The following is a 121,896-nucleotide window of genomic DNA, read 5'->3' as shown; positions in this document are numbered from 1 at the left end:
AAACCCTTCTCAGGTCTGAGGAGTCCGGAGAGGGCCAGGCTGCATCACGAATTCCCTCCAATTATAAATGGGTAAACTGAGGCCTGGAGCAGAGGTATTCCTCTCCCCCATTGCCCCCGCCTCCCTCAGGTCACAGGTCACACAAGGAAGTAGCAATAACAGAATAGAATCTAGGTTTCTTCACGTATGAATGTGATTCAGAGTGACTGGTGTTCTTTTAAGTTGACACTTGTTTGTTTTTCTTAATATTTATTCCTGAGAGAGGGAGAGATTGTGAGCGGGGAAGGGCAGAGAGAGAGAGGGGTACATTGGATCTGAAGTGGACTCACCGCTGACAGCACAGAGCCTGATGTGGGGCTGGAACCCACCCAACCGTGAGATCCTGTCTGAGCCAAAATCAGACACTTAACAGACTAAGCCAACCAGGCGCCCCTAAACCAATACCTGTTTTAAGTTCAGAGGAGCGAACCATTTAAAGAATCTCTGAGGGGCGACTAATTGGATCTCAAGGTATTGGGGGAACACCTGGCCTCCGGGGCCCTTTAAGAGGACAAGGCTACAACGACCCACGTGTCCTCCGCTTCCGGGATACTTGCTACAGGTGGTGAATCCCGGCTCACCCTCAAGGTATATTGGGAAGAGTAGTTCCACTTTCCGGCCGACGCATGGCGGCGGCCGTCTTGAAACTGCATTTCCCAGAAGGCTCTGCTTACCGTCTCAGGAACCGGGCTATGGGCCGGTGGACAGAACTCCTCATCCTGGGTTTTTAAATTTCTCAGGGGATGAGTGACGGTGGACAGAGGCCTTTGGCGGCGGTGTTCGTGGGCTGCCTGGCATGTAGGCGCTGCGCGCTGACACTGTGGAACCATCCACACAGCTCTGCTTCCGGCCGGGGGCAAAAAGCAGAGGCGCTGCGTCTCCTTTAATCGTCGTGGGCGGGGCGTGGCAACGCGACCCGCGTTGCTATTGGCGGCGGTTGGGGGCGCGGAAACTGAACCTGCCGCAACGGCCGACGCTGCCTCGTCCGGCGCCTTGGGCGCCCCGGGCCCGCCATGGCTGCGCCCTGCCCTGTAAGTTTTTGCCCGCGGGTCTGCCCGGCCTTACTTTCCCCGCCCGGACTGTGGGCGCCTGGCCGGGGCGACGGCTTCGAGGGGGAAGCCGGGTTCCGAGCCAGTTCTCTCGGGTCCTAGTTTACTGTCTGTGCAGGGGGCGCTGGGTGGGGACACGTAGTGAGCACCTTCTGCGTGCCAGACCTTTGCGGGCTCCCGGAGCCGACCAACCAGTCCCTGCTCCCAGGATTTGCATCCTAGCGGAGGAGACACTGGTACTGGTATGTTCCAACTGGAGGTCAAACCTGGGGTTAGCGCAGGGCCTCCCTTGGGCTCAGCCTCGCCATCCTGAGCAGTGGATAGCTGGGTAGGGGCCAGTTTAGCGTACCCCTTTATCGGAAGGGGCAGCCTAGGTCTGCAGCATGATCTGGGCCCGGCGCCCTGAGTCTAAGGTTCCTCCAGAGGGAAGCACTCCAAAACTCCTCTTTCTGGCCTTTGGGCTGGGTTGAGAGGAAGACTGGGTGGTGCCTGTTGGCACCCTTAGGCGTGTGGGGACTTGAGCAGAGGGCCCAGGCATAGGATCCAGGCGTTTTGACCCCTAACCTAGTGCCCTTCCCTTAAGTCCCTCCCCACTTCCTTCCATATATAAGCCACCTTTGGGGGAGATGAGGAACCACAGAGCCTGGTGGGATGAGGTGGGAAGGGTGTTGGGAGGTTTCAGGGGCCCTCTGGTCAGAGGTGGATCTGAACTTGCTTCTTCCCACTGAGCCTAGAGGTGAGCATTATCTTACCCTTGTTCTCCCAAGAGGTTCAGGTGAGGCAGTTGCTGTTCTGTTGGGGGCCCTCCCCCAGCTGCCACTCCCTTTCATGTTGAAAAGGGGACTCTGGCAGGTGTGCTGGGGGTGGAGCTGGGCACAGGGCCTTTATTCTGGTTACAGCTCTGTGGAGGTGGCAATGGCCTTGCTCTTTCCCAAGGACATTTTTCCCCCCAAGGGGAGGTTTTGTGGGCCTCCCTGGTGTGCCTGAAATGCTTTTTTGAGGTTTCTGATATTTGGGGTAGGAGGAGATGTTTGCACAGCAGGGCTGTGATTCTTCAAATGCTAAGAAGCTGCTGTTGAGTGGACAGTCTCTGGAATATTATCTCCATGTCTTCCTAAGCAGTGACCTAAACTACTGCTTTCTTGACATTGGGCTGAGTGGAGATGATGGAAGCAGCCCTTGGGGCCTGTCCAGGCTGACCTTTGGGTTCACAGTGGGACTGAGGGTACGGAATCTGAATCCTGAGATGCAGGTTGCTGAAAGACTCCCCATTTTCTCTCTTTGGTTCTTTTAGAAAAATAGCCTTATTGGAATATTATTCACATGCCATAAAATGTACCCTTTTAAGATGTAAAATTCATTAGTATTTAGTACATTCACATTGTTGTCCAATACTCATCACTATCTAATTTCAGAACATTTTTGTCACTCCAAAGGGAAGCCTGTACTCATTAAACAGTCACTCCCCTTCTCCTCACAAATCTAATTTCATTCTCTATATATTTGCCTATTCTGGACATTTCATATAAATGAATCAGACAAAATATGGCCTTTTGTATCTGGCTTTTTTCACGTAACATTTTCCAGGTCCATCCATGTTGTAGCATGTCTGTTTCTTTATTCCTTTTTACTGCTGAGTAATATTCTATTGAATGTAGAGATTACATTTTGTTTACCCACTCATCTCTCTTTTTTTTTTTTTTAAGTGTTTATTTCTTTTTGAGAGAGAGAGACAGAGTGTAAGCGGAGGAGGGGCAGAGACAGAGGGAGACATAGAATCCAAAGCAGGCTCCAGACTCTGAGCTGTTAGTACAGAGGCCGACATGGGGCTTGAACTCACGAACTGTGAGATCATGACCTGAGCCGAAGTCGGAGGCTTAACCGACTGAGCCACCCAGGTGCCCCAACATTTATTTATTTTTGAGAGGGAGAGCATGAGTGGGGCAGGGCAGAGAAAGGGAGACAGAATCCCAATCACGCTCTGCACTGTCAGCACAGAGCCCAACTCAAGGGGCTCAAACTCATAAACTGTAAGATCATGACCTGAGCCAAAGTCAGACGCCCAACCAACTGAGCCACCAAGGTGCCCCTTTTTACCCATTCATCTCTTGATGGACATTTAGGTTTGTCCACGTTTTGGCTATTATAGATAATATTGCTATGAACACTTGTGTACAAGTTTTTGTGTGAACATGCTTTCAATTCTTTGGGGTCTTTACCTAGAATTTGATAACTTTTTGAGGAACAGTGAGATTTTTTTGTTTTAAAAAAAATTTTTTTTAATGTTTATTTTATTTTTGAGAGAGACAGAGACAGTGCAAGCAGGGGACGGGCAGAGAGAGAGGGAGAATCTGAAGCAGGTTGCCGGCTCCGAGCTGTCAGCACAGAGCCTGACGCAAGGCTCGAGCTCACGAACTGCAAGATCTGAGCCGAATTCAGACGCTTAATTGATTGAGCCACTCAGGCACCCCGCAAAGTTTTTTTCCATAGTGACTTTTTCCATTTTTTGGTTAAGATTATTTTGTCTGTTCTGGCTGTCTCACATTTTCGTATGAATTTTAAGATCAGCTTGTCAATTTCTGCAAAAAGTGGCCCCCGAGATTTTGATAGGGACTGTGTTGTATCTGTAGATCAGTTTGGGAAGTATTGCATTTTAACAAAATTGTTTTTTAAACTGTGACCATGGATATTTTTGCATTCATCTAGGTCTTTTAAAATTTCTTTCAATGAAGTTTTACAGGTTTTACTGTGTAAGCCTTTATTTCTCTTGTTAAATTCTTTCTTTCTTTCTTTCTTTCTTTCTTTCTTTCTTTCTTTCTCTTTCCTCCCTCTTTCCTTTCCCCCCTTTATTTCTAGATTTTTTTTTAAATTAATCTCTCCATCCAACATGGATCTCAAACTTACAGCCCTGAGATCAAGAGTCATATACTGTACTGACTGAGCCAGCCAGGCACTCCTCTTTTTAAATTATTTCGAAGTATTCTTTCTCACGTGTCATAAATAGAATTGCCATCATTTTTCAGATTGTTCATTGCTGGTGTATAGGATCGATATTTGTATGTTACTCGTGTTTGTATCCTGCAACCTTACTTAACTGGCTTAGTTTTTTTTAATGGATTCCCTAGGATTTTCTATATCCAAGACCATGCCTTGAGCACTTTTTAAACTCTTCCTATTATAGGAAGAGTCTTGGCCCTGGGGTCAAGCCCCATCCTCCTCCACATTTTCACTCATTTGACCCTGGCTGTCCCACAGGAGGACCCCTCACTGGAGAGGCATTTTAAGGGCCACCGAGATGCAGTTACTTGTGTGGACTTCAGTCTCAACACGAAGCAGCTGGGTAAGAGGAGGCGTCTTTTCCTAGGCCCTAGCTTATGAGCTGAGAAGGCTGATTTTCTACCTGGGAGGTGTGGTGTGGGGGAGGTAGGGCACAGTGAGAACCCGGGTGCTTTGTCTAGACCTGCATCTTGCTTCAGCTGGTCAGCTGTCTGGGTGCTGGGGGCTTTGTGAGCTTCATTCTACATGGCAGAGGTTGGGGGCCTTGCCAAGGTCACATAGGCTTTGAGGGTGGGACCAGCTTCTGGGCTTTTCACTGCATATATCCCAGCCACCTTTTGGGTCTGGCTTACGGAATGGCCCTAAACAGTGCTTTCTTTACCTTGGGTCCTCCATTCTGTTGTCCATAGTATTATGGGAGCATCCAGGAGAAGGGCGTGGAGTAGAGCCGGGTACGCCTCTTCTACCACTGCCCTTGCACACCAGCTGAGTACCCCTGCTCTTTGGCCGCTTGGGGATTCATACACAGCTGTCATGGCCGCAGCTTTCTTGTTTCTGTGGACAAGGCTCTCCCTTCATCCTATGGTCAAGGTCCCCTCTCAGAGGCTGTTGGCCTTGTGATCAGTGTAGATTAAGAGCAAACTGAAGTTATTTGACCTGTCTTGGGGATCGCCAGGCTTCTGATTGATGTGGGCACTCTCAATGGTAAAAGGCCCAGTTGGATTGGACTGGCTGCCCTGTGTTGGGAGGACTTGCTCTCTAGAGCCTTTAGGGTGTGACTGTGTGGGGGCCCTGTGGAGGATAAGTTTTCTCAGAGGCCATGGGTTGCAGCCCAGGGCTGGCATGTGAAGAGCATCTCTTGGTCTGGCTCCCATGTGGGCCTGCTGCTCGGGGAGCTGACGACCGGTAGATTCTCCAAACACCAGCTCAGTGGTCACTGGAAGTGTGGCCTGTCCCCTGCCCCCTTACCCCTTTGTCTTGCTGGAGGCTCAAGGCCCACTGGACCTGAGGGTCACAGCGTCCCTACTTTCTCAGCCAGCGGCTCCATGGACTCATGCCTCATGATCTGGCACATGAAGCCCCAGTCACGCGCCTACCGCTTTGCGGGCCACAAGGATGCTGTCACCTGTGTGAACTTCTCCCCTTCGGGACACCTTCTTGCCTCAGGCTCCCGAGACAAAACTGTCCGGATCTGGATACCCAATGTGTGAGTTATAGACGTTGAAGGGCTCATCTGAGCTTGGGGCCCTGGTGCCAGAGCTATCCACACTCAGGTCCCCATCCTGGCTCTGGACTTATTGTAGTGGGACATCTGCTCTGCTTCTGAAGAGGTGCCATCAGAAGCTGGAGCTCCATCTGGGCCCCTCCCCTTGGTGTTGGGAGAGGGATTCTGGGCTTACCGCAGCCATTCTGGAAGGGGTCCCATCTTGGTGCTGTTCACACATGGGCAACATGTGGGGCACGGGTGCGCAGGCCTGTGTCAACTTGGAGGGGCTCCCGAGGAGTGGGGAGAGCTTTGATGTGCTCATGGGCCCTTGTGTCACTGTTACGGGTTTCCTGAGTTGGAGTAACCACTCCTGCAGCAAAGGCGAGTCCACTGTGTTCCGGGCACACACGGCCACAGTGAGGAGTGTCCACTTCTGCAGTGATGGCCAGTCTTTCGTGACAGCCTCCGATGACAAGACAGTTAAGGTGTGGTCGACTCATCGCCAGAAATTCCTGTTCTCCCTAAGCCAGCACATCAACTGGGTCCGCTGTGCCAGGTGAGCATTGTCCTGTTGAGACCTGGAGCTTGAGAGGTACAGAGACGCTGCCAGGTGCCAGTATCATGACCTTGGGCAAACACTTTCACTACTCTTTTCTATTCCTGCATCTCCGCTTCCTCATCTGTGAAGTGGGAACAAAGACGTTGTTACATTGTAAATTATTGAGAAGCTTTAAGCTCAGAGGTGACAAGTGCATTGGTCCTTTGCCAGCCGTGATTGGCCGCCCCGACAACTGTGCTGATGAGGCCCAAAGCAAGTCAGAAGGGGCTGTTTATGAGCACTAGCAACAACAGGATGATGTCACTGCTGCCTCTATACGTTTTCTCTTCACTCTTCATGGCAGCCCTGCAGGCTAAATGGTGTCGTTCCCATTATGCCGATGAGGATGCTGAGGCCCGGAAGAGTACGGTTTCTGGTGGGGTTAATGGCAGAGCTAGGGTTTGAACCTGAGTCTGCTTCTCAGAAGTTGATTTTGCTTGAGCTGCCAGTTGGGGATCCAGGCTTCTGAGGGGCCTGGTCTGGAGGCCAGCTCTCCCTTTTGTGTGGCGGGGGGCAGTATGTAGATTCGGGGGGCCTGGGAACAGGATAACGGGGCTGATGGTGGGCTTTGGACCACCTTCATGCTGCTAGCATCAGGGGTCACCCCAGGTGGTGTCGTATGCCACGTGCAGTGCTGGGGGCTTGCGCGCGCAACGCTGCTCCCTGCTTCCCGTGAGGTGGGCGCCATTCTTACCCATCTCACAGAAGGAAAGCCACTTGGCTGGGATCACTCAGGGTCAGAGCAGGGTGTGTGGCTTTGGCTGGTTCTGGGATCGGGGGGTGGGCAGTGCAGAGAGGTGGCTGTGGAGGATAGTTGTGCAGCACCCATGACAGTGGTGTGACTTGTGCCCTGCCTGGTTCAGGTTCTCTCCCGACGGGCGGCTCATTGTGTCTGCCAGTGATGACAAGACTGTCAAGCTGTGGGACAAGACCAGCCGGGAGTGTGTCCACTCTTACTGTGAGCATGGCGGGTAAGTCACCAGACCCTGTCCACCACCTGCAGGACCTAGTCGTGAGGGGCCCCAGTGGCCTCATGTGGAACCACGTCTCTGCTGCTCTCTGTCTCTGAAGTTTTTCCTATGTGAATGGGAGGTTCAGCCTCACTCCCATCCCCACAGATAACAGGAGTGTTTAACTTCAACGCCTATAATTCTTGGGGCCTCTTTTTTCCCTTCATTCTCCAGTTCTCCAATTGTGCCCCGTCTGTCTGAAAGCAGGTGAGCCTGGACCCTCCTAAATCATGTTAGTATGTCACCTATGGTGATGGTTTTATAAAGGAAAAAGCTTGTCAGGTTCTTGTAAGTTCTTGGAGGCTATTCGTTTTGTGCCACATCACCAGGAGAGGGACTCACCTGCTCTGGGCTCCTCAGTGAACCCCAGTTTCTGCCTCCTCAGTTAGGCTGGGAGCCCCAAGGACAGGCTTCTCCTGAGAGCTGGCCACGATACCACTCTGGGTGTTACGTGTCGGTATATTGAGGGCCCTTGGCCTGTCTCTTGGAGATAGGTGAACCAGCGGCCCTGGGGCCCTGTTGGCCCTTTGGGACTGGGCCTCAGCTGGCAGGGCCTGTGCCCTGCCTCCTGCTTTGATGAGGGCACCAGCTCTAACTCTGAAAACCCCTGAGCCATCATCTGACCTTTGGGCTGAAGACACTTTCTCTACTTGTATTTAGAAGTGGATGCTGGGATTTGCTCCCTGGTGAGGCTACTTCTGGTTATTGCTAGCCACTGTTCTCACCCTCTCCTTGCTATTCCTTGGCCACCTGGTAAAGAAACAGGGCAGAAGGGAGGTGTTCTGGGTTGAGGGGACAGCCTGAGCAGGTATGCACGGGAGGGAAAGTGCTGGACGTTTTCAGGTCTGTTCTGAGCCAGGACAGCCCTCCTATAGCCTGCGGTGGCCCCTGTCTTTCCAGCTTTGTCACCTACGTGGACTTCCACCCCAGCGGCACGTGCATTGCTGCTGCCGGCATGGACAACACAGTGAAGGTGTGGGACGTGCGGACGCACCGGCTCTTGCAGCACTATCAGCGTGAGTGTCCACGAGCGGGACTGTGTGGGGCCAGGTGTCGGGCTCATTGCCGTGGTGCTTAAATGGGCCTGAGGATGGCCCCGGTCAGTGGGGAGAAGTCCCAGGCCTGCTGGGATCTCCAGGGGTGAGTAGTCCGTGTTGTGGCTATGCCGGTTTTTTTAACGTTGGCCAGGAGGTGAATCATGGCACTACCTGGCATCCACCAAGCCCTTTGGTGCCTGCTTACGAGCTGCCAGGGTCTCATATGTACTGCAGGGCCAGATGAGGAGCTCTCAGTGGGTCTCCGGCCAGGGCTCTGCTCAAGCGCCACTTCTCAGCGGCTGCCCGTGCTACTGGCCTCCAGGGCTAACTCAGGTGAGGGGGCCAGGTCTGTCAAAAGAGGTCAGTGTGTGAGACCTTGGCCACTTTGGGCCTCATGATGTCCTCCACTGATACGGAGCCATGAGCCATATGGAGGGTCAACTTAGGCTAGAGGCCAGGACGCAAGCCCTGGAGTTGTGTCCCCTGATCTAATTGCAGCCCTTGGGAGGCAGAGCCGCAGGCATTCCACGTGGGCCGGCGTCAGGCTCCCGCTGGGGGGCGGGGCAGGAGCAGACTTGGGTGTGATTAGGAGGCGCGAGCTGAGGGTACTGGAGTATGGAGCTGTCTTGAGAGCAGGTGTGACTGGGCATGGCCATGCGTCACCTCAGTGGTGGGGCTGGAGCCAGGGAAGGAAGCTGGTGAGGGGCCACGGGAGGAACTGGAGGCTGTGCAAGGAGCAGATGGAGGGGACCTTGGGGGCCTGGGGCCCAGACCAGGGAGGGGCAGAGCTGGAGTTGTTTGAAAAACTGTGGTTGTTGACTTGGGACTGAGTTTAAAGTCCATGGGCCACTTTGAGAATTCACACCTGAAGATGGGAAGGATGCATCTGGACAAAGGTGTCGGGCTTGGGGTTCAGAGCTCTGCTTTAAGCCCTTCCTAGCTGATTCTCAGACTGTGAGGACAGCACTTTCTTGAGGTAACCAAGGGAAACAGACCTCCTAAGAAGGGAGAGAGGCTCCTGGTCTTAAGAAGCACATGGTGGAGGGTGGGCTCTGCAGCCAGCCTCAGCATTCCTAGTTGTGTGACATTGGACAGGTCACTTGACTCCTCTGATCACCCTGGGACAGTGATAGGGCTTCTCTCACAGGTGGCGTTGGGAGGGTAATGAGTTGGTCCACATGAAGAACTCAGAGAGTGCCTGGCACAAAACAGAAAACAAGCACTATGTTGATGATGATGCTGTTGTTGCCAAGTCTTGGTTCTGGGGTCTGGTCTGTGGGCAAGGTGAGCCATCAGTCACGGCTTGCGCTACCCTACACCACCACCAGGTGGCAGGGGCCAGCTGCATAACTGGTTCCTTTCTCTACAGTGAGCCCTGGGGTTTGTCACAGATGCCATTTCAGACAGAGCTTCTAGAACAGAGCAGATATGGGGTCTACCCCGTCCTTGGAGACCACGCCTCTCCTTCCCCTCCTTCAGGTTTAGAGGCCTCTCTCTTTTCTCGGCCAGGCCTAGATTGGAGATTGGGCACATGTGCAAAGTTGACTAGGTGAAGTTTGGCAGGTGCAAAGGAGTGCTGGGCAGAAAGGCGCCTCTGAGTGTGGGGTCAGGAGAGATGGGAAGGTTAGGAGCATAGGCTGTTTCCGATCTGTAAAGGGGGTAGTGATAGTACCTTATGGGGTTTGTGAAGATCTGTTGGGGGAGTCCACATGAGAATTATAATAGAGTGCTGGAAATATGGTTTGTACCACATAAGACTTTTATTATTACTTATTATTTTGTACTACATAAGTCTTGACACTGCAGGGAGAGGATCTCTAGGTGACCCTGGGAGGGTCCAGCCTCACCTCTGATGGATCAGGAGCCTGGGCCTGGTTGGTGTTTGTGGCATGCACCAGCAAGTACCCATTGGGGAGGACCTTGAATGCCGTACTCTGGATCATGGTCCCAAAGATGCAGCGGCAGTGGTGGGACTGTCCCATGGTTTGCAGAGTGAAGGTATGTCTGAGAGGACAGCAGTGCTGAGAGCCTATGGGAGTGGGAAGCCGGTGTGTCTGGGTGAGGGCTGGGCATCCAAGTAGGGCAGGAGTCAGGCCCAGGGGATGGGTTTTGGAGATTGAGTAGAGTCAGAAGTTGATGCTGTGGGTAGGGGGCCATTCCTGCGGCTTGTGAAGGGCTCAGGCCATATCCTGGGTCCCTGCGATTGAGGAGCCATGAAAGGAAAGGTCCACAAAGCAGTCAGTGTGAGGGGTGGGAGCCCCCTCTCCCATCATGGGAGGGCTGAGGGGGCAGAACCAGGGGTACGGAGGAGGGCAGAGTCTCCCAAAGAGGGTGGTCAGGAGGTGGAGTGATGCAGAGCAGTTGAGGGGGGTGGCAGGTGCTGGAGGGAGGTCCCTGGGGTTTTTGAGGGAGCAGGCTTGGCAGTGGGTGGGGGTGGGAGTCCATGACTGGCAGGGCTGAGGAGGTAGTGGGAGGGCTCAGGTAGCATCAGGAGCCAAGTCCTGAGGGGACCTGGGGCACATGAGGTTGACAGGCTCTGCAGAGAGATTTCAGTGAGTTTTTGTTCTTATTCTTTCCTCTGTGACAGAGCTACTCAGTGTCTCATTCCTAAGCCACCCCGATATAGATCAGAGACCTCGGGTGGCTTGGAGTACCCCATCAACAACTGGGTTTCCTCAGCTTCCTGCCCAGTGCATGGTGCATGGTACATGGTGGGTATTCACGGTGCCGCAAACTCTTCCCACTACCTCTAGACTCACCCTCTGGGGCTCAAGAAGAGCCAGGTGGATCCGAGCACATTGCTTGGGGGACATGCCCCTCACCCTCTGTGCTGCCATAGTGACTTGGCTAGGTCTGCTCCTGGCTGGTGGCTCCCCTTAAGAGCTCCATGGCTGAACGTCTACCTGAGAGACTCTCCCTAGCCCCTTAGTAGCAGCTGCTCCCCCACCCTTGGAGGTGCAGGGGCATGTGTTTGGAGGCTGATTCCCCAAGAAGGACTTCTGACCCTTTGACAGCAGACACCTGAGCTACTTTCTGTCTCCGATCCCTGGGAAACCCAGAGGAGAGTTCTTAGGGACACTGTGACACTTGGGGACTCTGGGTGAGAACCAGGCACTCCTGAGTGGGCTTTGGGCACATGAGGCTGTCGGGCTTTTCTGAGACACTTCGATTCATGCTACTGCAGTGTGTGGTCAGCAATCCTAGCCTGCCCGTGTCCAGCTGCCGCATGGTTGTGCTTTATGGAGGACACTTCCTGTCCCGTGTTAGGTTGTTGGGGGTTGCTTTAGGCAACAGCAGGTAGCTGGCACCATTTTTCTCGGGAAGGAATTTCTTGGCTCTGGCCTGTCACTGTGGGGAGCAGTTATGGTTTCCCAATTCAGCAAGGAGACAGTGGGGCTGTTAGAGCCCTGGGAGCACCAGTCCCCACGGAGGTGGGTTAGGCTCCATATGCTCTGAGCCCACATCAAGGCTGTTTAAACAGCTGAGCAGCAGCCCCCATCCGGAACCCGTAATGTGGTTTGCGGTTTACAGGCACGTGCAGGTCCTGGGTGGATGTCAGGGGCTGCTCCCCATTTCACAGATGGGGAGTTTGAGGCTTGCCCACGGTCACACAGCTGGGAAGCTGGGAATCTGAGCCTCCCAGTTCAAGGCCTCCAAGTGTGACGTTCTGTCCACCACCCCTTGCTGGATTCTTACACTGTGTTGATTCTAGTCATTTACTTCCTGAGGCCTCTGGGAAGCCTTGGCTTGGCCCTCTCCAGAAATTCCAATTAGAGCTCAGAGTCCCAGGTTCTCTGTCCATCAGTTCTTTTTTTTTTTTTTTTAATTAATTAATTTTTTTTGAGAGAAGGAGAGCAGGAGTGGGAGAGGGCAGAGAGAGAGGGAGACACAGAATCTGAAGCAGGCTTCAGGCTCTGAGCTGTCAGCACAGAGCCCGACGCAGGGCTTGAACTCACGAACAGTGAGATCATGACCTGAGCCGAAGTCGGTTGCTTAACCGACTGAGCCACCCAGGCAGCCCCTCCATTGGTTCTTAACACACCCCTCTGTCCCACCCCAGCTACAGTCACGGAGGATTTTAAGGCAGCTATGCAGCTGGTGGGGCAGGCCTGTACCCTTTGCTTGGTTTTTGAGACTGAAACAGTTGGTCAGGAGGCAGTGCACTGTCCCACCTGATCTGGCCAACTCATTGGCTCTTTCCCACCATCCCTAAGTGAGCATTTATGTGACAGTCACAAAGAGGAGGGTTTTGAACATCCTTCCCTGCTAGTATCAGAGCAACTTCATTGTATGAATCCATAGCCCCTCATAAACCCAAAGTCATGGGTAGTTCCAGTTGCATATTATGAGAAGTCACCCCGGGTGAAGTTAAGCTGAGCCCTTTGTGATGAGAGTGGGGTGGGACTCGGTCTGGTGTGGCCTGCTTTAGGAAGGTACCTCCTACTTGGGTACCTGGGGGTTACTCTGGGCTCCTTGGTCAGTTTGAAGCCCACTGGGCAGTAGGCCAGATTTGCCGAAGGCTTGTACAACAGAGCTGTGTGGGCAGAGTGGCTTGTGGGTACCTGGGACTCTCCTCAGGCCATGTGCTGCCCGCAGGCTGTGGCCAGTTCCCAGGGCAGGGTCTGCAGTGGCCTCGATCCCACCCTCTCTGGGTTCCTGGTGGCCTGTAGAACCTTGATGTTGGTGTACCTCTGACCTTGAGTTGGAGTCTCTCTTTTGCCAGGAGCCCACAGCTGTGCCCAAATGGCAATCCGCCATCAGTTAACACTGATAACTGCCATGGAAGCAAGAAGAGGGCCTGTAAGTTTTGGGCTTGATGAAAAGTGGATTATTCCTGCACAGTCACTGCTCAGGACTTTATGGTGGGAGCCTACCTGGGGGACTGTCACGCAGGGATGATTCTTAGGACAGGGCCTCCCTAGAATGGCTGTCCCACCTCTGTAGAGCCAGAGAGGCTGCCCCAGGCTGGTGGGGCTGGTGGGCAAGGCAGGAGAACAAGGAGGGAAAGGCAGTAGGTCCTGGCGTCTGGTATATCCTCACCCCCAGTCTGAGCCCTTTTCTGGAGTAAATGGTTCCAGATGTTTCCACCCCAGCTAGGAGGTCTTTGATATTCCTGCCATTTATACTGGAGCAGAGCTTTTGGTGTCCTTTCTCTGGAGGAGATTCCCTTCCCTGGGGTGGACTTGCCCAGGTGGGAGGCCCTGGCATGGCATCCACATCCTGACCCCGCCAGCCTGGTGGTGCTGGGAAGCCCTGGGCTCCCTGAGCTCACCCTCCCCCGATCCACCCTCCTGACCCTGGCTGTTCCTCTGCCAGCTTTGTCTCAGGTGGGGTGGGGTGGGGTGGGGTGGCGTTCTTTCCAGTACAGGCTGCCAAGGGCTGCAGAAACGAGAATAGAGTGCCCTTCTCCAGGCTCAGGGAGGCAGACATGCCAGGAGAAGCATTTGAAGCCCGAGGGAAGATGGGGCATAGGTAGCTGTTCTGCTGTGGGACTGAGGGCTTAGGGTGGTGGGGCTCCCCTGGGAGCATCTCCCAGTGTTTTGGCCCTCCTCGTCCCTCACTTCTCCGCCAATGTGAGCCAGCAATCGGTGAGCATAGCTGGCCCCTCAGGAGTGCAGGGCACTAGCTCTTAGCCTGTAGACTTACAGCCTGAAGTGCTGCCAGGGTGATGCCAGGCTAGGCCTGGGCTCTGCCTCCCTGGACAGGACTCTCTATTGAGGGGAGAGAAGGATTTGTTTTGTTTTTTGATGTTTATTTATCTATTTTTGAGAGAGAGAGGGAGAACACATGTGGGGGAGGGACAGGGAGAGGGTGAGAGTGAGGGAGAGGGAGAGGGAGAGGGAGAGGGAGACACAGAATCTGAAGCAGGTTCCAGGCTCTGAGCTGTCAGCCCAGAGCCTGATGTAGGGGTCAAAACCACGAACCGTGAGATCATGACCTAGGCTGAAGTCAGATGCTTAACTGACTGAGCCACTCAGGTGCCCCCCCTACACACAGGTGTTTTTTTTTTTTTTTAAGTTTATTTAATTTGAGAGAGACAGCACATGTGAGTGGGGAGGGGCAGAGAGAGAGGGAGAGAATCCCAAGCAGGCTCTGCACTGTCAGCGAGGGACCTGACGTGGGACTCGAACCCATGAACCGTGAGATCACAACCTGAGCTGAAATCAAGAGTCGGATGCTTAATGACTGAGCCACCCAGTTACCTCGGGAAGGATTTGCTTTTTATCATTCACCCAGTTGTGTAATCACAGTGACTATATACTGATGGTTAAAAAATTATTCTGGAAGTATGCAGAGTAAAAATTCCCTTATTTCTGTCCTACCCATAAGACTGTATAGGAGGGCCCTACCAGGAGCTCCTGTCCACATCCCTCTGCACATGTGTGTGCCCCTCTACATGTGGGTGGTGAAAGTCACACTCTGCACCTGTTCAGTTCCTGCTGGGGTCATCTATGGCTGTATTCTTTTGTTCTCCATGCCCCAAATCTAAGTAAGCACTGAGGACACTGACCTCCCCGTCCCCAGACATGATCACCCCCTCTGCAGGCTGGCTCCTGGAGTTCTGGTGCTTAAAGAGTGTTCAGACATAAATTGCCATGTTATGTAAAGCCCTGGCTGTCTCCCCCAAGTGTGCTCGGGAACATGTACCCACATTCCCCAGGCATATGAGCTTATCAGCTGGGCTGGTGTCTGAGGGGCTCCATGTTCCTCTGTGGGTTCTGCTGAAGGCCATTTTGCGGTGGATGTGTTTATTGCTCTTGCAGCCTCACGGTGCCAGGATGAGGGGTTGGTTTTAGAATTTGCCTTTCTGTTTGTGGCTGTTCTGATTTGGCAGGCCACGGTTATCTTATCCCCGCTGATGTCCCCTCCCAGGCCTGAATAGTGGGTATGAAGGCACCGGGGTCATCTTCAGCAGCTGCTTTAGAAGCTGCGATGTAGCTGGTGCTCACATTGTCGTCCCCATGTGGCCTGCCTGGGTCCAACTCACCCACTCACCCACTGCTTTCTGAGGCCCGCTCAGTGCCTGACACTGAGTCAAGCCCCTACCTGACAGAGCACACAGTCTAATGGGGGACCCAGCCCGGAATGAAATAGTTACACATAAATGTAAAACACTGTTGTGAGGAGTACACCCACTGGAGACTCGTGGTGCTTCAGGAGGACAGTTCAAGGGGGTGGCCCCCAGGAGGCCAGGAGGCTTCTCGGAGGAGGTAACTGAGTAATGAGCTTCAAGGTCAGGGGAAGAGGTGGGCAAGGGTCTCCTGGGTCCATGGGGAATACTTGGAGAGCTGTCAGGCTGGAGAGCTGTCAAGGGCTGGGCTGGCTGGATCCTGCAGAGTGAGGGACACCGGGACGGATAGTGGGGTTTGGGTCAGGCCAATGGGGAAAAGAAAGTCATGGATGGGATTGAGCTTTTGAGTGTTGGGTAAAGTGGCAGGACCTAGAAACTGCGTGTGACACCAGGGGCAGCCGAGAGGCACATCTGAGGGCTCACTCTGTACAGAGGCCCCATAGGCAGGCTTATCCCCACGGCACCCCTGACATGTGAGTGCTATGATCCAGCAGGAGAAACAAACTGGCTTAGATGTGTCAGGGTGCTTGCTCAAGGTCATAAAGTGGGCCAGCAGGGAGGCCAGGATTGGAACCCAGGCCTGACTAGTTCCTGAGCGTGTCTTACCGTCTGCCTGCCTGCCCCACACTCTTGTAGGGCAGGGGCATGGTATTGGGACTTCAGGGGATTTCTTTTCCACCTCATTCCCCCTGAGTAGCAGTATGAAAGACAGACGGAGCATTACGTTTGAGCACTCCATTCTGCCCCAGCTCGACACTCTGTGTGCTGTGAGAGGTGGGGGAATCACCTGATCCCACTGGCCTTGTCGCTTGTGCGCCCGCTTGCCCTGCATCTCCCGCTGTTGGTTCTCAGCTCTGGAGGAGTCTGCTCTTGTTCCTGTGCTGCACTTCTGGGAAAGCCTTGTGGGGCTCCCCATAGCTCCTTGGAGCCGAGCCTCGGTTGGTCCCGATTGCCCATCTCTGGGCTTCAGCTGTATCCCCCGGCCTCCCAGCCAGTGCCTGACAGATGTCCCTTCCCTAGTGCACAGCGCAGCGGTGAATGCACTCTCCTTCCACCCATCCGGAAACTACCTGCTCACGGCCTCCAGCGACTCGACCCTGAAGATCCTGGACCTCATGGAGGGCCGGCTGCTCTATACTCTCCACGGGCATCAGGTGAGGCCATCGGCCTGGCACTGAGTGGTGTAGAGGGAGGCGAAGGTGCCGCCTTGAGGCACATGCAGGGCTGTGGTTCATCTGAGGTGGGCCTTCCCTTGGAGCCCATTGGGGATGGCTTCTGTGGTCCCCTCACAGTCTGGGCAGTGGAGCGAAGGGCGGAAACAGGTTTGCCCCTCATGGGGCCCATGAGCTCCGGCAGAAGTGTTGGGCCTGGTACCACAGCTGCGAAGGGGGTGCAGGAGCTAACTTGGAAGTGGGACGGAGCCATTCAGACATGGTTGGCACATTTATCCCAGGGAGCTACATGGAATCTGCCCCCCTGAGTGACCTCAGGCATCCCTTGGTTGAGTAGAGCCCTGGACCCCATGCCCTGAATTGCCATTGGCGTCTCTTGAGAGTTCTGCAGATGTTGATGCCTTTGGAGATAGAAACTAACAGGTATCTCTCAGAGACGAGTGCTTAGGATGGACATCTTCCTGTGTGTTTGTTTGGGAATTCCTGGAATTGAATCAAGGGACCTCTCTGAGCAACCTTCGCCAATGCAGCTGGTGCCCTGGACTCTCTCAGTGGGCAGTGGCCAGGCGCGGGGCCATGGTGAGGTGGGCTGCCTGCCGCTCTCCTAGAAGCCGGTCTGGGAGTCACTCTCTCACCCTCACCCCCACACCAGCCCCCAATTATGGCTGAGCTGTCTCCTGCTGGGCAGAACAGAATGTCTCCTGTTGGGACATAGTTGCCACACCCAAGTTGGACATGGGGTGCAGAGACCAGAGCTGTCAGTTTGTCGCCTTCTCCACCTGTGAGCAGGGGGGCAGGCTCTTGAGGACTGAGGGAGGCCCTGGGGTGCCCGTGTATCTTGGGCAGGGAGCAAGGTGTGGTGTCTAGCTAGGGCTCTGGATTCACCGCCATCGGAGTCAGGCACACGGGGGCCATTGGCCATTGGCTGTGGCTTGGCATGGGAGCATGGGCCTTGTCTTCTGCTTCCTTGGGACCTGGAAGGCTCCTTGCTGTCCTCAGCCCATGGTGACCCCTTGTCCTCCATGTCACATGTCTGCAGTGCAGGACATGTCTCATTCTCCCAGCAACTGGCACATCTACGTGTAATATGTGGCCCCGGGGCTGGGTGACCTCTGCTCTTGTTACAGAGCCACCTTTGTTATTTCTTTGGCAAGTCAGTTATTCAGATTCATGTGTAACCAGTTTGAGATCTTATAACCAAAGAGGGTATTTGAAAACCACCCGAATGGTGCTGTCTCTCCTGCTCCCCACAGAAAGAAAGCAATATCCAGAAACATGCAAACAGATGTGTGCCAAGTGATCATCCAGGGCTTTCAGTGTGTGTGTGTGTGTGTGTGTGTGTGTGTGTGTGTGTAAAGGTTCTTTAAACAGCTGACTCACCTCTTAGCCTGATAACCCTAGAAATGTGGTGTCTAAGTGCCTGTCCTGTGTTTGGGCACAGCATCAAGCACATAACGGAAACCCATTGACCTTCTTCTGGAGAAGTGAAACAGGGACCAAGTGAGACGGCGCAGTTGCCTGTCTGCCGTTGAACCTGGAAATGTGGGAACTAGGCCAAGGGACATCTGGGTTCACATAGCCCCATGCAGATGTATAGTCCTCTTGGGCTCCCTGATCATGAAGTCCATTCCCTGGTCTACCTTTCCAGAAAGATTTGCATCTGGGCTGTTTGGTGACTTGAGCATTCACATTCTGTTCCAGGAGGTGGCTAAGTGCCCCCATAAGGCCCAGCTGCCACAAGCCACTTCTTGAAGTGTGTGACTGTGTGTCCCCAGGGGTCCCCACTGGGTCCTCAGTGCCCAGGGATTCCATCCCACAGATGAGGATGGCCGATTTGAAAGTACTTTTGATCCAGATGGGGCAACTGAGGCCCAGAGAGTGGTTTGAATTGTCGGGGTCCCATGCAGCTTAGGGTGGCAGAGCTGGGATAAGTATCCATGTCTCTACGGTTCGACCCTGAGTACTCACTTGCCTCACACACCCACTTTTATTTTACTTATCTATTTAAAGTTTATTTATTTTTGAGAGAGAGAAAGAGAGAGCACAAGTGAAGGAGAGGCAGAGAGAGAGACAGGGAGACACAGAATCCGAAGCAGGTTCTAGGCTCCGAGCAGTCAGCACAGAGCCTGACATGGGGCTCAAACTCACAAACCATGAGCTCGTGACCTAAGCCGAAGTTGGACAGTTAACCCACTGAGCTACCCAGGCACCCCCCACACACAGCTTTTAGATGTCAAGTTGTGATTTCACTCTTGTCTTTAGATCACTGATCTGTGGAGGAGGCCAGCAGGCCTTGTGGCTGCTGTGTCCCAGCCTTGCTGCTATATGACCTCATTCTGATTCAGCAGGAGGGAACCAAGTGAAACTTTGGTTTGGACTTGGAGGACCTCCTTGTGACCATCCCTGGGCGTGGCCCGGAGAGAGCTGTGGGAGGGAAGGCTATTGAGTTTTTTCGGCCAACTGGAGCACACCCCCCTCCTGCTTTCAGTTCCACACCTGTGAGAAAGGCAGGGCCAGCTGGGCAGGGGGTGGCACACCAGCTGAGAGAAGCCAGCCACAGGAAGCCAATGCTGGGGGTGAGACAGCCCTCAGCTGGGAGGGGGCTCTGGGTATGTGCCAGGGAAGTGCCTGTGTCCCGCGTGAGGGCAGGGCCTGAGCCAGCTCCTGTGGGGGAGCACTGAGGGAGCAACAGCGTGGAGAAGAAGGGTCAGGGGAAGCAGTGCTATTGGGCTGACGCTTTCTTATCTGGGTTGAGGCTGGAAGTCTGATATGCCATTTAGTTGTGTTTTAATGTTTATTTTTGAGAGAGAGAGAGAGAGAGACAGAGTGAGAGCAGGGGAGTGGCAGAGACGGGAGGCATACACAGAATCCAAAGCAGGCTCCAGGCTCTGAGCTGTCAGCACAGAGCCCGACAGGGCTTGAACCCACGAACTGTGAGATCACGACCTGAGCCAAAGTTGGCTGCTTAACTGACTGAGCCACCCAGGTGCCCCATCTATTTAGTTGTCTTTTAAAGGCATGGGGGCACCAGGACGGAGGCACTTGCCAAGTGCCAGAGCTAAGATCAGGATCACCCAATGCAGCCTGGGTCTTCTGTACTGCTTTGAGGGCAGCTTGTCAACCTGGGAGTCTGACCATAGCAGCAGTTTGGTGGTTCTCTAGCATGCACTTGGTCACACCTCCCATTGGCCCATGTGAGGCTGGCTCACTTTGTGAGGTTAGAGGTGGATGTCAATTATAAGCTTATTGTGGGCCTCGAGGATTCTGGTGCTTTTCTTCTGAAGTCCTGGCTTTGGGACTCTGAGCTACAAAGGGCCATTCAGGGGATGTGGCTGGGGACAGAGAGACTCCTGTCCCATGGGTGTTTGATGCCACACAGACTGTACCCTGGGAATAGTTCCTTGGCTGCAGCTGTGGCCCTTGTGGCTCTACAGAGGCTTCCATGCGTGAGTGTCTTCAAGTGCTTGGCTGCTGGGTGGCAGGCCTAAGAGCTGAGCAAGCCCTTTGCTAGCTCAAGTCCTTGGGCCCCGGCCCCTCAATAGCTCTGCTGCTTCAGCTGTGATGGGCCTCAGTGATGAGGAGGCAGCGGGTGGCAAGTTACCAAATGCAACCTGAGCAGACACTGACCCCTTTGCCAAGGCAGGGGTTGGGGCTGAGCAGTTGGGTAGCCGTCTACCTCCAGCCTAATCTGCCCAAGTGGAGAGTGGACAGAGCAGGGAGGGCGCTGCCAGCCTGAATGTGGTACATTGCCCTCTTTCTTCTGCCTTTGTCCCTGGGAACGCAGGAGCAATTTCTCTCTCTGTGGCTTGAGCTGGTAAAGAGCCTGCACCAGTCACCTTTGCCAGCTTCTTTTTTTGAGGCCAAGTGCTAGGATGCATTCGGTTGAGGAGGGTTCATACAGCCTTATCTGGTCAGTGATGGTGCCCAGCTTTTTAAGGAAACACCCCAGTATTTCCAGGAACAAATAGCTTGTACCCACCTGTTTCTGGTTTGGAAAAGCCATGAGTACTGTCACATCTTGTTCAGTTAAGTCTGGGTTTCAGGAGGCTGCAGATGAGAGGAAAGGCCTTGGGCATCAAGGTCAGGCCATTCCAGTGTTGCCTCTTACCCTGGGACATTGGGCAAGACCTTGACTTTGCTAAGACTTTGCTCATTTGTAAGAACTCCTGTATCTGCCTCATAACAGGAGAGGGTGTGTCTACATTCCCCAGCACCAGACATAGTAGATCCTCACAGATGTTGGTCCCTTTCCACTTCAGCTCTTGGAAAAGATCTTTTGTTGCTCTAGGTGAGAGCTCTTTAAAAGGCTGTTGAATGGGAAGCTTGGGTGGCTCAGTCGGTTAAGTGTCCAACTCGATTTGGCTCAGGTCATGATCTCATGGTCCGTGGGATCGAGCCCTGCGTCAGGCTCTGCCGTGACTTCATGGAGCCTGCTTGGGATTCTCTGTCTCTATCCCTCCCCTGTTCACACACACTTTCTCTTTCTTTCAAAATGAGTAATAAACATTTAAAAATAAATAAAAGGCCATTGAATGTTTCTGTTTTGGGCATGGTTCTGGCACCCAGGGTGGGCAGTCAGTCTTTAGTAGGAAAATGAATCCATGGTAGGGGACTCTGATGGCTTCACCCCTTTCTATGGGCACAGGGCCATAGCCGTCAGCCCCTCCCCCGCTGGGATGGGAGTGCCTGTTTTCCTTCCACCCACTCTCCCACAGAGTGTTTCAAGGGTTTATCTGGCTTTTTGTTTAGTCTTGTCCTCATCTCCCCCAGAACATCCTCTTGCTTTGGTTTCTCTTTTGTCACACAGCTCCTGAAATCTGTCCCTGTGGTGACTCCTCTGAATGTACTTGTCCCCACCAGTTGCTCTGAGTAGGTGTGGCCTGCTGGTGCCTTGGTCCACAGGTCTGTTTGCAGTGCCCATTATTAGTCCCGCCTGTCAGGCCACATTCTACGGCCCAATTCCTGGAGGACAGGCCAGGTATCTGTTGGCAGTGGCCTGGCAGAGGTGCCAGTGCCCTCTCTGGGGCTCTGGAAGGTCTTGCCCTGGGAATCTGCCACAGCTTTGACACTTAAGCAAGAGGAAAAGGAGCCCCTGCTTCTTTTTTTTTTTATTTTTTAAATATATGAAATGTATTGTCAAATTGGTTTCTATACAACTCCCAGTGCTCATCCCAAAAGATGCCCTCTTCAATACCCACCACCCACCCTCCCCTCCCTCCCACCCCCCATCAGCCCTCAGTTTGTTCTCATTTTTTAAGAGTCTCTTATGCCTTAAGGAGCCCCTGCTTCTTGCTGAATCTAGTATAGACTTAGGGGTGTCAGGGCACACAGGGGCCTCTTCATCCTGTCCCACCCCTCACCTTGCAGCAGGGAAGAGCAGAAGAAGGAAGGACTTCCCCAGCAAGTACAGCTATTGTTTGAAACCTTGTGCCCTGAGCGAGGCCCCCATAGCTCTGGGTGGCAAGTGTGGGGGCAGTGTGCTAGAAATACAGATTTATTTTTCTGTATTTTCTGAAACATAATCTTGAGCCATGCTCATTTGGTTTAACTCCCCAGAGCTATTTGGGAGAGGATGGTGGGCGGGACGTGGGTGGGAGTTAAATCTGGTGTTTATGGCTATGCAGTTGGCGTTCATGTTGCTGTGGAGTGACTGAGCTGCACGGGAATCACTGGGCATGTGGTTCCACGCACCCCAGCTGGCTCATGGTGCAGGTGAGCAGCCATCCAACTAAGGGCCTAGAACCCAGAACTGGCGCTGCTGTCTGCACCTGGGGCTGTGCTCCTAGGCTTGTTTACTGTGAAATCACAGGCTCAGGGCACGGGATCCACCCACGTCCCTGGGAGCTTGTGTCATGCCAGAGCCTAGGCTGGGGCTGGGCAAGTGGCAGTAAAGGGGTACACATGGTCAAGGAGGAGAGGCGGCAGTGTGACAGAGTGGCCTGGGATGCATGGGCTGCCCCTAGGTGGCTCCAGGTGGAAGGAGGCTCTCTGAACGTGCTCCCCCCCCCCCCCCCCCCGCCGACCCGCCCTGCCACCTTGTTTCTTCCGGCACTCTGCGACCCCTTGTGTAGTCATTTCATTTTGGAAAATTAGGTTTATGCTTGGGAAGCTCAGACCTGGTTTGGATGGTTGGGCACCTCCTGGGAGAGGTGTGGGGACATCACGAGGGAGAACAGCTCATGTACTCCTACCTGAGTAAACCAAGAGGCCTGCCTGGCCTTCTGTCCCCTGCCAGCAGCCCAGGGTTGAGGATTGGGAGGAGGTGTCCTTGGCCAAGGTCAGGAGAGAGCCTCAGCATTTCTGGGCACCAGCTCTTCCCAGAGGCCACTCCTAGTCCACGGGGCCACTACTCAGACACAAGAGCCAGCCCACAGCAAGATGCTGGTGAATGAGTGCAGGAGCCTCCCTGGTGTGGGGCTTGTGGAAAAAGCAGCCTGGGGAATCAGAGACCAGGGCTCCCACACCAGAGGCCGCTTATGCCTCCTTGGTCTCCATGTCTTTGTTTAATGGTCACTCTTCTGTTACTTCTGACACCAGGCATGTGTTGTGACCTTACTATTTGTTGGCTGGTAGCCAGTGAAAAACATTACAAAAGCCTCGTGAGGTGGTGGTGGATGGGGTACCTGGCTGGGTCTTTGCCAGCATAGCTGTTGTGGACACAGTGGTCAGAGTTCAAGTGCACAGGGGCCTCAGGGAGTCCGGTGGAAGGGAGTGAGGAGAGCAGAGGGGTCTGGACCAGCTATAGGGGCCCTAAAGGGAAAGTCACCCAGAAGCTATGGGAGCTAAACACCATGGGCTCCTTTGTTTTGCCTTTTTTTTTTTTTTTTTTTTCAAGTTTCTTGATTAACACCTTGCTGTTCAAGAGTGAAGAAAGCAGACTGTGCGGGGCTCTTGGTTTGGAGGTTGTCAAGGCACAGATGGCGTTTGGTGAAGTGACTGGGTGTGGGCCTAGCCAACCTCGAGGGCCACATGCAGCTGCATCAGGAGGGAGAGTGGGGTGGGAGGCCAGGCTGCATCCAGTGCTCATGACGACCAAGCAGAATGAATGGTGTCTCACCAAAGCTGGCCAGATCCAGAAAGGGAGGGAAGGATCTGGTTGAGCCTGTGAGGCATCCTACTTGTAGACATGGCCTGGAGCCAGAGGGGACCAGGATCTCAGGCAGGTAAACACCTCTGGCATTCAGACCACACTGTTAAAGTCTCAGCAGAGAGTTCAGAGTCATACTCAGGAGTCTCTGGAGAGGCCCCTGGGTCTTGCCTGGGAGAAGAAACAATTTGGCAACATTCCTGCCCTGAGCTGGTGAACTAATGCATTGAGAGTAACTGATTAACCAAAAAGAATAAGCCACCTTGAAGGCAGAATGATCTCAACGTGTATCACATTGGATCAGTGTCTGTGACAAAAGCGCCCATCAAGCCCCCATGGTTTGGAAGCTACAGTGCACTCCAAAATGTAACTGCTGGGCTAAAGAGTAAATCGCTGTGGAAACTAAATGTTTGGAGGTGGCCACCAGTGAGAATATTGCATATTGGAAACTTTGAGGATGTATCTAGGGTGGTAATCAGAGGCAAATGTGTAGCCTTAAAGGAGTTTATTTAAAACGGAGAGAGATTAGAAATAACTGAATTAAGAGCTCAATGCCAGAGGTCACAGAAAGATCCTGAAGCAAGAGAAGACTGGAGCTCGAAGTGAGGACCCCTGAGCAGGCCGGTGGGGCTGGAGCACCAGTGAGGGCAGGAGGAGGGGCCCTGGCGAGGTTGGTGGGGGCTGGGGTTGTCTGGGTGCCGAAGGGTTGGGATGATGTTTGTCAGTGGTGGAGAAGCTCGGTCTGCGTTCTAGTCCCTGCTGGTTTTGTCCCACAGCAGAGCCTAGGGCCACCTGCTCCCCGGGGCTGTTTTTGTGGGCCACAGACAGACAGGCAAGAGCGTTTGTGGAATGTTGCTCTTTCCAGGAACACCAAGGTACCTGGTGTGGGAGCTGAGCAATCCTCTGGGTAAATGGGCACTGCTGGGGAAGACCGTGGGTCTCACCCCCAAGATTCCCCTTACTGCTTGTATGTTGCTGGCATCATCCCCAGAGAGTTTCCTGGCATTTGGACTCCGGGGAAAGCGCTAGCCTCTGCTTTCTGGTCCCAGTCCCCCACCACGCCACAGGCTACCGGCCGCCTTCTTCAGTGGTGCTGCCACTGCTTGTCCTCCAGCAAGTTTTTTAAGTTTACTTATTTTGAGAAGGGGAGAGAGAAAGTGAAAGACAGGCTCCACTCTGTGTCAGCACAGAACCTGACATGGGGCTAGATCCCACGTACCGTGAGATCATGACCTGAGCCACAATCAAGAGTCAGACACTTAACTAAATGAGCCACCCAGGCGCCCTTGGCCTCCAGAATCTTGTCGGCAACTTGGCATCTGGTGGCTGAGTGACAACAGGAAAGGAGACTGGCTGATGAATATTTGTTTGGTTCCTTAGTTGCTCTGACTTCTTGGAAACCCGCTATTCCTCAGTGAGCTCTGGACAGGCAAAGAGCCTGTGTCTGTTGACACTGCGTGTCCTGGTTTCCTTCTCTTTTCTCTCTTCCTTTTTTGTTTTTCCTCAAAATGAAAATAGCTTTGTTGTTTTGTTTTTATATTAACATAGCAATACCATATACTTCACTGTTTAAGAGTTCCAAGTATGAGGAATTAACAAAGATTTTCCAAGAATCAAGTGAAAGTCACCTGAAATTTCCATCCCGCACCCCACTGTGTTAACCCTTGGGGATTGTTCACCCGGAAGAGTATTAGGGTGACGCGTGATCTGCTCCCTCCCGCACTCGGCCCTGCACTTGTGGCTCACGATGCCTTGCACCTGGCATTTCACACTCCCTGGTGTAATTGACATTCCCCATCATAAGAATGGATCTCCTTTGTCCTATTGGATGGCCATATAGGACTCCCGACTGCCCTGAACCCCAGGCCCTCGGAGACCCATCTGTGAGAGGAGGTGGGGAGAGGCACAGGCTGGAGGCTTTGTCTCTGATCTCTTGGGCCTTGGTCTCTCCTCTGGGACGCATCACCCGTAGGAAGGGTAAGCGTGCAAACCATCCTCTGAAGGTGAAGTGGGTAAGTGCAGGTTAGTGTTAGCTGGCCTTGTACTTACTTTCCTCTTCACCACCTTCATTATGGGCACCTTGGAGAGGAGGGGCCGTGGATACAATGGGGAAGTGTGGGGGTACATATTCCTTCCTGCCCAGCGTACCCAGGGGCATCTTTCCACCTGCCTGTCTCTTCTGGGCAGGCAGAAGCTGGTCTCGTTCCATGACTTCAGATCCATTTTTTAGCCCAGAACTTCTCTGTCTTTTCCAGCATCGTGGAGATGTGTCCCAGTGTTCCTCTTGTCCATGGCTCCACCTCTTATGTCTGCCCCATGGCCGGAGGCATCTCATTTGGGCAGTTGGGGCTCTTGCTGCTCCCTGCTCTGGTCTGGAGGAACTGAGGTGGCCTTTGTAATAGTGGCCATGCTGTCATCAGTTAGGAGAGAATCTGTTTTATCTGGTTTTTCTTTGGGAATGCCAAGTACTACCACACTGAAAGTTTGGCCAGGAGGAAGAGATGGTTCACGGTGGTGTGTGAACAGATTCTTGCTCCGTGCATCTTTCTGCAGCAGATTTCAGGCATGTGAGGAAGAGCCCTCCCTCTTTACTAGAGGATTATGCGCCCCTGCTCCAAGCCCGGATAAACTCACGGGCCCTCAAAGCACTGCGTGGCACAGGCCTGGCGTGTCCCTTCCGATGGTCATGTGGACCTTCAGCACCTGGGAAGCCGGAGCTGGTACTTCTTCCCCAAAGGTCCTAACATAAAGAAAGTGATTTGCACATTAGAGGGAGACATCTCATTGCTCCTCTGTTCAGACACCTTTCATAACCCCCTCCCCAGCCTCCTTCCTACCCTGATTCTGGCCTCTTGTGTCACCTGGGCTCCCTGACTGCACCCCGTTTCTGCTCATTGGCTCCTCCTCAGGACTGCACACTTCTCTGGTCAGCTGCAGGGTGGTGTCGGGGAGGAGCACGACCTGGGCCAGGGGGACCCAAGTTCTGGTGCCAGTGCTGGGCCTGGGATAAGTCAGTGTACCTGTCCGACCTCCATCTTATCCTTGGGAAGTGGGCACAGTGATGGCAACCCAGCAGGGCTTTCTGCCTACCTATGACCCCCTGGCTTGGCCTTTGTGCTGTCAGTGGTGGTGGGGAGCAGAGGCCTCAGCAGTGACACTCACGGCTGAGCTCTGCAGGTGTCTCTGCCAAAGGTGAGGGAGGACAAGGGGCTAAATGAGGCCCTTAGCCCTTTGTCCTGCTGCTGCTCCCATTCGGGAGCTTCTGGCTTTCTTCCTGTGCATTTAGCATCTATGGTGACCTTTGGTGTTTTTTCTTGTTTGTTTGTTCTGACAGGGTCCAGCCACCACTGTTGCTTTTTCAAGAACGGGAGAGTATTTTGCTTCTGGAGGTTCTGATGAACAAGTAAGTAAAGATTGGTCTAAGACATGTTGACTGGTACTTATCAGAAGAGAACAGGAGGTCAGAGCATCTTGAGGATGGGCCAGGTTTCACTAGCTTCCTTGGTGTCTTTCAGCGACCATGAAGGCTGGCACTTGGGGTGGGGTACTTAGACCCAGAGTGCTCATCTCCTTAAAGCAGGTCTCCTAGGGGTGCTGACCCCGTGGCAGCATCTTAAAACCCTAACTGCTCAAACCAGCATGGGTTGGAAGGATCCTGAGCTATCATTGCCATGAAAAAGTTAAAATGAAGGTTCTTAATAACTTCTTTTTCCTGATGAGGTAATTAGGGGATATATACGTAGCCTGGCAATGTGGGCAATGTGGCAAAAGCTTCATATTTCATTTAATCCTCATGGTGGCCCTGTGGACAGGGCCTCTGGTCCCTCCATTGTATGATGAGGAAACTGAGGCTCAGCAGATGACAGAGATCAGGCTGCCCTGGAGCCCCCACCTCTGTCATCTGCCCTCTTTGCTCCTATTCTGCAAATAGTTTTGAGGGATCAGATTTTCAGACTGCATGGCTGCAGGGAGAAGACACGTGTGAGGAGGTCCTGTCCCATTTTGTCACCCTGTGTGCCCAAGCTTTCTGCCCATCAGCCCAGGTACCTCCTGCCCAGAATGTTCTCTGTCTCTTTTTTTTTTAACGTTTATTTATTTTTGGGAGAGTGAGAGAGTGCAAGTGGCAGAGGGGCAGAAAGAGTGAGAGAATCCTAAGCAGGCTCTGTGCTGGTGGCGCAGAGCCTGACGCGGGGCTCATACTCACGAACCGTGAGAACACAACCTGAGACGAAATCAAGAATCAGACACTTAACCGACTGAGCCACCCAGGTGCCCCCAGAATGTTCATTCTCTTGATGCTGGGCCTCACAGCTCTGCTCAGCCAGAAAAGTCCCATTGGCCTTCCAATGAGCCCCAACCCCATTCCCGTGGACCGATCCGGGTCGAGTTTCTGCCAAGAAAGCAGAGGGTTGTTGGAAGCTCTTTCAGCATGGCTTGGATAAGAGGCAGTGTGTGTCTCCCCCCACCAGCACTGGTTTCATGTGCTAACCAGACAAGGGAGGAGGAAGACCAAGGGGACCCCTGAGCTGTCCCTGGGTGTGGAGGCCTGGCTCATTGCTTAAGCAAGAGAAAATAGTGCAGTAGAGTCATACTAGAAATAGTCATGGTAAAAGAAAGTCACATAGTACGAGAGGCAGCCTGGTAGAAAGTAGGGCTTCCGCCCACTCTGGGCCCTCCTCAGGCAGCCACTCCTATCAGCTCCCTGGCTGCTTTATTAAAGTCTGCTCTGAGAGCCTTTTTGGAGAGACATTTGAATCTTCACATTCGTAATACTGTTCTATTCCCGGGAATTTTTCAAGACTAGCACAGTTACAAATGGCCCTGTGAACAAGGGGGTGTGTGCTAATTCTGTTTGTAGGCGGGAGGAATGAGAGACCTTAATGGCCATGATTCAGGGAGCGGTAAACGGTAGGCTTCTCTAGGAGTGGCAAACAGCCTCAGGAAAGTGTCCTGCTTATGCTGAGTTTTCGTCTTACCTGGACACAGGGCTTTTCTGTGGTCTCACTTGAGCACTGGCCACGCTCCACAATTCCTGCTGTACTGGAAGTGACCCTGGCAGAGGGCAGCCACATGGGGCTGATTCTCTCCAATAGGAACGTTCTTGCTCCCTAGCAGGGCTGTTTGCCAAGCTTTTGTTGGAGGAGCCTTAGGATGTGAAAATCCTTCAAGTGGACTGTGGAATAAGGGATGTGTTGCCCATGGCTCCCTGGGTACCAGTGTCTGTGCCAAGCTGTCTCTGTGAGGTCAGAAGATCATCCCCTTTTCACAAATGGGAAACTGAGTCACAGAGAGGTTGAATCCCTTGCCTAGAGCCACACAGTAAGGGACGGAGCCGGGAATTTGACCGCAGTGGTCTGGTGTAACAGGCCAGGCCACAACCCTCGGGAGCTTCTATTTTAGTAGGGAGACATGATAAATGAGGAAGAGGGACAAAGAAATTAAATAACTACGAAGTTTGATGCTATGGAGGAAATAAGTAGAGAGCTATGATAAAAGTTAGTAGGAGGCCAGGGAAGCGCTCTCTGAGAAGATGCTGTGGAAGAGGACACTCTAGCTTGAGGAGACAGCTACACTTGGGCTGGGACACGGCAGGGAGGGACCAGCAAGTACAAAGACCTCGTGGCAGCATGCAGTGACTCCATCCTGATGGCACACCCAGGTCTTCTCGAGGCCTGTCCGGAAAGCCTAGGAGGTGGGGCAGGTCCCAGAGTTGAGCTGGGGTGTCTGGTGGGGACTATCCTGCCACTGGCCTAGAACTTTCGAGGTGGCCTCTGGGCTCGCATTTTCCATGAAGTAGGACTGGCAAGGGTTTTTCTCCTCCTGATTCTCTGTGCTTGTGGGTCTTGGCAGGTGATGGTTTGGAAGAGTAACTTTGATGTTGTCGATTATGGAGAAGTCACAAAAGTGCACAGGCCCCCAGCCACCCTGGCCACCTCCTCCAGGAATCTGGTAAGTGGCTCACCGGGTATGTCCTGAGCCCTGAAACTCTGGTGGTCATGGCAAACGGTGAATAATACTTCGGCACTTGTACTTTGTTTCAAATCTAGAATTAACAAGCAAGATGTGAGGACTGCAGGTGCCAAGGCCCCCTGCCATTTGATCAGGGGGTGTTTCCATGGCATATGCTACTGATGGTTGAGGAAAGGAAGGACCTGTCCCCTGCTGAGGCTTGGGCCACAGGACCCTGCAGGAGGTTCCTAGAGGGCGTGGGGCCTGGGCCACAGCTGGGACGGATGGGAAAGGCCCAGCCCTGTTGCTCTCACTTCCCTTTTTTTTTTTAAACCATGGAAAGGAAGTTCCTCAGCCACAAGCCATTTTTAGTACCTTTGTCGGTAAAAGGCCATTTGGTGTTCCCGAATTAAGATAGTTAATGGTATTTTTTGACAAATATTTTGGGGGAAAAAATGTTTGAGAACTGATATGATCTCATTGAATAAAGTTGCATTCAGCTTTGGCTGAAATAAGCTTTAAAAGCTAAGGATGTGGAGCCCTGAAGGTTTTAAGTGCCAGTGGCCATAAGCTGTTTGAATCTCTCCCTCCTGGACCCTAGAGGCAGTGTAGCCTCTCCCACCCACGGAAACTGGCCTGAACAACAGGAAGCGGCTTGCCCAAGGCCCCCAGCAACTCAAGGCTGGCCCAGAATAGAACCAGGAAGTCTCGGAGTCCATCCTGAGCTTTCTTTGGCTCCAGCAGAGGGATCCCCCACCCCAGCGAGATACCCACACACACCCACACCCCCCTAAACATACCCATCCTGTGTGTTGGGGCTCCCTCTAGGAATAGGCCAGCTTGAGATTTAAAGTTTTCTTCCAAGGGTTGCCTTAGCTGGAAGGTTATGTTCTCCTCCACGTTTGCTAATGAATAGCTGATTGTTAGCTTTGGGGTTTGTTGGGGGTATGACTGGGTTGCATGGTGGTCTTTTTGCTGCTGTTTGGTCTACCTAGAAAGGCATCTATCTTCTTCCCTTTCCTTTCCTTTCCTTTCCTTTCCTTTCCTTTCCTTTCCTTTCCTTTCCTTCATTTCCTTCCCTCCTTTCCTTCCTTCCTTTCCTTCCTTCCTCCCTTCCCTTCCCTTCCCTTCCCTTCCCTTCCCTTCCCTTCATTTCCTTCCCTCCTTTCCTCCCTTCCTTTCCTTCCTTTCTTTCCTTTCCTTCCTTTCCTTTCCTTCCTTCTTTCCTCTCCTTTTCTTTCTTTCTTTCTTTCTTTCTTTCTTTCTTTCTTTCGCCCTTCCTTCCTTCCTTCCTTCCTTCCTTCCTTCCTTTCTCGAAATGTTTCTTTTTTTTAATTTTTTTTTTTAATGTTTATTTATTCTTGAGACAGTGGGAGACAGAACATGAGTTGGGGAGGGGCATAGAGAGAAGGAGACACAGAATCTGAAACAGGCTTCAGGCTCTGAGCTGTCAGCACAGAGCCCGATGCAGGGCTCGAACCCATGAACCGTGAGATCATGACCCGAGCCGAAGTCGGACGCTTAACCGACTGAGCCACCCAGGTGCCCCTGAAATGTTTCTTTTTTTAGAGAGAGTGCAAGGCAGGGTGGGACAGAGAGAGGGGACAGGATCCGAAGCAGGTTCTGTGCTGACAGCAGTGAGCCTGATGCAGGGCTCAAGCTCACAAACCACAAGATTGTGACCTGAGCTTAAGTCGGCGAAGTCTGACGCTCAACCACCTGAGCCACCCAGACACCCCTAGAAGGCATTTTTCAAACTGCAGGACTGGGATCCTATGGAGTCTGTAGCATCTGTTCCCTATCTGTTGGGCATTCGCAATGAATGAGGTCCAGCCAAGGCCTTTATGTGTGCTGCCCTGTTTATCCCCTACCTTGGCCGGCTGGGTGGGCAAAGTTACTACTCTTACTCACAGATGAGACATCTGGGGCTTAGTCACTTGCCCCAGATGCCTGGACCTACAGACTCACCACGCTGGCCCCTCTGAGCGAGGCTGACTGAGCTGGAAGCTGCAGGTGGCAGAGGGCTGCCTGTCAGCTTTTCCCCATCCCAGGGAAGAGCACTGCCACCTGTCTCTTGGGAATGGTCAGTAACCATCAGCAAGGGGAGAATCCTGTGCTCCTTTTCTTGTGGCTATTAGGGAAGTAGCTCAGGCAAGCCACCTCTTGTCCCTTCAGTCCTGCTCAGATACAGGGTGTGGAGCACCCTTGCATCCCAGAGCTGTGGGGCCTGATCATCTAGCATGAAGGTGTTCGGGGTGGGGGAAGCCAGCAGGACAGGGCAGTTTGGCATGGATGGGATGCCAGTGCTCACCAGTGCTCAGGAAAACCATTTGTTCCCCTACTACCTTCAGGCCCACGACAGAGCTGTAGTCAGTTCCACTGGGCATCACCACATGGTACTCAAACAGAGGAAAGGATATGGGCTCTAGGGTCAGAGAACTGGGTCTGAACCCTAGCTGTCTGGTCCCAGACAAAGCACCTGCTCTTCCCAAACTTCTGTTTTCCACGATGGGACCTGCATACCCCTTTGGCGGGCTCTGAGGACCCCATGTATGACCGAGCTGAACTCTGCTGACCCACACCGTGACTTGACTTATTAGTCCTGAAATTGTTCTTTGTTTATGGCTCTTCCCTTATTTGTCACAAGCCCCTTTGGGACACTGAAGAGATGTATGGGCCCTCATCCAGACACACACCCATGCCAAAGCTTGCACACCATGTGGAGTACACTTGTAGGAGTGTGTCTGATCTCAGGACTCCCAGGCCAAGAGGAGAGCTAAGGGATTTTTTGTTTGTTTTGTTGCATTTTATATACATGACATAAAATTTCTCCTGTTAGCCATTTTTAAGCGTACAGTTGAGTGGCATTAAGTACATTCATGTTGTTGCACAGCCATCACTGCCGCCATCCATAGAGTTATTTTGGTCTTCCCAAGCCTGGGAGAGCCAGCACCGCCTGGTGGTTAGGTTTGCCCCCATGGTGGGTAGGGAAGCTGACGAGTATAGTCTCAGCTTTCCTGCCCAAAGGCTTCCGTGGCACTGAGATGTGGTGACCGATCCCATGGCTGGCCAGGGCATCTCAGCTCCTCGGGGGCCCAGGTGCTCTGCAGCCATGTGCCAGGAGCCGGTTATCCGATGAGCCCCTGCCCCTCCGGCTATCCATATACTGTCCCTCCAGTAACCCAGTGGTTCTCAGCCTCGACACTGCTCACCCGTTGGGACAGATAAATCTTTGTTGTGGGGGCTGTCCTGTGCATTGTAGGGTGTTTAGCAGTATCCCTGGCATCTACCCACTAGCTGCCAATAGCATCTCCCCACCCCCCTACTTGTGAGAACCAAAAATGTCTTCAGGCATTGCCAAATGTCTCCTGGGGGGCAGAATGGCCCCCAGTCAAGAATCCCTGCACTAACTCCTACCTCAGGAGTGAGCCCATAAGAGAGGCTGCTGCAGAAGCGGGAGGAGTGTGGGAGTGAGCCTGGGGGTAGGGATGTCCTTGTGGCAGGAGGCATGGAGACGGCACAGAGGGTGGGCCACGCCGAGCCTGCTCGATTGGGCCAGATTTGGGCTTATCCCCGCAGCTGTGGCTCGGGTCTCTAGCCTATTTCTAGGAGAAGTCTATTTTATAAAAATGTCATTTGGCCTGTCACACTTTGGAATCTTCCAGAGGTGATGGTAAACAACAAAAAAAAGACCTTTAGCAACCTGATATTCTTCACTTACAATTGGAGTGTTCTTGTCCTTCCTGCCTGCTGGCTTCCCTGGCTCCAAGATAGTAACCAGTGAGTGGTTTGGTGGCTGGCCAGAGTGGCTTGGCTTGGCCTGTGCCCCAGGAGCTCTTGGATCTTATGACCCCTCCCTCTCTAGCTCCTTTTGTCCCCTGGCCCTTGGACCCTAAAGCTGCATGAGACACACCTGGGCATTTGGGGCGTCTTAGGAAGCCACCAGGCCAGGTACCTTGTGTCTGGTAGAGTATGGCAATCTAAAGCCAGAGGCAGGCCCACCAACAGAGCATGGCAAGGGCAGCCCTACGAGCATGTGATGGCCCCTCTGCCCTGGAAAGCCCCCTGCCCAGGACCCTTGCTCGGGCCGCAGCATTCAGCTCTCACTCTTGGAATGAAGGCCATCCTTGAGCTCACTCTGAACAGAGCTCTGTTCACTGCCAGAGCTATTTTCAACCTCTGGTTGAAATTCACAGCTTATTTTTAGGCACATTTCATGTTGAAAAGCACAAGCCATTTCCCAGCCCTCCAGAATGAGAATAAAGGGTTCCGTTTTCTCTCTGTTCTTGGCTGAGTTGTGGAGGAGAGGGTTTAGGGCTGTGGCTGGGGGGCTTTCTCTGCTTGGAAGGCTGTAGAGGAAGGACGCCAGCCTAATAGCTGGGCCGAGGTGGGCAGGAAGCTCCATGCTCTTCCCCATGACATACTGCAAGGCCGGAGGGAGGTTGGGAGGGCTGCTTGCAAGCAGGTGAGTGCCTCCCAGAGGGGCTCATGTCGGGGCAGACATTGGGACCCCCACGAGTCATCTGCAGCAGGTGCTTGTGCTGGGGGTTTTAAGGGTCTGGTGCTTAACTCTGTCCTGTGCTGCAGCCCTGGCCTCTCTGTTTCCTCCCTGTACTCATCTACTCAAGTTCTAGCTCCTTCCTGCCGTTAGTGCTTCGGAGCCATCCCTGAGGTATCAGGGCCACTGTGTCTTGGCTGGCCTTGGATTTGGCCATTGCCTCCCAAGTCCCAGCTACCATAGGACTGGTTTTTACTTCAACCATAGAGGCATTTTTAAACCACTTTTAACAAGGATGCATTTATTCTGATTTACTCTTATTCTTGCCTTTCCTCCAAATACCTGAGAGCCCATTATGCAATTGGGAAGGAAGGTTGTGCTAAGCAGGTGGGAGGGGAAGAATGCAGAATTCTAGGTAATTCAGGAAAACTGAAAAACACTTCCTGAGTTGTCAGGGCTGGCTGCCTTCCAGTTCAGACAGTAACCTTGAGTTCAGGGGCCGAGGGCTTTTCTCCCTCAACCTCAGATGGGGAGGCACCAGGCCCTCCTTCATGAGATTTCACGAGGTGGTACATGCCAGGCAGGCACTTGGAACTGTGCCTGGCACATGGCAAATGCTCACCAAGCTTTAGCTATTTTTAAAATGTTCCTCTTCCTTCCTCTGTCAGACTGAGGGCTGGATGAGCCCCCTGCCCAGTTGGGGAGATTGTTGGAGTAGGGAGACAACATGCAGGAAAGGGGGCAATTCTGACCTAGATAATTTTCGATGTTGACTCCCTTCTGCAGGTCGTCTTTGTGAGGTCCAGTGAGGGTTTTAGACCCTTGCAGGAATCTGTTGTGCTTCCTGATGAGAGACCCAAGTCCTCTGTGCTCCCCACCCCCATGACTCCTCAAAGTAAAGTGTTTGGGACCCCCAGAGCCTCAGTGCTAGAGTTGTCCCCAGGGGGAGGAGGCTGGGTTAGCTAACAGTATCTGAGGTCTCAGCCTTCTCTGAGGATGGCCTGTTTCTTCCTAGTTCTGGTTCTGAGGGTGAAGCCCCCACCACCTCCCGCACCCATGTTTCTGCTCTCACATTTCTGTCTTGGGATGCTACACGGGGCTTGACTTAGGGGTTCTTGGGCTCTGATTCCAGTCTTGGCACTGGATCTTGCCCCATGCTGAGGATCTGGGGGTCCTGGGTTATCACCCCAAGCACTTACCTGGAAGAGTCATAGAGTTGAGGCAGGGGATGGGGTCCATTTCCACTTGCCTTATGGATTTCCATCTGTTTGTGAGTGTGGAGGACTGGGGTCTCTTGCTGATAACACAGATTTCTGGCTGACATTTGCTTTCAGTAGTAGGGAGAAGTATGGATTCAAGGGGATGCTTGACAGGCAAGGCATTTTTGGTGTTTACAGCAGGGTTGAACCCCAAATTTATGTGTGTTGGAGGGGAGCCTCTCCTTTCTCCCACTGGCCCCCATTCTGGCTCTGAATTTCCCAAGATTGTTGTCTGGCTCTTATCAGCAGGTGAGTCGGAATATGCTCAGATACTTATGTGTCTTAGAAGAGGGTTGGTTTCATGGAAGCCAGACTCTCGACAGCCTTTAACAACTTAGTGGGCAGTTTCAGAGCTGTGCCGCCCCTGTGTGCTGGTCCACAGTGAAGCTAGGTCAAATCTCTCCTGTGACCTCAGGCAGTTCATCTTGATTCTCTGTACTCAGATTTCTCCCCACCGGTCCACATTACATCGTTTGGGCATTTTCCATTTTAGGGGCTTACTGTGGAAAAGATCATCCTGCAGGGGTGGGGGTAGGGTGGCCGCAACAGCCATTGCTGACTCTGGGTGGCAGAGGCCCTCAGACAAGATGTCTCACTTCACACTCAAGTTTCATTTTCGTCACCTTTACTTGAGAGGAAGTCATGGAAAGTGCTCTGGGTTTCTTAGTTTCAGTGGGAAGACAGAGACTAAAAATAAAGAAGATTCAATATTTGTTACCAAGTTACAATTAATTAATTTATTTGTTGTGTGATTGGGAGAGGGGCAGAGAGAGAGAGGGAGAGAAAGAATCCCAAGCAGACTCCTCACTGTCAGTGCAGAGCCTGATGCGGGCCTCAGCCTCACACACCATGAGATCATGACCTGAGCCGAAACCAAGAGTCAGACGCTTAACCGACTGAGCTGCCCAGGCGTCCTGTGAGCTACTATTTAAAGGAAGTTCCTGCTTGAATCAGAGCATCCTTGTACAGTGGCCGGGAGTAACGTGGCTGTGTGAAGTCTAGAAGCACCAAAGATTCTGATGCTTCCCACGGAGGGGCTCTTTGGGCCCGGGATCAGTGTGGGGAGCTGGGCTCCTTCCCTCAGGGTCCGACTTGTGTCTGTTACCGGGAAGCAGGCAAGATCTCCTCTCCTTTTCCATCCAGAGGCTAAAACTGACTTTATTGGGAGGTGGGTCAGGGCTATCCCAGCACATGTTAAATAATTACCGTGTTTACCAGAAGGGAGAAGTTGCCTTTGGCAGTGCAGTGAGGAGACAGGCCCTTTAACATTTGACATAGATTGCAGTAAGCCTCTTGCAATGGTTCTCAAACCTTAATGTGCTTCAGAATCACCCTGAGGCCTTGTTACACACAGCCTGCCCCATTCCCAGAGCATCTGATTTGGTAAGGAATTTGAAGGTTCTAGGTGATGTTGATGGTCCAAGGACCCACTTTGAAGAGTCACTGTTCTACTGGAAAACAGTCTAGCCAATTGTGACCATGGCATCCTGGGCAGGGACGTAGGGGGAAGAAGAGAGCCTCTGTCCATCTCGGGGAGTTTACATGGCTCGTGGGGACTAACTATAGTTTGGGAAAAGCACTTGGGGGATTGGGTCCCTTTCAGCCCAATTTGGAGAATTGTGGTCCACTTCTTTCCAAAAGAGGAAAAGTGGTATTGCATTGGCTGTAATCTCAGTCTAGCGTTAAATTCCATCACTTCCCTGTGGGCTCTTTAAACCCAGAGGCACCCAGTAGGCCCCGCTTACAGTTGAGCAGGCAGATGTGTGTTTTTTTTAGAAGCCAGGATGCACTAGGAGGGAGGATGGTACCCAGGGCAGCCCTCTATGGGCCTCTGCCACCTGTCTTGCTGTCTTGGCTCCTTTTCTGCCCGTCAGTGCTGCTGCACCAGTCCAGTCACCTGCTCCTGAATCCACGTCCTGTGGCTCACCTGCCTCCTGTGTTGTCCTCAGTATCCCTGACTCCTGCCTCTTGCCCTCTAGACAGCGATGCCTATATCAGCTCCCATCCTCCAGAGCCTGAGGAGCCTTTAGGGAAGCTGACAGGTAAGAGTCTCTGGCACCCGAGCTTGAGATGGCCTGGTGCTCATGGCTCAACATCTAAGCCCCCAGGTGAAGGTCTTCTTTGTGGAGCCTTTTGGGGAAGTGCCTCCAGGCAACAAGAGTAGGACCAAGTCCCAAAACAGCAGCAACAGTAGTGGTGGCAAGAGGATGGGGTTGTGGGATGAGACAGAGGCTGCCTCTCCTTCTCTGAGCGGCCCCTTTGAGTTGTAGTTTCCTGCCACTGGAAAATTCTCATCCATTCCACAAACAGGTAGCTCCCTATCCAGAGAAGAGTGGCAGGAAGGCCTATCCAGGAAGGAAAAAAGCCCTATTTAATGACTTAAACCAACAGGAGGCATGGTTTCAGAAATCCTGGGCAAGGCATGGTGAGATACTCACAGTGTCATGAAGATGAAAGAACCTGCCTCTGGAATCCTCACAAGGCCCGGGGACCCTTGCGTCTAGTTCTGCGTGTGTCAGGATACATTGGGAGCATAAACCTGGGCGCTCACACGTACCTTTGAGAGCTCTGTTATCTCATTCAAGGCTCTCAGAACTATCTGCTTTCCTTTCGCTCTGGCAGCCATAGTGTGGGTTCAGGGTCAGTGGAGATTCCACGTTGCATGTGGGGAAATGAGCCTAAATCATGGGACAGTGTGCAGTGGGATCCTGAGACCATGATGCTTTGCTACAAAGCATGCATGACCCAGGGCCACTGCTGTGATGCTGCCATTTTGCTGACAGTGGTAACAAGCGTCTACAACCCTGTCAGGCCACGCTGATAAGTCTCCTTCACGGAAGAGCCAACAGAGGCCATGTGTGGTTATAAAACAGAGAGGGTGGGCAAGAACTGAGACTGTTGGGATTTGAGAGTCTTCTTCAGTTCCATGCTATTTTTTTCAAACCCAGAAACCTAAAAATGGAGGAAATGAGCCACAAGTGGAAATAGACCCAGTTGCTTAAGTCTGACTAAGACTTTGGGCTGCCTTCACCCCCCCCCACCCCCCCCACCCCCCGCCGCCCGCCCTCTGTTCTCCAGCAGAACTATACTCAGCCTTTCAGCTTCTTTCCAGATGACATTTCCTCCATGCGGCCTTCCCTGGGAGGCCCTCGGGTTGCGAATTCTTCCCGCCCCACCTACTGGAGCACTCGCTCTGCTTGCTGGAGCAACCCCTCTTTCCTGTAGTCAGTTATTCACTGGTCTGTCTGGTCTCCCCAGAGGGCTGGGGCCTTGGTCTTCTTGTGGTGCCCAGCATGTAGCTGGAACCCAGAATGCTCTGGAAATCAGAGCTCAGTGGACACGTGCCTGCAGTCTGTGGGCAGCATGGGTTGAACCTGTGAGGCAAGAGGCAGGCCCTGGCTGTTTCTTTTGGCATTTTTGATGGTCCCAGGCTAAATGAAGGAAATCACTTTCTGGCCTGGTTTGCCACTTTGGGGGCAGGTGCATGGGGTGGTATGGCAGTGACTGGGCAGTGGAGCGTGGTAGAATCTGCATATCTGGACTAGAAGTTTCAGTACTTCTCATTTTCAATGGAAAAAAGCCCTTTGCAGTTTATATTTTCCAGATTGGATGGCAGCGTTGGCCCATGTGTTGTAAGGGTGTTAGATAGTGCTTGTGTTTATGTTCTCATTGGTTACCATGGAAAAAATCAGAATAGATGGTTTCCATGGAGATTATCTTAAAATTAGTTTCTTTGAAGGTCTGGACATTGCTGCAGGGTTCACAGAATGCTTGTGGTGACATTGGGGGCTTTCTCTGCGGCAATGCCAAAGGCTGGTCTGAACATTCATGGATTGAGACAGATCTACCTCCTGGACTTGAAAGTGCCAGGACACCCGGCTGGGGACCCTCGTCAACTTCTTCCTAGGGTCCTACTTGCGTGGCCACCGCTCATTCCAGTCACCTGGGAACTTTTTCTTTTTTATTAAATGAAACAAAACAAAAAAACCTTTGAATTGTGGAAAATTTCAAGCTCACACAAAAGGTAGAGAGACTAGTATAACAGACCCCCATGTACCTTTCATCTAGCTTCAGCATTTTGCCAATCTGTTTTGTTCATCTCCCCCACCCCCACCCCACACACGTTTTGTTTTGTTTTTTTTTTAGTGGAGTCGGAGTATTTTTGTTTAATCCCAGATACATTATTTTACCCTAAATAAAGACTTTTCTTCGTTGTATAACTGTAGTGCTCTTTTCACACCCAACAAAATTAATAATTCCTTACTATCATCTGTCTAGTCCATATTCACATTTTTTCACATGTGTCAAGAATATGGCTTTGTGCTTCTTGTTCAAATAAAGATTTGGGAGGCTTTGAGAAAGTCCAATCTCTGCTCCCCACCGTGGTTCTGGTGCATGGAGAGATTGAGCAGTCTTGACCCAGAGGTACAGGTAGGTTGGGGGCAGGAGGAGCTCTGGGATGCCTCTCTCCCACCATCCTTAGGGATATTTGTGTACTGTGAGCTCCAGGAACCCCTTGCTCCAGCCTGGAGATGGATCAGCTGCTGCCAGCTGTCCTGGGGCGGGCATCCGCTGGGGGGCGCTGTCCCTCTTTGCAGCCTGTGGGGGAGGCAGGGAGAGAGGTGATGTAACCTTGGTTCACAACAGCTGTATGCAAGTTAATTTTCCAGGAAGGGGAGGCTGGGAGACCCCAGGGGATGCAGCCTCCCTAGACTCCTCCCTGGGGGTGAGCGCTTTGGCCCAGAAGAGTCCCGCCGCCTCTGCAGGGTAGGCAGAGCCAGTCATGGTTATCTGTCCTGGCAGGCTTTGCTCGTGTCCTGAGATGCTACACAAAATATGAATTGCCAAGCTTGGAAGTGATGCCTGGGTGTGGTCGTTGCCTCTAACACTCTCCATTGAACTAACTGCAAGGAGAGTTTAAAATAGCCAGCCTTTGTTCCCGAGGTTTTAAAAATTCAACCCCAGTAGTTACAATGAGCTGTCTTCAAGTGGATCTATAAATAAACTGCTACTGTTCCTCTTTGTCACCGAGAGCTTCGGCGTCTTCCAGAGACGTCGGCTCTGCCGCTCATCTTCATTAGCTGCCTCTCATCTGTGGGGCAGCTGCAGCCAGCAGCAGGCTGGGCTGACAGCGTGTAGTTGTAATGACAGCAACACGTTCCCTCTTAAAAAGCCACATTTTAAAAGCCAAGATTAACTACACAGGGAAAGATGTATTTTCGCATAGGAGAAACCTGGCAGAGAGGTCACCATCACCATTGATCAAGGTCAGCACCACTAATAATATGTCCTGTTTGCATGAGTTCTGTGATGTCAGGTGCTTGGCTTTTGTGGTGTTCTTGTCAAAAATGCTAACCTCGGGGCGCCTGGGTGGCGCAGTCGGTTAAGCGTCCGACTTCAGCCAGGTCACGATCTCGCGGTCCGTGAGTTCGAGCCCCGCGTCGGGCTCTGTGCTGACTGCTCAGAGCCTGGAGCCTGTTTCCGATTCTGTGTCTCCCTCTCTCTCTGCCCCTCCCCCGTTCATGCTGTCTCTCTCTGTCCCAAAAATAAATAAACGTTGAAAAATGCTAACCTCGATTCAATCCTGAGAAAACTTCGGACAGACCCTAATTGAGGGACATTTGACAACATAACTGATCAGTACTCTTTGAAAGTGTCAAGGTTGGGGCACCTGGGTGGCTCAGTCAGTTAAGCGTCCGACTTCAGTTCAGGTCTGAGCCGTGTCTCTGTGCTGACCGCTCAGAGCCTGGAGGCTGCTTCAGATTCTGTGTCTCTCTCTCTGCCCCTCCCCTGCTCACGCTCTGTCTCTCAAAAATAAATAAATGTAAAAAATTAAAAAAAAAAATGAAAGTGTCAAGGTCATGAAAGACAAGAGAAAACTGAGGAGCTGACCTAGGTTGCAAAAGACCAAGGAGAAATAACTATATGCAGCATGAGGTCCCAGATGGGATTCTGGAACAGCAGGATCCAAGGACATTAGTAGGAAAACTGGTGGAGCTCAAGTGGGGTCCTTAGTTTGGTTAATGGTATTGTCCCAAGATTAATTTCCTGGTCTGATCATTGTACTAATGGTTATGTAAGACGTTAGCACTGGGGAAGCCTGGGGGAGGGATATATGGAAATTCTCTGTACTATTTTTTACAACTTTTTTCTAAGTCTAAAATTAGTTCAAAGCAGTTTAATTTTTTTAAAAGAAAGTCTCCAGTCAACACTGGGCTTTAGCTCCCTCCCAGAGTGCCTCGGCCCAGGTGTTTGCTGTGGAAGGGTAGGTGTTTCTGGCTCAAGGGAGGGGGTAGGTAACCCTGAGGTGCTCAGTGCGCAGCCTGGAGTGGGCCCTCAGTAACATTTGTGGAACGGAACTGAGCAAGAGCTGGCCCCAAGAGAAGCAGGTCATGTTCAGATAGAATGAGCTGGCCGAGGTATTGGTCACTGGCATGGAGACTGTGCAGTGGCTTCATCTGGTTGTCTGTGTTGTCACTTGTGCGAATGCTTCAGAGGTGCATTGGCTCCAGGAACCCCGGGGCAGACTCAGCAGATGTCCTCTAGCATGAGCACAGGCCCGTGACCGGCCTGCCTTCTCCCGAGGCCTCTTGGGGTTGTGTGGAAGACTCTACCCCCACCGCTGTCCGGTTCCTCCTTGGCTCTGGCCCTGGCCCCCAGCTCTGCCTTGCGGCCCACTTGTGTGTGTTTCTGGCTATACTAGGTATGATGGCCTGGAGGGCTTCAGTGCCTAAAGGCCTGGGATGTTTCCCTGTTCCCTCAGAGCCCTTCCAGAGAGGAGGGCCAGGGACCCCCTCTGTGCCAAGGGAAGTTCTTGCTGCATGATAGCCTGCTTGCTTTCTCATGGCCTCCACCCATTTGTAGTTGCTTAGCCTTCCTCTCCTGGCTCATCCTTACTCCTTTCTCCCCAGAGTTTCCCTCACCTGGCTGTGTCCCTGCAGTGAGACAAACCTTTCCAGCTCCACTGCTTTCTCTTAGGGGCATATTTGGATGTCAGAATGACTTCTCAGGTCCTGCTTATCAAGGCAATGCTTTCACTCCTTTGAAAACTTTGGCTTTTATACATCAGCCCTCTTGTATGTGGGGCAGTACTTGGAAACTCCCAGAGAGTGTGGCTGGGGGATAGCCGGAGGTTGCGGGGGCTAGAGCCTGGGAGTGGCTGTTAGACCCTGGGTGTGGGGGCCTCAGTCTTGATTTGGGCCTGGGGGAGGAGGTGGGGCACCTTGGTTTGTGCAATTAGCATCTCCCATGTGCCAGGCGTGTCTGTGAGTGACACAGGTGTGATAGGATGCCACCTGCCTCAAAGGGACCACTCACTGAGGAGAGGACTGTGAGGTGAGAAAGTGCGCCCTGAGCTATCTGCAGTTCTAGGGTGGGTCGGGCACATGGATCCCTCATCCATTTTAGACCCATCCTTTGACCCCTTCACAATTCTCACTTCAAAGAATACTCTTTCCCCTTCCCATCAGTGGGGGCCTGGAATCAAAGGGTGGCTTTTAGACCCAAATGTGATCCATCGTTATTGAGCGTTTGATTCCATTCTGAGGCTGCCCTGTTGGCCCCAGGCCCCTGTGCCCCTGAGCCTGTTGGCTCCCTCTGTGCACACAGATGACCCGGCACCCCGCCTTCCTTGGGAGCCTACTGTGGGGAACACACGAAGGCACCCTGCACATTCATACTCTAGATGAAAGCCAACACAGTAACCAAATTCCATACTGATATTTAGGCTGGCTTGGAAGAACATTGGCAAGATTGCCGAACAATTAGATGATTTTAAGACACCAGAATTCCTCCTGGGTTCAGGGCTATGTTTAGAACCAGAAGTTTTCTCTCTTGTTGGACTCCAGGCCGGAACTCTAAATTATAGGGCAGACAAGACTGTTGTATATCTAGTCCACAAATATGTGTGGTGAATTCAGTACCAGGTTTCTTTTGAGCTCTGATTTGAGAAAATGGCCATGACTTTTTCCATTTGAAGAGCTGGAGAGGAGGGTGAGCTCAAGTGAGCTCCGTCCTATTTTCTGCTCTCCTTGCTAGCATCAGGTTTAGCAAACAGAGGCAGGCAGACATAGACACCTATTAACTTTTCATGAGGGCAAATTGTCAAAGCCAAAGGCCTGAGGCAAAGACTGTAAGAAACGTGTCCGTGAATCTCTGTACCTTCACTTAGCAGACTATGCAATGAGCAGTTGAATGAAAGATTAAGTTGAAAAGATTTAATCATGGTGCGTGTGTCTGTCCATTTCTTTCAGTTTTGTGCTCAGCCCTGTTTTGGAAACACAGTGACACACTTCAGTGTTTTTAGTGGGCGGTGGCCAGTCGGGCTGCTTCCTGGGTCTGTATGAGTTGGGTACCAATGAGGCAGCCTAGATCTTGGGCCCAGGTCACCTTCCTCTTCCTTTTGTGGTCCAGAGTCAAGCCGTGGACCAGTTCCTGGATACTTTTGTCTATTACAGTTTCAGTTTCCAGAATAGGCTGAGCAGGGGGCAAGGTCCAGTGTTAGAGATTGAGAGAAGAGGAGAAATTTCCATCTTGAACAGGTGTTAATAATTGACCACCCCACTTACCATAGTGGGGAGTTCTGTCACATTGGCTCACAGCATCTTTGTAGTAAATCTCCAGCCACTACTGGCTGCCGGCCAGGTGTTTGCAGACCTTGCATGTTCATGACTGTCAAGCTGCATAGGGACCCCTAAGTGGCTGGGGCCTAACATTCCATATACCTGGCAGCCGCTGCTTGGGAAATGCTGCCTGGGCACCTCCACTGATGACCAGGGAGATTGAGGCTTTGGGAATTGAACTGTACTGAAATGTGAGTCTGGTTTGGAACTATAATCACCATACCAATGGTGGACCTCATGGACCTCACCTGGAGCCTTCAGCCGTGGGTTTTGCCCCCTGGTGATGTCCAATGGAGACGTAGTGATTTTCACCTTGAGTACAGAGTGACTGTGATGGGTATGCAGTGTCATGATGGGCAGGTCGGGCTTCAGGGGCATTTCAGTTGTAACTGCATCTTTTTTTTTTTTTTTTAAAGTCAGGCTTTCATGGGGTGCCTGGGTGGCTCAGTCGGTTGGGCGTCCAACTTCGGCTCAGGTCATGATCTCGCGGTTCGTGGGTTCGAGCCCTGCGTCAGGCTCTGTGCTGACAGCTTCCAGAGCCTGGAGCCTGCTTCGGATTCTGTGTCTCCCTCTCTCTCTGCCCCTCCCCAGCTCACACTCTGTCTCTCTCTCTCTTTCTCTCAAAAATAAATAAACATTAAAAAAATAAATAAAGTCAGGCTTGCTTATTTACTTATTTTAAAGCTTATTTATTTTGAGAGAGAGAGAGAGAGAGAGAGAGGGAGGGAGGGAGGGAGGGAGGGAGAATGAGTCCCAAGCAGGCTCTGCACTGGCAGCATGGACCCCAATGCAGGGCTTGATCCCACAAACTGTGAGATTGTGACCTGAGCCAAAATCATGCATTTCATGCTCTACTGACTGAGCCAGCCATGAGCTCCAGCATTCACCATTAAAAAAAAAAAAAACTGCTCTAGGAGTTTGGACAAACATATACAGTTATGTAATCACCACCACATTCAAGGTGCAGAATATTTCCATCATCCCAAAAGTTCCTTTTTGCCACTTTATATCAATCCACTCCTTCCACCTCCAGCCCCTGGCAACCACTAATCTGCTTTCTGTCACTACAGATTGGTTTGTGTTTTTCCGAATTTGATATAAATGGAATCATGTAGTTATATATTCTTTCTGGTCTGTCCCCCCCCCGCCCCCCGCGCCCCACTCAGCCTAATTATTTTGAGATTCACCCTTGTTGTTAACATGTATCAGTAGTTCATTTGTTTTTAATGCTGAGGAATACTCCATTGAATGGATTATAGCACATTTGTCTGCTGTTGTTGAACACTTGCTGTTATTCCCAATTTTGGGCTATTACAAATAAAGTTGCTGTTAACTTTTATGTACTTATATTTCTATGGACATAATTTCCCTTTTTCTTGGGTACATACCTAGCTGTGGAATGGCTGGGACATATAGGTATATGTTTAGCCTGTCAAGTAATTATCAGACTGTTTTCGAAAGTGGTTGTACCATCTTACATTCTCCCCAGCAGTGTCTGAGTTTGAATTTCTCTAACCTCCTTGTCAGCACTTGGTATGGTCAGTCTTTTTAACTTTAGACTGTTCTAATAGGTGTATACTGGTATCTTACTGTGATTTTAATTTGCATTTTGCTAACGACTAATGATGCAGAGCATCTTTTTATGTATCATTGCCATTTTTATATGTTCTTTGATGAAGTATCTGTTCACATCTTTGCTTATTTGTTTTTTGAATATTAGGTTTTTTTCTCATTGGTTTTGACAGTTCTAAAATATTCTTGATATGTGACTTATAAATATTTTCTCCCAATCTGTAGTTTGCGTTTTCATTTTCTTTATTTTTTAATTTTTTTTAATGTTTATTTTTTGAGAGACAAAGAGACACACAGTGTGAGCGGGGGAGGGGCAGAGAGAGAGGGAGACACAGAATCTGAAGCAGGTTCCAGGCTCTGAGCTGTCAGCACAGAGCCTGATGCCGGACTCGAACTCAGGAACCGTGAGATCGTGACCTGAGCCGAAGTTGGACGCCCAACCGACTGAGCCACCCAGGCACCCCTCTTTTTTTTTTTTTTTTTAAGTTTATTTATTTATTTTGAGAGAGAGAGAGAATGGGGAAGGGGCAGAGAGAGGGAGACAGAATCCCAAGCAGGCTCCGTGCAGGCAGTGCAGAGCCTGATGTGGGCTCAAACTTATGAACAATGAGATCATGACCTGAGCTGAAGTCGGACACTTAACTGACTGAGCCACCCAGGCGTCCTGAGTTTTCATTTTTTTTTTTTTTCAATGTTTATTTATTTTTGGGACAGAGAGAGACAGAGCATGAATGGGGGAGGGGCAGAGAGAGAGGGAGACACAGAATCGGAAACAGGCTCCAGGCTCTGAGCCATCAGCCCAGAGCCTGACGCGGGGCTCGAACTCACGGACCGCGAGATCGTGACCTGGCTGAAGTCGGACGCTTAACCGACTGCGCCACCCAGGCACCCCCTGAGTTTTCATTTTCTTAACTGTCTTTCAAATAGTAGTTTTAAATTTTAATGAAGTTCATTTTATCAGTGCTTTCTTTTATGGGCCATTCTTTCAGTGTCATATCTAAGAAATCTTTGCCTAATCCAAAGTTACAAAGACCTTCTCCTATGTTTTAGAAAAGAAAATTATACAAATATTATAGTTTTAGGTTTTACATGTAGGTCTGTGATCCATTTTGAGTTACTTTTTGTATGTGGTGTAAAGTATGTAACAGAGTTCATTGTTTTACATATGGATAGCCAGTTGTTCCTGCAACTGTCTTTACTAAGTTGTTTGTGTAACTGTGTTAAAAATTAATTGACCAGATATCTGTGGGTGTATTTCTGGACACTGTTTGTTCCATTGTTCTATTTGTCTGTCTTTTCACCTGTAGCACGCTTGTCTTGGTTGCTGTAGCTTTAGACTAAGTCTTGAAATCAGGTAATGTGAATTTTCTCATTTTCTTCTTCTGTTCAAAATTGTTTTGGCTTCTCTAGTTGCTCTGCCTTTTCATACAGATTTTAGAATCAGCTTCTTGATTTCTATAGTTGATTTCAGGGAGAATTGAGATCTTAATAACATTGAGCCTTCAGTATATAAACATGGTGCTTCATTGATATTGGTCTTCTTTGATTTTATTCATCAACGTATGGTAGTTTTTTTGCATATATGTTATTAGACTTATATCTAAGCATTTTGTTGTGGGTTGAATGGTGGCCCCCCCCAAAAGATATGTCTGTGACCTGACCCCCAGAACCTGCAATTGTGATTTTATTTGGGAAAAGGATCTTTGACGATGGAATTAATTGGCCCTAAATCCAATGACAAGTGTCCTTATAAGAGATACACAGAGAGAAGAAGATAAGGCCATGTGGAGATGGAGGTAGGGACTGGAGTTATGCATAAACTAGGGAATCCTGGAGCCACCAGAAGGTGGAAGAGGCAAGAAAGGATTCTCCCTTAGTGCCTCCAGAGGGAAGGGATCTTGTTGATACCTTAATTTTGGATTTCTGATCTCTAGAACTCTGAGAATAAATTTCTCTTGTTTTAAGCCATCAAGTGTGACAGTTTTTTAGAACAACCATAAGAAAGTAATAATAAAATTCATGAGGGGTGCCTGGGTGGCTCAATCGGTTAAGCATCTGACTCTTTGTTTCAGCTCAGGTCATGATTTCACAGTCTGTGAGATCAAGCCCCGAGTTAGGCTCCATGCTCATAGCATGGAGCCTACTTGGGATTCTCTCTCTCCTTCTCTCTCTGCCCTTCCCCCACTCATGCTTATGCACACTCTCTCTCAAAATAAATAAACTTTTTAAAAAATTCATGATTTTTGTGCTATTAAAAAGATAATGACCGGGGCGCCTGGGTGGCGCAGTCGGTTAAGCGTCCGACTTCAGCCAGGTCACGATCTCGCGGTCTGTGAGTTCGAGCCCCGCGTCAGGCTCTGGGCTGATGGCTCAGAGCCTGGAGCCTGTTTCCGATTCTGTGTCTCCTTCTCTCTCTGCCCCTCCCCCGTTCATGCTCTGTCTCTCTCTGTCCCGAAAATAAATAAACGTTAAAAAAAAAAAAAAAAAAAAAAAGATAATGACCAAGGATTTTTGAAAATTAATGAAAGGTGTCAAACCATAGATCCAAAAACCTCAGAGAAAGGACAAGCAAGCTGAATAAAAAACAAAACTAAAACCCTGCACAAATTATATTGAAGTTTTTGAAAATCAAACATTAAGAGAAAATCTTGAAAGTCGACAGGAGGGGCGCCTGGGTGGCGCAGTCGGTTAAGCGTCCGACTTCAGCCAGGTCACGATCTCGCGGTCCGTGAGTTTGAGCCCCGCGTCAGGCTCTGGGCTGATGGCTCGGAGCCTGGAGTCTGTTTCCGATTCTGTGTCTCCCTCTCTCTCTGCCCCTCCCCTGTTCATGCTCTGTCTCTCTCTGTCCCAAAAATAAATAAACGTTGAAAAAAAAATTTTTTTTAAGAAAGTCGACAGGAAAGAGACATTATATACAGAGCTGGTCAAAGGTAAGAATCTCAGACGAATTTTCATATGAAACTACACAATCCAGAAGACATTGAAGTAACATCTTAAAGCGTTGAAAGAAAAAACTGTCAACCCAGAATTCTGTACTTAGCAAAAATATCTCTTAAAAATGAAAGAGAAATAGACTTTTTTTCGGACAAAAGCTGAAATAATTCACTACCAGCAAATTTGGTCTATAAGGAATGTCTCTTTTCTCTCTCCTTTCCTTCTGGAATTCCACTCATACATGTTAGACAATTTGATATTGTCTCACAGTTTATGGATGCTCTGTTCTGTTTTTTTCACCCCTATTTTTCAGTTTGAGGAATTGATCAATGTTTAAGGACATTGATTTATTTTCCTCAGCTGAGCTGAGCCTATAAATAGCCTGTCAAAGCCATTCTTCATCTCAGTTACTGGGTTTCTTATTTCTAGCATTTGCGTGGACTCTTTCTTGTAATTTCTACCTCCCTGGTGGAATTCCGGATCTGTCTGTGTGTATTGTCCACATTTTCCTATTCGACCTTTAACATGTTAGTCATTGTTATTTTAAATTGTATGTCTGATAGTACCAACATCGAAGTCCTCTGATTCTGCTGATTACTTTCTGTCTGACAGTGTCTTTTTCCTTGCCTTTTGTGTGTCTCGTAATTTTTGATTAAATGCTGTACATCATGGTTAGGACAGTAGAGACAGAAGTAAATAGTCTTATCAGGAGTTGAGCTGAGTTTAGTGTTACTGTGTACTTAGGTGAGGTCTGGGTGTTGGAGGGTTTTTCTCAATGTTCCTGCTCCACCCCCAGCTTTCAACCTTCCTTGGGGGCCTGTTCCTCAGAGGGCATCTATTTCCATGCTCTTACACCTCCCCTAGCAATAGGCTGCTGGTGCAAGGTTGTTGGTGCTGGCTAGCTTTGTTGCAAGTCTTCTCTGTTAGCCTGGCCCCAGCTTTAGTCTTAGACAGGCCCTATATCCCTGGGTCTTAGAAGTAGGGCATTCTTAGCAGCCCATCCCCTCCCTCAGCCTTAGGAAGCCTGAGTGATGTTGGCTCAGGATGGTTTCTTGCCTCTCCTCACCAGGGGCAGCGGGGTTTTATCTTTGCTCATCTCCCAATAACTTATGGGTTTTGTTCTGTAGGAGAGAAGGGTCCTGTTAGGGTTTCATGCCTTTTCCGTGTCAGCTGCCTTCCTCTGGGTTTGCACCCTCAGGGATGGTTTTCTCCCATCTCCTGCCCTGCCGCCAATCTTTGTCATGAATTCCCAGTGGAGGTCTGTGAAAAACTTGTGAGTGGATGCAAACTCCATTTGTGTCTGTGGTTCCCAGGGGTTCTTCACTCTCACACTCTCTATACTCAGCCTCTAGCAGTTTGTTGGCTTAACTCAGTTCTTCTTACCCACTTATATAGCACCCAGTTCCCCTTCCTCCCGTGCTTTGCCATAGGTGAGCTGATGTTCACTTCCTGTTTTCCTTAGATGAGTCTGCCTTTCCTTAGATTTCAGGCTAGCTGTTTGCTTTGTGACTTAAGTTCTCTGATTTAAGAAAGTTTTGGATTGCTATTCTTGCAATTGCTATATTGTAATTCTTTTGGATTGCTAGTCTTTTTCTTGTTAGGATGGGGTTAATGTTTTACCCAACTTTCTACATCCTAGGCAGAGGCTCCTTATCCATATCTGCATCTTGATGATGAATAAGTGAGACCATAGTCAGTCCAGATGGGTTGACTTCTTGTCACGAGGAAGACCTGCAGGCGATTTTGTTGTTGTGTTTTTTAATGAAAATTTATGGTTAGTGACCCATGTGTTTAAGTGACTGAGATCAACCACAGATATTTCTTCAGTTTCTACTGTGTGCAAAGTGTGAGTTCCTGGTGGCATGTGATAGGCTGGCAGCAGCAGAAACTGAGACAAGCAATTTAACCTACTATGAGAGCCCAGGATCCCACACCAGGGTGGGGTGAGAGGGGACCCCTACACACCCCAAATGAGATTTCCACAGTTAAACAGATTTGTCTTTTCTGAGTTTTCACCTTTTTAAAAAAAAATTTTTTTTAGTGTTTTATTTATTTTTGAGAGAGAGAGTGAGAGCATGCAAGTGGGGGGGGGAGAGAGAGAGAGAAAGAGAGAGAGAATGAATCTCAAGCAGGCTCCATGCTGTCTGTGTAGAGCCCAATGCAGGGCTCTATCTCACAAACCGTGAAAGCATGACCTGAGCTGAAATCAAGAGTCGGATGCTTAATCAAGCGAGTCACTCCAGTCAGGTGCCTTCCCCCCCACTTTTTTTTTAATGTTTGTGTATTTATTTTGAGAGAGAGAGTACAAGCAGGGGAGGAACAGAGAGAGGGAGAGAATAGAGAATCCCTAGCAGGCCCCAGCACTGTCAGCATAGAGCCCGACGCAAGGATCGATCCTACGAAATGAACCATGAGATCACGACCTGAGCTGAAATTAAGAATTGGACGCTTAACCAACTAAGCTACCCCACCTTTTTTTTATTTTGATGTTAAGCTGTTTATATTTGAGGTGCCTGGGTGGCTCAGTCAGTTGAGTAGCTGACTCTTGATTTCTGCTCAAGTTATGATCCCAGGGTCATGGGATCAATCCCTGTGTCAGGCTCCGTGCTGAGTGTGGAATCTGCTTAAGATTCTTTCTCTCTCCCTCTGTCCCTCTCCCCCACTGGCACACTCTCTCTCCCTCTTTCTCTAAAATAAAAAATAACAGTAATAAATAATGAGATGTTTGTATTTGGCACAAGTGAAAGATGACAACTTGGTACAGCTCTGTAGGTATGTACATGTAGGCTAATGTGACTTTACTCATGCATGCTATGCCTGCGAACCACCAGGCAGGGCCCCAGGACCCTTTGATGTTGAATGGGCAAAGCACTGATAGGATTTTCCTCCTTCAGTGCTGCTCCAGTTATTCCATCACTATCATTACTCACGGCCCTGGCGCGTGTGTCCCTTCCCACTCTTGTTTGTCATCTTATCTCTGCTTATCGCTTGTTTGCCAAGCTCTGGGAAATACCACATCTCCAGGGTGCTGGAGTGCAGGTGAGTGGCCACGATGCTGTGTCAGGTGGGGCTGTTGGCCCTTTGCCTTGGGAAGGTTTCATTACACAGGAATGTCACCGTGGTGGGCTTGGCTCTTTGAGGCATCCAGTATGTGTGGAGGGCCCGCTCTGTGTTCAGCTCTGTGCCAGGCAGGCATTCCAGGGCAGGTGGGTGGGGGAATGACGCAAAAAGTGTTAAACACAGGATGTAAAAGAAGCTGGGCGTGTGGAAGCAAAACTGCAGGCCATGTCACCTGTCAGTAGCTGCCTGATGTCAGGGAACTGCCTGTACTTTGGGTTCTGATCTCAGCTCCATCGTTTCCTGGGTGACTTCGAGCAAGATTCTTACCTCCCTGAGCCTCCTTCCCCATCTGAAAAATAAGGTTAAGGGGAAGCTGGGTGACTCAGTTGGTTAAGCGTCTGACTGACTCTTGGTTTCTGCTCAGGTCATGATCTCACGGGTTCATGGGTTTGAGCCCCGCGTTGGGCTCCGTGCTGCCAGCTTGGAGCCTGCTTGGGATTTTCTCTCCCCACCCCCCACCCCGGCCTCAAAAATAAATAAATAAACTTAAAAAAAAAAAGAAAGAAAGAAAAAAGAAGGTTACTAACACCTGCTGTGAAGGGCCCCTATAAGGATTAAGCGAAGTGACATGTATAAACGCTGGCACATGGTAGGTAATAAGTAGACAGCAGTGACTGCCATCTTTATATGCCAGCCTGGTGGTGTGTTAAGTGCTATAATGTCCACTGTTGAGAGAGGACAAGGAAGCAGAAAAGGGCCATGTCCTGGTGGACAGGGACCAAACGGCATGGCCGGAGGAATAGCCTGGGGCAGGCAGGACCCTGGACCTTGTGAGTGAGGCTTGAGGCTGGGAACCTTCCGACAGTCACTTTCTTTCTGAGCCTCAGTCTCCTTTATTGTGTAATGGACGCAGCCTGTGAAGCTTGGAGTAGGTGGGAAAACACGGTGGTTCCTGCTTTCCTTTCCTCCCAAGGCTACCTCCCTGACTTGACACATGGCTGCTGTCCTCAGTGCACCTTTGGAGCTGGCTCGGTTTTGGCTCAGAAGGAGGGTTCCTGTTGCGAGTCAGTGGTGCTCCCTCCTCCCGCCACACACACACACACACACACACACCCATCACTGGGCTTCCAGAGACTCCGCTCGGCACTGTCAGTTTCTGGGCCGTTTTTCAGAAACACTCAGAATTTCCATTCCATCTTTCCCAGGCAGCAGGCAGCGCCCGTCTGACCACTCCTCAAGGATGCTGGCTGTCGGGACAGAGGGCTGCCTGATTCCCACCCTCCTCCTCATGGCCTCTCCTGAGGGAGCCACGGGGAACTCACTGTCCAAAGGAAGAGTGTGCGTGTCCAAAAGGTGGGGGTCCTTTGGAAGTAGTGGGCACAGGGCTGTGTCTACTTCTCAAGAAAGGTCCACTGATGATTTCAGATAAGTGCCTTTCACAGCCCAGCCCTTTGTGGGGCAGGCCCAATCATCACCCCCATCTTGCAGATGAGGAGGTGGAGGCCCAGGGAGGTTAAGCCTCTTGCCCAGGGCCACCTTGCCGGTGAGTGGTGGAGCTTGATGTGAGCCAAGCCTGAGTCCCTGCTCATCCTCTCTGCACTCTGCTGTGTCTCCTGACATTGCCACCTGGGTCTGGGGGCTGCTGCAGTGAGGTAGCGGCTGGTCAAGCCTTCTGAAATGTTTCCTTTCGGAATGGACTTCTGGATAGACATTGGGATCTAACATTGTGTGCCAGTCTCTGTCAATAACCAGTGTTGTGGTTGAACCGCCCCTTAGTTCTTATATGATTATAAGACTCCCATCAGCAGTAACCATCAGGAAACTTTGAAAAAATAAAGGTTTATTACTTTCAGTACCTAGAAATAGCACACGTGAGGCCACACGACATGGTTGAGGTTGGCGGGTAGAGAGAGTGGGCACTCATAGGCCTGGGGTTCTACTTTTATTGGGATTGAAGGTAGGGGCCTAGGAATTTTAAGGGCTCACTCTTTATTGGTGGATTTGAAACTTAAGAGTGGGAATTTAAGAAAAACAAGTGGTCCAATGGTCAGTTATCAAAAATCTACCAAGATCTCTAAGACAAAGGAGCCTCTGCAGTGGGAGGTGACCTGGCTCTTTATCTGGTCGTGTGCTGGCAATGTGTTTATTCAAGATAGCCCTTTTCCAGCGGATGCCTCTTTGAAGTGGATGCCTGAGCAGTCAAGCTGAAGTCAAGCACTCGCATTACAAAAAAGAAGAGGAAAAAACAAAACAAAACACCCACAACTGTCAGGGCTTTCACTAGCCAAGGGCATTGATTCCTAGAGGCCTGGAACCCCAGCCCTGGTGGGCTAGGGTCTTACAAAACGGCTGTAGCACCACAGCAGACACGCACATGATGGGTTTGCACACATGGCACTGTTCCTGTTTTCAAGAATGTGTCTCACATTCACTTTCTTTGTAACCTCCAAAGCCTGTATTTGTCCAGGTTCAAATGGACGTGGACTGGAGAGTTTGTTATCTATGAGATTGGAACACTTTCCTAATAAAGGAAGATATGCAGTAGGGTCCATGTGCTAAATTGCCCTCCTTGGCTGGTTGGGAATCATCTCCTGGGGTGATACTTTTCAAGGACTCTGATGTCCACCCAGGTGAGCATGTCCAGGGCAGAGCGTCTTTCTAGGGCTTGGCCACTGTGGGTTCATCCAAGAGATGGGGAGACTCAGAGATGCAAGCTAGGTGCTGGTGGCAGGTGTGCAGGCAGCCGTGTTGGGGTGAGACAGTGGACAGGTGTGCAGGCATCTGAGGTGAGCCCCAGTCATAACTAGTATACTCCACTGACCATGGCATTGAGGGGTGGAGGGGTGCCAGGTAGAGTAGCCTTCGCTCTGTGGTATCTGGGTAGTTGGCAAGCTCTAAACTCAGTAATGTCCTAGATTCAGAAGGGAGAGGGGTGATGACTGTGGGCAGGAGAAAGAGGGACATAGACGCACGGATGGGCAGCCAGCAGGCCCTGTGGGCAGGCCAGCATTGATCCATCCCACTCATGTGTCCTGGTCCTGGGGATGCAGTGGCTGGGGTGGGGCAGCCACAGGCGTGTGGGAGTACAGAGGAGCTTCTGATCAGGAGTTCAGGGTTGCAAAGTGAGTGGAGGACAGGATGCTGGGGCCAGGGGAAAGGAAGGGCGGATGAGGGCCCTTGGGAGGCCTCCCAATAGGGAGGACTTTGGGAGTTGGGCTAGAGGGTGCAGAAGCAGGAGGGGAGCTGTGAAAGGAGGTAGGCTGAAGCGGGGTGCCTTGTCAAGGGGCTTGAATTTTCTCCCAAAGGCAGCAGAGAGCCCTGGAGGACTAGCAAAGTCAGGGAGTAATGTGGTGACATTTGGGATGTCTGTTAGTGCTGTTAGTGAGGTCATGGTTTAAAGCCCTGAGCCCTAAGTGTAGCTGCATTTATGGGTTACTGGGGCCTTTGGGCCAGGCCAAGAGTGTGAGCCTCACCAAATATGTCATGTCCACGGAGGAATTGGAGGCTCCAAGACCAAACTGGGGCATCTGCTGACTGTGTCCTTGGGAATCCCACCCTGCACAGCACTTCCTAGGTTAGGAGAGGCATTCATCTGTGTGCAGACTGGTGCCTGAATTTGGGGGGACACATGTAGGACTGGGATGAGTCCCCTTAGGAAATCACTTGTGCTCAGTGGTTGTGGGGGGTGGCGTGGACAGAGGTTAGGATGGCTTCTGCGTTTGGGAACAGAAGGATCTTAGGCAGAAACACTGATTCCTCACATTCCCGGAATCCTGTCTAAAGAGCCCAGGGTGCCTGTCCTGTGGATTCTGACTCCCACCAGCCATCTGGCCAGGATGTTCACACAGAATGCCTGTTTTCCCAGGGGATGTGCACTAGGGCGGGATTAGAACATCCCCCCGGTTCTAGGCTATCCCTGCGCTGGGGGGTGGGGAATTGGCATTGATCTGACCAGGAAGAGGGGTGGCTTCAGAGCCAGGCTGGGCTTCAGGGTCTCTGGACTCTGAGAGGCCTACTGGGGGGTGTAGGCTGCTTGAAGAGCCAGCAGCTGGCCTGGCCGCCCTGATGGCCACCAGGAGCCAGCGGAGTGCACTCACCGGCCCACCCGCACATCCCTCCCAGGCCCCTCTGGCCCACATTGCCAAATGCTCTGATTGCGCTCCTCACTCACAGCCTCTGCATAGAAAGGAAGTCCTGGAAGGGGGCGTGTGGCCCGGTTGTGGGAGTACCCCCTCACTGTGTTTCCCGCCAATATTTGGAACTCATTTTCTCCAGTTTACTGGTGGTTTTTTACTTCATCCTTCAGAGGGGCTGTTCCTTCCTCTGTTGTTTCTTTAAGCACTGAATGAAGACTGAAGGACTCCCTTTCTTTTCGTTGTCTTTAGCCAGAAGTGGATTTCCCTGTCCCTCCAGGCAGAGGCAGGAGTCAGGAGTCGGTGCAGAGCCAGCCCCAGGAGCCCATCAGCATGCCCCAGACGCTGACCAGCACGTTGGAGCACATCGTGGGCCAGCTGGACGTCCTCACCCAGGTAGGCCCTGACGTGTGTTCACCCCACCGTCTGCACTTGGCCTGGCATTTGGACCATTTGGAGTTGGCCAGCAAGTGCTGGATTTTTAAAAAACATAATCATAATGGACCTACTTTCTAGGCCAAATTAATGAAATGGCAGTGCCTGCCCTGAGATCCTGGCTCTCAGAACCATCCAAGCCCCGGCCAGGCCACTGGACCCTAAAATCAGCAGTGCTAGATCCTGCCAGGGTATGCCCTCCCAGGGCTGGCCTGGGCTGCAGCAGAGCTTTGGAGGAAACACTGTCCATTCATCCTGCTCATCACCGGGTGGGCACTCCAGGGACGTGCCAGGGAACTGTAAGCAGTGAGTCAAGGCGTCTGGGAGCCCAGGCTCTGGGTTTGAGCTGGCACTGCTCCTTATCCTCCAAGCAACCTTGGCAAAATCCCTTCGGCTCTCTAAGCCCTGGTGGGTTCCTCTGTGATGTGCAGTGGTCATGGACTCCACATCCCACGTTTGTGGTCAGGATCAAAGGAGATGAATCTGTGGGAAGTGTTTGGCTTATGCCTGGCTCTAGGTAGCTGCTCAATAAATGTTAGCTGTGTGCTGACCACCATCGTCAAGATGGACGTGGGCCCCGGCCTCTGGAGCACGTGTACATCTGTCAGGTCCCAATACAGAATTGTAGCACAGCAGTTTCCGTAAGAGCAAAATGCCCTGGCGAAAGGTGCCAGCCAATACCAGGGGCGTGAGAGCAGTGCTGGCAGAGGGAGCAGCCTGCCTGCAGGACTGGAGGGGGCCATGGGCACATCCAGGCAATGGGCAAAAGGCCCAGTGTGGCTGACATGGGGCATATGGGGGGGGGGGGCGGTGGCAAGGCAGGATTTAAAGGTCCTCAGACCCTTCCCCGCCTAGGCTATGGGTGCAGACAGCCTTTTCCTATGCCAGCTCATGGGTAGAGCAAGGGTGTGGGAAGAAGGCAAAGGACCCTTGCATCTCTGACGGAGATGGAGCTGAAGTGGTGTGGCATCCTTTCCCTCCCTCTGGAGCCCACCCGGTGATGAGGCTCACTTGGATCTGGGGCCAAATGAGAAAAGCTCTTCTCCGTCATGTCACGTGGTCCACGGAATGTCACAGCATCCCGGCTGGTGCTGCACACCTTGGGCCCAGTGAAGGAAGAACATTTGAAGGGAAAGGCCAGGCATCAGTGGCTGGAGGCCGGGGGAACTGCGGGCACCTCATACAGACATTTTGGAAAATCTGTTAACCCTTGAGAAGGCACGTGCTAAGAGAGAAGTATGAGCAACATGCACATCCCCCACCTCAGATGCGTCAGAAACTGCCAAGCCTGCCTCATGTTCTTCACAGCCTTGTCAAGTGAGAGATCAGGGGAGGTGGAATCAATTAGAACTTTATAGGATAAAATTGGAAATTAAGTCTGAGAAGATGGTTAAAAATAGCTTCATTGGATCACTTCTTTGGAGTATAGCACTAAAAGCATTTCCCGTTGCTGTATTTCAGGAGTGCACATGGGAGGTTTTGTTATGTGTTAGCAGTTCAGAGTGTGATAGTAACTTTGTAAGAAACTGGCATCACAGAGAATAATGAAGGCTCTCTTGTGGCCTGGGCCTCTGGCCCGGGGTCTGGATGACTGTAGCACCCTCGTCCTACCTCAGGCTGTCCAGCCCCTTGGTGGATCCAAACAGCACTCCGCCCTCAACCAGATGCCAGGCCCATCAGCCAGTCACCTGCTTTGCCAAATGGTGTGCATTCCTGAATGCCACCAAGTGAGACATGTTCCTGATGGACTTGACACATCCTGAGGAAACTTGGGTTCCACAGATGAAGCCCCCACTTGAGGCCTCAGCCCATTCCAAAGTGGTAGGAGTTGCATTTGTGCTAATTAGATGCTGTCTTTGAGCTTGGTCACTGGTTTTTTTCAGGTCTACCTCCTCTCCTGGATTTGGGGCTCTAGCTGAGGTGTCCTAGCCACAGCCAGAGCTGTCCCCAGTGGCGTTGGGAGTTCCCTCCTCTTGGGACCAGCCTGGCTGTGGGCAGTCCCCTCTCCGGAGGCTCCTCTGAGGCCTAGAGCCAGGTAACCCTGCTGTGTGTAGCTACCTATGCAGGTTGCTCAGCGGCCTCTGAGCCTCCTTGGTCTGTAGGTATTGACACATGCTGCCCCCCTCAGTGAATGCTCCTCACCATCCCAATGTGCCTCTCTGCTCTGGAGAGGTGCTGTCAGCCACCCCAACAGTGACTCACACTTCACAGTCGTCTGAATTATGCTATTCTCTATCTCACCGCTTCGCTGCCCTTCCCCGCGCCCCCCCCCCCCGCCGCAAGGAAGTCTACTTCAAAGAGGCTTCTGAGAGGGAAGCTGCCTTCCAGGTCCTTCGGTCGTCCATCCTGCAGAATATCCTCCAGGGAAGCACTGTGGGGGCTGCAGTGACTGGGGATGTTTACTGAATGAGTCACAGAGCCTCCAGCCCCTGGGTGATATGAGCAGGACACCCCGTTGTGGAAGCTCACAGTCCTCAGAGCCTGGCTTCCTGCTCAACAGGCTGGTGTGGCCCAGTGATTGAGTCTTCCTCTCTGGATGTTCGTAGCCCATTTACACCAGTATGAAGGCCCAGGACCTGTTCTCAGTCCTCTTCAGTGGCACCTCTGTGCAAAGCAGAGACCCGGAGGTTGGGCAGCTGAGTGTGCCATGGAGAGATGTGACTCAGCTTGCTTGGGTCAAGATCTCAGTAACCTTGGGCAAGGTACTTAACCTCTGTGCCTCAGTTTCCAAGTCTGGAATACAGAATGATAATAGTACCCTCTTATGGGCTCTTGTGAGGATTAGATGCATCGGCTTGTGTGAGGCTCTTTGGGTGGTGTCCAGCAGCGCCATGTGCTGCCCCTTGTCATTATTCATGGCCTGGCAGAGGTGGCGGGGGGATCCCAGCAGCACGAGAAATAGCTCTCCCGGCTCCCCACTACCTCCCTGCCCAGGAGAGCCATTCCTCAGCCCTCACAGTGGGGGTGGCGAGTTCCCTTCATTCCTTGAGCCCTTTCTGTGTCTGGGGCCAGTGAGCGAGCCGGGTGGCTTCCCTCCCAGGCCAGGCCATAAGGCCTGTCATCCCAAGGAAAGCAACATGCCCTTAGGGCATGTGCAGCATCCAAAATGCAGCCCTTTGACTCCCGATTTGGGGTTGTACCATTTTGTTGTTGTTTTTACTTTTTTTTTTTAATGCTTATTTATTTTTAAGAGAGAGAGATTGCGAGCAGGGGAGGGGCAGAAAGAGAGGGAGACAGAGGATTCAAAGCAGGCTCTGCACTGACAGCAGAGAGCCTGACTTGGGGCTTGAACCCACAACCTGTGAGATCATGACCTGAGCTGAAGTCAGAAGTTTAACCGACTGGGTCACCCAGGCACCCCTTTACCATTTTATTTCTTTAGGAACACCTTTTCTATAAAGTGCATATGTTGTTTTTCAAAAGTGTATCCATTCAGGGAGATAACTTTGGAACACGTTACAAGGTTCACAGGCCTTTGGCCATCCCCGGAGCAGGTGTGCTGTCTGGACCGGCCTGGCCTGGCAGGGAGTTGTTTTAGATGGGAAGTCTGCAGAGTGTGGGGTCATGTCCTCATTGCCGTCCTCCTCCTCCTCCTGCCATCTGGCTGAGACCTGCAGCTTTCCAAGGGCTCTCCTTCGTGGCCCTCATGTCATCCTCCCACTCGGTGCCCAGCAGCTGGCACCATGCCAGGTGTGGATAGGGTGAGAGTAACTGCTTGTGCATGGGCCAGCCCCAGGGGCCACTCAGCCTGGGGCTTCCCCTGCTAGACAGTTTTCATGTGGTCAGGAATGGCTTCATCCAGGAGTCCGTCTGCAAGCCAAACTTGATCTTCCTGAAAGTTACGGCCAGATGTTCTTGCTCTGTGATTACAGAGCCGGGCAACCCTCAGGTCCCTGGCCAGAGAGCATACCCCTTGCCATGGCCCTTCTTTATATAGGAGACACCCCTCCTTACTCCTGTGAGGTTGCTGTTGAGGGCTTCACGGATTCCTCCACTGAGAGCTCCTGGGGACCCTGATCCCAGCTGGATGCCATGTTCTGAACAGCTGGGGTCTCTCTGGTCTTACACATCCCTACCAGCTCCGGGGAGCAGAGTGAGCCACCTGCCCATCAGCCTGGACACACCTGCCCTCCTGGATTTGAGGACCAACCCCACCATTAATCACCTGGGTGACTTTAGGCAGGTGACATTGCTCCCCAGAGCCTTAGTTTCCTCCCTCGTAAAGCGGGGACAGCCAACCCAGCTTATGTCCTCTGAGCACTGTTGGGAAGCTCTTGGTTAGCAGGACCGGCACCAGCTATTTCATAAAGCACAGCACGAAGTTGACGTGCTCCCAGGAGAATGTGGGAAAGTACCACGGTGGCCAGGTGACACAAGAGTGTCAGGAGTGGACATTCCACAGGCCTCTGCAACTGCTGGACTTGAGTCCCAGGAATGCTCTTGAGCTGCCAGTGAGACTCTAGTGGTCTGGCTAGGCGCTAGGACAACAGGGAGAAAAGGAAGAGATCTTTCCCCAGATCCAGGAAGGGGAGCCCAGGAGGTGATGGGGAACTGAGGTGCCCAGGGGCTGTTGAAAATCAGGGATGGGTCATGGGGCCCATTAGATGGGAGCCTTGAACCCAGACCCAGGCACTGGGCCAAGATTGAAGCCCTTCAAAGTTGTATACTTACTGTGATAGCTGTTCTTTGAATCCAGTTATCTTAATGGTTGTTGAAAAAAGTATTTCCTAATAATGGGGTTTAGGTTTCTCTTTAGCGACTTTTTGCTCCTCAAAACCCCATCATGGGAATTCTCAGGAACTCCTGGGGCTGAGGTCCTGAGTGGGGGGCTGTGTACCCCCTCTTTCTCTCGTGACCCTGTCCATACATACATACACACACACACACACACACACACACACACACACACGCACGCACCTGTCCTATGGCTACCATGGGTCACTGACCTGCTGGACCTGCCCCAAGTCTTCTCTTCCTGAGAAAGGTGGCTTGACCTTGGAGGCCTGTGGGATCCAGAGAAAAGCCCTGACCAGGAGTCAGAAGCCCCAGCTGCTCTGACCCAGCTTTACCTGTTTCCATCTGTGTGGATCTGAGTAAACCTTGGTTTTCCATCTCTATACAGGGGAGCCTTTAGGCACTGCCCATCTACCTGTCCCGTGGGATGGGCAACAGAGGTCAGCACCGCACGTGAGGCCAGGACTTCCCTCAGGTCCTTCTTTCCATGAGTCGCCTTTATATCTCCCCTCCCCTGGAAGAAGGACTCCAGGGTGGGCCCTGTGGCTGCCAGGGCTGCCTGCCTGGTGATAGGCATTCAGCATGCATCCAGACAGAGGCCGTGACCTTTCCCCTCATGTTCTTGTGGGGGTGCATCAGGTGATCTAGGGGTCCTTTTCACAGATGCTGGAAGACTCACCAATGAGCAGGGAGAGGCTGCTTTCCACAACTAGCCTCACTGCATGAGCTCACCTCCCGGCTTGGCTCCCTTTGCTTCCTTTGCGGACTCCTGAGTGACAGAGGTTTGGGTGGTGCCTGGGAGTTCTAGAGTCCCTCAGTCTTCCTCAAGGGTAAGGGGTGGGGCACAGAGGCGAGGACAGTGCCCAGGAGCTGGGGAGGCTGCAGCGAGGGGCCCCGGCCCAACAAGCGGCTTGGTGGTTTTGCCTCAGAAGCCCACAGCAGAGTTATTTTCGACTCCAGTTTCACATCTTGCTGCTTTTTAAAAATACCAAGCCATGAAAATTCCTGCTCCAACTATGTTTTTTTTATGGCACCCGTGCTTCAGGCTGGCCACAGCCATGCTGTGATGTCACGTTCAGGTTCCTGTGACTCACTGGGGGCTGCTGGGCTCCAGGACTAGAACATGCGTGCAGTGGGAAGCAGGCGGGGGCAGGCCCACCCAGCCCTGCCAGTCTGGGTCTCCTGACGTTTGAGTTTGTGAAATATCCAGGTTATTGTAGCTCCGCTGACCTTACTCAACAAGGCTAAGAACTTTTTTCTGTGAGCTTTGGGGAATTGGATAGAATGGCCTGTTTGTTTTGAGACATCCTGGCCTTCCCCCCTCAACCGCCCATGTCCTGGGGGTTCCCTATTTGATGCGCCACTTGTGTGAGGTGCCTAGTTTCATGCTGGTGGGGAAGGTGGGAGCACAGGGTCTGCTCTCGCATGGGCCGAGCTGCCTGACCACTCTGTGGGGCTCTTGGTATACCTCTTCCCTGGGCAGACTAGCTGTTGTTTGTGCAGACACACTCCAGATTTTAAAACAGTTCTGCCATTTTAGCTGGGGGCCAGCCCTCTCAGGTGCGCCCAGACTCAACTTGTTGGGAAGGTATAGAGTAAAAGGCACCCTGCCCAGCCGCCCCCACGCCCCCGCCAGGATCCCTGTTTATAGGGCGTGTGCAGCCCCTATATCACTCACACATACGGCCAGTGGCATGGGGGTGGTGGTTGCTGGTTTCCATAAAAGTGGACCCTCTCTCCACAGCACATCTGGCCACCGGGCCTGCACAGTCCAGAGGTCGTCTGGCTGTCCTCCTCTGTATAGACATTCAAGAATTACCCTTGGACCAAAGTCAGGTTCAGGACAGCCTGAACTCCTGCCCCTTGGGGTTTGGAGACGAGAGACTTGTTTTTCTTCTGTCAAGAAGCTGCTTCCTGGGGACAGGACACTCTCTGGTCTGTGTCAGAAGCGTACTTGAGGTCTGACTAGCCAGTTGCAGAGGGGCTGGGCCCTGACCCTTCCCCAACTCTGTCACTCTTTTTTGGCAGTTTATCCACAGGCTCCCCCTGGCTTTGCAAAAAGCAAAGGCTGGTGCTGCTAGCAGCGCTCAAAGGCAGGACAGGCTCAAGCTCCGTCTTCTCTGCCATCTGTGGTTGTGGCAAAGAGCACCCCTCCCCAGAGAAGCTGAAGAAGGAAGGCCCCTGCCCACCAGATGGGCTTAGGGTGGCTGCCTCTAGGGCCTGGGAATGTTCACAGTCTTCCGAGATTTCTCCTGTGAGGCCCTGAGCAGGCCTGGAGAACTGGGGGTGGGGGCACAGGGGCTGGAGCCGGATAACAAGGCTCATGCAGGGGCATCTCATTCAGACTGACTGGGATTACTCTAGAGGAGGGGAGATGTGGACCCTAGATGGTTTGCTCTCACTCCTCTGCGGACCCACGGGCCATCCAAGGAAGGGTTAAGTACAGGCCACAAGAAGGGGCCTATGAGTATTCTGGTTGTGAAAGGCAGTCCCAAAGAGGCCTTCATGGCTCCGTGATGAACCAAGTCACAGCTGACCCTGTGGCCGTTTGGCACTCTCCTGCCACTAGAGCAGGGTCAGAGAAAGCTAGAGTCAGGTCTGCCACTTCCTTCGCCTGCCCTGTGGAGGGCCCTCTCTGGGCCTGGACTGTCAGTACAGACCCTCTCCCTGGGTGGAGGAGAAAAAACAGAAAGAAGCTTTAAACTCAGTGGGACATGGCTTTTAGGGGAGCGGTTTCATGTCTCCCTTTCTGATCTGGGCCCAGTTGGTGGCTCTAGAAAACCATCCAAGATGAGAGGCTAGGTTTCCTCCATGGATCGCTGGGTCCTTGGCAGGGCAGGGGGGAGCCTGTGAGCCCTTCTTCCCTGAGGTGGTCCTGTCGGGCTGGGGCCACAGCCTGACTTGCCAGGCTGTACTGAGGCCTCCAGGAGGCTACCTGACAGTCTCTCTGACTTGGGATGATTGTGTTTTATCAAGTTGTGGTAAATTAACTAACGCTTTGGATTATGGATTGTTGGGAAAGTCGACTTCTGAAGAAATGGAATGCAGAAGGTGGCCAAAGCCAAGGTTCACAGCCCGTGCTCAGCCCTGTTTGGACTCACCACGGAGTCAGAGTACAGCAAAGCCGCTGGTTGAGCAGTGACTGGCATCCTGCACCTTAGGGCGTGTCCCTTGTAGACCCTTGCCTCCCTGGCGGCCTGCCCAGGGCTGACAAGGAGATGAGCTTGAACTCAAGCCAGTTTTGGCAGGGTCTGCAGCTCAGAACTTTTGTCCTGGTGTGGGTAGCACCCCCTGGGCCCCAGGAGCATTCCGTTTTATGGATAGTGGTTAGTGGATCTACTTTTTATAGCTTCTCTTTTGGGGGTAAGCAGTAATATGAAAAAGCCTGTGTTCATTTAAAAGGAGCTGCTCTAAAGCCACAAGGAAGGTATATTAGCCAAGATTCTTTAATCCCATGGCTAATCCACCAATAGAAAATAGTGTTTCATGGACTTCCCGAAGAGAGCTAATCCTCAGTAGAGGTGGGGGCTGGGGGATGCAAAAACGTCAGAGAAATCCTATATCCCTGAGATAATGTGAAACAGAAACATAGACCTGTGGGCTCGAGGGACAAAGGCTCATTTTGTGTTGTTAGCAGCAAACGTTTGGGTGAAGGGGGTTGGTTAAAAAGACAGTTGCTGAGCCCAGAGAGATTGGGAGGAATTTCTGTAGAAACACGTTTTGTTGTGCATCAGCTGTGTGTGATCCCGGGCAAGTTAGCATGTCAGACGTCAGCAGGAGAGGGATTCTCCCGTTTCTTCCCCTCTGAAATTCAGGCCTCGAAGCTGCTAGCCCTCATCAAATCAGGCCTGAGGTGGGAAGGGGAGGAAGTGGACTGCTTCCTGGACTCCCATCCTATTTTGCACACCCCCACATCCTGCTGAGGCCAAGGCCAGCTGGCAGGGGCCCCTCTGGCCTATCTAGCCTCCAGTCCCTCCCCCGCTGTCCCCTCAAGCCTGCCAGGTCCAAGGCCCAACCTGAGGGGAGCGTCCCTCACCAGCCAGGTGGTCTCATCCCAGGAGTAAGGCTGCGCCTGGGCCTTGGGAACATGATGGGCTCGCTGGTGCAGTACCTGAATTCCTGCATCTTCGTGGAGCTCAGGGCCTGGCATTTGTCCATCCAGCACTCAGTGTGCACCTACTGTGTGCCAGGAGCTGTGCCTGGAATCAGGAAGACCGCAGTGAGCAAGAATAGACAAAAACCCCTGTCCTTATGATGCCAGCATTCAGACTAATGGACGTCAGCGGGCTGTCGAGGGCCAGCATTTGCCCCTTTGACTCGAAGGCCCCTGTGCCACGGACCACTGGGCGCTGGACAGAGGCCAGGGCAAAGAGGCAGAGCCTTGGCTGGTGGGAAGCACTTGGCTCAGACCAGCAGCCTCCCAAAGCCAGGCTGGCCCTTCCGGCCCCCGTTCAGCCCTGACATGTGGCAACTGGCTGACCAGGGCACCATCAGCAAGACAGGGCCCTGCATGTGTGTACACACACACACACACACACACACACACACACACACATACACACACTGACATACACCAACAGACAAAGCTGGAGCTGGCAGGAGACAAGGCAGAGCTGTGCAGGCGCTGAGCCCAGCAGCCCCACTTTGTTTTGATAGCTCACAAGACCCCACAGCAAAGAGATTCCCCTTTTATTGCATCTGTTTTAGATCTTTAGAATCTGAGTGAAGTCAAAACCATGCTAGAGGGGAGATTAATTCCATATTTTTCCATCTTTGCAATGAAACGAAAGGAAAGTTAGACATTCTGTGCGGCACAGTCAAGACAGGGGCATTGAGCCGATGGCCAGCGCCAGGATGCTCCCCAAAGCCTGGCACAAAGGCCCCCAGTGGTGTGGCCAGGCAGGTGCGTCCTCTCCCTAAGCCCCAGGGCACCTCGGACACTACCACCGGTAATCTGGCTTCTGTCTTGGGGGGAGGGGGTTGGGATGCCCCAGCCCCTGTGGGAGACCGCCTAGAGGAGCCAAATCAACCACAAGCCTGGAAATGATTAAAAGGAACTTTCCGTCACAAGAGAACTTTAAGGAGCAGCCAGACCACCACGTGCCCTGATGGCTCAGACCCTACCAGGCCTGACCACAGGCTGCCTTCTTTGGGGGCCTCATCAAGCCCCATCTATACAAGGCCCCCTGCAGCTCAGAGCTTAGCCATGGCCCCCATGAAGTAGGGAGCCATGTTGCCCACGGTGCACCCCCATGTCCAGAGCAAGGGCCACATAAATATTAGCTGTTGATACAGTATTACAACGGAGCCTCGAGAGATGCAGTGTACAGATGAGGAATCTAAAGCCTTGAGTCAGATAACTTGCCCAAGGGCACTCAGCAAGTTAGCAGTCAAGTTCAGATTTGAACCCAGGCAGCATAGCTCTGGAGCCTGTGCTCTTACCACACAGGACAAAGGTAGGGACCAGGGGTCACCATAATAGCATTTTCCAAGAGTCTGCACCTGTGCTATGGCCAGGACATCCTGGGAGAGGAGCTGGGCAGGCACTGAGCGTGGGGGTGAGCCGAGGGGGACTTGTGGGGAAAGAGGGCTGAGGTGGGGCTTTTGGTAGGTGGCTTTGGTCAGAGAGAGCAATAGTAATAGGCAACATGGACCTTGAGTGCCATGAGAGTGCATGCCAAGGAGTTCGTCCGTTATCCCTGAGCTCCTGGATAGGAAAGGGACACGGCAGAAGCAGTGTGGAGGTGGAGGGTGACCCAGGAGTCCCGGAAAGCCGAGGTGGAAGGTGGAGCCTGAGCGGAGTAGTCACCGAGAGGGGCCTAGGGCACCCATCTCATGTTGGGAGCCCTGGGGCAGGAGTAGCCTACCTGGGTCTGGTGAGGACACTCGTGAGGCAGAGCCCTGATGTGAGGATGCTGCCCAGCCCGACTCGGCAGCCAGAAGAGTTGAGAACAGCACGGTCTAGTCATGCGATTGGTTTCCTACATGCCATCAGCCCTTCCTGCGGTGCCCCCCTGCTCTGGCGCCCTGCTGTGCTCACCACCCCCACCGCCCTCTCCCGGCCCCACATACTTGGCCCCGCATACTTGACGTCTCTCTGCCTGACTTTCCCCCCACACTGCAGCCCTGCCGCACGCCTGCTTGGGCAGCAACCCCCACCCCAATTGCTTAACCCTCTCGCCTCGCTGCCCCCCAGGCCCCCTTCAGACACAGGTGGCCCAGTGTCCCAGCTTCCTGCTACACTGCTGCCCATTTTAGTTCTCCTCGCTGCGGTGCCCCCAGCCTGGCAGAGAGCTCGAGGGCGCCTGTGGCTGGATGTTTGCTCTCTGGCCCAGCCACCCTGTCCACCTCTGGGCCATGTTCCAGGGAGGCCCAGGAGGGGATTCTGACCATAGAAACCACCTAAGAGGGCTAGGGCTCTGCTCAGAGCAGAAAGCGTACATGGAGAAGTCCCCTGGCTGGGGTCGGGGGCCCTGGGATAGATAGAAGGGCTGTGCCGGAGCCGGATGGGGTGGGGAGTGCTGTGGGGAGGCCTGGAGCGAGGTCTGCACGTGCAGCAGCATTCCAGAAGGAACTGGCCAAATATCTGAGAAATGCACACAGAAAGGCTGGCTGGTTACCTTCTGTCTTTCTCCTTTCCTCCAAAATGTTACTCACTGTCAGTCATGGTTGAGCAGCTTCCCCAAAAGCCAGCCCAGACAGGACCAGTGCTGCGGCCACGCCAGTGCCTGGAAGCCCCTCCAAGCCGGTCTCTTGTCTGCTGCATGTGGCGGACCTGACAAATGTGTGGGGATGGATGAGGTGGTCAGGAGGGCCCTGTTGGTGTGCTGTGGCCCCTCAGGTCTTTGTGGAAGTTATGGCTCCAGTCTTCCTGCTACATTTGCTCGTGGGCTGTACAGGAGAGACGCTTTCAGCAAAGGTCGTAGTAGCAGCAGTGCTCTGGGAGGAGGAGCAGCTGCTGGAAGGCCCCTGGCTCATGAGGTCTGCCCTTGGTATTCTGAAGTGCCAGTTCACCCCCTTCCGTTTCACCTCCGACTGTGGCACCTGGTGGCCGTAGTCAGTTCCCGGGCTGAGCCTCTTCTCCCAAACTCACTCTAGAACCAGTTCTGAAAACTGACCACAGGCGTGCAGGAGCCCCATCTTCCTGGCTGTACTTGCTCAGACCTGTGAGTGTGATAAGGCAGTGCCAGGGTGGAGGCTTCCCTGTTCCTGTCCCTTTTTGGCCAAGGGCCCTAGGGTCCCTCCTCCACCTTCCTTGTGGCCACCACACTCTCTTCCCTGTTCAACCACTCCAAACCAACAGCACTAACCTCCTCAACAATGCCATATTCTTCTGTGCCTCAGGGCCTTTGCACCTACTATACCTTGTGTTTGGAACACATTTCCTTTAGCCTGTCTCGGGTTGTTGTCTCCTCACAGAGGCCTCCCAGGCCCCAGTCCGAGTCAGAGCTCTTCTTCCCAGGTATATCAGCCCCAGAGTAGGTGAGCCATCTCAGGGGCCTGGGCTTCACTTGGAGCTAACTCTCTGAACATATCCTGCTCCTTTTCTTCTTGCCTTCTCTCCAAACACAAGTGTAAAGGGGATGAAAAAGAGACCTAAAAAGGAGGTAGAGGGGCACCTGGGTGGCTCAGTCGGTTAAGCATCTGACTTTGGCTCAGGTCATGATCTCACAGTTCGTGGGTTTGAGCCCCACGTCGGGCTCTGTGCTGATGGCTCGGAGCCTGGAGCCTGCTTCAGATTCTGTGTCTCCCTCTCTCTCTGCCCCTCCCCTGCTCATACTCCATCTCTCTCTTTCTCTCTCAAAAATAAATAAAACATTTTTTAAAAACTAAAACAAAAAGAAACGAGGTAGAAATGAGGACTAGGGGAAAGAGCTGAGGAAAAAAAATGCAGGACAAGCCTGCCTCAAGAGGAAACCAGTCTGGGGAGAAAAAAGAGGCCAGCAGGGCTGAAAGAAGGGGAGGTCATACCATAGGAAGAGGGGGGCTGGGAAGTAGGCAGTCCACTGGAGAAAGAAGGGACAAAGGAAAAGCCCACCAAGCCCAGGGAAAGCGTGATGGAACTGGCAGGGAGAGAGCGGCCATGAGAGGAGCATGAAGAGCTCCATGAAGGGAGCGAGCGGGGCCTCCACGTGCTGGGTGGCAAAGCAGCCCTTCTTCTGCTTTGTTGCACCACTTCTACTTCCAAGGGTGGGGATTATGCTCTCAGGGAGCACTGGACTCTCGCCGCCTCCATGTGACGCCCGCACAGAGCCCGTGGGAGCATCATGGCTCCCAGCCCTCTCAGGCAGCACAGTCAGGCAGAGGCCCTGTAGATGCTCTTTGGCCTCTGGCAACACTCTTCAGATGCCTAAGTCCCTGTCACACATCAGGAGTGGAGGCTCTCCCCTTGGGCACCTCAGAAGTCAGTGGAGATACACGCCCCCAGGCTCTGCCCCACGCAGGGCACCTGGACTGGCCAGTTTGGGCCATCGGTGGGCAGGGGGCCAGTGTGGGAGCTGGGCTCAACTCTTCCAGCTCCCAGAGCCCTGCAGCCATGGGCAGGCATCTGATACTTTGATGCCATTAGGGAAAAGATATCCAAGGCAGCGAGGTCCAGAGCCACGATGGCTGTCTAGATGTCCCTCGTGTTGTGTCGTCTCCCGCTTGGAGCTGGGGGCCCTGGGTGCCAGACGTGTGGCTGAAGACTGGCATTTTGGCACAACTTCTTTGGGCATCACTACAGTTCCTAGGGGACTAAAAAAACAAGCCTGTCGCTTTAAAATTGGTTATTTTTAGACCCCACTCAGAAGGCCCTTCAGGGTGTTACATGAACCGTCTTACACATCTTGAACTGTGAGTGAGAGAAGCCACTTGCCCTGTTAATGTTGCCTTGACAGGGGACAGATCACAGCGTCTGTTCTCCCCTAGGCAGGAAGATGAGGATTTGAATAAGATGCCCTTGTTCAGCCTCTCCCAGAGGATATTCCTCTGGAGAGCTCAGGCAGCCAAGTCAGGCTGGGAATGCTGCCCCACCCCCAGCCTGAGCCAGCCTCACTCATGCTCTTGGTTTTGGTCCGCTGTGCCTCCAGCACTCTCCCTGACAGGTTCCCTGCGTTGGCTGTCCCTTCCTTGTCACCCACTGAGGGGCTAGGCTACTTTCCAGTGGGCTTCAGCAGTGTCACTGGTATCATCCCGCCCCAGATTCTGTCTGGTGTCCAGGGGCTTGTTCCTCTGCTCTCCCTACCTCTTCCTCCCCCACTCTGCCCCCAGCAGGGACGATAGTGTCAGAATGCAAAATAGCCCTGTTACTGGCTCAGGCCTCCTGCCCAGCCCACTCAGAGGCGGAGGGCCCTCACACTTAACCCGTCCTGTCTGGAGCCCATTCTCTGCCCCTGTCCTGTGTTCTGTCCTATGTTTGGGGCCTCAGGGAATGGTCCCTTCTCCCATCTGCCTCTGACTTACCCCCACGTGGTGGGGGATCATACTTCGTTGGTATCTGGTTGGGCCTCCAACACACCTAACCACAGCCGTGTGCGCAACATCCCCCTATGGCGGCCAGAAGGGTCTGCTCCCCACTCGGCCCAGGACCACCAGCCCTGTCCTCTGCTCTGAGGCTGAAGGCAAGGCCGCCACCTAGCATGGCCCGAAGGCCCCGGCCCCATCTCTTGCCTCCACAAGGCCCTTCCTCACTCCCTCAGACATGCCTCCTTTGATCCATCCCTCTGCTTGTTACCTTCCCTGCCACCTCGGGGCTCCGTGCTCTGTGATCTTTGGCCCCAGCACCTTCTTGCCCCACTTGCCTGGTGAACTCTTCCTTAGCCTTTGCTCACCGCACCGTTCCCAGGCCCACTTCCCCAGGCCAAACCCCTCTGTTCTTCCCAGCACACCCTGCTGGTCTGTACGACTGCTTGGTACTTGCCTCTGCAAACTGGTGTGCGCCCTGCAGGCCTAGCTGAGTCTGTGTGCACCGTTGTCACCCTGGGTGACACGGGCCAACACAGGGGTGCTCAGTGAGGATGAGTGAGTGAAGACAGTCTGAGGCAAGGGTTGGTAAATATCTGGTTTTGTGGGCCATAGGGTCTCTTGTCACAATTATTCAACCTGCCATCATAGCCAGAAAGCAGCCGTAGACAACATAAACAAATGGGCGTGACAGTAAAACCTTACTTACCAAAATAGACAGCAGGCCAAGTACACCAAGCCTCGGTCTAAAGATACAACAGAGTATGTTCAACAGCGAACAGGAATGTTTTTAAGGGTACTGTTTCCCATGACAAGGGCTGTGACTTTCTGGAAATTGCTGGTAACAGCAGCAGAAGGTGGTTCAGAAACAAGCCCCCAAGTGACCCTCTGACAGGGGTGACTTTGAAGATGAAATTTCCGAGTCTCCTATGACTTTGTCCCATGAGGCTTCCCCATGGCTGGCAGGTGAATGCCGTGACCTTGGAAGTGGACAGTGTTGGGCGAGGGTGACAGTGTCCAGGTGTGGGGTCTGAATTCTGCTTCCTGTCCCCATGGTTCAGGGAGAGAGGTGCCTTACTTAGTTGAGCCCCGTCTTGTGAGGGGTGGGACACCCAGCAGTGACCAGGGCAAGTCCCACAGCGTGTTTGGGAACTGCTCACTTATGCTGAGTGACACCGCACTCCAGTGAAAGAGAGTGTCTAAAATTCAGGCGTTTGGGTACTTTCTCATCATGTGTCTATTAAAGGGTTCTTGTTGGGATGTCCCCTTTAACCCTATAATATTGTTGTAGCTCAAAATCATGACTTTTATGATAATTCCAAACCTAAATGTTAAGTGAGGTAAGAGACTGCTTTATAGGGGATTGGAGGCGTCTGAGGCCTAGGAACTGTCTCTGAGTGTGGCCTGATGGTGTGAGGGGATTGCTAGGTGACTCTGGGGGGTGTCCCTTTTTACTACTTCTGCTCATTTAATCTGGAGCCAGGTGTCCAGGTGGCCTGGACAGGACAGAAGGTGACTGTTGCTGGGTAAGAACAGAGATCCACGAGTTCCTCCTCAGGCTGCTCAAGCTTGGGCACTGGGTGGGGGACACACAGGCCTCCCGGGGTTACGTAGCCAGTGGCCCTCAGGCATGGCTGGAGCAAGCGGGGAGGAATTAGGCCAGGCCTCACCTTATACGTGCTTGATGGGGACAAAGCGAAGGTGCAGCTCCCGGTGCCTTCGCCCAAACTCTGAAGCCAGGCCGCTGTGGGTCATGGCCTGGTTTGTCATTTATAAGCTGTGTGACTCTAGGCAAGTTGCTTAATATCACTGTGCATGGATTTCCTCATCTGAAAAATGAGCATGTGGAAGGCTCCCACGCTGAAGGATTGTGGAAGAGGGCTCGGCAGGATCACGAGCGCTCCATGAACATGAGCTGCCGAGAGCAGCCCCTGGAGCAGAGTGTGTCAAGAAGCATCAGGATGAGCCCCTAGGGCCTGTCCCGGGTCCTCCCACCAGTCTCCCCTGGAGTCTGGGCTCCACACCTCAATTATGGAGGGGACTCTAGGGTAAGCTGCCCGGATGGCACAAGGGCCAAGGAGAGGGAATGAGTTGCCTGGTTTCTCCAAGGTCAGCAGGCAGGAGGGACCTTTCTGGAGGAGTTTGGACTCCACCATGCAGGAGTCCTGGGAGATGGGTCACCTTACCCAGACAGGTCTGCCTAGCAGCCAGAACACTGGCCTCCTCAGCCCTTTCTCCACATTTCCTTTGCCCTGCTGAGAAGACAGAGGTCCACAGATGCCCAGGTCAAGCAGGGCTGCTTCTCTCATTGCCATTTGCCACCAGAACCAGCCTGTACCTCCTTGGGGACTTTCTCTCACCCCCTGCTCCTCTGGACAGAGAAAGGTGAGGGGCCATGAGGGCCCAGGGGCTGCTTGTGAGGCCAGCTGTCATTTGCCCTGAGTGAAAGGAGGGTGAGAAGGTTGGCGGGAGTGGGGGGCTGTCAGGAAGACTGCGGAGCTGTTTGCCTCGGTAGTGCTCCCCCCGCCTCTGGGGCAGGCATGCCACACTGCAGACGCCGTGTGGAAGGACCCGGTGCACAGAGCAGGGCGAGCAGCCTGCTTGGCGTGGCCCTGGACAGCGGGAGAAACGAGCTACGGCCTCTGCCCTCTGGACACTGAGGCAGCACGTGTTTACTGAGGCTTGCTGTGTGCCTGACACTTGGTGCGGGTGGGCATGTGTTCTGAACCGGCAGGTGAGGTCACACTGCGAACAAGGCCAAGTGATATGTCCCGGAACCAGCCCTTGCTGGGGATACCCTCGCCCACCCACACACTGTCCCAGATGCTTTCCCGTCCTCCCTCCCACAGGCCCCAGCAGCTGGGAATATGGTGACACCATGGTGGCCTGGACTGTCCCTACAGGTGGCCCACCTGCCCTCCTGCTGTCTGTGCCTCCAGCCCTGAGTGTGTTTGACCTCTGCTCCTCAGATGCCCCACTGGCAACCTTTCCATTGCTGTGGAGACCCTTCCCGTGGTGGAGGGAAGGCACATCAGCAAAACTAGACGTTGGGATTTCTAGGTTTTACTTTATCATGAGAGACACCATTTTCCATGAAAATGAAGTCTCGTGTTTTATTAGAGTAGGATTATTCAGGAAAACTTGTGGAGCAGAGAACACCAAGACAACATTCTAACATACAGAAATCAAAAAAATCGTCCTCTCCCTGGCCCATCCTTCTGGCTCAGACAGGGGTTGGGTGGGATTAAATGTGAGCTGGAAGAGCCTGGTAGACTTCATCCCTGGATGGTGGCTGCCACCCAGCATCTTGGCAGAGTATGCCGGGGGCACAGGGGAGACAGGAAGTAGAGAGAAAAGACAGAGATGATGACTCTTCCCGAGTCTTTCTCAGCTAGAAAAGGGGGGAAGTGGAAGAACGTCAGGGAGAGGAAGGAGCTGCAGGTTTGAGGAGTAGTGGACTTGTGAAAGCCTTTTTGTCTACAACATGCCACAAAGCACCCTCTCAAAGCTCCCCCAGGAAGGGCCCAAAATTGGGCTGGCACCCTCCTTTCAGGAGGGCCCTATTTCTACCGAGCTAAAGTATGGGCCCCCCCATGGAACTAAGTGGAGGCCTCATGAAATGCGTGGCACCCCCGGTATTGACATTGGCCCAGCACCCGCTGCCTCCACACTTGAAACTTCGGTCCCTGTGAAAAGTTTAAAGGGGCAGGGAGGGGGTGGGCAAAGAGGAAAAGCAGGCGGGCTCCCCCACTGTGGCCTGGAGTCCGGGACCATCGGAAAAAGTCTGGATGAAGAATGATTTTGGAGCTTGGCTCGGCACAAGCTTTGCAGCAGCCTGTGGAAACTTCCAGGAATGCTGCTCTGGGCCAGCCAGGGGCTGTTTCCGCCGCCACTTTTACGAGGTACAGACCCCTCGACGGCTTCTGGCCAGCACAGGGGGAGTGTGACTCTCTTTCAGCTCAGCCCTGCCTCTCAGGGTGCAGTGCACCTTTTCAGAGCCCTTACAGCCCAGGCCAGCTCAGTTAGAAAGGGCCAGCCGCCAGGAGGAGCAGCCTCCGTGAGCGGCTGACGTCCGTGCGGGATGCTGTGAGAATTTATAGCAGCCTTAGAGGGGAAACTCCCTCCCAGAATGTTTCAATGTTTTATTAAATGTATGAAGGGAAAGTTTCCTTTTCACTGGACCAAGGCCCACAGCCTCCGTGGAGCCTCAGGGAAGGTGGCAAAACCTCTTGGGAAAGCCCACAGACAAATGGGTAAAATTAATAGAAAGTATTGTTTCTTAATCTGAGCCTTTCTGCTGGCTGTAGGCGGCACCGCACAGGAACCGAGCCTGCCTTGCTCACAGCAGACTCACCCAGTGCCAGGTGCGGGCCTGACACGCACAGGCACTCACCCAGCTCTCAATGGGGGGAATGTGAGCTCAGCCATAGTGGCCAGCATGGGTCAGGCTGGCCGATGGCTGGGGTTGGCCGTGTGACCGGTGGGCAGGCCCGGGAGCACACCGGCTCTCAGATAGCACCTGCCCCTCTGCCAGCACTCTGTCCAAAGCCAGAGGAGGTGGGCAGGTTTTTTGCAGCCACGTCTGCAACGCTGGCCCTGGCCCATAAGGCGCATGCAGCCCCAGCAGCTGGGGGCATGGGCAGGCTAGACAGCTAGGTCGTGCTGGGTGTGCAGGAGAGGCCAGGGAGCAAGGGCTCAGCCTCCGGAAGCCAACATGATGACAAGCATTGCCAACATGGGTCAAGCTAAGAAGTGCTGGGTGCCATCCTGAGTCAAAACCCATAGTGTCCAGGACTCCTGTGAGCTTGGCGTTATCCTTCCATTACAGAGGAAAAAGGGGGCTTGGAAGTGGAGTTAGGGCCAAATTTCCAGGTGGCATATTCCTGCAATGGTCCTCACTGGACTTGGACAGGCAGAGGCCCTCCTAGGCTCGGGGTCGCTCAGTCGCTCACCTCCCAGTCTGGGAAGTCCCTCCAGGTATAGAGGTGAAGAGCCTGAGGTGTAGGCAGGACCCTAATTTGGTGCCTTCATTTGGGGGTGTCGTTTTCTTACCTTTGGAATGGAGATGGGTGATGGTCTCCAGTTGGTTGTGGATAGAAACCTGGCCCAAATGAGGAAGTGGTTCTGTTCCAGACCCCAATCTAAGTGCCAGACCACCAGGGCCAGGGATTCTGACCCAGGGCTGTGGGACCTGCTGCCGACCTTCCCTCACTGTGTCCTCCCCCTGCCTGCAAGCATCAGAGAACAGCCATCCAGAGCCAGGAAGAGACATGAAAGCAAGAGCGGTCCCAGTCGCCACCAGAGCCAGGGACCTGACAGGACAGTAGGCCGAGCAGCTGAGCAGGAATGGCTGGGGGGATCCCTAGGGCAACCCTGAAGCCTGATCACCATTTATTTTGCAGACAGTCTCCATCCTGGAGCAGCGGTTGACACTGACGGAGGACAAGCTGAAACAGTGTCTGGAGAACCAGCAGCTAATCATGCAGAGAACAACACCGTGATCAGGGGAGCAAGAATCAAGAGTTTGGTCGATTTTGGGGGGGTGGCAGACCGGGGATTGGTACTGTGGGACTTGGGGACTCATTTATTTAAATGAAAGGGATTCAGCTCTGTGGGCATCACATTCATCCCTGAGCCCCAGAGATTATGCCCCTATCTCTGTCCTCCACCTGCTGTCTGCACCTGGAGGCTCTCCACCTGGCAGTGGGAGGCCGGCCCCCTGTGGGCAGGGCCAACACATGCAGAATGGACTGTGTTTGGTTTAATGTGAAGGAGTCACCCGGAAATGTTTGCTACCTCTACCTCGGAGTCCCAATGAGCCCTAAGATCGCAGCTTCCCTGCCCCCTCCAGAAGAGTCCCCTTCCTGGGGTTTGTCCAACCTTCTGTCATATGACTGGCTCTTCCCACCCATAGCAATGGACTACACATTGGATGGGGAGCCAGGAGTTTTCTCTAAATCTGACAAAAGGCCCAATGTGGGTCCATCTGAGGTTTATCCAGGAACAAGCACTCGAGGCGGGGAGGCGGTAGCTTTGCAGTGGCCTCGATTTCTGCCTCACGCATGTTCACTGGGGCCTGGTGGCTTCCTCCTCTGTATGCACGAAGGTGAAGGAATCTGAAATTAAAATGGACTTTATTGAGCTTCTCATAAAAGTGGCTTGTTCTGAGTGAGACCTTATCAGTGCCTCCATCCCCAGGGCCCATAAAGGGAGAATGAGAGCGGTGACTTCGGAGAGCCCCTGCCAGGTTACCTCTGGAGCTCAGGGTATTGGGGGAGCAAGGACAGCCAGAGTCCCCGCATGACATTCACCTCCCCTGGCCGGCCCCCCAGCTGGCTTCCTCGATTGGATCCTGGAAGACTCAGGCACCTGCATTTCCACTTAACTCCTGAGGGTTCTCATAGGCGCCTTCCTCTGCATCCCTGCAGGGAGAGCCAGGCAGTGTTTGCCATATGTCTCGGTGTTGTCTATGCCTTCAGCATTTGGCTTCTTGGGACCCAGCCAGCCAGGGAGGTATTTATCCTTCAACATACCTGCCTTGCCCTGGGGGACCGGGGTGGGGGGTGGGGGTGTTAGATCTTCTCGGGAGCTGTTAGTACCACGCAGCTAATGAGGTTCCCAGCCTCTGCGGCTTCCAGGTGGGAGCAGAGCCTGAATGCCTAGGAGCTTGGGCCGCCAAGGAGGCAGGCTGTGTTGAGCCCTGATAAACGATGAGAACGGGGAAGCTGCCTCCCCCGGCTGTGTGGAGAGAGAGCCGCAGTCCAGGATCAGGCTACAGATTCTGCCTTTAGACAGCTGTGTAACCTCCGCATGGCGACATAACCTCTCTGAGCCTCAGGTTCTTGTGTTATGTGGTGGTGGTAACCACCCCTCCAGGTGCTTACGAGGGAGGCTCGCTCCCCATGAGCTGTGAGTGGGAAAGTGGGGAGGAGGCTGCTGGCTCAGGCTCTTCTGAAGGTCCCCAGGGATCTGCTGAGGCCTCCCACGTGTCCCTGCGTGTAGAAGAGTTGGGCGGGCCTGCTGGTTTGAATTGGCAGGTGAGGTGCTCAGCTGCCTCGGGAGGTCATGGGATCCCCCTCCGTAAAGGCCTTTAGGGAGTCTGGGTACCCTAAGTGAACCTGCTCAGAGAGGATGCAGCTTGTGGGACTAGGTTTGTCAGCACCCACCCACCCCACCCCCCACCCCCACCATGCTGGCTGTCCTGTTGTAGCTTCCAGTCGTGAAGCTGGAGGTCTGTGTTGGAGCTCTGGTGATTTGAGCAGCCATCTCAGGGTGAGGTCATCTCGGGAGACACAGATGGCACCTCTCACTGGGGACAGCAGGACTGGAACCAGGTCTCCAGGCATTGTATGGCAGCTCTTGCCCTCCGGCCGGGCCCAGGCTGCCATCTCCCTGCCTTCAGTTTACACCAGGATTGAGTTTTCTCTGTGAGGAAAATGGAGATTGAGAGCCTGCTAGGGATTCGGGAAATGGCCTGGGGGCAATGGTGTAGTGTTTGTCCCTGGAAGCCCCACCCTAGTTTATCAGCCCCCCTCACCACACCCGTTATAGGCCAATGTCCCCGTGTTCTGAGGCAGCCCAGCCTGGGCTCTCCCCTACTGAGGCAGCCACGGGCTGTCTGAGAGGACTTCTCTGGAGTGGCCCAGGCAGGGCCCTCCTGAGGGGTTTCCTGCACACTCACACACCTGCCTTGATGGAGCCACCAGCCAGACCCGGAATGTGGGGGAAGAAGGTTCTTGGAGAGCTGCACTGGTCTTTGAAACACCACAGAGAACCCACCTCCTCCAAGCCCGAGGGTCAGTGTGTCACACACATAAGGCAGAGCAATGAAGGGCCTAAGTTCTAACCCCAAGAGTTCTTTCTTGAAATTGCTCACGTGGGGCCTGAGTTGGGACCTCACTGCTCAGTGAGGATCTAGGGGGCCCAGATTTTTCCTGAGGAAGAGGGGACAGGAGATTCTAGGGTGCTCTGACCCCCCACCCCCAGCCCATGAAGGTGCTACAGGACCCTGAGCTGGGCAACACTGGGCTGTTTGGCCGTGGGGACCCTCACAAGCAAGGGAGGAGCATGAGGCCTAGGTGGGCTTGAGGTGGCTTGGCAAGGTTGGGGGCCACATGACAGGGCCTTTCTTGTGGTGGTGTCTCCCTGCCAGCCCTTGCCACCGGCTCCCCCGTCGTAGGGGCTCTTACCAGTGCCCCACTGGTGTTTCTGCCTTCTGGAAATGCAAGTGCCTCAGCTCAGCCACCGTATTTTCTGGTTGTAGATTTTGATAACAGTCCCCCAAAATCCAAATTGCAGGCATCTCTCCCTCTCTCTCTCTCTCTCTCTCTCTCTCTCTCTCTCTTTTTTTCTTTTTGCTAGGAAGGTGAGATTAGGTTAGGGGTTTTTTGTTAAGAAGTATATCCTAGGGGCGGGTGACTCAGCCGGTTAAGCGTCTGACTTCAGCTCAGGTCATGATCTCGCAGTCCGTGAGTTCGAGCCCCACGTTGGGCTCTGTGCTGACAGCTCAGAGCCTGGAGCCTGCTTCGGATTCTGTGTCTCCCTCTCTCTCTGGCCCTCCCCCCGCTCATGCTCTCTCTCTGTCTCCAAAATAAATAAACGTTAAAAAAAAAAAAATTAAAAAAAAAAGAAGTATATCCTAGTGGCAATTCCCACCACCCCCTTCTCTCGTGCCCTGATTTTCCTAACGGGAAATAAAAGAACAGGTGTTGGTGATGGGTGATTTAAATTGTGATTCCCTCCACCTACCCTTTGCCAGATTCTTGGGGTTTCAAGATGAACCTGTACTTCTGCCAGAGAAACTGCGGGGGGCAGCTCAGGTGGGCCGGCCCACCAAGCCAGAAAGCAGCAGCAGCTGAGTCCTGTCCTGACCCCTGGCAAGCCTGCTACCCTTTCTTTCCCGAGTCTCCACTCCCCACGAGCTCTGACCATGTCCCTTCAGAGACTCAAGTGGCACCAGCCAGCCTGACCTAGAAACTCTGCCATTCTCCCACCCAGCACCACCCTTGTCCCTCTGTCCCAGGATCTGCTTGCCACAGATTCGCGATTTCTCCGTGGTGGCGGGCTGTGTGCAAGCAGGCTGCTGAGAGGTCGAGCAATGGAGTCAGGGGTCGCTGACTCCCAACTCCAGACGACGGCTCTGCCACCTGCTAGCTCCGTGGTCTTGAATGAGTTTCCCAAGTTTGTAGACTCTCTCTGAGGTTATATGCCTATGTATTCAGGCACATGAGGCGTTCAGAGCAGCGACTGGCACAGAGCGAGAGTGTGGTCAGTGTGTGACTGTTGGTATGACCCCCACCACCACCAGTCTGGGGTGACACTTGTGACAGGTCAGGCCCCTTTCCTGGAAGTTGGTCCATGTGTCAATGGGCTGATGGTCCCACGGTCCCTCTGGCTCTGGAATTCTAGACGGCTACAGTTAACGAACTCCTGATCCTGTGGCCCCCGCCATGAGCATGCCTGTGGTGAACGGGGATTTGGGCGGGCAGGCAGGGGGACTCAGGGCAGCCCCTCCCCACCTAGGGAGGCCAGCACTCTAAGGCCACCTCTCTGCTATCACCCAGGCTGCCACCAGGGCCAGCACAGGCTCGAGGATGGGTGTTTGTGATTACCCGGAATCCCGGAAACCCAGCCCGCTGAGCGAGCGGGAGCATGGTGACTCACACGGGCCCTGTTGTCCTGGCTCCCTGTCATTAACCTCATTTTCCTAAATGATTTGCTCAAGATAGGCCCCTGATGGCTCCCGCCTTAATTGGTGTATGGCCATTTAAGGGGACCAGAAATCCCCCCGGGCCTTCTTACTGAGCACCCCTGCTCCACCCCACCCACCCCAGGCTGCTGAGGGAACCACTTTGCCAAGGCAGCAGTGGCAGGCTGTTGGCGGCCCGGTGTCCTGGGTGTCCTTCCACTTCCTGTGAGCGCCACACCTGGTGTGGGGCCTTGTCCCATTGGCTGGTGGGCTCCAGCTCACCCTAGCCTGGAGGCCCTGGCAACCTAGGCTCACTTACTTAGCCACCCCGGGGAAGTCTTTTAGAAGCTTTGCCCCGGACTCCCGACCCCTGAGGGCCCAGCCGAGCTCAAGATAGGATTGGAGCCAGGCCAGAGAGCCTGGGGCAAAGCCATTAGGAAGCTTTCATGCCAGCCCCTCCTTGGTTGGGAGCTGCCAGTGCACTCTCCCGAGGACCTATTTATAAAGCAAAGCTAAGGAGTGCTTTCACTTTAGGTGAGCCTCTTTCACCTTAGGAGCGCTTCTTGCTTCAGGAATGCCAGCCCCCCACCCGCTGACCTACCACTGATGAGAAATCTGAGCACTGGGATAAGGAACCTGGGCAGGAGAGGGAAGTCGTGTTCTGCCGAAGCTTCCCTTTCTCGGCCTTGAGCTTCTCCTTCAGGCACAAGTGGGTGCCCAGTAGGTGGGGGGCTGGCCTGCAGGAGCCAGAACCCACGCTGGGCAGTGTCACTCCGCCACGCATCCTGACATCAGCCCCAGTCTATCTCCGTTCTCCTCCCATTGGGTGCCTGGACTCAGCTTTGGAATCAAGACTGCCTTCAGAGCCATGGACGTCCCTGGGCGCTGGGGGCCCATGTTTAGCCTGTCCTTGTCACTCTCCTGGTCTCAAGCCTGGCCGAGGGCACATGCACCCCACAGATGCTCTGCTTAACTGGCCTCTTCCAGACCTTTGCCCTGCCCCCTGCCCTCCCCTGGCAGCTCTCTCTAGAACCATCTAGATCTCCCAGAAGAACTATGATGCCCCACCCCACCTCTGCATTGAGCCCCGTAAATCCTGAGCGCAGCCAGATCCGCCCCAAAGACATGCCCTCCTGCCCAAGGTTGGAATGGAGATGCTGGTTTTGCTCCCCAGTCCCAACTCAACCCCCAGAATCTTCCTCCTGTGACAACTGCTCCTGGATTGGCTCCTCAGAAGCCTCTGAAACTTGCAGCCAGAGAAGCGGTGTAGTTAGTCCTCCCAGACCCTCCAGGCAGCAGCTCACATGCGCCTGCTAACTGGAAACAGAAGGTGTTTTCTGTGGCAGAGGGCTGGGCCAGCCCCTGTCTGGGCTGCTTCCATGGACTTCTTAGCCGGAACCAGGAAGCTGACCTTTGCTCTTGGGGTTGCCCTGATCCTGGGGTTGGGTCTAGCTCCCCTGGTAGTTAGGGTGTGTTGAGATAGAGACATCTGTGAAACCCCACAAGGATGCCCGTGCCTTTTGAGAGGTATCCTGAAGTCTCCTGTTGGGGGATAAGGTCTCTGGCCTGGGGTTGCCTCAGCTCTATAGGCCCCTCTGGTGAGGGATGGGAGCCTCAGGCTTGTGCAGGTCAGGTGAGGGTCCTGTCAACCTCCCCCAGAAGTTTGGGCCTGCCCACCACTCATGCCATCCCAAAGCTAAACCCACAAGGAGCCAGAACCTGCTGAGATGCCTGGTCTTTTTCTCCCTGGTCTCCCACTTTCGTTCTTGTCCCACCCCATCTGTTCTCAGCAGAGCAGCCAGAGGCTACTAAGCTGTCAGAATAAAAAGCAATAAATAATGAGAACTGGTAAGATAGCTCATGCCATCCCTGCTCAACTGCTTCCAGTGGTTGGTTCCCCAGCCTTCCCGACAGTGAATAGAGGCCCCAGTGCTCACCACGACCACAAGGCCCCACTCATTCCTGCCTGTCCCCTACCCCATCTCTTGCCACCCCCTCCACCCTCCTCTCATGCCCCTCCAGCCACACCAGCCTCTTCGCTGTTCCTTGGACACACCAGGCACATTCCAGCCCCAGGACCTTTGCACCCACTATTTCTGATGCCAGGAATGCTCTGTATGCACCTCTCTGTACCTCAGCCTCCTCCTCCATGACATAGGGTAAGAGCAGGAGTGACCTCATAGGGCTGCTGGAAAGACTCACTGAGACAATTCACACAAAGCTCTAAGAGCAGACCTTGTCCTTGCTGGGCTCCAGTCCATGGCTTGGGGAGGGGGCTGGAGGTGGGGGCTGAAGGGCTGGGCTCCTGGCATCGGAGTCCTGCAGGCTGGCCAGCTGGCTATAAGGCCCACTCCAGGCTCCACCTTGGTCAGCTGGCTGGAAACCTGGGGCTCAACCGGTACTCCTGGGAGTGGGGGGGGGATCTGTTAAGGTAGACTCTGCTCCTTACCCACTGTGGGCCTCTCTCACCAGACACCCCCACCCCACATGTCGACATGGCTCCTGCACAGCCTTTGTTTTTCCTAATGAGGTTTCCAGCTACCAGGCCAGTCCAGGTGCCCACGTGAGTGGGAGGGGTGGTAGGGCAGCCAACCCACATGCCAGGCCTCCCTGCCCACCCACTAGCCAAGAGGGGCAAAGGTGGGAGTCAGGGTTGACGAGTCAGTGGCCTTGCTGCACCCAGGGCTCTCCAGTGGAGTAGGGGAAGCCGGGCTGGATCTGGAGGAGTATTTTGCTGCTGGCCAGGCTGGCTGGCACTGGAGGGGCTTCCTTATGTCCCCATGGCCCCTCCCACCCAGCGGGTTCTATCCTGCCCCTAATGGCTCAGAACCCCCACCAAGCAGGGCCAGGAGGTTGGGGCTTTTTCCACCTGAAGTAAAGAGCAGTAGGCCCTCTGAGGTCCCTCCGACCACTCTCCCAGCAGACTGGTGGCCTGGGGGCCTCCGACAGGGACTTGGGGGCCTGGCAGTCAACCTCATGAGGGGTAGGCACCAGGACTTCTGAGAATAAAGTCTCCTCCTCTTGCTGCTCCCCTTCCTTCTCCCCCACCTCTCTGTCGTCCTCCCCATCCTCCTTCTCCTCCTCCACACATGTTTCCAATCCTCAGGCCCCTCTCCCCCACCCCAGCCCCTGCCCGTTTCCTCTCCGAGGCATCCACTTGCATGTGGAACTCATTAGGAGACCCTCAGGGCTCGTAACCCAACTCTGGCCTGGGCTTGGGGAGGGGAGCCCGTCCGCAGCTCCCAAGCCGAGACAGCACAGCCCCTCTATCCACCCAACCCGGCCCTGTGCAGCCTCGAGCTAGAGGCCACCGGAGCCAGTCGGGGCCAAGAGGTGGCAGCTGCCGGTTGGGAGAAACATGGCTGAGTGTCTGGCTCATCTTCTTCCTCTCCAGCCTGTTGCCCAGCATCCATTTATCACCCTCACCTTCCCACCAGACTAGCTTCTGATCCCACAGGGGTGGCTGGACCTGCTGGCAGAAAGCAGACCGCAGGGCCCTACAGCAGGCCAGAAGAAGGGTATGGGGTTCTGAGTGATCACCTTGATGACCCTGAAGATGGGAAGCACAGTCCAGGGAAGAGAATGTGGTGTGAATAGCCACTGGGCAACATAAGGCCACTTTCTCCCCCGAAGGACATGCTGAGGGCACAGTCCCATGAGCTGATAGTGGAGGTTATGCAGGAAACTCATGCTGTGGTTGCCAGAGTTTGGGAAATGCTTGATGAACAAAATGAATCCAGCTCAATCCTTGCAGGACTTGTCAGAGCATTTAACACTCCAATGCTATGCAGCTTGGGCCACAGAGCTCATAGTGTTTTCCAGACGTTTGACCACTTAACTTCTTTTATCGAGGTGTGCCGGGCCAGCCCAGTATTCCATGGATCCCATTTTGGACAGTGCTACAAGAAAAGCCCTTGAGGAGGCAGGAGGTATAGGTCAAAGCCCCATGATGGGAAAGGCTCTCTGGGTTCAGAGCAGGGGCTGTTGTCTGCTGGGTCTGAGCAAAAGGTGGGAACTGAATGGGGGTGACAGCTAAGGAAGGGTGAACAGAAGGCAGCAGGGGGCTGGCATGGCCAAGGCTTGGAGGTAGGACCATGTTTGAGCCATGTTGGGGTCCTGATGACTCTGATTCCCTCCCTACCCTTCATTATGGGAGGGCAGCCAGGTGGGTGGGCAGGCGTGGCCACAGAGTCAAAGGCAGAAGGCTGGCGGGTAGGGCCTTGCCCCACGGGAAGGGACCTGCACAGGCAGGCCCCAGGTGTTGGGAGCGTCCATGCCACCGCCCCCACCACGACATCAGCCTCAGGACAGGGCAGCCAACAGCTCCAGGTTCAGAAGAGATGCTGTGTCTCCTCAGTCTCTGTTTAACCTCCCCGTCGGGGCCGGCCTCTCTGCTCAGAGCCCATCTTGCTCACGTTCCCTGGCACAGCTGCTACAAGCCCCCTTCCCATCCCTCTGCTCCCGGAGGCCTTCCCTTGGGGGTCATCACCTGCCCCCAGGGCCCTGTCCCGACTGTCCAGGCACAAGAGGGTTGACTCAGGGAACATGTGCTCAGCCCTTGGCTGGGCCCTTCAATGGTGGGCTTCCTCCTGCCTCAGAGCAGTTTGCCTGGTATACTGCACCCCCAGTTTATAGAGGAGGAAACTGAGGCCCAGAGAAGGGAGGCCTGTGGTAGAATCAGGATTAGAACCAGGTCTCTTGGTCGGGTCCCCCAATCTCCACCCACCACCCTCCTCTCACTCCTGCCCTGTCCCAACACACATGGTATACTCATCTTGGCTCCTGCTCGGGGCCCTAAGAGTCAGAGTCCCTTAGACTCCTCTCTCCCAGGAGACCCTAGTCTTTGCAGGGATGGATTCTCCCAGGTCTTGGGGCACATGCCCCTGTGGCAGGAGTAGGGGTGGGTAGGAACAGACCAGGAAGGGAGTCCTCTAGACTGTTTTCTGGTGCTGCTACTGGTCCCCGTGAGCCTGGGAACACAGCATATCCAGCTCCCGGCAGGCAGCTTGACAGCTGAGCCCATGTGGGACAGCACAGGGCATGAAACCTGGGATGGGGCTGGACGCTGAGGCCTCAACCCAGCAAATTCATGCCTGGCCCAGGCCAGCTGGCTCCCAGGCCATTTCCCCAGCCTCGTCATGATCATGTGGTCACTGTCACTGTCACCAGTGCCTTGTAGGAGGGATTCCTGAAAAACAGGGCTGTTTGGGCCGTTGGGGAGGGAACCAGACAGGCCCGGGCGGCAGGCAGATACTAATGAGGCAATTAGGCCTGGCAGCTACAGAGAGACCTAGCAGTCTCCACCCCTTGGCCCACCCGAAGAAGCAGACCCAGCCCAGGCCCCTGGCACTTCCGCCCTGCTCAGATACCCTGGGAATTCCCAGCCTCTCCACCCTCCCAGCCTCAAAGGTTGGACTGGCTTTACTGTCGGGAGCCTGCCACTGCTGGCTCTCCCAATCAAAAAACCATAGGCCGGTTCAGCAAAGACAGGACCTGGACATACACACACACACACACACACACACGCTCCTGACTCCATCACTGCTTCCTGATTTTGCTCTGACTGGGAACCTCTGTCCAAGATCCCTCTGGCCTCCCACCCCTTCTCAGGCCCTGGGACTCCAGGCTCTTCCTGGCAGAGGTAGCCTCGGAAGGATCAGAAGCCTGGAGCAAGAGGTCAAGGGCAATATGGTGACCGGATGGGCAGGTTGTTAAGGACTCCTACTCCCAAAGCCCTGGCTTCCATCCCTCAGAGCCTAGGTGGGATCATGAGGTGCTGCCCATAAGCCCCAAATGTCACAAGAGGGAGGGGGAATCAGCTCAGAGTAATGACTCTGGGGAGGGGGACCTGTGGCTTTGGGGCAGGGAACTGGGTCACCTGGGCTTATCTGGACTCTTTCTCTCTCTCCTCTGCCTTCTGAGCACTCAGGAAAGCAGGCCCAGCAGCTTCTGGCCCGCTAGGGATGACCTCAGTGTCAGTGGATGGGCGTCCCAGCTGAGTCTAGCCCCCAGCCCAGCCCCTCCTCCAGGGTAGCTCTATGCAGGATTGGAACCCAGGCTTGGGACCTCTGAGTCCACCAAGAGGTAGAAGTTTTGGCTCAGTCTTTGGAGGAAGGGTAAGCTGCACCTGGATGGCAGGGTAGGAGAGCCCTCTCTGAAACAGCAAAATTGAGGCCTATAGCCTGAGGTTGGGGACGAGGTCCTGCTAGGCAAGTTGAGAGCAGGAATCCATCCCTTCATGACAAAGAGCCTCTTCTGGCTCCAGGTGATCTCACGGAGTGACTGTGGGCAGTCATGCAGGACAGGCTGAGGTGCAAGTGGGAAATGGAAGTGAGAGGCTTCCAGAACCAACCAGTGTGCAGGGAGAACCAAAGGCATTTTAAATCATAGGACCATCGGCTCGGGGCTGACAACACAAAGTCTAGAAGGAGAGGGGGGTTCCAATGCTGGCTCAGCCACTTCCTAGATGTCCACTCTGACTCTGGAGGATAAGTGGGTTTGGGGAGAAGGATAAGAAGGTATTTAAAGGCAAAAACTGGAGGAAGAGGTTTCCAGCATAGGGACCAGTGAGTGCAAAGGCCCTAAACACAGAGCAGGAGGACAACATAGGGACAGGGCTGGGCTGGGAGAGTGGGGGCAGTCAGAGAACCTTGAGCCCTGAGAAGAGGCAGGGAGGTGGAGAGAGGGGCAGAGTCACATCATCAAGGGCCACACTGGCCACAGAGAGGAGCTGGGACTCTGCCAGGACAATGGGAAGCTTTACAGCAGAAAAGGCCAAGTCTGATTCACATTCTCAAAAGATCCCTCTGGCTGCCGTGTAGGGAATGGAGCAGGGGCTGGGAAGGAGGCTGGGAAGATGGGCCAGGGAGAAGTAGGAGAGCCTGGGAAGGCAGATTCTGAAACTGGGTCATGGGATGGATTACCCAAGTATGCCATGGAAGCAGAAAGAGTGTTTGATAGCACATAAGCTATGTGCAAGATATAGCCCCCTCTTGTTATGGGGCGAATAGCTGTACATGCCTCCTGTCTGTCCCCCACCCTGCCTGTGTTGGCCCCCTGCCACCCCAGAAATGGGGAAGAGCAAGTAGAGCAAAGGCTCCCTGTGGACTATGCTTGGGTCTCCTCCTACAGGGTCCTGGAGCTGCAATAAGAGCCAGCAGGGAGCCCCTCACCTGGGGGAAAGGAGCTCTGGGTTTAGTCTGGGGCCCAGCCCCCTGCCACAGCTTGATTGGTTACCATGGGCCTCAGTGTCCCCGTCTGTCAAATGCATTGACAGCCTTTCCAGAGGTGATGCAGAGCCTGGACACAGAGCCAGAAGGGAACAGGATGTGAGACCGTCAGGTGTGCACCTTCCCAGTAAGCCCACAGGGGCCTGTGTGTGGGAGCTCATAGCTGGGAGTCCCAGGCAGGCACTACCGCCCCCCCTCCCATCTCCAAGGTTGCCCTTCCCACTTGCCCGTGTTTATGTGTTTCCTTCCCATCACCTGGGCCACCATGACTCACCCCAGGCCCAATGGGTAAGTGAGTAACTGGCTGGGCCTGCAGCCAGGCCCTTGGGCAAGACATTTCCCTTCCTAGGCCTCAGCTTCCCCACCTGTGGAACAGACAAGCCCTGGTCTCCTCACTGGAGAATCTTGGTGCATGCAGGGCAGAGGATGTGAAAGCTGCCATAGGATGAGGGCAGCACAGGGTGTGGCCTTTGTGCTAGGACAAAAACCAGGCCTGCTTGACATCAGTCCCAAATCAGCCCTGAGCAGAGAGCAGCCCGGGAGACCCCCATCTCCCTTAAGGGGGCCTTCATGCTGGGGAGAGCTTGGAATGGAGGGAGGGCCGGGCCATGAGGAAGGCCTGGTTGGGCCCTAGGACTCTGGGTGACCACAGTGGGACTCCAGTGATGAAAGGAGAGCTCACATAGGTGAAGTCACAGGTGAGGCTCCATGACTGGACCTGGTCTACCACAGATCCCCATGAGCTGAACTGCCCTTAAGTGGGGAGAGGGCAGAAAGTATGGACTGCACAGGAAGGACCAGGAGAAGGAGCAGACTCTGCTGAGATCAGGCAAGGCAGGCTTCCTGAGGCTGAGGCCCCTCAGAAGCTGGAGATGATTTCAGAGGGTGGGAGTATGGAATGAGGAAGTGTGTGGAAGCAGAGGTGCTGTGTCTGGGCACAGAGTAGGGAGCAGGAGAAGGTCAGGGTGAAGTGAGCTGGGGCTGGGGACAGAGAGGCCATTGCTGGTCTGGCTGTGAATCGAAGCCTTAGCAAATAGGCTTTATCTCCCTTGCCTACCACAATCAAGGTCATGCCTGCTTGGAAGGGTGTTGAGGCCAGAGAGTGGCTCAGCAGGAGAAAGTGCTGTGATTGACTAGTAATGCCTGCCAGGGACAAAGCATGGCAAAGCCCTGTGTTTGTGTCCTGTAGTCTCCCTCCTCAGGCTGATCCCAGTGGGCTGGGTATGCAACTGAGAGAAGCACACTCTCAAGTAAGCCACGGGGATCCACTTGGGGAGGGAGGTCGGCTGAGGGCCTGCTCTGCCACTGCTGGGTGGGGAGCTGGGAGAGGGAGGAATTACTTTGGCCTAGCTCCCCTCTCAGGTCCCAGTTGCCTTCCCTGCACACTCCCTGGCCCAGGGCAGGTGCCCCGAAACGTCTGAGCATGAATGGTGGGGAGCTGGCTCTCCTTACTTCTTCCCCTTTGCCTTCTCCAGGCAGCCTTGGGGGGTTTCATCCTGCTGGGTCTTGTTCTCTGCTTATCCTGGGTGTAACCCTCTCCCACCTGCTCCCCAGGGCCCTGTCCTCCCACCCCTCTGGCCCACACACCTGGGCAGGGCAGGGGGGGGGTGGGGGATGAACAGGCACGTGGCTCCCTAACACTAGCGCCGCCTGTCTGGGCCATAGCTTCCCCATGCTGCACTGCCATCACCCAAGGCCTGGCAGCTCCCCACCGGAAGGAAGGCAGCAGCAGAACGTGGTTCGATTCAGAACTTGTCACCACAAGAGATCCTAGCAATAGCCAATAGGACAGGGTGAGTCCAGGTGACTGGAGATCTGGGGGAGGGGAACGCGGATTCCCCCAGCCTGTAAGAACCCTTCCTGGCTACCTCCAACAAGAGTGGCAAGTGCCCAGACGTGCAGGGTCTGTGTGTCCATGTGTATTGTATATTTCTGCACACACACATATCTATGCCTGTGAGCATATGATACAGCATATAGTGTGTGTCCTTGCATGCGTGTATGTGCACGTACAAGCACAGGACTGCACAGCAAGAGTTCTGTCCAGGGCAAGGGAGTTGCCAGGGCCTTCCACAATTCCCTTCTGGCCCAGCTTAGACATTACCCGTTCTGACTGCAACTCACACAGGCACCCCACCAAGGGATGGAGAAGAAGCTGTCTCAAGTTCAGGGACAAGCAGAGTGACCCTCAGTCTGGGTCTCAGGCACAGTTGGCCTGGAGTACCCAGCCCTCTCCCCAGCCCCTTCTCAGATCTCATGGTGGGATGTGAAATCCATCCTTATTGCCAACTGCCCTCCTGGAAGGAAGCAGGAGCTCACCCTAAATTTGCACTAGCCTTCTTAGGCTAGGAGGGCAAGGAACTGACCCCTCCTGCGTTCCTCGCACTCTGGCATATGCTATTCAAAACCATATTGGCCCATGATCTCCCAGTTCGTGGGTTCAAGCCCCACATTGGGCTCTGTGCTGACAATGTGGAGTCTGCTTGAGATTTCCCCAACTCTCTCTCTCTCTCTCTCTCTCATGCTCTCTCAAAATAAATAAATGAACTTTAAAAAAAAAAAATGTTGGCCTATCTAAGAAATCCATGGGCACCAGTGGAAAAGGGAAAGTTTGCTTCTAAGATGCTTAAATTATTCTTGGTGACATAGTTCCTGGGTTACCAACCATGTAGATGTGTGTGTGGTGGGGGAGGGGGGGCATATCAGTTCATATCTGCTCAATTCACATCAAACATCCCACTGTCATAGCCGAGACTTGCCCTGCTGGGAACGCCCCTTCACTGTGCTTCTGGGGATGGATTATGTGCAGACAGGGAAGGTAGCTCCAAACACGCCTCATGGGCTCAGGCCTGGCACCTGAGGGGAACAGGGATGAGACAGATGGCAGGAGGAAGAATGGGCTTGAGGGGAGGTAGACATGCCATTGGGTGTCCAAAGGGAGAAAGTCTGGTGGGGGGTGTTGAACAGTGACAGTGACAGATTCCAGAGCAAAGATGGGGGCAGGGGTCCCAGGGGCACAGCGCAAGGTGGGTAATTCTAGCCTGGAGGATCAGAGGAGACCTCTCTGAGGGTGACACCTGAACTGGGATCTTCTAGAAGGCAGGCAAAGGGTGAGATCAAAAAATGTCCAGGCCAAGGGAGTAGTGTGTGCAAAGGCCTGGAGGTGTGTGGGAAAAAGGGACAGCCTTCAGAGAGCTCAAACACACCCTACCTGCAGTTCCTCTCCTGAGACCAGCTCACCTCCAGGGACCCAGACCTGTTCTGAGGGCCCCCACACTGGCCCTCAGGGAGACCCTGGTGAGGGGGAAGAGGGGAGGTGGGGCACCTCTCCTGGGGGCTGCAGGGAGGGCCTGAACCCTGAAGGGCAGGAAAGGCCACATTCCTGAAGAGGAGGAATGTCTTTGATCACAAGACCTTGCCCAGGGCACCAGGCTCCCTCTTCCAGGTACCCTTTCCCAGAATTCTTGAGGGCGGCTCACTGTTAAAGGGCAAGGCCCTGGACAGAGGTAGTTCTGGTCTCTTGCTGTCTGAACAAGGGCAAGTTCCTGCTATGCTCTGTAAGTCAGAGGATTCTGTGTTCCCCCTTGCACACACCTGCACACATATACACATACATCCAGGGCATCCCTGCTATGATCCACTTTATTAGCTGTTCAAGACTGGAGGCAGGGCTTCCACTCGGGAACCAAGGCTTTGGGCTACTCCTCCAAGCTGAGTGATGGGAGCCCACAACCTTGCTGGCAGCTCATACTGCCATACTAATTCTCTTCCACTCCTTTGCTTCTAATGTTACCCTCTTCTCGGTGCCCCCCTCATCCTATAGTCATCTGAACGCTGCCTCTTCTTACATCCCTGCTGGAGGACGCCCCCACCTCCTGGAGAGTTTCTCTATTTCCACACATCCTCACAGGTCTCTCCTCTAGCGTGTGCATGCCTCCTGGAAGAGTCCTGAGGGGAGACAAGGGAGCCATCACAAGCTAATGGGAGGGGTGGCAGGGCCTCCTTTCCTCTGTCCAGGGAGGTTCTTTCTCCTCCATGGGGGGGGGGGGGACAGGGACTGTGGGGAGACATTGGAGGTCCCCATTTCAGTTGTGTCCCCACTAGTGAGAGCAGTGACCAATTTTCTCCTTGGGCACTGCTGTTCCTGAAGCTCCAGTAAGCCCTCAACAAGCCCGCTGAGGAATGATTCACCAGCCAGCAGGTCCCCTCCAATGTGGGTCTGCTCAAGCTTCTTTTTCACTTGCTGCCTCCATCCCTGACAACCAACACCTGGACAGCCAGCCAAGGGCCCTACTGCAGAGAAGTACCCTCACAGCTGGACAGATCTGTGATGGGCTTGCTGGGCTCTTGCCAAACCAGCACTCTCCTATAATCTGGAAAACTGAGGCCCAGGGGTGAGAACTATCGTCAGTCACAACATATCAGCAAGTGACAGGGCAGAGTCTGGATCTGGGCTTCTCAGACCCTGGAAGCTTTTCCACAGGTCCTAGGACTCCAAGGAAGTAGGTTCTCCCTGCAACCCATCTCCTCCCCCCGCCCCGACAACCCTGGGCAGAAGCCAGAGACACGATTCTCCTTTCACCTCTCTGGTCACGGAATCCCGGGTGGTAAGACCATCTCTGGCTGCAATGCTCTGGAGTTTCTGAGTGTGACTGTGGGAGAGACCCCTGCTCCTTTGAGACACAGCCCTGTGGCTCTGGAAACCCTTCAACCTCCACATGGAAGACTGGGGGAAGTGGGGACTGCTCCAGCGCCGCCCCTCTTCATGCCTTCCTGTCAGAGGAAAGCTCAAATCCTCCGGGTTCCAGAAGCCCTCCCTTCGGCAAATCTCAAGCACCTCCGGCCCCGCCTCTGACCCCGACTCCCTCCAGCTAGGGGTAGGTAGAAGCTAGTGGCTGTTTGCCGACCAGACTCAGGCAGAGTGGGAGGGTTACACCGCAAGGAAGTTAGGACACTCCGCCTGCAGAAAACGGATCGGGCGGACAGCTGGGCCTAGCCGCTAATTCCCTCCCCGGGCAGATGACACTGGCTCGGTAGGAAAAGCGCGGCAGTCCCTGCGCACGCGCGCGGCTCGAGTGGAGCCGCTTTGTTCCAGCGCTACCTGCGGCTCCATTCACCTCCTCCGCCCCGCCCTCCTGCGAGCCGATACACGGCGCTCGCGGAGACTCCGCCCACTTCTCCGCACTGGGTGGAACTGGTGACGAGCCTCCGCCTCACTCCCCAACCACCTCCTTCGGTCTCGATTGGCCATCTGAGCGACGCACTCCCGCCTACCTCGAAAGTTGATTGGTACATTGGGAAGGAGGTTGGAGAGGGAGACCTGATGATAAAGGAGAGCTCCCCCTCCTACCCGCCCCTGTGAAAAAGTCACGTGGCGCTTCACTCGGCGCCTGTCACCTCCCCGCTTGTAAAGCTTTCTTAAAGGGCTCGCTCTTTCTTCCCAGGGCCGGTCCTTTCCAGGATTTCACCACTCTTGCCCGTGGAGTGTGGCACGGCCCTGGGTCCTCCTACTCCACCCGTCCCCTGGTTGCTGATTCCCCATCAGGCCTGCTGGGATGGGACCCCCTTTCAGGTCTCAGAGCCTGTAGCCATCATAGTGACTAGTCAGTTGCCTGAAACGGTGACCTCCTAAGCACAGTGCCTGGCGCGTAGTAGGCGTTCAATTTCCAGTTGTTGAATGAACTCGCTGAGAAAATGAATGAATGGGGTTGATAGAAGGAGGGGAGGTTGGCTCAGCGTGACGGCCCCCACCCCCCGCCCCATCTCTGGGGAGACTCTGCTTCAGTGAAAGTGGGGGAGGGGATGCTAGGCGCAGGAAGACCCTAGGGCAGCCCTTCAAGGTAGGACTCGGAAGACCTAGGTGCGCGGGCTTAGAGGGAAAGGTCTTGGCCGGGCACTCCAGGCAAATCACAGCCGGTTCCGGGCTGAGGCAGGGAGAGGGCCCGGGCAGGCGCAGGTCTCAGGACTCACGGGCCCGCCAGCGCGCCCCCGTACTCCGTGAGGAGGGGCGGCGGAGGCGCGGCGCCTTTAAGCCCCGGCGCCGGCCCTGCAGCCCCGCCCCCCGGAGGACGCCTCGGCGCGCGGCCGCCAGAGCCGCGGTTTAATTGGGGCTGTCAGGCCGCGGCGCGCGCGGAGGGCCGGGCGGGACGGAGGCCGGGAGGCCGGGGCGGCGGGCGCGCAGCTCGGCGGGAGGCGGGCGCCCGGAGACGCGGCTGGGGCCCGCGCGGCCGGGGCGCCGTCCCAGGGCAGGGCTGCCCGGCCCCTGCCCCGGGCCGCCCGCGCTCCCCATGAAAAACCAGCTCCGCGGCCCCCCAGCGCGGGCGCACATGTCGGCCTCGGGGGCGTCGGCTGCTGGGGACACCGGGGCGGGGTCGGATCCCGGTGCGGGGTCCGGGTCCGGCGCTAGCACCGGCGCGGGAGCTGCGACGGGTGCGGGAGCCATGCCCTGCAAGAGCGCCGAGTGGCTGCAGGAGGAGCTGGAGGCGCGCGGCGGCGCGTCCCTGCTGCTGCTCGACTGCCGGCCGCATGAGCTCTTCGAGTCGTCGCACATCGAGACGGCCATCAACCTGGCCATCCCGGGCCTCATGCTGCGCCGCCTGCGCAAGGGCAACCTGCCCATCCGCTCCATCATCCCCAACCACGCCGACAAGGAGCGCTTCGCCACGCGCTGCAAGGCGGCCACCGTGCTGCTCTACGACGAGGCCACGGCCGAGTGGCAGCCAGAGCCCGGCGCTCCTGCCTCGGTGCTTGGCCTGCTCCTGCAAAAGCTTCGCGACGACGGCTGCCAGGCCTACTACCTCCAAGGTGAGGGCAGCACTGAGACCCCTGTCCAGGACTGGGGCTCTACCGCGGCTCCCTGACGCCCCCGCCGGAGGCTACTTTCTCTCCTTGCGCTCCGCCTGCCCGGCCGGCGCCACGTCGCCCCCGGCCCGCATCCGCCGCTACCGGGAGCTCGGCCTCCGCAGTGAGCGTTTAGGCTAGCATGGGGTCGCCTCTGTGCCCCCTTCTCCGCACGATTCGAGGGGGCCGAACAAACTTTTCCTGGCCTGAGATTTCCTTTTTTTTTTTTTTTCCTCCCCCTGTCGTTGGGGCCATGGCAGCGCCCAGATGAGCCCCTCAGAGGAGGGAGATGTCTCCTCCTGGGACCCGAAAAGCGACCGGGCACCCAGATCCAGCTCCTCCGGTCTAGAATGCGTGTCCCTGGAAGACCTGGGTCAGGCTAGGGGAGTCTTTGGCAGCATTATCCATGCCCTCGAGGTATAGGGACCGTTTGGGTTGGGGTACCCTGGGCATCTCAGCATTGGTCTCACTACTTGGAGACACAGCCTCTTGGGGCACTTGGGGCAGGCCTATAAGCAGTGTCCCTTTCCCTGGCTTTCCAGGACCCCTAAATCCCCAGTCTCCTGCCCTAGAGCTTGTGGAAGGGGGAGGCAGCTGGGGGGGCGAGTGGCTGCAGCCGGTGTTTCCAATTAACATTCCAAAATGGCCTCTTGCTGGCAGCAGGCGGGCAGGCGGGGAGGGGAGGCCTGCAGCACCCTCGGGCGCAGGGCCCATGCCTAGTTGCAAGACGCTCCCCATTTCTTCTCTCTGTAAAGCCCCAGCAGCTCTCTCCCTCCGTGTTTCCAAGGCTGGGGGTCTTGTGTTTTAAGGGAGAGAGGGGGAGTTTGGGACCCTTTTTATGAACTTGCCTCTGTGGGGGGAAAGGGGCAACCAACACTTTTAACACTGCCCTTCCTAACTGTTGTGGTGAGGAGCAGGTACTGGACTCCCAGTCCGGAGGCCCAGGCCCTCTGTGCCTCTAACTGACCTAGACACAGCACCAGCCCCTGCAGTCTCATCTATAAGAAGGGCTTACAAACCCACAGGTGCTAGCCCGAGATTGGGTTGTCGGCTCTCCTTTACCACTTAGCAGTTATTGAGCACCCATGGGTGCCAGGTATGCATGGGAACTGTGGAAGATGAATGAGCTGGGGCCTGGCCTTAAGTGCCCTAAAGCTGGTGGTATGGCCGGGGCTGTGAAGCCTTATGGGTAAGGGAATGGAGCTCAGGCATGTTACTTCACCTCCTGGGGCCTCAGTTTCCCATTCTGTCCAGTGGGTCGTAGGATAGATCTAGAGAACACAGGAGAAGGTACATGTGTAACAAACTTTGCCTGGCCCACGTTGGCTGTTGGGTTATGGTGCTTGACATGGGCAGCTCTGGCATCGTTGGTCTTGTGCAGCCCATTGGTCTAGTGGCATGGGCAGTCTCTCACCCAGGGCCTCTCACCCTGGCCACAGGTGGTTTCAACAAGTTCCAGACAGAGTATTCAGAGCATTGTGAGACCAACGTGGACAGCTCGTCCTCACCAAGTGGCTCACCACCCACCTCAGTGCTGGGCCTGGGGGGCCTGCGGATCAGCTCTGACTGCTCAGACGGAGAGTCAGACCGAGAGTTGCCCAGCAGTGCCACTGAGTCGGACGGCAGCCCTGTGCCATCCAGCCAACCAGCCTTCCCCGTCCAGATCCTGCCCTACCTCTACCTCGGCTGCGCCAAGGACTCCACTAACCTGGACGTGCTCGGCAAGTACGGCATCAAGTATATCCTCAACGTCACGCCTAACCTGCCCAATGCCTTTGAGCACGGTGGCGAGTTCACCTACAAGCAGATCCCCATCTCTGACCACTGGAGCCAGAACCTCTCCCAGTTCTTCCCTGAGGCCATCAGCTTCATTGGTAGGTGTCGCTGGGCTCTGGGCAGGGTGGATGGGCAGGTGCGTTGAGGTGTGTACAGGACTTGGGTGTCACCCGCGCCTGACTGGGTACCTCTGGGCCTGTCGAGGCCTGTGTGTGCCCTGCATGTGCCAACATATGCCCATGGGTGAATCCATGCCTGCTGTGAGTCACCGAGGCCCTCAGTCCCCTGAGTCCTGGGCTCCCTGCAACTGTTGGCACCCCATGGACTTTAATGTCCAGCTTGTGTTTTTCTGGTTCTGCTGTTTGGGGCTCATCTAGCTGAAACATCACAGCTCTCAGACCTCCCACGAGTCTTGCTTGCTCTGCATCACGCCTCAGCACACATGTCTCTCCAGGAGGGGGCTGTCACGGTCCCTCTTTGGGCTTTGGGCTTTATTTTGTACCTGAGGGGGCTGAAGGGTGGCCCTGAAGCCAGAGGCCTACCCCAAATAGGCAGCTTTTGGAATCTGGTGACCCAGAGTGACTTGGTGGGGCACCAGATGCTTCCGGCAACCTATGGGGCTTGCTTGGAGTGTAGGGGCCCTCCCCTAGAGCATTCTGCAATTCTGCTGTTTGGCTTAGAGCCCTCAGCCCCCTACATCTCCAGCTGACTCAAGCTCCACAAGTTGCCTTATCTTTGACCTCCCCATCCTGCTTCCTCCATGGCCAGCTGGAGGCTGTTAGACTACAGGCCATCTTCCCGGCCCTGGCTCTTCCCAGGGTGTGGGGAAGAGATATAAGATCAGGGTGTACATAAACCCTTGGTTCTCTGAGCCTGGTGACCCCGTGTTTCTCCCCAGCCTCCAATGGTAGAGGGGAGGTGGCCTGGACAGTCCTCTCCTGCCGGCAGCCCTGTCCAGTGGAGGGCGTTTTGCTGTCAGCTGGGCTGGGCTAGCTTTAATAACAGGAAGTGGGAGGCTTCCCCGCCTCATCCGCTTACTGGGAACCAAAACTAGGTGCCTGGCTGGGAGGAAGGAAGGAAGCTGAGGCCTGGGGGAGGGGCTGTGACCTGGCGATGGGAGAGCTTCCCAGCTCTGCCCAGGAGAACGCTGCCGGCGGCGGAGAGGTGTGTGTATGCTGCCTGAGCATTCACTCTCCCTCACTGAGAAAGGGGAGGGGAAAAGGGGACCCCGGACAGACTCCAGGGGCTGAGCCTGGGTCATGGGTGTCTTTGTCCTTCTTGAAGGCCCCTCTGCATCTGGGGGTGTAGGGGTGGAGGGACACAAGTGAAGGAATAGAGGCCCAAGCATCCCCTAGGACTCAGTGGGACAGGATCAAGCCCCAGCCCCCACACTGTTCAGCCACACCCTGAGAGTTCTAAAAATAAAGCCAGCGGAAGCAGTTTCACTTTGGATCACCCAGGAATGGGTTTGGGGGCCAGGCGTTCCCCATATCCTGGTGTGTCACCACTGGAAGCTCATCTCCACCACCCCTTTAGCCCAAAGTCTCAAGGTCAGACCACAGGACTCTGCACAAAGCCCCAATATCTATCTCTTGCCCTGCTAGTCTTGCCCCTAGTCAGTCCCCGAATCTGGATTATGTACCTATTACATACTTAGCCTTGGGTAAGTATGGGGTGAGGAGGGGAAGCTCTGCTGGGCCAGAGAGGGTGAGCATCAGAAGCAGAACAGCTTGTGAACCTGCGTGTCATCTTGTGCGAGTGCACTGATTAAGCGCCGCCTTTGTGCCTGGCTCCCAGTGGTCTCAGAATCAGAGGTGGGGACCTTGAGGGCCCCAGAGAGCTGCCTCTTGTTAATCTACATCCTTGGCACAGAGAGAGTCAGCTACCCTAGGCCCAGGGGTGGAGGGATGACAGGACTGAGTTGTTCAGTGGCTTGACCAATATTTATTGAGCTCCTACTGTAGGTCAAGCGGAGGAGTCTGAGAGCGGCACCAGGGGAAGCTGGGTGGATTGGCGGAAGCTGGCTGGCTGTGGTGGGAGATGTTACTGATGCATGGGCCTGCCGGGGGAAGTCGAGTAAGTGAGGTGGGTGGGCTGCGCTTAAGCAAACCTCGCTTGTGAAGCCTCATGTGCAGCCTTCCTCCCGGGCCCTGGGAGGCTAAGCTGCTGGGGCTGGGGCAGAGCTGAGTGTAGGGCCAGGCCCCGATTCCCTTTTGAGGGCTTCCCTCGGGCCTGTTTCCCAGGAGACTCTCAAGGAGTACCCATGGGAGCTGCACCAGGAGAGCAAGCTCAGCCCCCACCACCAGGTCACGGGCTGACGGCATGTGCTGTGCATTAGGAGGAGCCTCTGTGTGGCCTTGGGCTTGTCACTTTGTCTTTGCATCTGCGTCCTCCTTTATAAAATGAACTTGCTAACCGTGGTGCAGATGGCCTGAGAGGACACGGGTGACACCCTCAGCACAGTCTGTGCACTCAGCTGTAGCAGCAGCGGGACTAGCCGTGACCACAGCCGTCACTGGTGCTGGTGTTTGTGGAGCCCTCTCTTGGCTCGGGTCCTTACAAGAGCATTGAGAACAAGGGGGCCCATTTTGTAGGTGAGGAAACCGAGGCACAGGGATGTCCAGTGACTTAAAGCTAACGCCACAGTCAGTCATGCTCTTGACCTCCATGCCAAGTTGCTGTCCTGCTCATGTTGGACTTCACCAGGTCCCTCAAGAGTCAGGCAGCACCAGCTAGTGGCCGTGCCACCCTCTGTGCCTCTGCTCCACCTCTGACTCCCTGGAGGAGGAGCCTCCCTGACCCATGCTTGTGTGTTTCAGACGAGGCCCGCTCCAAGAAGTGTGGTGTCCTGGTGCACTGCCTAGCAGGGATCAGCCGCTCGGTGACCGTCACCGTGGCTTACCTGATGCAGAAGATGAACCTGTCACTCAATGACGCCTACGACTTTGTCAAGAGGAAAAAGTCCAACATCTCACCCAACTTCAACTTTATGGGGCAGCTGCTGGACTTCGAGCGGACGCTGGGGCTAAGCAGCCCATGCGACAACCACACCCCCAGCGAGCAGCTCTACTTCTCCACGCCGACCAACCACAACCTGTTCCCACTCAACACCCTTGAGTCCACGTGAGGCTGGGGCACAGGTGGGTGGGGCCGGCCCCTCCCGACCCCCCTTGGGCCAGGTGAGCTGCCCACTCCTGCTGTGTCCGGCCGGAACCCAGACATCATCGGACATGGCCTGTGCCCAGAGGCCCAGGCTGGTGGGTGGCTGAGCTTCCCTCGCTGCCCTGGGGAGGGCGGAAACCACAGCAAGGCCTCTCTCTGCAGGACTTTGTGGAGAGGCCCTGAGCTCTGAGACACATGGCCCTGGGAGTCCAGCAGGGCCTCATCCTTGTCCCAGGACACTCCATCAGCCAATGGCCCAGCCGGTTTGGCTATTTTTTAAAGACACATCCACGGACCTGAGTTTACTTTTTACTTTTGGCAGGTAAATCCAAGCTCCCTGGAGCACGGCGAGTGTTCAAGCTCTTCTTGATTTTTCTTTTTTAATGAAAAGTGTTATTTTCAGGCTACATACAACAGTGGATTGTATAAACCAGTATTTCATCCCTTCCTTGATCCTGAGAGAGAGAGAGAGAGAGAGAGAGAGAGAGAGAGAAATGTTCTCAGTTTTGTTTTTTCTTCCTATTTCAAAGAGCAATTATTGGTTTTTGTTTTTGTTTTTAATGGAAAAGACAAACCCCGTGTTGATCTTGACCAAATGCGTTTTGCACATGTGTGAAGCCTCCGTTTCTGCAGCAGGTCCTTCTTCAAGGGGTGGCTTGCTGCTCTCTTAGTGTCAGACCCTCCCACCCCCAGTCATGCACACCCCTCGGCCCAGCCCCCTTGGCACTGCACTTGCCCGTGATGACCTCCGCAAGGCGAAATACGTGGGCTGCCCTGGGTGGCCTCTGCATTCTCTGCCCTCCAGCGGCCCCTGCAGACCCCCTGAGGCAGGAGATGGGAGGCCCTGCCGCTGCCCTGCTGGAGGTGGGGTCGTGGGGGACTGCCAAGCAGTAGCATTAGCCCTCTGGGCTCAGCCTGTAGGAGGGTCTGGGCCCCGGGCCCTTCCTATACGTACCCACTACTTCTGTCTCTCTCTCCCTGTTTGTTTGTGACTGAGAGTGGAGGCCCAGTGGCTGGCGGGGGAAGCTTCGGTGGTGGAGGCCCAGCCCTACCTCCTAGTTTCTGTCCCTCACTCTGGCTGTTGCTTTGGTCCAGCTCTACTCCCAGCCCCCTTGTCCCGTGGAAGCTTGCCCTGCACTCATCTTGCCCATGCCTTCTACTACCAGGAAACTCGCACCCGTTTCAATCCCAGGGCAGGGGCGGAAGGGGCGAGGATGGACAAGTGAACGGGGTGTGGGGCTCTGTCCACACCCCTCCTAGGATCCACAGAACAAAGCCACGGATTCCGTTATCCTCTCCAGTTTTGTTCCTTCTCCAGCCTCAATCCCTCCAGGTGTCAGGACTGCAGGGGCCCGGGGAGAGGTGAGTAGTCAGGCTGGGGTCCCTGAGCAAGCCGGCACTTGGCATGTGAGTGAGGCCATGGAAACTCTGCCCCACTGCATCTTACCTCACGGGGCGGTTTTCAGGGATTCTTTAAGGCAGCGGATTAAAATCTTGCCACAGTCGAGAAATTGACGAAAAGCTTCCATGCTGTACATGGTTCTTTCTCTTTTTTACTTTTAAAAAGAAAAACCCAGAAAGATGCATCAGATTTGTGTAAATGAGAGTATGCCAAGAGGGTGGCCAGTTTTGCTTTATGATCTTATGAAGGAAAATTTGTGACCCTACATATATATACACACACACATACATATATATATCCCGAACCAGCAACGGGACTTTGTTTATATTGCAAATAAATATTATTTTTTCTTTAAAACAAGTTGTGTTGTCCAATAAGGGCCTGGGCCCAGGCTGGGGGGTGGCAAGGAGAGTGGCTGTGACCTGCATCCCAGCACCTGCTCTGTGTGAAGTCCCCTAAGGCCCTCACTGGGAGAAGTGGCCAGGCCTTGGGGGAGGAGCGGAGGTGTGGCATTTGCCCAGCCTTCAGGCACTGCAGGCAGGGACCTCAGGGCTTTCTCTGGGATTTTGCTGATTGGTTGACAGAAGATGGAAGCTTGGACAGGTTTTGTAGACCAAGGTCACGCAGCTGAACCTCTGCCCACCCTGAATTGCTCAGGGCTGTCCACTTGGGCATCACCCAGATTCGCGATACCCAGATTTGACTGGGCCCTAGGTCCCTGACCCTTCTCTTGCTGCTCTCGTGCATGGAATGGAGGCTATGCTAGTATTACCTTCTCATCCTCCTGACCCCCACCCCACAGTCCCTGGGAAGCCAGTGGGATGTAAAACCTGCCTGGTGATGGGTCAGCACTGCTTCGCTCCTCAGGAGCTGGGTAGCCTCAGTTTCCATCTATAAAAATCAAGCCAATCACACTCAGATACGCAGTGCTTTTCTGGTGTTTGGGACACAATGAACATGTTACGTTCCATTTCCTGGTCTGGGCCTGAACCTACAGGGAGGAATCGGCCATGCCTGGATTCTTCAAGGGAGCATCCACACGCCAGGTAGGCCCCCCCACTGGGGGCTCAAAAACAGGACCTGAAAAACAAAACAACAAAAAAAAACAGTTTTGTTCCTTCTGGTTGGGAGTACAGAGCAAGAAAGAGGGAAGGGGTCTGGAGAAGGATGGTGGCTGTGGCCTGGGGGTGTGAGGCCCTCAGTGGGCAACATAGATCCATGTTACAGATGGGGAATGGGGGCTCCTTTATGTTTCCTTTGCCTCTGGCAGAATTGAGTGAGCCCTGTCGGGCACTAGGTGCTAACTCCATTTCTTCATCTCTGCCTGTCATCTGGCTTTATCCCTTCCACTATGACCAACACTGGGCTGGCCCCAGGTACTCTTTCTAAAGACTCCCAGTTGGGCTGTCCAGGAGGCTCTGCTTTTTTCATCTCTGCCCATGAGTTAGGTTCAACCAGAATGCAGTCACGCCTTCAGGCATATGATGAGTGGTAGAAGGTAGGTTCTTCAAGCAAAAGGACCTAGGTTCTAGTGCCAGATGTATGGCTACCAGCTCCTTACCCCTGTCACTCAGGTTTCCCATCTTTCGAATGGGGGAACACTTGTGCAGCCAGCAGGCCTGTGGAGGGGGGAAGGGGAGTCTCGCAGCCTTGGCAAAGGGGTGGGTGCTGCTTTTGCACTTGGGCTCCCTCGGGGCCCTGGTCCGTCTGTGCCAGGGGCAGGCAAGGGGGTGGGGGCTGAGCAGGCAGAGACTGGGCCTTTGTTCCCTCTTGCTGCCCTTGGCTGGGGCTGGGGAAGCCCGCGGGTGCCGGGCTGGGGGCTGGGCCCTCGACAGGCCGAGTAAGTGCCTGGCAGTGCCAGTGTGCCCAAGCACAGGATGGGGGGTGGGAGCAGCGTTGCCTCCTGAGCCAGCTCCTCAAATGGAGGACCAGGGGGCTTTCCGTCCTGTGCAACCTCAGGCCAGGTGTCCTCTCTGACCCTCCGTGTCCTCAGCTGAGGAAATTGACACCTCAGCACCATGCCTGGCTGTGGCTCCCTTCTGCTTCCCTCTGGTGAGGACAGAGGGCCAGGTCATGACCGGGTGGCTGGGACTCTGGGTCCTCACTCTGTGACTTCGGGCTAGACCATGCTTACTCTGGACGGCTATCTCCACCCGGGCTCCCAGGTTCCCACCTCATGGTCCTTCTGATCTGTCTCATGGTCCACTCTGAGCTCCTCTTATTCTACCCTATTTCTGCTGTGCTATACCCCCATGGGCCCTGTCTGTCCCAGGCCATTTGTCTCTGTGCCCTCAGTCCCATCTCTCCTCCTGACCCCTCTTTGCCTCCCTTTGGATTCCTGTTTCTGTCTCCATCTCAGCCCAGGCCCAGGAACTCCCCCAACCACTTCTTGGCCACTTCCTAGCCTTCTCATGGGAGGAAGATCTGAGCCACTCACTGACACATTCATCCAGCAGCCATTTCCTGTGCGGGCTGGGCTATCCCAGGAGTGGGAACATGCCCGAGGGAAGTTTGGTGATGTCAGGCTGGGTGGCAGGATAATGGGGCCCTCAGTTTGTCCTCTGAAAAATGAATCAGGTGCAACAGCAGGAGTGACTAAGGCCGGACATGAGAAAGAACTTGCAGCACTATGAAGCAGTTCCCCTGCAGGACATCAGACAAGAGATGAACATTTCCCTAAGGTGGTCCTCCTCTGAGCCTGGGGGAGGGGCAGGCAGCCCTCAGGAGGAGGACTGCCCACAAAGGGCCTATCCCCAGGGTACAAACCTAGTCACCCCTCAAGAACAGGGCAGTATGGAGGCAAGCAGTGAACCCATGCAGGAACATGCCTCCTCCCCTCCTGCTGCCGCTGCCACCTGGCACACTCAGGCCTGCCCCTTGACGCCCAGTCTGCATGGGGGCTGCCCTCCATGTCCATCTGTCTGGATGCGGCTGGGAACACCAGCACCTACACCAAAACCCTTAACCAAAGCCGGAAAGCCTGATGTGGGAGCCAGGTGTCCCTGGAGGGAGCATGCTAACTAGCATGCTGAACTCTGAGCACCCCAGGAACCTGGGTCGCATGGGTGGGAGGTCTGAGTCCTGATCTCTGACATATTTCCCCTGCTCATTTGGGACCCCACCTGAGCACAGCCCTCTCACTTCCTCCCAAAGATCTCCTCAGATTGGTCCCATCCGTCTCTCCTGATACCCAGCAGACCTGAGACACTTGGGAGGATTCAGAATCATCCCACTGCCCCCAACACCATGCAGATAGGAAAAGCAAGGCTTAGATGGGGTCATAGAGTGAGTCACGGTAGAAGCCAGCCTTCCTCATATTGCTGTCCTGAGTCTTTTCCCCCAGGTCCTGCCTTCCCAGTGAGGCTGGGAGCCTTCTCTCTCCGGCCCTGTGAAGGACCAAACACATATGCATGCGCACATGCGCGCGCACACACACACACACACACACACACACGGCCCCCTCATTTCTCAGACAGGACAAGCCCAAGCAGGTCCCAAGTGATGCAGGAGCCGCCTGCCTCTGACTCTAGCCTCCTCTCATTAGGGAGCGGCAGGGGTGAGGTCATCCATTCCCAGGCATGGCCATTAAAGACCATCATTAGCAACCCTCCAGAGGTAAAATGAGGCCTCAGCCCCATTGTCTCTGGCTGGGTCAGATTAACGCCCACAGGCGACGACGTGGGACTTCAGTGCCTGCCAGAACATCCTTTGCTCAAGCAGTCAACCCCCTTCCATCACACACCTCCAGGGTCATCATATACCCTGTAGCTTCTGTGCATCTGTAGGACCTCCATCTGCCCCCTCCATACCCACACCTCCTCAGGCCCCAGGGCCCTTCCACCCCTGCTACAGGCAAAGGAGAGGCTGCAGCCCCTTCTCCAGAGATGGATGGGCCAGGGAGGAACCTGGTGTGGTCTGGGGGAGAGGGGAGCCCCTAAAGAGCTTTAAGTCTAGTGCTCACAGGGTCTGGTGGTCCCTAGAAAGATCCCCTGACTGCTAAGTGGAGAACAGCCTGAGGGGCAAGCATGTCGGAGAGGGGACAGTGAGGAGGCTGAGCTGGTCATTCAGGGTGCGGGGGGGAGGGGGTGGTTAGGGGGACTGGACCACTGTGGATGATATACGTGCAGGACTAGCAGTGTTTGGACCTCATGGTAGGCAAGACCCATGGTGTGGACAGAGCATCCCAGCTTGTCTGACTCCACGTCCATGGCCTGAATGGCAGACACCACACCACATAGAAGGATGGGTCTTAGCCAGGACATGCGTGGGTCCATGATGAACCCTGGCCACTGGAGTCTGTGTTCCCACTCACCTGCTCCACCCCTTCAATGTGTGCCCACACATTGAATAGCCAGAGAGTGGCAGGGCTCACAAAGGTCCTCCCTCATACTAAAGACTTTCCCGGCACAGCACAGCCCTGGTGGCCCCTCTCAGAGCCTTGGTTTTCTCTTCTGTACAGTGGAAATAAGAAGTGTGGGTCTTAGGGTGCCTGGCTCAGTCAGTGGAGCATGCAAATTTTGATCTCTGGGTTGGGGGTTCAAGCCCCATGTCGGGCATAGAGGTTACTTAAAAATAAAATCTTAAAAAAAAAATTGTGGGTCTAAGAGAAGAAAACAGGATGTAGGGTCTTCTTCCCAGTGAGACCTTGGGGATGTGAGTCATGATGATGCCAATTTGACTGTGACCACCCCCAGAGGGCCACCTCCCAGGGCCAGCTATCGCTGATGGCTGTGTGACCTTGGAAAGGTCTCCTCCCCATCCGTCTTCAGGTTCCCTATTTGTACAGGTGAGAAATGAGAATAATGACTCTGAGGGACCCAGCCCTAGGACTTGTGACTTAGGGATTATGGCTCAGATCTTCTCTTCTGTCCCAAGGCCTGGACAGCCTGGCATCCAGAGTAGCCTAGGAGCTGGTACACAGCCTGAAAGAAGAAGGCTGGAGTTGAGGGCTGGGGGGCCTTGGGCAGGGTGCCTGCCTGGGGAGGGGTGGGTCAGGCTGGGCCCCTCTCTGCTCCAGGAAATTCTTTTGCTGCAGCCCCTTGAGAACACTTTCTCCTTCCATCTACCTGCACAGGGGACTCCCCCACAGTGTCCCCTGGCTCTGAGGACCTGAGAAATTTAGAGTTCTGCCAAGTAAGAGGGCTCCAGAACTGCCCCTCCCTGCTCCAGCCCTGCCTGGGGTGGTTTGTTCAGGGGTTCTAGGTGTCTTCCTGGGGTTTTCAGAAAGGTCCTTGAGCTCAGTCCCCTCCCTCTCAGTCTATTGCTTTGTTCAGCCTGTTTTCCTACATTGCTTGTCCAAAGACCCTCCTCACCAGCCCCCTGCATTCCCATGTCCTGCCCATCCACAGCACCTCACCTATGTAAGCCTGCCTCTGGTCCCCCATTCACGCGTGCTCGAGACCTCGCTGGCTGGAGCTGCTTCTTTTCTCTCCACAGAGAATAGCATGGGGGCTTGGGACGGTGGCCCAGGATGGGGCATGGCAGGAACAAAGGCCTGGATCACACTGTCCCTGACATCCCCGGAGCCAGGCCCCTACAGCCCTCTCCCCTGCCCCTGGGAAAGAGAGAGGCTGGACACCACCGCCCCTCCCTGGTCGCTGGGCACTCAGGTTGTCTCTCTTCTTCATTTTCCCATCAGGACCTCTGGCCCAGGACTCTGAGTGGAGTGTTTTCTGCATTTCAGGTTCTTTCTCTGGGCCCCGTGCCCAGAAGTGGCATTTCCGGGGCAAACACCTGTGCTCCATTTTTCCAACTGGTTTCCAAAAGGAAAGCAGGATCATTTATCTTTTATGTTTTGGCTATTATTGTAGCTGCTTTGGAGAAGCCGTGTGTCGATGGTGCCAGGCACCCAGCAGGGGCCCTGCAAAGCACGAGGGCGCTGAGCCTTTCCTCGGCTGGAACCCCCGCCTGGCTCAGCAGCTCCAGCCGTCCCTCATGGTTGCCCTGTCTGGGAGTTCTGTTGAGTATTGGGTCCTCTGGCAGCTCTAAGTGCAGGAAGAGTATTAATAACAACACATGTACGTGGCCCTTGCTCTGGGCCAGGGTGCCTTGCCAGCTCTTCATGATAAACTCAACTGATGCTCCCAGCAGCCCTCAGAGGGAGGTGCTGGATTATCCCTGACGAACAGAGGAGGAAGCCAAGACAGAGCAACGAAGCCTGAAAGGTGCTGCTCTGGGGTCGGGAGTCCCTCCTCTCAGCTAACCCAGGCCTGCCAGGTAAGGGACAGCTTTGATCTTTTGATCCCTCCACCCCCATCCTGATACCACCCGGCTCCTGCCTGTGCCAACGCCAGGAAAGCAGCATCTCAGAGGAGGGAGTCTATAGCCCCCTTTCCGAAGGGAGTGGGGTGCACGTGTGGGCTCCTCAGGACCAGGCAAGGAAGGCAGAGGAGGAGAGCTGGCGACTGCTCAAGAGGCATGGGAAGGAGTGTTGAGTCAGGGCTGTCCTGGAGTGTGAGGGCTGGAGGGGCAGAGACTCGGGGACACCAATTCTAACCAGTAAGTCTGTCTGGGAGGCTTCCCAAAGAAGGGGACATCTTGTGGCGAAGAACCTCCTGCTGTTCCTGCCTCTGGGCCTTTGCATATGCTATTTCCTTTTCCCTGGAATACTCTGCATCATCTACCCCCGCCTTTCAATTAGCTACCTCTCTCTACTCTTTTCCTGAGCTTGGCTCAAATGCCTCCTCCTCCAGAAAGCCTTCCCAGCCTCTTCCCCTAGCTGGGGTTCTGGTGCCTCCCCTAGCTCCCATGGCCTTCTATGCAGCCCCATCCCCTGGAGGCCTTGCTAGCCAGGGTCCTGGTTCCAGCTGCAAATCACCAGCCCTTCTGGCCATTGTCTGGGGTGCTTCTAGAAACCTGCCCAGCTCTGGATGTCAGGCCTGCATGACCTGTGCCCATGGAGGTGTACCTGGAGTACACGCCTCACTTTGTAGCCTCACGTGTCCAGGTTTTGCTGATCCTGCACCTGCTCAGGCCTTTGGTGGTGCCCAGGAGGTGGAAGTGAGCACCTCTGCACCACTGGCTGGGTCTCTGGCCCCTGCAGCCCCTGTTCTCACTGTCTCTATGCCCACCACGACTGCCTGCTTTCCCCCTTGGTTCCAGCCAGACAGAGAAGGGTCTGGCAGCTCCTGTTTATAAATATCTGCTACTGCCACAGCTAAGTGGAGGGGTCTGGAGGCCACGCTAATTGATTAATTAAACCCTCTCGGTTAATTAGCTCCATCCCTCCAGGGAAAAAAGTCTAGAGCCGGAGCCAGAGCCTCGCCTGGGCTAGGGGAGGGTTTAATTAGCCTGGGTCAGGCTGAGCCTGATGCCAGCTGCTGGGGGCAGTGGCGAGTCAGAGAGGAGAATAGTTCTAGACCTCGGAGCCAGCTGGGCCACCTGGGGTGAGAAGGGGCTCCAATTTGGACCTGGACCACCCCCTCCTGACCACCTCTGCCCAGCTTCCTGGCTCTTCACCTGAAGCCCAGAGGCTGTAGACAGGTGGATCTGGAAGAGAAGGGGACCTGGAGGAGTGGCACGGAAAAGAAGGGATCCCTCCAGAGGGCAGGACCTGTGGGAACAAGGAATGATGGCTGTATCTGGGGAGATAAAACAGGCTTTACTGTGGTCAGTGCTGAGGGACACTCCAGCACAGGGGCTGAGGGACACTCCAGACTCTAGACAGGGCTTCTAACCCCTGACTGCTACAGCACAGTGAGGGCCTTGAATGCCAGCACCAGAGTTTGAACTTTCTCTGGTTGTGGGAGGCCATGACAGGTTGGAAGCCAAGGAGGGACCTAATCAGTTTTGGGTTTAGAAAGATCTCAGGGGAGAATGGATTAGAGGGGCAGGAGAAAGGTCCCGGCAAGGAGGGGGCTTCAAGAGTCCAGAGGGAACAGAGGTCCATCAGGTGTGGGGACTTGGGAGGCAGCTATGTGATATCAGCCAACCAGCTAGTGTGCTAGTGCTGTGTCGCCTAGGGCCACCCAATTCTCTTCTCTGCGCCTCTTTCCCTTCATCTGGAAGGTTGGAGGAGGGTCCCTGAGGTCAACAGCCCCAGCATGTGAATGTCACTGGCAAGTTTCCTTGCCGCAGGACAAAGCACCTTCTTTACCCCTCAAGCTCGCAGGCATCCTGCCTCACACAGTTCACATGTATGTTAAGAGCAGAGCAGAACCTCCCCCACTGGGGGCAAACCCCATTCATGATCTACCATATCATTCCATCGGGAGAGCTCAGTGGAGGGAGGAAACAGGACACTACGGTCAGTGGACACCTGTGCTCAGTCTGGCCCTGCAGGGTGGTGGCCATGGGTAGGAGTCTGAGAGCCCAGGATACTCCGACCGCCGCAGGCAGCAGGCAGGGCTGCAGCCTTGGCATGAAGCCTGCTCCTGGTCGGTCCTCCAGCTCCCTGAGTGGCTGCCCAAGTGGGAACAATGACCCTTTCACGTCACGCCTCCTCCAGTCACAGCAACTTTGGCGCCGCAGGACAAAGGGGCCATTTCATCATTGTTGGGCTGGATCAACAGCCCGCCAGCCTGAGCCCTGCTGCCCCCACCCAGCCTAGGCCCCGGCAGGGAGGCCGACTACCCTGCCTGGCCAGAGCCCGACACCCTCGCCCCATCTTGCCCAGTCACATCTGTCCCAGAGACCCTCCCTGCCTTCCTTACCTTTCCCTTTCGGCTCAGTCAGAGCTGGGGCAGAGCCAGCCACTCTGAGGGCACCAGGTAGCGCCCCTGGTTCTTTCCCTCATAGCCTTGGTTGCCCTGTCTGCGAGCAGGGGGCTGGGTGTCTGCAACCCTGAGGGGTAAGACTTCCCGCCTGTGCTCCTGCCCCGGCCAGTGCTGGCCCCAGTGAGAGCAGAGGCATGGAGGCACCCCTGGCCCAAGTGGTGGGAAGAGCAGAGAAGGTCTCTCTAGTTCAGTCTTCACCAGGCCTCTGCCTAGCCTCTGCTCCCAGTGACCTTCCATGGTGTGAGCTAGCTCAAGACCACCTTTGCTTGTCCTTGGGCTAGTCCCAGCCCCCCATGGGCACCTGGCTGTGCAGAGGCCAAGAGAACTAGGGCTCTCTCCCAAGGCACACAACCTCACCCTCTGTCTCTCTTTGTTAGGGGCTTTGTTGGAGCCCTGAGCCCCCCATGCTTCCTCATTTCTCTATTTGGCCAGGGTTTGCTGGGCTTCTCCAGTGGGAGAGGGGTGGGTGGGACTTTGGGGAAGAGGTCCCAGACCAGGGATCAAGATAGAAACTGCCTCTCCTATCCACTGTAGTCAGAGCTGAGTCATGGGAAAAATCCTGAGAATCCAGACATCAGGGGTCCAAGGTACACTCAGAAGCAGGGGCTGTGGTTGGGGAGCAGCCCTGTGACAGGTGCCCACAGCCCAAGCCTGCAGGCAGCCATAGTGTTGATAAATCACCACCCTGTGAAGGGCAAGGAGGCTCAGTCGTCTGGGCCCAGCCAATGGTGGGGATGCAGACAGCTTGGCCAAGACCGAGAGTTGGGGTTTCACCACTGGGCACGCCTGCACCACATAAGCTGTTCAAGCGGGCAGTTCTTGAGAGGGCCCTGCATTCTGAGCCTGGATTGCCCCTCTGCTCAAGGAGGGCAGAGACTACCCTGGTGGCCTCTTTCCCCAGGATCCTGAGAGTGGGCCAAACTGGGAGGGTGGGCCCCTGATGTTGGGGCAGGGGAAAGCCAGGAGCATATGGGTTCCACAATTTTCCCACTTCACAGATGAGAACACCAAGGCTCAGAGGGTGGACGTGACCGGTCTAAGCCACACAGCAACAGAGCAGAGACTCAGCAGCTGGGTAAGAGGGAGCTGGAGTCAGGGGCTTGGCCCTGGTCTCGGGCAACCTGCCTGGGTGCTGGGCAGTAGGCTGGCTGTTGAGGGCAGACCATGATGTGTATGGCTGTAGGGGATATGCAGGGCCAGGGACACTCCCTGGCTCCTACAGCTGCCGTCCTCCCAACCCAGCCCTGCCAGGCCCCGCGGCACTGCACACACATTGCCCATTTGCCCTGCCTCACTTCCTCTGACTAAGGCTAAAGAATCACCCCTTCAGGGGACTGGAGCCTGGCACCCGTCGGCAGGAAATGCCCGGCCCGGCCCTCCCTGGAGCCTGCCTACCCTGGCACCCCTTCTTCTGGGCTCCCAGGAGCATGTGGTGGGGGTGGGGCTGCTGCCCTGGTTACAGGGTGCTGGGTTCAGCCTGGGTCACGTCAGGCAGCCTGGGAGTAGAGGTGGGTGCTCTCCCACCCAAACCTGGCCAAGGGCCCCTTCTGTCGCAGCTACCCTTCTCAGAATCCCTGGTGCCTCAGGCCTCTCCCCACCTACTCAAGCCCGGGACCTGGGAGGGGGTTGAGAACTGAACCCCCGCTGTAACTCCAGCTGCAAAAGGCCAAGACTTGGGTTCTGAGCGCAGCTTGGCTCCTTCAATTCCAAGGGAGCCCCTGAACTGTTCACCTTAAGGGAACAGAGAGGTTGAGGCTGCCTCGAGGTACCCGGGGACAGAAGTGGGGACCTGGCCCTCTGACGCTGAGGGCTGTCCCCAGTAGGATCCCAGAACAATCTGTTGTAGCTGCCATCAGGGTGAGGTGGGTGTCACGGGGATGGGGCTTCAGGTAATTTTCAGATCCAGGCAGGACCACGGTTCCGACACAGCCCCCAGTCTCCAGCCTCTACCCCAGTCTTGGGTCCCAACAGTGGTCAGCACCTGCCTGAGCTGGGCCTGTACTAAGCAGAGGGGGCTGCTGAGGTCTGAGGGAGAGACAGTTGGCCTGGGTGTTCCTCAGCAGGGCCAGGAGGCTATGGCTCTGGATTCTGGCTCTAGCTCTGAAGGTCCATGGGCCTGCAGCTATGTCCCTGCCCTCTCTGGACCTCACTCTGCCCACTGCACCCCGGCTGGACTCATCAAGGATCTGTTCCCAGTTCAGACCCTCTGAGTTCTTATGTAACACCTGCTAGGCCAAACCCACCAGCATCTATTAGCCAATGGGACCCCAGATGGTTGCCCCATCTGCCTCAAGGATTCCAGGGTAGAACCCGACTCTGTCCTCAGCCTCCATTCTCTCATGAAATGTTCCTCTGAGGAGGACACACAATATTCTGACAGCATCTTCCCTCAGCCCGGGACTCGTGGGAGCCTCTCTCTGTGTAGGGGTACAGCCCACTGCACCCTGGGCTCAGTGAGCGGCTCCAAGCTATGTGACCCAGGGCCAGCCCTGCCCTCTCTGGGCCTCAGCTGCCAGTCCTGAGGGAGTCCCCCTGCTTCTCAGGGGCTGTGGTCAGGATCAGAGGGCTCTGATCAACAAAGGCTCTGGAAACAGCCAAGCCAGGAAGGTGTCATACAGGGCCTTCGTGTCCCAGTGGGGTGGGCCGTGTGGCACAGCTGCATCTGGCTTTGCATTCAGACGGGCTTGTAGTCCCGCCTTCAGAGGGGGTCAGCTGTGTGAACCTTCCTGTCTCCGAGCCTCACTGAAATGGAGATAATAAAGATACCGGGCTCCTCAGGTGTGGGAGTAACTTGTCTGAGCCACCAAGCCCAGGGAGGACAGGTGCAGCTGTCATTGGGTGTGGCTGCTGGGGGTGGGCTGTAGGAGCTCCAGGACACCCTTCGGTGCCCGCTGGCCCTGGGCCGGGGTGCATTCCCCTCGGACACACCTTCAGTTGCTGTCCAGGCAGTCACACTCTGGAGGACTGGGGGGGTGGGGGTGGAAATGCTGCCTTGAAAGTGGGGGACACAGTGTGGTGACCCTGCAGGCGAGTGGGCGGACAGGGTGCTGGGCCACTCCACCCTATGCCCGGGGCCTCAGAGGGCAGAGACAGGGGCAGGGGTGAAGCGCTCAGAGAAGGTAGTCTCAGAGATCTCTCGTCTGACAGCAGGACTCTGCATGCTGTGGTCTGAGTCTGAACTCTGGTTGGGGGTCGTCCTGGGGCCTCAGCCAGTGGTGTGTGGGCTCTGCCACCTGCTCCCAGGAGCCTTCTGCTCCCTGGGTGTCTGGGGCCTGCAGAGACTCTTGCTCAGAGCTGGAGGCTTCACATGAGTTCTCCAAACTCCTCCACCAGGTTCCCGTTTTACTATACGAGTGGAAGCTGAGGTCCGGGGAAGTTCAGTCCCCTGGGGTGTGGAGGAGGGGCCACCCAAGCCCCAGCCCTTGTCTGGGCAGGAGAGATGGAACTCAGGTGGGGGGCCTTCGTCCTGGGGTCAGGCCCAGCCCCAGAGAGGCTTGGGGACAAAATAAACCCAAGGCCTAGCTGCCGTGAATCTCCCTTCTATCTCCAGCCAGCTGCCTCCTGCTTGAGCTGGCATGGCCTCTTTCAGGAAGTTGCCCTGGCCCCTGACCAAGTTAAATGCCTTCACTGTGCCCACCACCCTGCCCACCAGTGCTGGGAAAGCTCATCTATCTGCAGGGTCCCCGTGAGACTCCAGGAGGGCACAGCTGGCTTGAACACTGCTACGCCCCACGGAAGGAAGGGGCTGGGTGAGGCTATGGGCCTTGATGTCCGTGCAGGCGAGTCCTGCCACCAGGGCAGGGAGCCCAGGGGCTTTATCCCAGGCCACAGGTATAAATGAGCCTCCAGTGTGGGGATGAGGTGGTCTCTCCCCCTCGTAACTGCCTCACAGCCCACCAGAGGCATGGGACCGGAGATACTTTCGGAGGCCACTTGGCAACTTGAGTTAAGAGGCCTACCTAAAAATACACATTACCTTTAACCCAGTAGTTCTGTTCCTGGAAATCTGCCCTAAGAAAATCACCACTTGAAGGAAAGTAGAAGCAGTTAGCTTCTAATTTGCTCTGTGGTCTTAGGAGAGTTACTCTTTGGACCTCAGTTTCTCCCTCTGCACGTGAAGGGCTGCAAACACACAGCCATCCAACCTCATCTGGTCCATGGTCCACCTTTGGCGGACATGGCTAATAGATCACAGACTCCTTCAGGGACCCGACTTCTGTGTCTTCTGATGGGTTCCAGATGCCCTCTACCAATGAAGCAGGATCCCCCCTTTATTCCCAGGATTGTCCTTCCAGTGCCCTCCAGCTGGGGGCCCTGTGGGTCTAGAAGCCTTTGGGGGACTCAGCAGACCAGGCCCTCTCTGGGGCTAGAGGTGGGCCAGACAAGGCAGTTCTGCAAGCTGTGGGAAGAAAACTGTCCTTCCAGAAGCAGCCCCCGGTATGGTGGAGGGTGTCAGGGCACCATGTCTAGAACCAGGACCTGGGTCTGTGACCCTTGAAGCCACCCACCATTGGCTCACATCAGTCCCAGAAGCTGGTGTCCAGAGTCCCCCGAGTAGACTGTTCCCTCCCACAGGAAGTGGTGCTCTTGTCCTGCCCACATACTACCACTGCTTGGACCTGTGTCCCACATCCACAGCCCTTCTCTGTCCTCCCTCTCTCTCTCTAGGACTCAAGCCTTCTCTCTCCCCGGTCACGAGACTTTCAGAGCTCCCCTCCTCTAGGAAGCCTGTTCAGACTTCACCCCGAGTCCTATCCCCTATTGCTCCTCTGTCCCGTGGAGGTCACTGGGGGACTGTACCCTGCCTGCGGGTCTTGATTAGGGCTGTGGTGGGAGTGGACTCTGCTCTCCACAGAGCTGTTTTGCTACTCCCTGATTAATTATGAGAGTTTCTGGGAAGGTGCGAGACTGATGGCCTTTTCTAGGAGGGGCTGGTGGGCACTTTGACAGCACATCCCACAGGGACCCATTTAATGGTCACAGGGATGTGCCCTCATTTTCCCCCTCTTGGGCCATTCCCCAGCCTCAACATGCTTGGCCTACCTGTCTAGGCCCTGAGAAGGTTAGGGCAGGACAGGCCCTCAGGAGGTCATCTGTCCCTCCCTTGTCTCCAGGCCATGCTACCTACAAACTCTGTTTTCCCCACAAGAGAAGTGGAGCTTCTGGCCTGGGTGCTCTGTGTGGGTCCATGAGACAGAAATACCAGCTGCTGGACGAGGAGTACAACCCAGTGATTAGGTGATTGATCCACAAGCACCATGGGCTACACCAGATAGTTCAAGCCCGCTCCCAGACCTCACAGGCCAACTGAGTCACGGAAGAGGAAACTAATGGATTCACCTTCCTGTGTGCCAGGCTCTGTTCCAGGCACCTATCACCCCACTGCGCTTCATGGGGAGGGATTATCTTCCCCATCTTTTGGGCAACCGAAGGGAGGCTTACCTGAAGGCTGAGGCACTGAACCACAGAACTGAGCTGTGGAGCTGTGATCCTGCAGGCAGGGGGCAGGGAGCCCTGGGAGGCATGAGAACCGGGGTAAAGGCCAGGCGGGGGTCCCTTAGGCACCCACAGCACCCACCCTACTGCCAGTGCCGCAGCAGGTGCCGGGGGGTGTCCGCTCTGGCCTCTTTCAGCCGTGCAGCTTGGCTTCAACCCCACAGCCTCTGGATGTGCCTGGAATTCCAAAGTGGAGCTGCAGCGTCCACTTGCCCGGCACCTCCTCGGCTCCAGGCCAGGTCTGGCGCACTTCCTGGCACGGCACGTGCTGCTGCAGCATCGCCCCGACCTCAGGGATCCCCGTGTGGGGAGAAGGGGAGAGCGTACAGCTGCAGCCTCCCACCCCTGCCTCCCCTGGGAGAGGGGCGCTGGGGGCCAAGGGGGCTCCTGCAGAGCCCGGCATACCCAGCTGGGTTCAGAGCCCACTCTGGAGGGCTGCACAGAGCCATGAGATGTGCTTCGTGTCCTGTGGGTTCAGACGCTTTGGGATGAGGCACCGGAAACCCTGTGCAAACTAGGCTGCCCTCTGCTGAGGACCACAGATGCACTCCATGTGTGGGCTGAGCAGGTCATGGGAATGGAGTTGTGGCTGCAGGTGCAGGACAGCCTGGATTTGAGCCCCAGCTCTGCCACCTCCAGCTGGGTGACCTCAGGCATGTTGCTAACCTGGCAAAGCCCCAGATTCCTCATTGGGAAAATGGGGAATGTCAGACCAATACCTCTGAGTTTTCCACGGGCCGCGCAGGGCCTGGCATGATCACAAGAACACTCCCATTGAGTGTGGCTTTGCCTCACACGGGCCCTGCACCACGCATTATGTACGCTTGATCTCACTTCATCGTCACAAAAATCCCATGAGATGGGCATCATTCTCCTCGTCTTACAGATGAAGAAACTGAGGCTCAATGAGGCTGAGACACACCCTATTCTCAGAGAATGATGGGAGTCGGGATGTGAGGAAGTGAGGGCTGGAGGGGGCAGTCTGTTGCAGCCACAGGCTGAGGGCAGGGGCATGGGGCCTGTCCAGTCTACAGGAACAGGGAGGAGGCAAGGGCCGGTGCTGGACTAGCTTGTTGAGAGTCCAGAGTGGGGCTGGTCCCAGGCGACCTCTCACACTGCCAGGGAGGGAGGCAGTGTGGGCGGGAGCTGAGGTCCTGGGTCTAGTCTTAGCAGACGATCCCCCTGAGCCCCCAGTCCCTGCTGTCAGAAGACCCTCATCCTCATTGCTCATTAGCATAGCTCAGCCTGGCCAGGGACAGACAGGCACAATCACAGCTCAGAAGGAGGCAAGGAGACCCCAGGAGGCCAGGGATGGGGCCTTGTCCCGACCCCGGCTGCCCCTGGGCCACCATTGCAGTCCCTGCTTCACCCCCCACATTCAGCCCAGGAGGACAGTCAACTCTCTGGCCTGCACATGGGAGCTGGCCATGCCCCCAGAGAGGTCATGGAGCAGGAAGGGACAACCCGCCATGCCCCTCAGCAAAGGGAGAAACAGCCAACACTGGGGACCTCCTGCTGGGCCACCTGCTGGAGCCGGAGACCCCAAGCCAAGGGCCCACCTCGTCTTCTCTTCCCAAAGCCCTGCCGGGTAAATGTTCTGAGTTAGGCTCAGGGAAGGTGCACAGCAGCCACCTACCTCTGTCCCTCTGTTCTTCTCCCGGCGGGGCATCCTCTCTGGTCTCTTGGCCAGTCACAGTCTGGAGCCCCACCAGGCTTGGCACCAGGCACCGGAGAGGCCCCTGTACACCTGATAGGGGAGTTTTGGGCATGGGAAAGATGCTCTCCGGAAGAGCTTCTAGGAGGAGGGCTTGGAAGGAGGTGACAAGCTTCTGTCACAGGAAGGGAGCAGGAGGACAACACACCTGGGAAAGGCATAGAGAGGATGCACCTGGGGGATTGGGCCTCAGGCCTCGGGGGCTGCTGCTAGGACGGACAGGGAGTGGCTGGATTCGTAGCCAGTTCTCAGCAGGCTCCGTGGGAGGTTGATGATTTCCCGGCACCTTGTCGAAATAGAAATAACCTGCACGGAATAGCTCTGAGCAGGATGGGGTGGACAGCCATGCAGGTGGACGTAGGGCCAGCACAGGGCTCAGACAGCCCCAATCCTGGGCCAGTGTCTGGCAGTCTCTTGCTCCACTCACACTACGGGCGGCCTGAGAGAGGTAAGTGGTTCAAACCCTGGCACCAGCATGCTGTGGCTGGGTGGCCTTGGGCGTGTCAGTTTCCATGTCAGGTGAGGGGAGCGATAGGACTTAAATGAAGGAGGTGGAGACAGCGATGGGAAGCGTCTGGCTCTGGATAAGCCTGTGATTGTTGGGAGTTGTCTCCCCGGGTCCTGGTGGGCATCTCCAGGGTCTGTGCCTTCTTAGTCCATCATCACCTTGCCCCATTTAACAGATGGGGAAACTGAGCCTGGTGTGGTGCCCTCACTGGCCCAAGACCACAGAAAGTCTGCACCAGAATCTGTGTAGCTTAAGAAAGCTACCTCTGTGTTCTGGGGCCGCAGGGAACAGCCAGGCAGGCATTGGGCTAGGGGCAGAGATGGAAAAGCACAGGGGGTCACGACCTGTTCCAGGAGGGCCCATCTGCAAGGGCACAGCTCTGCCCCTGCTTCACCGCCTCCTCCATTTCACACCTCCACCTTCACGCCCTCTCCATCCTCCATGCCCGCCCTGGGAACTGCCATCACCCCGGAAGCCTCTATGCTCTGACAACTAACTCCACTGGGCCTCCCAGGGCTGCCACAGGTAGATGGGGACATCACGGTCAGCCAGGCTGGAGGTGCAGCGTGAGTGAGGCTACAGCCAGCACGGGCCAGCCTGACCCGAGACGGACACCTGGAGGCAGTGTGGGACTCCGGCCCGGGAGGCAGGGCTGTGTGTGACTGAGGCAGCATGACGTGTCACTTGTGTGGCAGTTGCCACCGAAGAGAGCTCAGAACCTCTCAAGGATGAGAGGGCAGTGGGAGCCAGCAAGAGAGAAGCAGAGAAGGAGAGGAAGAGAGGGGGCAGGGAGCTGCTGAAGAGGGGCAAAGCCACAGCCCCCACCGTCTGAGCCAGTCTTCCAGCCCCAGCCAGGACTCGGCACCCTGGACCTGGGCCCAAAGAGAGAGAGCGAGCGGACGCGTCCCCTGTGAGTGGTCCTTGTGTGGGCAGGCATGCTGAGGTGCCAGGAGGTAATGCCCTTGGGCTTGGGCTGGGTGCCCTCCAACACACGTGTAGGAAGGTGTCCCAGCAGCCCTCGGTGGCAGCCTGGGTGTTGTATCTATAACACATACACACATAAATGGGTTCCATCTGTGCTGACTGCAACTACCAGCTTGGACTGCTTTCCGCACCAGATTCCACGTCCACCTCATTGAGGTCCTGTCCTGTGCGTGAACCTGACTGACGGACATTTCAGGTTACCCAGTGATTCCTCTCACCCACCCACCCACCCCCACCCCATTCAGGGTTCTGCCATCGCGGATGCCCTTGCACGGAGTGTGCTCGTGTGCCACGGGACGTGCCCTGGAAAAGTGCCGTGGCCCCTCTGAGTGTGTGCACATGAGCCTTTAGGATTATTGATGTTCTGCAACTCTGAGCCCGGACTTCAACCCCTCCAGGTCTTGGCTCTTCGTCTGTGAAAGAGGGATGAGCAATTGTGCAAACCTCAGAGGGTCTTGAGATTTAAATGAAATGGGAGAGCGGCAGGGAAGCCTTGTTTAGGCGTGTCTGGGGCACACCCAGAGCTCAGCAGGGCTACTCTCCAGGGTTTTTGGGTCAGGTTTTTTATTGTCAATATTTTTGTCATATGCCTGCACTGTCCCCCAAGGGGCTGGACCAGCTCAATGTGGGGTTGGCCAACTGCTGCCCCTCTCCCCACACACAACCACCAGGGCTCTTCCAAAGATGGCAATTTTTCTGGAGAAGGCTTCTCAAGGCTAGTCTCTGCTGGTTCAGGGGGCAGTCTGGTGCTTCTCTCTTAAGGACTGGGGGCTTGTATCTTCTCTTGGGTTGACATGAGGTGACCCAATCAGTGTCAGAAGGTAAAAAAAAAAAACCTTCCACACCTGAAGTTCCGATGCCCCCAGCCAGACTCGAGGAAGGGCCCCTCTGGGTGTGGGGGCTCCTGCATGGCTGGGTGATGAAGCTGGCACTGCTGTGCCTGTTTGTCATCCTCCCCTTCCCAACACAGCCCCTGTGGCCTCCTCTATGCACAACTGTCATGTTCACAGGCTACCTCCCCAGACCTGAGGACCCTTCCCTGCACCATGCATGGCCCAGACTCTCTCCCTGCCCAACATGACCTGGGCTAAAGTCTACCCAGAGCCCTCCCCTGACCCCCCACCTTAAAATGTAGTCATGGATGGGGCGCCTGGGTGGCGCAGTCGGTTAAGCGTCCGACTTCAGCCAGGTCACGATCTCGCGGTCCGGGAGTTCGAGCCCCGCGTCAGGCTCTGGGCTGATGGCTCAGAGCCTGGAGCCTGTTTCCGATTCTGTGTCTCCCTCTCTCTCTGCCCCTCCCCCGTTCATGCTCTGTCTCTCTCTGTCCCAAAAATAAATAAACGTTGAAAAAAAAAATTAAAAAAAAAAAAATGTAGTCATGGGCCGAAGGACCCCAGTCTTCTCAAAGGCCACCCCCTCCCCCAATGCCTGCCAGATGAAGTCCAAGGCTCCCTAGCATGTCTCCCTCAGCCCTTCGTGTAGTATACTTTCCAGAAAAGTCTCTGCAGTTAGGGGATCAAATCACTGCCCTGGACCCTGAGGCTGAGAGAGGAGAGCCAGGGATCATCCCCAGACCAGCCCCAGTTCCTCCCTGAACACACCAGCCCATAGAGCTCCCACTGGTGAGGGCTGCAGGGCTGCAGAGGTCTCCACAACAGGGCATGAGGAGTCCAGCCCCCTGCCCAGGAGCAAAGTCTTCTCCTTCTTCCTCCTCCCCCTCCCCATCTCTGCAATCCAAGGTCTAGGCTCTTCTCAGCTCCCAAGGGTGGCCCCATGTTTTCTGGTCCAGCAGGTGATGGACAGGCATTTCCCAGGCAAGGAGATATCAGGACGAGTGTGTACAGCCCCTGGTATGGGCCTGACCAACCCTAAGAGCTCACAACGTGGGGCAACATCATTATTTATGCTCCTGTGGCCGCTCATTTTCGACTTAATTAATTTCAGAAAAATTTACTGAGCCCTCCTGAGTGCCAGGTTAGGGACTTGGGGTGAGCAGAGCAGCCTGGGAAAATTCTGACAGTTTGGGGGTGTCAGATTTTAGCTGGGCAGTGGGACCCCAGAGCTGTTCTCTGCCCAGTGGGTTTGCATATGTGCTGCTGAAGTGAGGACTGCTCAATGGGTTTGTTCTGGCCGTTGCCAGGCACCTAAGACCCCTCTGGGCAGACAGTACTGTTCAGTGGCCAGCTGAGGCTCTGGATACCACTCTGAAGCCCCCAGTTTAAAGTTTAGTTGAGCCACCTCCCAGTGGTTCAGCCTTAGCCTGGTGACCTCACTCTCTGGCCATTGCTTCCATCTGGGAAAGGTAAACAAGGCAAGGCCTTTTCTTCCCTCAGGGGATTGGGGACAGGGCAGAGGCCATGCACCAAGTCACCGGAGACATAGTAAATGCTCACTAACACAGTGCCCTGTGGATTTTCCCTCCCACCCTGTGCAGGAGGGCTGAGGGCAGGGTTGGGACAAGGGCAGTCCAAACCGTCCCCCTGCGCCTCAGTTTCCCCATCTGGAAATTAGGCAAGGCAGCATCATAGGGGCCCTGCTGTGGTACAGAATATGAAGAGGAAATGTACTCCATGCCTGACTGAAGCACGAGCTCCTTGTTCCTGGAGGACAGCAGATTTTTCCATGAGGCCAAGACAGGCAGATGTCTGAGGTCAGCAGACTTAGGGGCAGGTGTCTGAGCAGGGTCTGGGGTGGGGCCTGGGTGGCCTCAGGATGGGGACAGGAGCCCTTCCATGCCCTCTGAGTGACCGCAGGTTATCTGCTCCAGACAGCTCCTTCCGCCAACTCTGCCCTCTGGCTACTGCTTATCTCCCTGATAAATGGTCCCACTGTCCTGACAGAGGAAGAGCTGTCTGTGTCCTTCAGAGCCCTCCCTGCTTGGGCAGGGCACAGCTGGGTGAGGACTGGAGCCTCCGCACGTCAGCACAGTGGCTGAAGATTCCAGGCCACTGACCCAAGAGTCTGGCCAAGCAGGGATGGGGACTCTGGCCTCACTTTCAGCCATCTTCCTGGTTTAGGCCCTTGGGGCCTCCAGTCTGAAGCAGAAGATAAGGCCCTGTCTTGAGGAGTCTGAGGGGAAGGCAAAGCTTTGTTCTTCCAGAGCCCCCTCTGTCCTCTGTGTGTCCCTACCCAGACACACACATACACAGCAAGACTCACTGAACCATGATCTGGCAGCAAGAAGGGGCTGCTTTGAGCCATGACCTGTACATGACCCTTATGTGACCCTTGACAGAAGCTGATTTGGGGCCAGATCCCACGTACAGGCCGTGGAGTGGCATCCTGTGGAAGGGGAAGAGGGTGGGCTGGCTTCTGTGGGGTCCATTGGCCCATCCCAGCCCTAACAGCTGCTTGAACACTGGCCCCAGAGAGTGAGGGCAACTGGCCCAGGCCCCCAGCAGGGACTACTGCAGTCTCCAGGTTCCCAGGCTGGCCTGGGTCTTTCAGGGCCCCACAGGACAGGGTCAGTCTGTGCCTCTTTGCAGACGGCAGCTATGCTCAGAGATGGCACATCCCATGGGAAGAAATGTCTTCCCTTCCCTTTGGTCAGAGGGGCAAAAGTGAGGTCCAATATCCTGCTTTTTCTCCTGACTTCAGGCTGAGGCAAAGGCAGGTCTGTCTGTCCACGGCCAAATCCTCAGTGCTCAGCCAACCCTTGGCACGTAGTTGGTGCTGAAGAAATGTCTGCTGATGAATGAATCTTGGCTCCACATGAATGTTTGATACCCTAGGTTCTTGCATCCAAATATAATGTTTCATTGAAAAAACATTCTGTACTTATTTGGTGCTGAGGTAGCTTCCAACACATGGCCAGCATCACTGCTGTTGCTGTTGACATCAAGGCTGCCTGGAACCAGCCACTGCCAGTGAGGCTGGGGCAGGCCAGGGGTTGGTTACGTTTTAGGAGCCAGTGTAACCATCTTTGCCACGGCCAGCACATGCATTTTCAATCTTACTAGCCCCATGTGCCTGAACTTAAGCTTCTATTAATAGGAACACTGTGGTTTTTATACTCATTTACTCATCACTCAACATACATTGATTAAGCATGTGGTCCGGGCTCATCCGGGGGTGAGGCAATGGGATTCAGCCGTGACCAAGAGAAACCAGCCCCTCTTGCTGTCCATGGTGGCCACAGATGCCAATGGAATAAGCACACAAGATCTAATCGCAGGGGCACCTGGGTGGCTCAGTCGG

General features: G+C 54.5%; 2 protein-coding genes across 4 annotated transcripts; both read left to right on the top strand.

Annotated features, from left to right (window-relative positions):
• The first annotated feature begins 995 nt into the window (after window positions 1–995).
• On the top strand, window positions 996–76,541 carry POC1A (POC1 centriolar protein A). 2 transcript variants are annotated; one of them, XM_047095683.1, is made up of 11 exons: window positions 996–1,070; window positions 4,344–4,428; window positions 5,400–5,571; window positions 5,948–6,127; window positions 7,033–7,140; window positions 8,080–8,195; window positions 16,309–16,442; window positions 26,882–26,950; window positions 29,398–29,496; window positions 55,826–55,969; window positions 75,589–76,541. In XM_047095683.1, the coding sequence occupies exons 1-11, from the start codon at window positions 1,053–1,055 to the stop codon at window positions 75,685–75,687; spliced, it is 1,224 nt and encodes a 407-aa protein (XP_046951639.1). In that variant the 5' UTR covers window positions 996–1,052; the 3' UTR covers window positions 75,688–76,541. The 2 variants fall into 2 exon arrangements, with proteins under 2 accessions (XP_046951639.1, XP_046951640.1); XM_047095684.1 differs by lacking the exon at window positions 996–1,070 and having other exon boundaries at window positions 4,353–4,428; window positions 5,404–5,571; window positions 75,589–76,540.
• A 16,772-nt stretch (window positions 76,542–93,313) lies between these two features.
• DUSP7 (dual specificity phosphatase 7) lies at window positions 93,314–100,640 on the top strand. Of its 2 annotated transcripts, XM_047096485.1 has the most exons (4): window positions 93,314–93,907; window positions 95,383–95,817; window positions 97,684–97,795; window positions 98,539–98,600. In XM_047096485.1, the coding sequence occupies exons 1-3, from the start codon at window positions 93,391–93,393 to the stop codon at window positions 97,767–97,769; spliced, it is 1,038 nt and encodes a 345-aa protein (XP_046952441.1). In that variant the 5' UTR covers window positions 93,314–93,390; the 3' UTR covers window positions 97,770–97,795; window positions 98,539–98,600. The 2 variants fall into 2 exon arrangements, with proteins under 2 accessions (XP_046952441.1, XP_046952439.1); XM_047096483.1 differs by lacking the exon at window positions 97,684–97,795 and having other exon boundaries at window positions 93,324–93,907; window positions 98,539–100,640.
• Window positions 100,641–121,896: the final 21,256 nt, after the last annotated feature.

The sequence above is a fragment of the Lynx rufus genome, unplaced genomic scaffold (assembly GCF_022079265.1).
Source record: "Lynx rufus isolate CCGP_SWC_20201006 ecotype Redwood Valley unplaced genomic scaffold, mLynRuf1.p SCAF_4, whole genome shotgun sequence".
Taxonomy (NCBI): domain Eukaryota; kingdom Metazoa; phylum Chordata; class Mammalia; order Carnivora; family Felidae; genus Lynx; species Lynx rufus.
The sequence above is the reverse complement of the archived record's forward strand: the minus strand, read 5'-3'. Positions and strand labels throughout refer to the sequence as shown.

Bases quoted from the DNA above. Each gene is read 5' to 3' on its own strand.
- POC1A (XM_047095683.1), top strand. The intron at 16,443-26,881 runs GTGAGGCCATCG...TTGTTCTGACAG, and splicing joins ATACTCTCCACGGGCATCAG to GGTCCAGCCACCACTGTTGC. The intron at 29,497-55,825 runs GTAAGTGGCTCA...CGTTGTCTTTAG, and splicing joins CCACCTCCTCCAGGAATCTG to CCAGAAGTGGATTTCCCTGT.
- DUSP7 (XM_047096483.1), top strand. From the start codon at position 93,391: ATGAAAAACCAGCTCCGCGGCCCCCCAGCGCGGGCGCACATGTCGGCC. The intron at 93,908-95,382 runs GTGAGGGCAGCA...CCCTGGCCACAG, and splicing joins CCAGGCCTACTACCTCCAAG to GTGGTTTCAACAAGTTCCAG. The intron at 95,818-98,538 runs GTAGGTGTCGCT...TGTGTGTTTCAG, and splicing joins TGAGGCCATCAGCTTCATTG to ACGAGGCCCGCTCCAAGAAG.